The sequence below is a fragment of the Nymphaea colorata genome, chromosome 11, assembly GCF_008831285.2.
Source record: "Nymphaea colorata isolate Beijing-Zhang1983 chromosome 11, ASM883128v2, whole genome shotgun sequence".
In the NCBI taxonomy this organism is placed as follows: domain Eukaryota; kingdom Viridiplantae; phylum Streptophyta; class Magnoliopsida; order Nymphaeales; family Nymphaeaceae; genus Nymphaea; species Nymphaea colorata.
Window position 1 is genome coordinate 17,303,229 of NC_045148.1, and position 141,695 is coordinate 17,444,923.

Consider the following 141,695-nt stretch of genomic DNA (forward strand, 5'->3'; position numbering starts at 1 on the left):
ACTAAGGATATTTTAGCAAGCATCATATACTCAACTAATGCGAGAGAAATCTGGCAAGATATGAAAGAACACTTCTCACAAAGTCTTGCTCCTCGGATTTATCAAATCCCGATTGTCAAATGCCACCTTCAACATGGTACTATGTCCATTGCACCATGCTATACCAAGCTAAAAGCTCTTTTAGATTAGTTTAGTTCCTGCTCTCTCGTTCCAGTTTGCTCCTATGATGCCATGAAGGCATAATCTGAAATCCATTTTTATAAACGATGCCTATCGTCAAGGCAGAGGGGGACATGATATGAAAAGCATCACACTAGCCTTATCGCCACCACAGGTAACAATTTTTCAACTAATTTACATTCTCTTATTAGGATTATGCACATGCACTTCATAAATTAAAAACGTGCAATCTGCCTGTAACATTACAAATGGAATAACTCTCTTAGTACATCAGTCTTTATAAATTAAAAACGTGCAATCTGCCTGTAACATTACAAATGGAATAACTCTCTTAGTACATCAGATAGGTAAAATATCTATGTCTTCATTTGAAATAGATGATGTGTTATATATACCATCGTTCAAGATCAATTTTTTCTGTATTGGTGAACTTACTAAAAGTTCAAAGCATTCTATAACTTTTTTTTCTCATCATTATGTTATCGAGTGCCTGACATCGAAGATGATGGTTGGTCGGGGTGAAGTGAAAGGTGGTTTGTATGTTCTTCAACAAGGCCTAACCTGTGCTCACACCTATTTTGCAACTTTAGCATAAGAGATTAGATCTTCTCTCATCCGCTCTTTTGAGATAAGTGAACAAAAATTTAGGTATAAGTCATGATTCGAATAATAATTGTGTGTGTGATGTGTGCCATCGTGCTCAACATCGGTTAAACATCGGTTTTACATAACTCTCTGCCTTTTCTGCTATGCAAAAATATAAGGGGTCAGCCTTTTGCCAAACAACCAACCAACTAAAGATATGCAACGTAAGCTGATGACATTTTTCATGAGACAATTATTAAAAAATGAGGCTTCATGTCAATTTTTTTTTTATCTACAAGATCCTTTTTATTCGACCAAGGAGATGAATGACATCTTAAGTTTCCAACGATGACATTTTTTCTGCCATAGAGATTGGTGTGCTGACATTGCTGGCGCAACCTCATTTATAGTTAAAAATCTTCTCTTATTAGGATTTTATTTAGAATTTCACCAAGTTGATTCATGGCATCTTGAATTTCCAATTATAGAGGTTTGTGGTATCCAAAAACTAGTGCTAATCAAATTTGTATTGAAAGCCAATTCTACAACCCCTAAAAGGAAAATATTAAAGCAAAATAAGGCTTAAAAGGAAAAGTTCATCACTAAAAATCTCAAAATAAAAAAGAAGCCAGAATGGTGGAGAGACTTTAGTATTCCTTCCCATTCCTTCCCTTCTAATCCAGCACCAAACAGCCCTGAGGAAATAAAATCTCTCATTTCATGAGTTCAATGATTTTCCTTATGTAGGGAGGAGGAATCTCATGACTGAGAGGTGGTGAGCTATTTATTGGCTCATGGAAGTCTCAGGCAAGCACACCAACAAAATGTAAGCAGGAGCACGTGGGAATCGAACCAGTTGAAGCTAGTAGTTTGATTCTGCAGCTCTTGGGACGTCCCCGCCCTCCTCTGGTTCACCGGCAGCCATTGCTGTTTCCAGTCGCCAGAATGCAACATATCCACCTCCCCTCTTTTCACAAGAAAATGAACAAATCAACCCAAAACACTCAAAATTTATATCTTTTCTAATGCCGACGAACCTGAGTGAGCAAGTGGCGACGATCTCCACCGACACCCCCTACATAGATATAGAGAGAGAGAAATAAAGAGAGGAGAGAGGAAGATGAAGGAAGAAGGGGAGTTCGTTATCGGAAAGATGGCAAAGAATGAATGTGGGAGAAAAAGAACATAGAGCGCCGAGAAGAAAGAAAACAGAAAAGAAAGATCTGCTTGTAGTAACCAGGAAACCTAGGCTGGGAACTAATCAACCTTAAACACGATCTAATGTATTTATAATTCCAAAAACCCTAAAAAAATAGAAATAAACACCATAAAAAAAATATGGGGTGAGCCCTCTCACCATCCCTATGCTCTTTTCAATATTCACTAATTATTTTGATAATATTTATTTTGAAATTTTTTCCACCTCAGTCTTAAGAAAGAAAAAATTATTGACGAACGTGTCCCCCTCCTTCCCACTCGCTCATCAGGACACGTTTGTCATTTTCGGCAAAGAAAAGTGTACTAAAGGCAACGGCAACGATGTCTCCTGGTGGGACACATCCTTTCTTTGCCAAAAATGACAAACGGGTACTGATCAGCTAGTTAGTGGGAGGGCGGGGGACACGTTCACCAATAATTTTTTGTTTCCTTTTAAGACTGAGGTAGAAAAAATTTCAAAATAAGTATTATAAAAAATATTGAAAAGAGCATAGGGATGGTGAGAGGGATCCTCCTATATTTTTTTTATGGTGTTTACTTTTTTTTTTTTAGGGCTTTTGTAATTATAAATATATTAGATCGTGTTTAAGGTTGATCAGTGCCCAGCCTAGGTTTCTCTTTATATGCCTGGTTATCTTTTTTTTCCATTCTCTTTCTTCTTGGGGCTCTCTGTTCTTTTTCTCCCACATTCATTCTTTGCCATCTTTGCGATCACCAACTCCCCTTCTTCCTTCCTCTTCCTCTCTTCTCTCGCATTTTCTCTCTCTTCTTCCCTCTCTTTCTTTCTCTTTCTCTCTTTATATATATCTATGTAGGGGGCGTCGGTGGAGATCGTGGCCCCTTGCTCACTCAGGTTGGTCGGCATTAAGAAAGATATAAATTTTGGGTGTTTTGGGTTGATTTGTTCATTTTCTTGTGAAGAGAGGGGAGGTGAATATGTCGAATTCTGGCGACTAGAAACAGCAATGGCCGCCGGTGAACCAGAGGAGGCTGGGGATGTCTCAAGAGCTGCAGAATCAAACTGTAGTTTGTTTCTCACATGCTCCTGCTTACATTTTGTTAGAGTGTGTTTGCCACTGCTGCCACCACCTTTTGCAAGCTCCTTCCCTCTTCCTTTTATCTCCCCTTTCTCCTCCTCTTCTTCCTATACGATCGTGGCCCCTTTCTCCTCCTTGCACTTTTGTCCTTTTTCTCTTTCTCTACTATTTTGTTTGTTTCCCTGCCATCATCAGAAATATCTTCACTACCCCACCTTTTTTCAGTCATTTTCTCGATTAAATTATATGTTGTAAATTTACCTTTTTTTTGAAGTATCAAGCGGAGTAGAATTACCCCTATCACCATCTATATCTTTTTCGCATATTAGCTAAAATCATAGCTGTGTTAGTAACGTCAATTTTTTTCGTTAATTAGATAAATAACTATGTTCATAACATTAAAAAAAGTTGATCCTTTTTGGAAACCGTATGTGTGTTTGATTGAAGTTTAACCATCTTTCTTTTTGATCGACCAGGTGAATTTGGTTTCACGTGTTTGGGTTCGAACTTCGAAGATAAAAATGAAAATCATTCAGCAACAATGACTATCGTGCACAACCTCATTTATAATTAAAATCTTCACTTAATAGGATTTTTTAGAATTTTACCAAGTTGATTCATGGCATCGTGAATTTCCAATTATAGAGGCTGGTGGGTTCACATAAGTTTCCAGAAGAGCCACACAGTATCCAAAAGTGAGTGCTAATCAAATTTGTAATGAAAGCCAATTCTACAACCCCTAGAAGGAAAATATTAAAGCAAAATAAGGCTTAAAAGGAAGGGTTCATCACTAAAAATCTCAAAATAAACAAGAAGCCAGAATGGTGGAGAGACTTTAGTATTACTTCCCTTCTAATCCACCACCAAGCGGCCCCGAAGAAATAAAATTCTCATTTTCGTGACTTCAATGATTTTCCTTATGTAGGGCGGAGGAATCTCATGACTGAGAGGAGGTGAGCTATTTATTGGCTCATGGAAGTCTCAGGCAAGCACACCAACAAAGAAGAAGTAGTCATGGAGGCCATAGCCACTGCTGCCACCACCTTTGCTAGCGCCTTCCCTCTTCCTTTATCTCCCCTTTCTCCTCCACCTCCTCCTCCTCTTCTTCTTAATCATATATGACCTCTCAGAGACTCGTGATCAAAGGTCATGAATTTGAGAAAGGAGTGCCATCATATAATCATTCATGCTTTCTGCATCTCCACGCCTCTCCAGTGCATCTGGTTCGATTCGAGAGATTTAAGTTGGTGCATGGGTTGAGAGAGAGGGAGCAAGTCATTTGGATGAGTTCCTGTAACATTTTTTGGCCATGTTTCCAGTAGAGTGCACCAAATAGAACACAGATGAAGGTTATGAATGTGATATAGGCCAGATTAAATGAAGGATTTCTCCAGAATGATAGGCATTGCTTCCAGAGGCAGGCTTTAAACTGTCCCCACTCACTCTCCAGAAATACAGTGGGAAAATTCAAGACTTTTGAGCTTGGGGCTTGTGTATTCAATTGTCGGACTGGTTCTTTGTTTCTCTCTAAGTCACATGGGTGTGGGTGCGATACGGGTGCGGATACGGGGATATGGCTACTGACACGGCAATTTTCACAATTCTCAGATACGCGGATACGGCAAATATAATATTATCAAAAATTATAAATTGAAAAAAAAAACATTAAATTAATAGTTCACTCTTAAAGTCACAAACAAAACATTGTTTATCACAAAACATTGTTATCAATATCATCATTCATTTATCAGAAAAACAGAAAAAAAAAACCCCAAAGAGAAAGGGAGAAGAACTCAACTTAACTTAAAATCTGTTTTTTTTGTTCGGATCGGATCTGATTCAGACCTGATCCAAAACGTATCCATGCCGTATCTGCACCCGTATCCCCATATAGACACGAATACTTGGGCCAAATAGGCGTATCCATGTGACTTAGGTTTCTCCTGAACAGAAAGGAACATTGTCAGTTTAGATCCGAGAATCACATAATACGAAAGAATGCCTTAAAAGATGATGTTAAAACTGAAGAAAAAGGAATCGTTATTTCTTTAATTAATTCCATAATATTGTGAGGCATATCAACAAGATAGTGATGACTGATCATTGAGTTCCAACTGTAACTAATCAGATAGGGTTGAGAAATTCAATGCTGTGTAAGCCCCAAAAGTGTTGCCAAGATCACAAACCCATTTAACCCAGTTTGTCAGATGTTGGTGTATATTACTCACCGATAGAGGGACGACTCCTTGTACAGTCGAGCAAAATCTTTATGTCTTTCTACCGAAATAGAAGTAACTTCCAACACCCATGTTGCTGTATTTGTAGTTGTCTATTATCTTTGGAATACCAAGAATTCCCTGCAAATCCACATGCCCATGTTATTTCCGTTTGCAGCTCCAATACATAGTGGTACAAAGCAAGAAGGAATGACAATACGCTGTTATCTTTAGATCAAAATAATAATAGCAAATTATTGTCAAACTATGGAGGAGGTATGGCAGTGCAATATCTGATGTATTGAGAGGAAAAACATAACAGGTAAATGTGAGGCTGCACCGCTTTCTTTAACAACAGGTAGGGCTGAACACGAGCCGAGTCGAGCCCGAGCTCGGTCAGCTCGAACTCGGCTCGACTAAATAAGACAAGAGCTCGACTCGACTCAAACTCGATTATAACTCGACTATCCTGGCTCGAACTCGACTCGATAGTCAATGGTCGAGCTCGAGCTCGGCTCGATTAAGCTCAATTAAGCTCGTTTAGTTGCATCCTAACTTGTTGAGCTCGAGCTCGAATACGTGAAGCTCGATAAGGCTCGATAAGGCTCGAACTCGTGAGCTCAATTAATATTACTCATTTCTGTAGTTTTTCAAGAATAGTTTCTTTTTAATGATAGGCAGCCACGACGAATGGACGAAATGACTTTGGGAATAAACGATAATCAGACGAATACTACGTACTTAAGGAGGTTGAGGATAACCTCATATCTTTAGGAGTTTTGCACACAAATGTAAACTAAAAACAACATTAGAAGTGAACTTTTTATCATTATCCATGCTATACAGGTTAGAGTCCTAAAAGGCAACAAATCAACAATTTGTCATTGACATATTTTGTTCAAATAGTTGTAGAAACAAACCCGAAGACCAATACAGTTTCAAATCCCACCTGTGCACATATGGCTCCTTTCAAATGCGTCCCTGTAACCAGATTGCCATAGAAGTTTTATAATGAATAGCATCTAGAAGGGAAATACACTTGGGGAATCTCCTTGGTAGCTATTACGAGCAGCAATCAGGTGAAACCAAGAGATGCTTCAAAATAAGTGCCTTTGAGAAACACATGCCAACTGTAATAGATGTTATATGCAGATACTCCCTATGATGCTTGATCTGCTCTAAGCGGGAACAGAGGAAAAAGCACAGAAGTTTGCCAACTTTTCTATATCAGCAATAAACAACAGAAGTATACTTAATAACGTACAAGATTGTTAAAGCTATTCAGGTTCACACAGAAACTGCTATTACACGTAATTTGTTATCAAATGGATCTCGTCTATCACACAGGCACACAGCTTGATGCAGAAAGAAAGTAAAGAAAATAAAAACTTTTGGCATGATAAATACACTTAAGGAATATTGCATCTCCACACTGATACAAAGATACAAAGAGAACTGATTCATCACACACTGCTATTAAGAAGTAAAAATGAGCAGAAACTACTCAACTAGCAGAGAACTGGGTTTCTCTTACTGTTCTAATCCTTAGTTGAATCTTTTTCAAGCTATTGTTAGTGTTGCAAGCTCAGCTGAAATCATGGGAAGAACAGAGGAAGGGTTCTGGTCTCTCCCAAATGCATCTTGCAACTTGTCGAGAAGATTGTTGCTATTCTCATCAGAGTGAGTACACCTCACCAAAAAATCAAGAAAACACCTTGGTGACAGATAAATGTCAACAGCAGCAGGACAAGAACAAAAAAAAAGACAGATAAATGTCAACAGCAGCAGGACAAGAACAAAAAAATGCTTGCAGAAAACACCTTGGTGATGCTTCTAATACATAAGAATGTTCCTTACTAACTGATGAACCAAACTTTGAGTGTGCTTATGATCTTTCTCATGAATTTTAAGCAGTTCAACAACTCACAATGCAGCTTTAAGAGAAACCCAGTTCTTTAAATCAATTCCTACCTGTCAGATGCCGATAAGGATTTTCCCCTTTTTTCCTCGCCTAAAAGACTATCAGCATAAGATTAAATCATTCTTCAGAAAAACAAACATGAAGGATCTGGAAACATTCAAGATAAAACATGAAGAGTGAACCAATCTGGAAAACTAATCAGCATTTTGGGGAGTGGGATTTAACGGACCAACTGGTTAATTTGGAGTAGCATTACGGTCGAATGTCATCTTCCAGCTTCTCCCACTTTCCAACACAAACGAGGAAATCAGATTTCCACGTTCTAGAATTTTGTTGATCAACTTAGGCAGCAAAGAGAGCAACACACGTGCACGTGCAAATAATCTAAGTGCACTAATCTAACAAAAAATAACCCTACTAGTGATACTGACCAAGAAATTCAACCGCGTTCAACGTCATTACTGACCTTTAAACTTTTCAAACAAGAAATCAAGATGATCCCCACGTGATCACAAGTATGAGGTTCAAAAATAAAAGGGAACTCCAGTAGCAGAAAAAGCGAACTCACCTACCAGAGTGCATCCATTCCTGCGGAGCACCTCGATTTTTCTCCTGAACGGAAATAAAACCAGAGATAGCGAGAGAACCATCAAACAAACGGCCCAGAGGGAGGGGGGAATATAAGAAGAAAAATTAGGGTTTAGGTGTCGGTTTGGATAGAGAGAGGAGGAGACTTACGTGAAGGGATGACTGATGAGGGGACGACATGGTAATCGTCGGGAGAGTTGCGCGAGGGGGCGAGAGGCGTCAGGCGAGAGACGGAGAGAGGGAGAGTCGGACTCTGAGAGGAGAGAGCGAAAACGAAAAAAGGAAATGATATGAGAAACCCTAAAATTCTTCCCGCCTGCGCTTTCTCATCTTGATTTTGAACCGGTTTTAAAAAAACTGGTTTACTAAATAATCGAGCCGATTCGAGTTTAACGAGTTCCCTCACATGAACTCGAACTCGACTCGATTAATTAAACGAGTCGGCTCGTCAACTCGAGCTCGACCCGTTTAACTAAATAAGCAGCTCGTTTAAACATACGAGTCGAGTTAAACGAGTCGAGTTCGAGTAGCTCGACTCGTTGAACAGCCCTAACAACAGGGAACTGCCAAACAAGCTTCACCCATACACAGAGGCGTGGATCTTATCACCAAGCATGCCTTTGCATAGGTGTAGATATTTGAACCTTGAGTCTTGTTCCAGCTACTTCATCCAATAGGCTTATCACAAAAAATTGGTTCCTGATCACAAATAGAACAGGCTTATCACAAAAAATTGGTTCCTGATCACAAATAGAACAGCCTGGGAGCCGGGAGGCAAAGTGCGTGCCATGTCAAGCCTTACTACAGTCCTCAGGCATGACTGACATGATCTATCAACTCAAAGTAGCCTTATTTCCAGATTTATTGGAAGATGAACTCGTTGACCTATGATTGTCAACCTTTCGCACAGACAGAAAAGCTACTTGCAGGTTGGGGTTTGGAGTTCTCTAATCCAAACTAGTGCATTGAAGTTTTGGAAGGTTCTAGGCTCATTCATGGATGCTTGCACATTATTACTAAGAGATCCACTGCAAGTATGGTTTAAGACTTTAAGTGGAATTACTGATATTCCAATTTTAAGAGACAAACCAAAATTAACCATCATCTAAGTTCATTAAAAGAAATGATCTCAAGAACAAGCACGACAGGTAACGTTTCAGTCAAATTTGTGAGGGCATGAATTTGTGGATGTTGACATCCACATAAACCGTGGAAGTATCAGTTCAGTATGAGAGTTTAACTTGCACTTTAGCTTACCCTTTTAGTCTTTGGATCAATTTCAGAGGCTAATCTCAACCAAGCAGAGTAGATAAGAGATTCTTCAACAGTAATATATGGAGAATGAATATCAGTCAGTTCACAATATCCAGATACCCTAGCAAATGTCTTCTGGACCTTAAGATATCCTCCAATCCATATGTCCCCTCAATAACACCTCCAGTTTTTCTCCCAGAAAGAACGTCCATGAGGGTTGTCTTCCGAGCTCCGATCACACCCATCAGTGCTGAAAGAAGAGTTGGTCAGATACCAAAAACAGTTCATTAATTTCTCCTTCATAATTTACAAGTTATGAATTCTGAATTTTTGGTTTTGTTTGTTTAAAATCTTACTTTTTGTTTTATATATATATATATATATATGTGTGTGTGTGTGTGTACAGAGTGTCCCTGTACCCATGTTTTTTCGGAAATGCTCCACCCCCATACCCAGAAGCTGCTCAACAATACCATGCTCCTCCAAGCCCAAAATGGAAGGCTGAAACAAGGCCTCACCGACAGTGTACGTCTCTTTCCAGATAATTATTTCTGGAACATAGAATTTCCAATGGGTAACTCAAATGATCATGTGATGGACACAAGGAGCTTTGCCCTGGTTTATGATTGATTAACGTGGAACTGGAAGTAGCATGAACAAGCCAGTGGCAATGGGCGATTCAGACAAGTTCAGCAAAGGGGTTCACTCCTAATTAATTAAGGTGTCTTCACTGTGCAGGACCACTTTCCAAGGTTGGTCCTCTGCTTCTTGCCTTCTAATTTTAATCTTACCATTTCCCCACCTTTAACCTAGCAAGAAAATAAGTTTTGTTGTTTTACTTACTCAACCATATGAACACATGTTTCAGGAGACAAGTAGTTGGACATGGCTCCACAATTGCCCCACATTCTAATCCCATCAATGTGCATCATATGAGAGAGAGAGAGAGAGAGAGAGAGAGAGAGAGAGAGAGCACCTTCAACCATTCATCCAGTGCACCAGCAGTTTCAATTCCTAACTATATCTTTGTTGTCCTCTTGGTTTCGATTCATCCAGTGCACCATTCAAGCCCAAAAAAAGAAAGGTCATTACCACATATGCATGTTGTTGGATATAATATTCAAAATGACATACACGGAATGACTTGAAACCTTATTTGGTATTCATTTGTTTACAATGGCTAGACACATGCAAATACTTAAATCATGCACAGAAATAACACACACACATGCACATATACAAACTCATGGGTGTTTATGCACCAACGACCAGACACATATACAAAATAATAGATATTCAGTCAATCAACCTACAAACTTAAGCAATGTATGATATGCAATTCAAAGAATCTATAAGAATGTGACACACACACCCATGAACTTGATAAGATTATATTTATCAAAAGAATCAAGTTGTCACAGACTCACTTTTTCAAGCCTATTTGGCCCACATGGTGCCGAGTGATAGTCGGCTGCAACACAAGTGAAGGCATTGAAAAATGAAAACCAAGCAACTAAGACAACAAAACACCTAAACAACCCATGTCACAATGAAAGTGAAAACTAAACATGACACTATGCTGGAAACCATTAAAGCAGAAAATAAAAAAGATTGAACTACTACAAAATCAAACCAGCAATTGACCAACTCAACAAAACTAAATAATCAAACTAAATCAAAATAGGATCCTACTGAAAACAAATCAAGGCAATGACCATCACCTATGCTGGACATGTGCAATAGCTAACTAAAGGATCTATTCAACTAAACTGACACTAACGTGACACAAGAAGAAAGAAATCAAGGACTAACCTGGACTAAACCATGAAGGACCCGAGGACATAAAACCCAAAACCCATGCAACTTCGACGAATAGAACCTTTCAAAAATGTCACAGTTCAAAATCGACTAAAAAATTGACTGGTCCTTTTGAAAAGAGATAAAGGTTTTCCATGACAGACTCAACCTTAAGTTTGGGTTATGTTGAAGGCACTTGATTAAGATGGAATAATGGGCCAGGCTTAATCACTTATCCCAAATGATATGCATCTCTTGAGATCACAGTCAGCATTAGTTGACTAGGTTTGAGGAGTTTCATCTATTCGATGAATGAACTAATGGTTTGGTAATGGAATGGCCAGCATCTTTGAAGGGCAAAGGAGATTGGTAATGAAATGACAAACATCTTTCAGGACCAAAGGAGATTGGTTAGTTCTTCCTATGACTAGAGATGTCAAGTTTTTACTTTGAAATAGTTCAAAAACGATCAATTTAACTAATGAGCATGAGTGCTCGTGTTGTGCAAATAATATAGCCTTCATTTACACATAGTGTCGTACAAGCATTAGGATTCATTTTGCATCAATGTTGTCAAATGAATGTTGTAAAAAGCGTATCGTAAGCCGTATCGGTCTGGCTTTAAGATACGCTGTATTGTAATCATAACGTATCGTAACTGTATCGTTTTTTTAATAAATAAAAAAATAGGAAAAAAATTCATAAAAAATCAATAAAATCAAGAATAATATGTTCTTCATAAAAAACACATAGATTTATAAGTCATAAGGTCCATAAGTTTATGAGATACTACATCCAAAAACAAGTTTTAGATATTATGTATTACATCACAAGATGATAATGAAATTGAGAAAATGTTCAATGTCAATACAAATAAAATGAAAGCACTCTCCACTCTCATTCATAAACTTCATCATATTCATTCTCATCCTCATCTCCATCTTCTTCTACATTTTCATCTTCACGATTTAAAAAAACCTCTTTCCTCCCAAAGAGAATCAACCACCCACGCACAAATCCATGGTTTAATCATGATTTCATTTTGAAAATAAATGATTTAACAATGAAAATCGATGATTTCCCCCCACAGAGGCACAATCTCTAGGTAAAAATGAAGGGTCGGGTTTTTATAAAAAAAAAACTCGAAAAAGGGGGTTCCAACCCCCATTTTTTGAAATCAGCCTGTATCATACGTATCGTAAGATACAAGCACGATACACCCCTATTTATGATATAGGGGGTGTATCGTATCGTATTTTGTAAAAGATACGTATCGTCCCTGTATCGTACGTATTGTACAACACTGTGTCAAATCTCTAGAAGGGATGTCTTTCAATTTCCAAAATATGAACATAAAAGAATCATTCTCAACATCTTAGGTAATAAAAGATATGAGAAGATATTGACCCTAGAATCGCACATCTACCAAAGATTGTCACATTCAATTCCTGTGAGTTCAACCTTCATGCCTTTTATCTCTTGGCAACACATTTTGCTTTTTTTTCTTCTTCTTTTTTTTTCTTTCTTTCTCTTGCATCAACTGTTGCCTTTTTTTTTCTTTGATTTTTTTTAGGCCGACCTTCACCTTTGATGGAATACCTCACCACCCAAAGGCTACTACGAAGCTCTACCGTTTTGGTGGTTATGTGTAGCTTTGTCGCGTATCCAACCTGCTGCTTCACCTTGCGGGTTTTCGACGAACCAAAGGTTCGTAAGTCATCCTTTCCATTTCCTTAGATTCGATTTCACTTTTAGGGCACTGTTTGAGACTAAACTTGTCTCCTTTAGCAACTGGAGTATCTCCTGGTTTACAATCCTTCACGCCATATTGCTGAAGCACCTTATCAATGTGGGTCTTTTGTGATAATCCAAGAATACCCCAAGAACGATCTCGAAATATTTGGATTTCTAATACAAAAGATGCACAACCAAGATCCTTCATGTCAAACTTTGATAACAAAAATTTCTTAGTTTCATGTATTGTGCCCACATCATTACTTGCCAGCAATATATCATCGACATATAAAACCAGAAAAATAAATTTACCCCTACTGAACTTATGGTATACACATTCATCAACTATATTGGTCTCAAAGCCAAATGAAATTATAGCTTGATGAAATTTGTAATACCACTGACGGGAAGCTTGCTTTAGCACATAGATGGATTTCTTAAGTTTGCAGACTATTTTCTATGCATTTCCTGAAACAAAGTTTTCTGGTTGCACCATATATATCGTTTCATCAATGTCTCCATTTAGAAACACTGTCTTTACATCCATCTGATGCAGCTCTAAGTCAAAATGAACCACAAGTGCCATTATGGTCCTGAAAGAGTCTTTCGACAAAACTGGAGAGAAAGTCTCTGTATAATCAATGTCTTCCTTTTGAGTAAAGCCCTTTGCAACAAGATGTACCTTATACCTTTCGATGTTTCCTAATGAATCCCTCTTGGTTTTAAATATCCATTTACAACCAATGGGTTTCACACCTTCAGGCAAGAGAACAAGATCTCATACATCATTGTCCATTATGGACTTTATTTTCTCACTCATGGCATCTATCCACTTATGTGATTTGGAACTCTTTATTGCTTGCTGGAAGTTAATAGGATCATCTTCCATTAAGCCCATATCAAACGTACTCATCTCGAACAATAGATATGGCCAAAGTTCAAATTCACATTCCAAACATTCATCTAAAGTACACCCACAAATTAACAACATGCAAAACATAATGCATAAACCAAATTACATACAAAATTTTGCCCTACATTAAATCCAAAACCAAATGATTTAATGATGTGACACATACAAAATTGCCTTACATTGAATCCAAAACCAAATGATTTAATGATATGAGCCCAAAAGAGTCCAAAATTTTATAAACCGATACCAAAAACGCGTTTAAGTGGGTCAAGAACCACTGAATCGGCCTTAAAATGGCTCGTATCGTTCTTAAACCACAACTAAAACACTCACATGGCCCTAAATAGGGCTGAACCGATCTAAAAATTGGACGAACCGGTCAAAAAATAGACCGTATCGGTTCTGAAACCCATTGAACAGGTTAAAATTGGCTAAAATCGGTTTAAAAACTAAATGAACCGGTCTGAAAAGCACTGAATCGGTCTGAAACCCACTGAAACGGTCTTAAACTGAATTAACCGGTTCTGAAACTGAATGAACCGGTTCCGAAAAGCTTTAACACAGAGGCGCGAGTGGGCGAGCGGCAAAAAAGAAGGGTTTTTTTTTTTTTAATCCTTATGGATCCGGGTCGGGTCTGTTCTGACCCGACCCGGGTCCGACCTGCTGCCTACCGCGCGAGGTTCGCACGCCGCTGCTCCACCGTTGGCCTGCCAAACGGCAGGCGAACGGTGGAACTCCACCGGCAGGCCTCCGAAGAGCTTGGGTGGGCGCCGGCAGGTGCCGCACGGCGCCGTTCGGCGACGGAGAGCTTGATGGCATGGCCGGAGGCAGGCGGACGGAGGTGGGCGAAAGCCTTTCTAGCGCCCCTGTTGTAGTTCTTTCAGAAACCGAAAAGGGAAATCGAAAGGGACGGAGGTGGGTGGGCGCTCGCCGTCGCCCGAACCGGTGGTCGCTGCCCACCGTGCCGCCAAAACGGCTGGCCCCAGCCGTTGCCCCTCTCTGTCGTCGCCTCCCCTTTTGTGTCTTCTTCTTTCGTGGCTGCGACAGAAGCCCGACGGCTTCTGTCGCCCACGACCGAGGCACAACAGCCGGTAGGTCACACCGCCCCTTCCGACGACAGCGACCTCGCCGGCCGTTTCCCCTCCCTTTGTCCCTTTCTCCGGTTGCGACGGAAGCCGACGGCTTCCATCGCCTACGCGATGGAGGCCGTCGCCCCCTGTCCAGTTTTTTTTTTTTTAAACAATACTTGCAGCCAAAGAACAGGGAAGAACCCAACGAGAAGACGCACAAAATCATCCAAAAATTCAACGATTCAACGAAGAACATGGGCTCTGATACCAAATGTTGGGATTTCTCCCCTCATGCATATACAAAACCAAACGTATATACCCTAAAACAGGATCATGCTCATGCTAAATCATTGAAATAAACAAAACCTTAAACTGAAGCGAAAGCGTACCTAAATCCATCTGAAATGCACGGACAGTAGATCGCGGTAGGATCTTCCACGATACGTGCGGTGCGCGTGAGGTCTCTCTCAGATGGGGAAGAGAAAACCCTAGAAACCAAAAGCAACTGTTCGCACGACCGCAGGGACCACTGCCATTATATAATGAGGACAATTACAGATTCAACCCATCAAAGAGTCTGTAATTGCGTACTGGTATCTATACATTTCAAAATTACCTCATACCATCTAAAATGACGTAATATCCCAAAATGCAATCACTTACGCGGATATTTACGTTAAGACAGCCATAATGTCTGAAATTCCTCATAGACATATGTCAGCCTACCAAATGATCTTACAATCGTAATGTGATGTATCATGTAACTATTTAAGACTTAAAATGAATTATAACCACAATATGCAGTTAACAGTAGATGCCTACTGATATCATGTATATGTTTGCAGTGGTCATAATTCAACTCATGTCAATTCAAAGCCAGTTGTTGTAGGGTATGCAAGTGAAGAAAAAACCAATTAGAATTTCATGTTGTGTGACAACCTTCGTACGCTGCAAACAGTCCTTCCTCCAACACTACTTTGCTATAGAAGCTTATTTTAAGATGAGACCTATGGAGACATGACTTGCTACCAAAGGTTGCAAGAAGTTTTAAGTAGTGAATGCACCAGACTGACAACGAGTGGTTAACTGTTTTTTATAATTTAGACTAATAGAAGAAAGAACCATGGGAAGGTCAAACTTAGTGAAGAACATGGACATACCAGTCATAGATACAATCCACAAACCACAATATTTCCAACAATTGCCTATGGTTCTCATATGAAGCACTTGAGATACAACGCAGAAGCTACTCAACAATACCATGCTCTTAGAAGCCCAAAACGGAAGGTTGAAATAACGCCTCACCGACAGTGTACCTCTCTTTCATAGTTATTTCCTGGAACATAAAATTTCCAATGGGTAACTCAATGATTATTATTATTGTTGACAAAGAACACTATCATGTATGTTTTTTCTAGTAAATCTTCTGTACACCCAAAAGCACATCTTCATAGAGTTCAACTGTTATCTAGATGTTGCATGCTTGATGAGCTGATGACAAACCATAAACTGAAATGGAATCCTCAAATGGAAAGAGAAAAGGAACAAAATTCTGGGGAGTATTTTCAACTAGTTTCAAGTTATAGGTGGACTAGATTGAAAAGGGGCTTTGGACCCGCCTAGGGCCTCTGCGTGATTGGGGCTTCCCACTGAAACCCTCTGCCGGCAAACGCACATGAGAGAGAGAGAGAGAGAGAGAGATGGCAGAGGGTTTCCACCGGCGAACCCCTCTGCCAGCGAAACAAAAGAGAGAGAGGCTGCCGGCGGAGGGTTTTGACCAGTGAAACCCTCTGCCCGCAAGGGGGATAGAGAGAGAGAGAGAAAGAGACACAGAGAGAGAGTTACCAGTTGAGCGAGGGCCGAAAGGTTCACTGAATGATGCCAGGAAAGCTGAACGACGCCGATCGATCCACGGGCGGACCGGAGAAAGAGGAAGAGAAAAAAAAACAGGAAAAGGCACAGAAGCGGGAAAAGGAAAGCCCGCTTGACGGAGAGAAAAACCGCATAACTTTTCCTGTTTTCAATTAAATTTTGATCAGACCATTGGAGCAGACGCCTGAATTTCTCTGAGTAGACTCACAAACAATACGAAACTGTCGACTGGGTCTGGTTTCCTCGAGACTGGACGCAAAACACGGCACTAACGTTCAAAAAATTGAAGCAACCGAAACTAAGACTAACAAATCAAGGGCGCCATTAGCTTATTATATTATTATTCAACAAGAAGTAAGACCATTAAAATATTTTTATTTTCCTTTCTTTTAAATATTCATTTTTTGGGCCGGACTCCATTAAAATTTTAATTATATTTTTCATACATATTTCTTATATATATAGATAATTCTGGAAAATGGGTTGACTCTGATCCTAATAAAAACCAGATCCGGTTCTATTTCGGATCTCTTCCACTTGAAAATTTGAAATCTGTTGCATATCCAAAATGTCGGCTTCCGATCTGACTTGCTGCTACTTGTTCAAAAGCAATTTAATTTTAACTTAAAAAAAAAACCTAATACTTCATTCCTCCGAAAAAATGAGGGTTATACTTACTAATTTGTAAATAGAAGGAATATTTATGTATGCTTATTTACAAGACATTCGATCAACTCGATTAATCCTAATAAAGTGTTACATGTAAATTCCTTTTTTCAAAGTTAAAGTACAAATTTTTTCATATTTTTTTCTTTCTTGAAAAATATGTTACCATATACTGTTTAACTCAAGTGTTATGCATGTCACAATTTATTGTTCAAAAAAATAACACTTGCAGAAATCAAACTAAAGCTTAGGTCGACCTGAAAAAGATAATTTTGTGTTCGAGTTATACACTCAAAAGTTCAAAATATAGTTATTGTGCATAATACCAAATTTGGGCATCATCACGTTTAATCAAGCTTTTTATTCGATTAGTTTACAAATCATCTTATTCTAGGGAACGGTAATATATACAGTCTTGGGTCAGTCGCCAAGACATTGGTGTGGTAAAATAGGCTATTTACTGTTGTCCGCTCCGCGTACCCTGCGGTCATGGCAGTAAAATGCGGACATAGAGGGAAAATCCTGCAAGTAGTAGGGTTGCACAACGAGTCGAGCCAACTCGAGCTCGACTCGGACTCGCTTGCAAAAACTTGGCTCGAGCTCGACTCATTTATAAATGAGTCGAGTTCGAGTTGCAAGAACTCGACTCCTTTAAACTCGACTCAACTAGTTATATTAAATCAATTAGCTGAAAGTTAAATTCTTTTTTAAGTTTTTTAATTTCTCTCTTTTTTTTTCCTCTCTTCACCCTTCTAAATTTTCTAATTTCCCTTCTTTTTTTCCCTCTCTTCACCCACGTTTCTCTTTCCTCACCACTCGTTAAATTTTTTCTTCCCTTTTCTCTTTTCTCAACACGCTTTCTCCTCCCCCATCGTCATTTCCTTTTTTCTCTTTTCCCAACACGCCCCTTTTTCTCCTTTTTCTCCTCCCCACGTCTTCATTTCCTTTCTTTTTTTTCTCTTTTTCCAATACGCTCTCCTCCCCACGTCGTCCCATTCCCATGCATAACCAGCTAAAAAGGAAGGCGTTGTCAATAAACGAGCCGCCAACTTGAGCTTAAAAACAGTCACTCGAGTCGAGTTCAAGCTGAAGCTATAAAGCTTGTGTCGAGCTCGAGCTGACTAAACATGAGTTGAGCCGAGCTCAAGCTCGGCTGGTGTGCAGCCCTAGCAAGTAGGGCTCGTTTCAGATCCTCTTTCCTTCAATATTCACCGCTGGAAAGGACAGCATCGGCAAGAAGTAAAATGGGCACCGTTTCCACAATGTCAATTTCTACCATTATCAGACGCATCCATCTTCTACAAGGCCCCGACCATTAATATATCAAGGCCCTTGTGGTGCCATTCTCCGACATCACCCGCATCATTTTCCGGTTCCCCCAATAATTCCATGCCAGCCTGCCAGAATCATGGCAACTCCTATCGGAATGTCTTACATAACCAGCACTGCATCCTTGGCCTCTTCCGCCACTGTCTTCCCCCCACTTTCGCCACCGCCGTCGCCGGACAGAACTTTAAGATTTTAAACTGGAGGAGAAGTTTTTTACAATCTGTGCCAGTGAATAAGCATGTGCAGAGTACATCCCTGCAAATATTTCCCGATACATGACTATTCGCTCAGTTGCTACCACAGGATGAATTGTCATGCAGTTGTTTATGGCTAACAAGAGAGTGCTGGAGAAAACCAACCCCAGTACCTGAACAGATTCTGCTAGTTATCGCTGCAAAGGTTACAGGGTCAGAAATTGGTTTTTGTCCTTACACTAGAAATTCAAATGATCCACCTAATCTAAATCCGTTCCTTTCGAACGGAACTAATTTGGTTTTAAACTTTTTTGGAACTAGACAACAAGTTATCAAAGAAAAATGACCTAAAAACTCAGAGAAAGTATCTCTTATTTTTCTAGTTTATAATCTGTCCTTTTATCCAAATCCAGAGCACTGAATTGTGAGCCTGTGAGACATTAACGCCAGTGTGTTTGGTAGATCTAACACTGGTATGAAATCCCCGTGTATTGGGTTCATGAATTAAACAAATGCTGGGTCTCACCACTATCTAAAAATGAGGATTTTAGATTTTCGTTATGTGGGAAGTGCTTCAAACCCTCCTGTCTGATATCCTAATCTCATCTCATTGGATCTAAGGTCAAAGGTAAACAAATGTCACACACATTAATTGTTTTCTTATAGAGTTGTTCATTGTTAAGTCAAGAATGATAGACAACTTTTAGAACATCTCTCTCTCTCTCTCTCTCTCTCTCTCTCTCTCTCTCTCTCTATATATATATATATATATATATATATATATATATATATATATATATATATATATACCCCTCATTTATGAGACATTTATATATACTATAGGGTTTACAAAATTGAGTTTTTAGTTTTCAGGTAAGCGAAAAACTATAAAAGGGCCAAACAACCAACAAACTGAAACAAACTGAAGATAAGAAACTTAGGCTTAGACATTTTTTGCCAATTATTAACAAAAACGCTTAATATGGCAATGAAGAAATGACGTGAGCTATGACAACTACTAATATTAATAGGTGGAGGAGACGATAAAATGGTTGAGTAAGTGTTAAAATTAGTTGTTATACTTGACGTCGTACTAGGTTGCATATACTTCAAACGTCCAATTCTTGCAACGTTCAAAGTCCAGCCATATTTCTCCTTCCCAGTTAAGCGTTCTCTTCTTAATAAAGCTTTATTTTAGTAAAAAGGAATTATTTCTTGTCTGTTGTTAGTGGATGCTGTAAAAAGATGTGCTACCTCTTTGAATATATATCACGGTGCATAATGAATGAAGTAAGTTTTACTTTCTGGTTAGCCTCTCTTTGCTTTTATGCATTTTCCTGAAGAAGAAATTCCACATGGAATCAGAGCTATGAGTTCAATGGCAGAGCGGCAGAGCATGCAACAATGGAAGTCAGGCTGGTGATGATGCTGATCTCAACATCAATGGTGCCGATACATCCCAGGTGTTGTCTGACCCGTTTTATATCCATCACTCTGATAATCTTGAAAATAATTTGGTGTCTCAAAATTTTAATGGAGAAAATTATGAGATGTGGAATAGAGCCATGCTGATGGCTCTCTCGGCAAAAAATAAAATTGGTTTTATAGATGGTTCAGTTATAGAACCAAATAAGGGTGACCCAAATAAGGGTGACCCCTACTGCCGTATGTGGATTAGATACAACAATTTTGTACTGTCTTCCATCTTGAATTCAGTCACTAAGGATTTTTTTAGCAAAAATCATATACTCAACTAATGCTAGAGAAGTTTGGCATGATTTGAAAGAACACTTCTCACAAAGTCTTCTCTTTGGATTTATCAAATCCAGAGTGCCATATGCCGCCCAGCAAGATACTATGTCCATTGCATCATGCTATACCAAGCTAAAAGCTCTTTGAGATGCGTTTACTTCATTCTCTCTCATTCCTGTTTGCTCATGTGGTGCTATGAAGGCATACCATGGCCAAATCCAAAGAGAATCTGTAATGCAACTCCTTATGGGTCTAACTAACTCTTACGACTCAATTAGAGGGCAGATCCTATTTATTGACCCTCTCCCACAAATAAATAAAGTCTATGCTATGATATTACAAGAAGAAAAACAACGGGAAGCACGCCTATCAAGTTCAATTAATGAAGGAACCACAACTTTAGCTGTCATGAAAATCTATCAAGAAAAGAAGTTCAGCCGAGAGAATAGTGCTGGATTTCAAAGAAACAAAGGAGGATTCTAAAACAGACCAGTTTGTAGTTATTGTCAAGGTGTTGGACACATCTAAGAAAAATGTTTCAAACTAATTGGAACATTAAACAAGTAATGTGTTGGCTACCAATTTTATGATTCCAACTTTAAACAGACTATTACAGCCAACGTGAGTAAAAAACAAATCAACCCACATCTGAAATCCATTTTTACTAATGACGCCTATGGTCAAGGTAGTGGAGGACATGATACAAAAAGCATCACACTACCCTTCACCCTTGAACAATATCATAGACTTCTATCCTTGGTGAAGGCCCAGCCAGGCAACATCAATTTTACAGGTAATATAGCCACTGCAGGTAACAATTGTTCAACTAATTTACATTATCTTCCTTGTATTATCGATTCAAGGGCCAGTTAGCATATACGCTCTGATGCACATGCACTTCAGAAATTAAAAAAGTGCAATGTGCCTGTAACATTACAAATAGGTGAACTCTCTTAGTACATCAGATGGATAAAATATCTATGAATTCATTTGAAATAGATGAAGTGTTATATATACCATAGTTCAAAGTCAATTTACTTTCTGTTAGTGAACTTACTAAATGCTTAAAGTGTTCAATAATTTTTTTTTTATCATTATATTATCCAGGACTTGGCATTGAAGATGACGCATGGTTAGGGTGAGGTGAAAGGCAGTTTGTATGTTTCTCAACAAGGACCAACATGTGCTCGCACCTATTATACTCTTTCTTTGCTTGAAATTTGGCATAAGAGATTAGGTCATCTTTCATCTTCTCGTTCGAAATTGGTGAACAAAAATTTAGGTTTAAGTCTTCATTTGAATAATAACCATGTGTGATATGTGTGCCATCGTGCAAAACATTGGTTTTACAAAACTAAAAAAAGGTAAGGCATTTACTAGACAGTTATTAAATGAGGCTTCACGTAAAAGTTTTTTTTTCATCTACACGATCCTTTTCATTTGACCAAGGAGATTAATGACATTTTAAGTTTCCAACTAAGACGTCTTTTCTGCCATAGAGGTTGGTGTGCTGACATTGCTGGTTTAACCTCATTTACAGTTAAAACCTTCTCATATTAGGATTTTTTACAATTTTACCAAGTAGATTCATGGCATCTTGAATTTCCAATTATAGAGGTTGGAGGGTTCGCATAAGTTTCCAAAAGATCCACACAGTATCCAAAGTTGAATGCTAATCAAATTTGTATTGAAAGCCAATTCTACAACCCCTAGAAGGAAAATATTAAAGCAAAATAAGGCTTAAAAGGAAGAGTTCATCACTAAAAATCTCAAAATAAACAAGAAGCCAGAAATGTGGAGACTTTAGTACTCCTTCCCTTTTAATCTAGCACCAAGCAGCCTTGAGAAAATATAATCTCTCATTTTTATGCATTCAATGATTTTCCTTATGTAGCGAGGAGGAATCTCATGACTGAGAGGAGGTGACCTTATTTATTGGCTCATGGAAATCTCCGCCAAGCACACCAACAAAATGTAAGGATAGCACGTGGGAAGTTGGGGATGGATCACGTGGTGGTAGGAGATTCGAGTTCTCAAGGCTGAAGCAATATTGCACGAAATACTTGGTGCAAGTTCTTTGCAATGTGCGGGCCAGTGAGCCCCTAAGTTCCCTTTCACAAAACGGGTGTGTTTCCCTCCCATATAATGTCACGACTTCCTTATAAGTTATAATCACATTTGGAGAATAAAAACTTGCCGTCCTTTTTATTTCCTTCCTTTCCCTTTCATCACAATCCATGCCAACATCTCACGTTACCCTTCCCCATATCATCTCTTATATATATATATACATATATATATATATATATATATATATATATATATATGTATATATATATATAAAGCTTAAATCCTACAGAATGTTAAAGAAACGTTTAATCAATTGAACTAGTCCTTTAGACCATAACAAGTTTCAAAACGTACTTTGTAAATTTCAGAATTGGGCCATAAAACTGGGTTTTAGCAACTGCAATTTTTTTTTGAATTGTGTTTTTCTTACTAAATAATGTTCATATGGGTCTGGCTGTTTTTTTTTTCTTTTCAAGTTTCATGAGAGTCGCAGGAGTATCCTACAAAAGACATTGTCCTTCTCAGAACTATATGCAAAAGGTATGACCAGAAAAGACAATTCCCCTCGTTTGAGATAAACATTACACGTAATGCGTGGTTACTACTTTGGGGCATTTGAGAGACATACGAATGGCTTTTTGCTAATACAAGAAATTAAACATAATGAAGGCAAAGGCAACATTATTGTACGGCATGTGATGCTGTCATAATAAATTAAAGAAAGATGCATAGTAGAGAATGAACATTTATCTAACACAATAAAAGCAATTGTTTCCTAATCTTACACAAATCGAATTATATTTTATTGGTGAGTACATGACGTGCTTGCTTCATGCCAATGAGAGAAAGAAAAGAGAATGAGCAAGAGAGTTTTCTAACAAAACACACCTGCATGCATGCACACAAGCGCTTCACACACACTTACACACACAAAGTTTGCCAAATTCGGAGCTCCACTTGGATTTCCATTTATGTAGATGTTTGGTGTAAGGAAGATATTTAGAACTCAAATTTGGATCTAAGTAAATCGTTAAGTTTCTTTTTCTTCTTCTTTTTATAACGTTGCATTTAATCATGTGGGGGTTCCCATAAAAGTATCTTAGACGATAAAGGGCAACCATGGAAAAGCAAACCCAGCAGCTTGCACTGAGACGGTCGAGTTAGATGCCAATTCAAAGTTTCATCTGAACAAGAAAAGCTAGTAAAAGGAAAAGTGGATGAATAAGCAATGCTATTCTCCATGACCGTCCAAATCTCGAAGTAGCAATGAATATGGCAATGGAGGATGCATGCACATTTTGTGACTCACCTATTCTTTTGCAGAAAAGGAAAATACTTCTTAATCAAAGACAACAAGGCTAGAGATAAAAGACTCTTTTTCATTTGATAGCAATAGTAGCAGTTATGGGTCACAATTAAGAAGTATTTTCCTTTTCTGCAAAAGAACAGGTGAGTCACAAAATGTGCATGCATCCTGCATTGCCATATTCAGTGCTACTTTGAGATTTGGACTGTGATGGATAATAGCATTGCTTCCGCATCAAACCTGCTCGAGGAGTCCTCCATAAATTTTATTTAGAAAAACTAGCTCTCTTGCTCATTCTATTGGCATGAAGCATGCACGTCATGTACTCACCAATAAAATATAATTCGATTTGAGTAGGATTAGGAAACAATTGCTTTTATTATGTTAGATAAATGTTCACTCTCTAATAAGCATCTTTCTTTAATTTATTATGACAAGATCACATGCCGAACAATAATGTTGCATTTGCCTTCATTATCTTTAATTTCTAGTTTTAGCAAAAAGCCGTTCGTATCTCTCTCAAATGCCCAAAGTAGTAACCACGCATCACGTGTAATGTTTATCTCAAACGAGGGGAATTGTCTTTTCTGGTCATACCTTTTGCCCATAGTTTTGAGAAGGAAAATCTCTTCCGCATTTTTTTAAATAAGGCCAAAACATTTTATAAGACTGCAAAAATGTCAAATAAGAATCTGCAGTACCCTTTCATTAGGAGGACATTACCACCTAAAGCCAATGGTAGGCAGCCCATTTAGTTCTCCGCTAATGAGGGGACACTAAAATACTAGTTAACATTTATTGGGTATCTGTTGACATTTATTGGATATCTACGTGACAACCTGAACTCGAAAAACATGAGGATGCTCCTGCGACTCTCCAGAAACTTGAAAAGGAAAGAAAAAAAAAATCAGCCAGACCCATATGAACATTATTTAGTAAGAAAAAGTAATGTTGAAAAAAATTGAAGTTGCTAAAACCCAGTTTTATGGCCCAATTCTGAAATTTACAAAGTACTTTGTGAAACTTTTTACGATCTAAAGGACTAGTTCATTGGTTTAATTGAACTGCTTTATAACCCATTGGGGTTTAACGTTTCAGAAACCGAACGGCAATCTCATGGCAAACTAGTAATTTACCTCACAGTGGAGACTCTAAGCCAACCACTGCCCCAACCTGACGGGGCAAGCCCTCAAAGAAGAGTGCCACAAATTACCTCTATTATCTTTTTACTACATGTGTTTTTCTCTGTCTTGTTTTTCTTAGTAATAGCGATCCTAAGATTAAACCACTTAAATCTCAAAGCCCAAATTGGCAGAGGTCAGAATTGATCAAAGTATTAGTCTCTCCATGCATTCGAAGGAGATTTTGTCAGCTTTTAGCTTAATGAATCTGATATCCGTGTATTCGAATGAAAATTCTTAGTTCATTGAAATAACGATCTCTGCTCTGCGTGTTCAAATAAAGAAGTACCTGAAATTAAACCCCGTACTCAGTTGTCTCTTACCTAAAAACTTCCTGACGTAATGTTCAAGTGGCTGTAATTAAATGAATCTCAGTTTGGGAGGATATATAATAAAAAAATTGAAGTAATCCGCCTACATCTATGATTAGATGGTTTTTCTTAAAAAAAAAAGACAGTTTATGATGTTAAAACCATCGCAAATGGTGCATTCCATAGCTAAAACATGTGGCCAATCAACTTTTCTCAAGGAATACACCATTTGTTACCGTTTTTAATATTGCATATATATATATATATATATAAGAACTGTAGGGTTTTTAACAATTTAGATTGTGCTTTTGAAGCTAAGTCTGAAACAACAGCAAAACACGCTCTTTCAACTAATTTTTGATGATTAAATTGTGTTTTTGGAACTACGTTTGACACTACAGCAAGATTTCGCAGGTAGTCTCTAGTGTCTGCATCATCTAAACATGCCATTAATTAGTTGTAACTTGTAACTTTTATGAGTCAAAAGTTATCCCTGTATGGTTGGCTTTTTATTTAAGAATGACTTATATGCGTGTAAACCACCCTCACATTTGTTAATCACATTTAATGTTGACTGCTTTCTTCTCGGAAACGGTTCGTTGATCCAGTAGGATAAAAGAACAAAACTGAGCCCAAATGGTTGAACCTTCTTATTTTTTTTTCCCATTAAAGGGTTTTGATAAGTGGCCCGCTTTACTTGCTGCTTGAATGATGAGTAACCAGCCATGCAAGATAGAACACGGGGAGGGCCGCAACCCGAGACACTAAAAGCAGGTCTTATAACTTCTAAAGTTGGGTGGAAATTTTGACTTTTTTTTTTGAACGGGGGAGACCCCACTCACCGAAAAGTGAGGAGTGTCCACATACTCTTCTTCTGTTTAAAGTGGTTGTCAAAATGTGTTCTTACGCACTTTCCACCCGGAAGAGAGTTTCTTACTTTGAGTAGAGTCATAAACAAGTTATTGATGCATGTTATGGGAGTTGAAGATGTGAGGGATAGAGAGAGATGAAAGAAATGGACAAGTGGGTTGATGTCAAGTTTGACGGATGTATTGAAATTGGTTTTTGTGTTGAATCCCTGCCCAAGAAATTCAAATGATCATCCTAATCTAAATCCATTCCATTCGAATGGAACTAATTAGGTTTTAAACTTTTTTGAAACTAGACAACAAGTTATCAAAGAAAAACGAACTAAAAACTCAGAGAGACGTATCTATTGTTTTTCTAGTTCATAATATGTCCTTTTATACAGATCCAATACGCTGAATTGTGATCCTATCATGAGACATTAACTCCGGTGTGTTTGATAGATGTGAGGCTTATGAAATCTCCCTAAGGCTAATGCTGGGTTTCACCTGTTAACCTATCATCTGAAGGCAGTTACGTACATTCAAAGGCTGGAGAAGATCATGCTGAATTAATTCAGCACAATCTTAATAAAAAGGAAATCATACCTGCTGCTAACAACTGCTCAACGGCAGGAAAAGATCATGATCATGATCTTAACAATCAAGAAACAGGGTATCTTAGGGAAGGAAATTTAAGCAACGAAAATGGTAACACATCCTCATTAAAGATGAGAGCAATGTTACAGAGAATCAAAGTTTAAGGAAAGATTGTTTAAAATTCAAACAAATGAAATATCATCATCAAGGGAACCTCACATCATCTAAGTCTTGGTGTGAGAGATAGTGGAGGTAGGATTTTATCGGAACCACTTTAAAACTTCCTATCTTGCATATTTCCTTTCATCACCACCATCGAAAAAAGAAGATTTTAGATTTCCAATCTGTGGGAAGTACTCCAAATCCTCGTGTCTGATATGTAAAATTATATCTCGTTGGATCTCAGGTCAAAGATTAACAAGTGTTTTCATTTTTTCATTTTTTTGCTATTTTCTTCCTCTCCATCGCCGCAGCATACCGGTCTCCTCCATTCCCCTCCACCCATTGTCGGGTGGAGGGATGGAGGAGCCTTATGACTGCTTGACGGCATGGGGCTTCGGTGACCGGAGGGTGAGCCCCTTCCTTCCACCCATCATCTGGTGGACGGAATGGAATGGGGAGGCTGCCTGATGCAGTCTGTGTTAGAAGGGGAGAGGGAGCACGAGAGAGGGGAAGAAAGGGGTTTGGGTGGCACACAGTGTGGGCCCGGCTTTACCCACTAAAGGGTTGGGCTCGGGTTGGCCAACACATAAAAACATAAGCTGAGCTTGCCCAATTAAATTAAAAAATATATACTTAATATAAAATAATATATCAATATAATTAATCTTAATAAAATATTATAATTATATATAAAAGTTAATAAAGTATATATTAAAAAAATCTTATTAAGCCGAACGACGCTTAATTGGGCCCACTCGAGCTGGCCCGATAACTTATCAAGATGGCTTGGTGCCCATTTTCAGGCCGAGCCCGAGCTCGAGTTGGGTGAGGTACCCATCAGGTGCCCGACCCTACGCCCAGCCTTACTAACAGGAGAGGAGATCTGCCCATGATTGATGTTTCATAGTGTCTACTTAATCTAGAGTCATTATATATGCACATAAACATACGAACAAAATTATATTAAACTCAACTCACTTGAACCATAACATTGGTAATTTAAGAGGACCGAATATATATATACATATATATATATATATATATACATATATATATACATATATATATATATATATATACATATATATATATATATATGAACGACAACTCTAGTTATCACACAACCATGTAATCAAAACTGTCCATGTAAAGTATAAAGATGATTGAGAGAAAAATAAAAAAAAAATATAAATTAATATTAGATGACGAAAATGTTCATCATCTTTTTCTTTTTATTTTTCTCTTAACCGTCCATCATGTTGGATCATATAGTTCAGATTAGATGACAACATGACTCTGAAAAGCTAGAGTCACTATTTAATATATATATATATATATATATATATATATATATATATATATATATATATATATATATATATATATGAACAAAAAGTATGAACAACTAGAGGACTACATATCTTGTGAAAAAGGCACAGCATGGCCTCGTGTTAACAACTAAAAACGGAAAGAAGAATAGATGATCTGAATCTAAAATCATCATAATATAAAAACCCAGGATATATATATATACATATATATATATACACACACACACATTCCTCATATGTGTGTATATGTAGTTAATTATATACATTTGAAGCCACTATGACACATTTATTGACACTATGTGGTTTACATAACTTAACTTTTAGTTTTCAGGTAAGCAAAAAATATCAAAGGGTCAGCTTTTTGCCAAACAGGCAAACAACCAACAAACTAAAGATATGGAACCTACGCTTCGGCACTCTTAATAAGGCAATGCAAAAGTGATGTGAGCTATAACAACTACTTATATAAAATGGATGGAGGAGACCGTAAAAGAGTTTGGTAAAGTCACACTTCTAAAGCCAATAGTGCTTCCCATGGCTAAAGGGTTTGTATTTCAAATTTAGCTTTCTAAACTCAAACTAGAATCAGTGGTCACCAAATATATTTCGTAAGTGTTTCAACATGGTATCAGAGCTATGAGTTCAATGGCAGAACATGGACCTAAGGAGATCAACAATGGATGTCAGTCTGGTGATGATGCTGATCTCAACATCAATGGTGCCGATACATCCCAGGTGTTGTCTAGCCCTTTTTATATTCATCACAATGATAATCTTGGAAATGCTTTGGTGTCTCGAAATTTTAATGGAGAAAATTATGGGATATGGAGTAGAGCCATGCTCTTGGCTCTCTCGACAAAAAGTAAGACCAGTTTTATAGATGCCAAATAAGGGTGACCCTAACCATTGTATGTGGATCAGATGCAACAATCTTGTACTGTCTTGAATCTTCAATTCAGTCACTAAGGATATTTTAACAAGCATCATATACTCAATTAATGCTAGAGTCTGGCAAGATTTGGAAGAACGCTTCTCACAAAGTCTTGTTCCTCGGATTTATCAAATCCAGAGTGCCATATGCTGCCTACAGCAAGGTACTATGTCCATTGCATCAAGCTATACCAAGCTAAAAGCTCTTTGAGATGAGTTTAGTTCCTGCTCTCTGGTTCCAGTTTGTTCCTATAGTGCTATGAAGGCATAATCTGAAATCCATTTTTACAAAAGATGCCTGCGGTCAAGGCGGTGGAGGACATGATACTAAAGGCATCACACTAGCCTTGACCCTTGAACAATATAGTGGGCTTCTATCCTTGGTGAAGGACCAGCCAGACAACATCAATTTTACCGGTAATATAGCCACCACAGGTAATAATTATTCAACTAATTTATACTCTCTTACTAGGATTATAGATTCGGGACCCATTCAACATATATGCTTTGATGCACAAGCATTTCATATATTAAAAACGTGCAATGTGCCTGGAACATTACAAATGGAATAACTCTCTTAGCACATCAGATGGGTAAAATATATGTCTTCATTTGAAATAGATGACATGTTACGTATACCATCGTTCAAGGTCAATTTGCTATGTGTTGGTGAACTTACTAAAAGTCTAAAGTGTTCTATAACCTTTTTTTCTGATCATTGTGTTATCGAGTGCCCGGCATCGAAGATGATGATTGGTCGGGGCGAGGTGAAAAGCGGTTTGTATGTTCTTCGACAAGGCCCAACGTGTGCTCACACCTACTTTGCAAGTTTAGCATAAGCGAATAGGTCGTCTCTCATTTTCTCGTTTGAAGTTAGTGAAAAAAAAAAGTATTGATTTGAATAATAATTATGTGTGTGATGTGTGCCTCGTGCAAAACATTGGTTTTACATAACTCTACTTTTTCCAGTAACCGGAAAATATAAAGGGTAGCCTTTTGCCAAACAGCCAACCAACTAAAGATATGCAACGTAGGCGGAAGACATTTTTCATGAGACAGTTATTAAAAAATGAGGCTTCATGTAAACTTTTTTTTTTTAATCTATAGGATCCTTTTTAGTCGACCAAGGAGATTAACGACATCTTAAGATTCCAACTATGACATTTTTTCTGCCATAGAGATTGGTGTAGTGACATTGCTGGTGCAACCTCATTTATAGTTAAAATCTTCTCTTATTAGGATTTTTTTAGAATTTCACCAAGTCGATTCATGGCATCTTGAATTTCCAATTATAGAGATTGGTGGGTTCGCATAAGTTTCCAGAAGAACCACACAGTATCCAAAAACTAATGCTAATCAAATTTGCATGGAAAGCCAATTCTACAACCCCTCGAAGGAAAATATAAAAGCAAAATACGGCTTAAAAGGAAAAGTTGATCACTAAAAATCTCAAAATAAACAAGAAGCCAGAACGATGGAATCATGGAGAGACTTTTGTATTCCTTCCCTTCTAATCCAGCACCAAGCAGCCCTGAGGAAATAAAATCTCTCATTTTCATGAGTTCAATGATTTTCCTTGTGTAGGGAGGAGGAATCTCATGACTGAGAGGTGGTGAGCTCATGGAAGTCTCAGGCAAGCCACCAACAAAATGTAAGCAGGAGCATGTGGGAATCGAACCACTTGAAGCTAGTAGTTTGATTCTGCAGCTCTTGAGACGTCCCTAGCCTCCTCTGGTTCACCGGCAATCGTTGTTGTTTCTAGTCGCCAGAATGCGACATATTCACCTCCCCTCTCTTCACAAGAAAACGAACAAATCAACCAAAACACCGAAAATTTATATCTTCCCTAATGCCGACGAACCTGAGTGAGCAAGGGGCGACGATCTCCACCGATGCCCCCTATATAGATATAGAGAGAGAGAAGAAAGAGAGGGAAGGAGAGAGAGAAAGAAAGAGAGAAGAGAGGAAGAGGAAGGAAAAAGGGGAGTTCGTGATCGAAAAGATGGCACATAATGAATGTGGGAGAAAAAGAACAGAGAGCACCAAGAAGAAAGGGAAAAGAAAAGAAAGATCAGCTTGTAGTAACCAGGCATATAAACAGAAACCTAGGCTCGACACTGATCAACCTTAAACACGATCTAATATATTTGGAATTCCAAAAACCCTGAAAAAAAAAATAAACACCATAAAAAAATATGGGGTGAGCCCTCTCACCATCCCTATGCTCTTTTCAATATTCACTAATTTTCTTTGTAATACTTATTTTGAAATTTTTTCCACCTCAGTCTTAAAAGGAAACAAAAAATTATTGGCGAACGTTTCCCCCGCCCTCCCACTAACTGATCAGGACCCGTTTGTCATTTTCAGCAAAGAAAAATGTACTAATGCAGGCAACGGCAACGATGCCCTCTCCTTCTCCTGGTGGGACACATCCTTTCTTTGCCAAAAATGACAAACGGGTCCTGATCAGCTAGTGGGAGGGCGGGGGACACGTTCGCCAATAATTTTTTGTTTCCTTTTAAGACTGAGGTGGAAAAAATTTCAAAATAAGTATTATAAAAATAATTATTGAATATTGAAAAGAGCATAGGGATGGTGAGAGGGCTCCTCCGATATTTTTTTTATGGTGTTTATTTTTCTTATTTTTTAAGGTTTTTGGAATTATAAATATATTGGATGGTGTTTAAGGTGTATCACTGCCCAGCCTAGGTTTCTCTTTATATGCCTGCTTATACAAGCTGATCTTTTTTTTCCTTTCTCTTTCTTCTCGGGGCTCTTTGTTTTTTTTCTCCCACATTCATTCTTTTCCATCTTTCTGATCACGAATTCCCTTCTTCCTTCCTCTTCCTCTCTTCTCTTGCATTTTCTCTCTCTCCTTCCCTCTCTTTCTTTTTTTCTCTCTCTATATCTATGTAGGGGCGTCGGTGGAGATCGTCGCCCCTTGCTCTATCAGGTTCATCGGCATTAGGAAAGATATAAATTTTGGGTGTTTTGGGTTGATTTGTTCGTTTACTTGTGAATAGAGGGGAGGTGAATATGTGGCATTCTGGCGATTAGAAGATTAGAAGCAGCAATGGCTGCCGGTGAACCAGAGGAGGCAGGGGACGTCTCAAGAGCTGCAGAATCAAACTACTAGCTTCAAGTAGTTTGTTTCCCACATGCTCCTGCTTACATTTTGTTGGATTGTTTGCCACTGCTGCCACCACCTTTTGCAAGCTCCTTCCCTCTTCCTTTTAACTCCCCTTTCTCCTCCTCTTCTTCTTAATCATATATGATCTCTCAGACCCTGTGATCAAAGGTCATGAATTTGAGAAAGGAGTGTCATGCCATCAGATAATCGTTCATTGCTTTCTGCATATCCATGTCTCTCCAGTACATCTGGTTCGAGAGATTTAAGTTGGTGCATGGGAAGGGATGAACGTGGGGGTTTTCATTGCTATAAAATGCATACTTTGTGAGAGTTTGATATGCTTCCGTGGTATACTACAAAATTTTGGACCATTTCGAGGTCTTTTCATAACAATAAAACTTGTTTCTAGAGATGGCACAATAAACTTCATTCTCTATTCTACATTACATGAAACTATGTTTTTCTTTAATTTTAAACAATTGCAAAAAATACAGCCAACAAGAAAGTTTGTCTTGCTCGAACTCGACTGTTTATCATCAGTAATGCTTCCTTTTTCGCTGCATCGTTGGGCTTGCAGCATGCATGGGTGACAGTGTCACCGACGACGTGGGGAGGAAGAAATGTGGCGTGTTGGGAAAAATGAACCATGAGCGTGGTGAGGAGAGAGAAAAGGGAGAGGGAAAGTAAAAAGGTGATTGATTGATTGAAAAGTATGATAATGAAAGTGGGGTATAATAATGAGATTTAAAAAAACGTTGCTGCGTGGGTGAAAAGAGGAAAAGAAAGGAGGGAAAATTTAAAAACTTAAAACAAAAAAAAATAAAATTAAGCTGTGTGGGTGAAATGTGATTAATGTCGCCGAGTCGAGTATATATTTAACGAACTCGACTCATTAACATACTCGAGTTTATATTTAAGCTCGAGTTTGACTCGTATAAAAAACAAGTCGAGCTCAAGTCAAGTTTACTCGAGCGAGTTCGAGTTGAGCCCGCGTTGACTCGACTCGTTGTGCAGCCCTAAGTTTGTCTATCAAATCATGAACCCTTTGAAATTTCTTCCTGTTTGTTTTAAAATTGGAATGATTTCCTTTTGGATAGAACAAATCAGATAGGTATAGGTTAGCACTGGCTTCTGACCCGAGTCTGATATCCATGTAATCCAGTGGAGGTTCCCATAAAAGTATCTTAGACGATAAAGAGCAACCATGGAAAAGAAAACCGAGTGGCTTGCACTGAGACCGTGTAGTTAGATGGCAATTCAAAGTTTCATCTGAACAAGAAAAGCGTTGAAAAGAGAAAGAAATGCTAGTAAAAAGAAAAGTGGATGAATAAGCAATGCTATTCTCCATCACCATCTAAATCTCAAAGTAGCACTGAATATGGCAATGCATGATGCATGCACATTTTGTGACTCACCTATTCTTTTGCAGAAGAAGAGGAAAATAGATCTTAATCAAAGACAACAAGGCTAGTGATAAAAGACTCTTTTTCATTTGATAGCAATAGTAGCAGTTATGGGTCACAATTCTGTGTTGATTGGACACATCAGCACCTCCCGATGGCTTTGCGTTGTTCGCTCCTATAAATGTCGACTTTCCCTCCTCTCCATCCCACGTTCCTTTGTCGCTCCGCCTCGTCCTTCTTTCTTTGTTCTTCTTCTTCTTCTTCTTCTTCTTCTTCTTCTTATTTGGATCGTTGATCCCAATAAGCATGCTCTGAAAGTTTCCCCGTTCAGATGAAGGCAAGGAGGAACCGTTGATCCCAATAAGCATGCTCTGTAAGTTTCCCCGTTCAGATGAAGGCAAGGAGGAACGGGGAACCTTTCATAACATGATTATTGGGATCAACAATCCAAATAAAAAGAAGAAGAAGAAAAAAAGAAGGATGAGGCAAAGGCGGACCGACGAAGGAACGCAGGATGGGGAGGAAGGAAAGTCGACATTTAGGGCCCGTTTGATGCACAGGAAGAATTTAACCCGGTAAATTTACCGTGGTAAAATTTTCTGGAAAAATTTACAAGATGAAATTTTTCTCTTTTCCAATCTGAGGCCCTGTTTGATGATCAGGAAGAATTTAACGTAGTAAATTTAACCATGTTTGATGCACATGATAAAAAAAAATGGAGAGAGCACTTCAAACAACAATTCCTAGCTAAGCATAGAGAGAGCACTTCAAACAACAATTCCAAGCTAAGCATCCAGTAATAGAAAGAGCACTTCAAACAACAATTCCAAAAATTGAGCTCAATTCCACTGCACGTCCTTGACTTGCATAAACAAAAGCAGCAACTATGATAAGCAAAGAAACCAGAGACATGCATAAACAAAAGCAGCAACTATGGTAAGCAAAGAAATCAGAGGCTGCTTATTTTCATTTGCAGCAATCATTGATACAGAATTCGTCCTCAAAAAGGAAAACAGACCTTTCAATCACTTGCTGAGGTTTATTTACTGTATAAAATGTGTCAATTGTTTCAATTTCTAACTCTTACAATTGAATTATTGAAATTTGACTATCAGGCGTCACTTACAGACTTGCAGCAAGGCAGCCAAGGCTGGAGGGAAGGTGATGGGGAATTTCTGTAAAAACCATTTCTTACAGAGAGAAAAGAGAGAGAGAATATGGATTCATATACATTAACAAGCTTCTCAGGCCACAAAATTTGCAACACTTGTTAATGAAATAGATTGCCGCTCTCCGGAGAGAGTGAGACAACAGGGAACCCCAGATGTTCATCCACCCACTGAACCGAAAAAAGAAGCGTTTTCATTCTTCTCTGCTACTCTCTCCTCCCCCGACAACAACATCTTCCAAAATAATACAAAGCCGATCTCCCGGGCCACGTGCTGCACACGTCCTCGACAGAAGTTGGGGTTTTCCCCATATTTGAACGTAAAATCGATCAAAGGCAATTCATAACATCAATTAACATTAAAGGATGATAGAACATGTCACCGGATTGCGAAATCAACCCAATTTGCATAACAAAATTGGGGAAACAGTTGCCTGGCGGCGATAATCCTCAAGCGCTGTTCCGTCGTCTTCACACTAGACGTCTTCTGCAGTAAAGCGCCGGATGAACGGCAAGGCTCGCCATCCGTCCAGCTTGTCCGATCAATGATCCTGGCATCTAGCCCTCTCTGTGGCTGGGAAGGGCTGCACCGTCGTCTGCAAATCCGGTAGTGAGTTCCGGCGCTCACTCCTTTGGATCCTCAGGCGATATCTCTCTCGGCGGTAGAGTTTTGGCGCCATGAACCTCGCGGCAGGGGCTCTGACGCAGGAGAACCAGGAGCATCTCGGGAGCCGTCGAGCGGGTGAAATTTCACCCCCTCCCTTTTGGGTTAAACGGGTGAAAATTCACCCCGTTTGATGGGTTTTTAATCGGGCGGGTGAAATTTCACTCGCCCGTACAGATTTACCGCTCTCCACAACATTTCACCCGCCCATCAAACGGGCCCTTATAGGAGCGAACAACGCAAAGCCATCGGGAGGTGTTGACTTGTCCAATCAGCACTGAATTGTGACCCATAACTGCTACTATTACTATCAAATGAAAAAGAGTCTTTATCTCTAGCTTGTTGTCTTTGATTAAAAAGTACTTTCCTTTTATGCAAAAGAATAGATGAGTCACAAAATGTGCATGCATCCTGCATTGCCATATTCATTGCCACTTCTAGGGCTGCACATGAGCCAAGTCGAGCTCGAGCTTGCGCAGCTCGAACTCGACTCGAACTTGAGTCAAGCTCCCTGACACAAGCTCGAGCTCGACTCGATTATACAGAGTTGAGCTCAAACTCGACTCCCTTAACTCGATTAACTCGTTTATGTCTTGTTTTTTTAAACTTGTTTATATCAACTTGTTTAACTCATTTACGACACCAAAGCAAATTCTATGGTACAACTAAAAAGGCATAATGCAAGAAAACAAAATCCACCATGAAAAACAACTATGTGCCCAAGCACCAATTCAAACTCAACCCGGAAGATGTTTCTCAAACAAAATGAAATTTAAGGAACATATTGATTACTGGTTTGTGCATTTTCTTGATCAATGCCATCGGCTTCCTCTTCAAACCTCTCTGGAACCTACACATTCGTCAAAAAGATGCAAAACCATATAAAAGAGAGAGAGAGAGAGAGGAGGATGGAAAACAATGTGCGAGAGATACACACCGTCATCGAGCCCGAGCATGGAAGAGTTTGATGAGCTCCTCAGTGGGCATGTGAAGGAGCGCATCGAGATCAACTCCCCTGAAACTGAACTTCTTGAACATCCTCCCCTTCATCTGTCTGCCGGCGATCTCCGTCTCGACATCCACCTGCGAAAAAAGCCCTAAACGTGTATGGCAGATCTTCAAAAGAATGCTAGGGTTTCGGGGAATGACGAGAATAGAGACTAACCAGTATAGTGGCCGGACTCTGCCGGATGGATGGTGGTGGTCATGGCGTGTGCGGTGGTGAGTCGGTGTGGGTGGTAGAGAGGAGAAAGAGCGGCGGTGAGTCATGCGGCCATGGGGGGTAGAAATGAGAGAGAGACAGAGGGAGGGAGAAGTAGAAAAGAAAATGTTAAAAATGAAAACGTAATAAACAAAAAAAAATTAACCTAAATCGGTGAATCGGTGGCTCGGTGAACCGGTTCATGCACCATGCGCATCTCCATCTGCCACGTTCAGCACCTGGTTGCCGCCATTAACAGCTTCGTCCGCCATTCTCATGTTTCCTCGCCTGTTCTACTCTGAAACCCCTTCTCCTCCAACCCGGTCCACCTCATGAAAGTCGTCATCACTTCCTTACGCCATTTAATTTCCTTTCTTCTGCGTGTTAAATCTGCTAGTTATTGTTGTTTTCTGCAATGACAAAATGCTGCAGACATAAGTACGAAAGGGCAAGCACCTTGAAACCTTGAGGCATTTTTCTTTTTCTTGAATATTTAACTAGTTTTTTTTTTCTAATGAATGGATCATGTTGATATCACATTGGCACGGGTCCGTTTCAAGAGTTCTTCGTCAACTGGCGAGGATTGAAGCTCTTCTCCTGCAAATGGCAACCCAGAAAACAAGAGACCAAAGGATTAGTCCTTCTTCTCCATAATAATTGCCTTCATTTTCATTGGAGCCGTGGCCTTGCATCCTTTTAATAGATGTGATATCAGCTGTCGATTTGATTTTATATATATAAATATATATAAATATATAAATATATATATATAATATATATATATATATATATATATAATGAGTCACTGATGACTCTATTTATTCAAATCTCTTAATTATCTCATCAGGTTCATCAATTATTTGATGATTTAAGGAAAAACATGAATTGGTGACAAAAATAAACATGAATTGTCAGACATTAATACCAGTGTGTTTAGTAGATCTAACGCCGATATGAAATCCCCCTCTGTATTGAGTTCATGAATTAAACAAATGATGGGTCTCACCACTATCTAAAAATGAGGATTTTAGATTTTCGTTATGTGGGAAGTGCTTCAAATCCTCACGTCTGATATCCTAATCTCATCTCATTGGATCTAAGGTCAAAGGTAAACAAATGTCACACGCATTATTTGTTTTCTTATAAGGTTGTTCATTGTTAGGTCAGGTCAAGATGATAGGCAACTTTTAGATCATCTCTCTCCCTCTCCCTCTCCCTCTCTCTCTCTCTCTCTCTCTCTCTCTCTCTCCCTCTCCCTCTCTCTCTCTCTCTCTCTCTCTATATATATATATATATATATATATATATATATATATATATATATATATACCCTTCATCTATGAGACATTTATATATACTATTGGGTTTACAAAATTGAGTTTTTAGTTTCCAGGTAAACAAAAAACTATAAAAGGGCCAAACAACCAACAAACTGAAACACACTGAAGATATGAAACTTAGGCTTAGACATTTTTTGCAAGGCAGTTATTAACAAAAACTCTTAATATGGCAATGAAGAAATGACGTGAGCTATAACAACTACTAATATGAAATGGGAGGAGGAGACGATAAAATGGTTGGGTAACTGTTAAAATTAGTTGTCATACTTGACGTTGTATTAGGTCGCATATACTTCAAGCATCCAATTATTGCAACGTTCAAATTCCAGCCATATTTCTCATTCCTAGTTAAGTGTTATCTTCTTAAAAAATATTTATTTTTAGTAAAAATGATTTCTTTCTTGTCAGTTGTAAGTAGACATTGTAAAACAATGAGCTGCCTCTTTGAATATATATCACAATGCATAAGGAATTAAGTAAGTTTTATTTGTTATTTCTGGTTAGCCTCTCTTTGCTTTTATGCATTTTCCATGAAGAAGAAATTCCACATGGTATCAGAGCTATGAATTCAATGGGAGAGCATGGACCTAAGGAGATCAACAATGAATGTTAGGTGATGATGCTGATCTCGACATCAAGGGTGCCAATACATCCAAGGTGTTGTTTGACCCTTTTTATATTCATCACTTTGATAATCCTGTAAATGCTTTGGTGTCTCAAAATTTTAATGGAAAAAAATTATGGGATGTGGAGTAGAGCCATGTTGATGGCTCTCTCAGCAAAAAATAAAATCGGTTTTATAGATGGTTCCGTTATAGAACCAAATGAGGTGACCCCTACCACCATATGTGGATTAGATGCAACAATCTTATACTGTCTTGAATCTTAAATTCAGTCACTAAGGATATTTTAGCAAAAATCAGATATTATATGTTCTTCTACAGAAGAACATATAGTATTTGAAAGAACGCTTGAATCTTGAATACTATATGGGAAAATCTTGAATCTTGTACTAAGGAGATCAACTAATGCTAGAGAAGTTTGGCAAGATTCGAAAGAACGCTTCTCACAAAGTATTGTTCTTCGGATATATCAAATCCATACTGCCATATGCTGCCTACAGCAAGATACTATGTCCATTGCATCATGTTATACCAAGCTAAAAGCTCTTTGAGATGCGTTTAGTTCATTCTCTCTCGTTCCAGTTTGCTCATGTGGTGCTATGAAGGCATACTCTGGTCAAATCCAAAGAGAATCTTTTATGCAATTCCTTATGGGTCTTACTGACTCTTACAACTCAATTAGAAGGCAGATCTTACTTATTGACCCTCTCCCAAATGTAAATAAGGTCTATGCTATGATATTACAAGAAGAAAAACAACGGGAAGCACATCTATCAAGTTCAGTCAATGAAGGAACCACAACCTTAGCTGTCATAAAAAAAAAATAAAGAAAAGAAGTTCAACCTAGAGAATAGTGCTTGATTTCAACAAAACAAAGGAGGACGCCAAAACATATCAGTTTGTAGTTATTGTCAAGGTGTTGGACACATTAAAGAGGAATGTTTCAAACTAATTAGGTACCTAGGCCACCAATTCTATGGTTCCGACTTTAAATAGTATATTGCAGCCAACGTGAATAAAAAACAAATCAACCCAGATCTGAAATCCATGTTTACTAATGACACCTATGGTCAAGGCAGTGGAGGGCATGATACTAAAAGCATTGCACAAGCCTTCACCCTTGAACAATATCATAGACTTCTATCCTTGGTGGTGGACCAGCCGGACAACATCAATATTGCAGGTAATATAGCAGGTAACAACTATTCAATTAATTTACATTCTCTTACTTGGATTATTGATTCGGGAGCAAGTCAGCATATATGCTCTGATGCACATGCACTTCAAAAATTAAAAATGTGCAATGTTTCTGTAACATTACAAATGGGAGAACTCTCTTAGTACATTGAATGGGTAAAATATCTCTGTTTTCATTTGAAATAGATGACGTGTTATATATACCATCGTTCAAGGTTAATTTGCTCATTGTTAGTGTACTTACTAAAAGTTTATAGTGTTCTATAACTTTTTTTTTTCAACAAGGACCAACATGTGCTCACACCTATTATACTCTTTCTTTGCATGAACTTTGAGATAAGAGATTAGGTCATCTCTCATATTCTCATTTGAAATTAGTGAACAAAAATTTAGGTTTAACTCTTGATTTGAATAATAATCATGTGTGTGATGTGTGTCATTGTGCAAAACATTGGTTTTACATAACTCAGCTTTTTTCAGTAGGTGGAAAAAATAAAAGCGTCAGCCTTTTGCTAAACAACCAACCAACTAAATGTATGGAATGTACGCTGAAGACATTTTTACGAGACAATTATTAAAAAATGAGGCTTCATGTAAACGTTTTTTCATCTACAGTAAGGGTGGGTATCGGGCCGGCCCGGCCCATTTTAATTAAAAATAATAATTTTAAATTATAAAATAATATTTTTAAATATAAAAAATATTTATTAAGAATAAAAATATATTATTAAACCAAAAAAAATTAAAAAATATATATATATTTTTTAATTACCGGGCCGACCCGGGCCTGGCTGTCGGGCCTGGGCCCGGCCCGGGCCGGGATTTTCCCGGCCCGACGCCCAGCCCTAATCCACAGGATCCTTTTTATTCGACCAAGGAGATTAATGACATCTTAAGTTTCCAACTATAACATTTTCCCTGCCCTAGAGATTGGTGTGCACTGACATTGCTGGCGCAACCTCATTTATAGTTAAAATCTTCTCTTATTAGGATTTTTTAGAATTTCACCAAGTTTGATTCATGGCATCTTGAATTTCCAATTATAGAGGCTGGTGGGTTCGCATAAGTTTCCAGAAGAACCACACAGTATCCAAAAGCGAACGCTAAACAAATTTGTATTGAAAGCCAATTCTACAACCCCTGAAAGGAAAATATGAAAGCAAAATAAGGCTTAAAAGGAAAAGTTCAGCACCAAAAATCTCAAAATAAACAAGAAACCAGAATGGTGGAGAGACTTTAGTATTCCTTCCCTTCTAATCCAGCACCAAGCAGCCCTGAGAAAATAAAATCTCTCATTTTTATGACTTCATTGATTTTCCTTATGTGGCGAGGAAGAATCTCATGACTGAGAGGAGGTGAGCTATTTATTGGCTCATGGAACTCTCAGGCAAGCACACCAACAAAATGTAAGCAGGAGCATGTGGGAAGATCGGGATGGATCACATGGAGGTAGGAGATTCAAGTTTTCAAGGCAGAAGCAATATTGCCCAAAATACTTGGTGCGAGCTCTTCGCAACGTGCCGGCCGATGGGCCCTTAAGTTCCCTATCACAAAATGGGTGTGTTTCCCTCCCATAATCTCTATGGATCATGTCCTTTGATCAACTTGAGGAACATGGTGAGGGCCAGATCATTTTGCACATAACATCTACATAAATGGAAATCCAAGTGGGGCTCCGAATGTGGGGGGAAGCAATGTAGTACATGTTTGTCATCTCTATAGCCTGGGGAGAGTAGCAATTCTGCATTTACTGGCCATGCTTTTTGAAAGAGCTCCATTTCTCTCTCTTTCTCTTTCCCTCTCCTTTCTTTTTCTTCCAGAACAATCAAGACCCTCCATTCCATCTTTGATGAAAGATATGCCTTTCTTGTCAAGCTAAAGAAAGGGACCAGCCATTTCTGCTGCCCAAAATGGGAACGGTGGGAAATTGGAGGCATATTTCAATAGCAGTTTTACGACTTGCAGACGTACAATCCCATTAAAAAGATAAGAAAAGGAAAAACGGAAAGATGCAAATTTTGATTTTGAATTAAGGTGCTAAAAGCTCGTTGGTAGTACGCTCGCATTTCTCAAAAGATTGCTATTTGCATCTTAGATGATGATTCTTGATTGGATTGCTGTTTTGATGCATCGTCAACGGTGGTTAACCACTAGAACTGTTCACAGGAATTACAGAAGGATTTCCTTTTGTTGGTCCAAGTGTTTGTGTACCCAAATAGAAGATATGACTGTGAAGAAAGTGGATCCCCTGCATCAAATGATAACACCTTGTTAAATCATTCTCAATGTTTCTTTCATTAGTTTTTCTCGATAGGCACGCATCGTTGTCTCTCTCTCTATATTGAATGGTTAAAATAATTCTCATGGTGTAATATAGTGTTATGGTGTTATTGTGTTATACAGCGTTATATATTGTTGTATTGTTATATATTGTTGTATTGTTATATATTGTTAATGGGGACAACGGGTGAGTTAACTTGACTTTTGTTTTTCCTTAACATTTGAGAGAAAGAGAGAAATGTTCTAGTGAAGCCTGCATGTGCCCTCTTTTTCCTTTTTTATGACTTTGGGAAGAATACATCTGCTTATATGTTTATTTATTTCAATTGGCTGCCGGTCACTTTTTCCCCCTTTTTATAGAGAAGAGAAGATATTTCCTTGAGCTGACTACATAGAGCAGCATCCATCCGTTTGGTTGTGCTAAATCGCAGCCATTGTCTTGACAAGCTCTGAGTACGACACTGCCATTTATCCTCTTAGCCATTGAGCTTAAATGAACCTCCCCAAAAAAGCTGAACAGTAGATGTGTTTGATATGGTCATTGATGACCATATCAAACACATCTACTGTTCAGCTTTTTTGGGGAGGTTCATTTAAGCTCAATGGCTAAGAGGATAAATGGCAGTGTCGTGTTCAGAGCTTGTCAAGACAATGGCTGGGGTTTAGCACAACACAGCAACCATTGCCAGTCATCTCCATCCATCCGTTTGCTAATTTAAAATTACAAAATTTTAGCCTCTAACCATATGGCAATATTTGGCATCAAAGAATTTTGAATCCTCATATACACATATGTGTGTGTGTGTGTGTGTGTGTGGGCATTAAAATTAAGTGTATTAATTTTAGAAGAGAACATAGAACTTGAGTCCGTAGTCGCCAACGTTTACGTTGTTCCGTTTTACGGTAACCACATACAAAATTGAATCAATGGAAAATTGATAAATTTAGTTGCTGTGTTGCTGTAAGGGCAACACATTTTATAAGACTGCAAAAATGTCAAATAAGAATCTGAAGTACTCTTTCATAAAAACTGCAAAACTGTCAAACAAGAACCCGAAGTACCCTTTCATTAGGGGGCCATGACCACCTCAAGTCAATGGTAGGCAGCTCGTTTAGTTCTCCGCTAATGAAAGGACACTAAAATACTGGTTGACATTTATTGGGTATTTACCTGAAGAACATGAGGGAAATGAGAGAAAGCGAACTTCAGCCTTCATTTGATGGGTAGGATACTCCTGCGACTCTCTTGAAACTCCTGAAACTGGAAAGGGAAAAAGAAAAAAGAAAAAAATCTGCCAGACCCATATAAACATTATTTAGTAAGAAAAAGTACTGTTGAAAAAAATTACAGTTGCTAAAACCCAGTTTTATGGTCCAATTCTGAAATTTACAAAGTACGTTTTGAAACTTTTTACAGTTTAAAGGACTAGTTCATTGGATTGTGACAACGATAATGAGGTTTAAGTGAACTGCCTTATAACCACTGGGGTATAAAGTTTCAGAAACCGAAAGGCAATCCCACGGCAAACTAGTAATTTACCTCAGAGTGGAGTGTCTCTAAAGCCAACCACAGCCCCAACCTGACGGGGCAAGCCCTCAAAGAAGAGTGCTTACATGGGCCCGACGCCCACAAAAGTTGGATGATAACATTGTCAGAAACCGAAATCAAACGGGTCGAATCCTTGATGTCAATAGGCCCAAGTATCGCTTCATTGGAATCCAATCCATCTAACCCAGTTTTATGAAACTTGGTTTTATGAAAACCATGGTTTTTTTAACTGATTCCGACTTAAGTTAATAACTTAAGGATACAGCACTAGGTTTTGTCAAAACTAGTATTCTTCAAATCTAATTTTTGTGTTACCCAAACACGATGTCGCTCAATGCCTTGTCTATAAACATGCTTAAGCAGGTACAAACTTAGCATATATTTTCTGTTAAGCTTTGATTAAACGTTTCTTTAACACGCCGTAGAATTTCAGCTTTAACTATATATATATATATATATATATATATATATATATATATATATATATATATATATATATATATATATATCGAGCAGTATTGCTTCAGCCTTGGGAACTCGAATCTCTTACCTCCACTTGATCCATCCCCATCTTCCCACATGCTCCTGCTTACATTTGTTGGTGTGTTTGCCACTGCTGCCACCACCTTTTGCTAGCTCCTTCCCTCTTCCTTTATCTTCCCTTTCTCCTCCTCCTTCTCTTCTGCTTAATCATATATGATCTTTCAGAGACCCTGTGATCAAAGGTCATGAATTTGAGAAAAGAGTGTCATGCCATCAGTTAATCATTCATTGCTTTCTGCATCTCCATGCCTTTCCAGTGGATCTGGTTCGAGAGTTTTAAGTTGGTGCATGGGAAGGGATAAACTTGGGGGTTTTCGTTGCTGTAAATGGCATAAATTGTGAGAGTTTGATCTGCTTTTGTTGTACTACAAAATTTTAGACCATTTCTAGGTCGTTTGATAACAAGAACACAACTTGTTTGTAGAGATGTCACAAATTTGACTAAATTAACTTCATTCTCTACTCTAAATTACATGAAAGTATGTTTTTTATTTTTATTTTTTAGCAATTGCCAAAAATACATCCAACAAGTAAGTTTGTCTATCAAATCATGAAGCCTTTCCAAAGGGGTTGTATGTGCCATGTCCATGTGATGAAGGTTGTATACTTGTTCAATCTCAAGTAGTGCAAGCAAGGCCGGCCACTAGCCATGGCTTTCTTTCTTCTACCAGTTCTTTTTCTTCTTGTTTTTTCTCTCTTTCCTTGTCACATCGGAGGAATGATGTACCAACCCATCCTACAAAAATGTCACCGATTTTGACATAAGTGCAAGCTTCTCACCCCTTGGCATCTCTCATGTGAATGGTTTTCCATTCTACCCTTCCACACCTATCGCCTGAAAAACTGCCATGCCAATGTTCTTTTCTTGAAGGTTTAGGGTTTAAATGACCTGAAAATTTTGTCTCTGGTCTTCCTGTTCCCCATCCAATGTATGTGCAAGAACAAGAAGATAATGAAGAACAAAAACAAAAAAATAAAGTTTGGGAGATCAGCGAGGTTGGCAAATTTGACATCGGGGTTCATGAACAGATTGTGACAGAGGGAGAAGATACAGATACTGTTGGTGTATGGAACTTGATCCATACTGGACACTCATATGCAAATGTGGGTTTGCCCTAATCCTTATGTTGTGAGGGGGGGCGCAGTTTCTTTCTTGGTATTCTCTCTGAAAGTATCTGTGTTCATCTGAGAGTGCATAGTGAAAGATCTGTGCGACCGTGGACGTAGGAGATTATTGCTCTGAACCACGTAAATCTTTGTCTTCTTCCTTGTTGCTTCTATTCACCTCTTGAGGGTGCGAGAGGAGAGTTTTGTGTGTTGTTCCTAACAACTGGTATCAGAGCCAGGTTCGTCCGCGATAGGAACAATGGCACTGGAAGAAGGAAAAGTCAGAATCGAGAAGTTCGACGGTAAAGACTTCGGATTCTGGACGATGCAGATCGAGGACTACTTGTATCAGAAGAAACTGCATGAACCACTCATGGGAGCGAAGCCCGCAACAATGGCTGATGCAGATTGGCAGTTGCTGGATAGACAAGCCCTTGGAGTCATCTGGTTGATGCTGGCCAGAAACGTCACCTTCAACATTGTTAACGAGAAGACGACAGCAAGTCTGATGAAGGCGCTAACAGATATGTACAAAAAACCCTCTGCTTCGAATAAAGTATATCTGATGCGTCGATTATTTAATTTGAAAATGGCTGAAGGTGCCTCTGTTACGGATCACATAAATGAGTTCGATGTTATTACTTCTCAATTATGTTCTGTGGATATTAAATTTGATGATGAGGTTCAAGCCCTAATTTTACTGTCATCTCTACCGAAGAGTTGGAGTGCCACTGTGACCATCGTGAGTAGTTCATCGGAGTCAAGTAAATTGAAGTTTAGTGGTGTTCGAGATTTAATACTTAGTGAGGTCATTCGCAGAAGAGAGACATGAGAACCTCTCGGTTCTGCCCTAAATGTTCAAAATAGGGGCAGAACTAATCAACGCTACCAAGAGCATGGAAGGTCTAAATCTAAGGGAATGAGTCAATCCAAACCTCGAAATGATGGCCTTTGGAACTATGGTAAGTCAAGACACCGAAAAAGAGATTGCAGGTTGTTGAAGAAGAATAACCTAAATCGTGAGGATGATTCAGCAAATGCAGCAACAGAAGATATAGCTAATGCACTTGCTTTGAGTGTATACAGCTCTATAGAGTCTTGGATTTTAGACTCTGGTGCATCTTTTCATTCAACATATTCTAATGAAAGTATGCACAACTACGTTGCAGAAAAATTTGGCAGAGTATACCTTGCAGATGATGAACCTCTGGACATTGTAGGGAAAGGTGAGGTTCACATTAAAATGCAGAATGAACATGTATGAAAGTTAAAAGATGTTAGATATGTCCCAGGGTTGAAGAGGAATCTCATCTCGGTCGGGTAGTTAGATGACGAAGGTTATGTTACTACTTTTGTTAGCAGATATTGGAAGATAACCAAAGGTGCTATGGTTATAGCACGAGGTCACAAACTTGGCACATTGTACAAGACTGCAGATGTGAAAGACACAGTGGTTGTGGCGAAATGTGAGAATAAATCCTTGTTGTGGCATTGCAGGCTTGGGCATATGATTGAGAAGGGAATGAAGATCATGGCAACAAATAACAAGTTGCATGACTTGAAATCTATAGACATCGGGCTATGTGAAGACTGTGTCTTCGAGAAACAGAAAATGGTCACTTTCTCCAAAGTTGGACGGCCTCCTAAGAAGGAAAAGTTAGAGTTGGTGCATACTGATGTTTGGGGACCAGCTCCAGTTTGTTCTCTTGGAGGATCCTTATAGTATGTCACATTCATTGATGATTGTACCAGAAATGTATAGGTCTATTTTCTCAAACATAAATCTGACGTGTTTAATGTTTTTAAAAGTTGAAAAGCAGAAGTAGAAAATCAAACCGGAAAGAAGATTAAGTGCCTACGGTCAGACAATGGAGGTGAGTATGATAGCAAAGAGTTTAAAGACTTTTGTGCAGATCGTGGGATTCGAATACAAAGGACGATCCCTAAAAAGCCACGACAAAATGGAGTTGTTGAAAGAATGAACAGAACCCTTTGTGAAAGAGCAAGGAGCATGAGACTGCATTCAGGCTTGCCAAAGACTTTTTGGGCTGATGCAATTAGTACAACTGCATACTTGATAAATCGTGGACCTTCTGTTCCTTTGGACTATGGGATACCTAAAGAAGTCTGGATCGGCAAGAAGGTAAATCTTGCACACTTAAGAGTTTTTGGTTGTGTCTCTTACATACATATAGACTCGGATAAAATGGATAAATTAGACCTTAAGTCCAAGAAATGTTATTTCATTGGTTATGGAAATGATGAGTTTGGGTATCGCTTTTGGGATGATAAAGCGAAAAAAATTATTAGACATAATGACGTAGTGTTCAATGAAATGGCTCTGTACAAAGACAGGGATAGTCTTAATCTGATAAGAATGAACATCATGACACAAGTGAAGACATTGCAGAACTTCAAGATGTCTGTTAAGATAATGTTGCAATTAAGACTCAAGATGGAAACAGTCAGATGAAACAAGAACCAAGCACATCCCAACATCCATTGAGGAGATCAAGTAGAAGACCAAAACAAAATCAAATGTATTCTCCTTATTTACATTACTTACTGTTAACTGATGTCGGAGAACCCGAGTGTTTTGACGAAGCAATGCAGGTTACAGATTCAGTTAAGTGGGAGTCAGCTATGAAAGAAGATGTAGACTCTCTACATGCTAACAGAATATGGAAACTAACTGAGCTTCCTTGTGGGAAGAAAACATTGCAAACAAATGGGTATACAGGATTAAAGAAGAAGCAGATGGAAGAAAAAGATATAAAGCAAGGTTAGTAGTGAAAGTTTTCAACAGAAAGAAGGTATAGATTATACAGAAATTTTCTCTCCTGTTGTAAAACTAACTACTATAAGACTAGTATTAAGTTTAGTTACAGCTGAAAATTTATATTTGGAGCAACTAGATGTAAAAACTGCATTCCTTCATGGGGATTTGGAGGAAGATATTTATATGGTGCAACATGAAGCTTTTCAGGTACCAAGAAATGAAAGTCTTGTATGCAAGTTAGAGAAGAGTCTCTATGGTTTAAAACAGGAACCAAGACAGTGATACAAAAAGTTTGATAACTTCATGGGGAGAAATGCCTTTAAGAAGTATGATATGGATCACTGTTGCTACTTTAAGAATTTTGATAGTTGTTATGTCATTTTACTATTATATGTGGATGATATGCTTATTGCAGGTTCAAATTTGCAAGAGATCAATTCTTTGAAAAAACAACTACCAAAGGAGTTTGAAATGACAGATCTAGGTGCTGCGAAACAAATCCTCGGAATGAGAATTAGTAGGGATAGTAAGACAGGTACTTTAAATTTGTCTCAACAAAATTATATTGAGAAGATCTTGTGCAGGTTTAAGATGCAAGATGCCAAACCTGTTAGTACGCCTCTTGCTATTCATTTCAAATTGTCCAAGGATTTGTCACCCAAGACAGATGAAGAGCATGAAGAAATGTCAATGATTTCATATGCTTCAGCAGTGGGCAGCTTGATGTACGCTATGGTATGCACCAGACCAGACATAGCACAAGCAGTGGGAGCAGTGAGCAGATACATAGCTGAGCCTGGAAAGAAACATTGGGAGGCTGTGAAGTGGATATTACGATATTTGAAAGGAACTTTATGTATGAGCCTTTGTTTTAAGCAAAATGAATTACTTTTGCATGGCTTTGTGGATGCAGATTTGGGTGGTGATCTTGGCAGCAAGAGAAGCACCACTGGGTACATTTACATCATAGGAGAAACCTGTGTCAGTTGGGTTTCACAGCTTCAAAAGGTTGTTGCGTTGTCTACTATTGAAGTTGAATATATTGCAGTGACAAAAGCCAGTAAAGAGATGATTTGGCTAAAGACTATTCTAAAAGAATTGCATGTAAATGAAGAGAAGAGTGTTCTCTCTTGTGATAGTCGAAGTGCAATTCATTTAGCCAAGAATCCAGTGTTCCATGCTAGAACAAAGCATATTGAATTGAAATATCATTTCATTAGAGATTTGTTGGAAGAGAAAATACTATATCTTGAAAAGATTCGTGGAACAGAGAATCCAGCAGACATGTTGACAAAGCCAGTGACTGCTGAGAAATTGAGGTTATGTTTAACCTCAGTTGGTCTCCAAGGTTGATTGATGAGGAGGCATCGCACAGGTTGAGTATGTGATGTACATGCACTTGGATGGATCAAATTCCAAGTGGGAGATTGTTGGTGTATGGAACTTGATCCATACTGGACACTCATATTGTGCAAATGCAGGTTTGCCCTAATCCTTATGTTATGAGGGGGACCGCAGTTTCTTTCTTGGTCTTGTCTCTGAGAGTGTCTATGTTCATCTGAAAGTGAATAGTGAAAGATTTGTGCGACCGTGGACGTAGGAGATTATTGCTCCGAACCACGTAAATCTTTGTCTTCTTCCTTGTTGCTTCTACCCCCCTCTTGAGAGTGAGAGAGGAGAGTTTTGTGTGTTGTTCCTAACAGATATTGCTTATGAAACTCACCTGTAGCTGCTGCTAGCTGCCATATATGGGTTATGTGAGCAGTATTTTCCTTTTTTTCCTCACTCACAGTGTTCGTGAACCTTGACATCAGTTTTTCCTATCTCTATCTCTCTTCGTCTTCATGTTCTTTCTCTTCATGTGCTTCTTGTAGAGGCATTTAATGCAGAAAAAGATAATCACCCATAAAGTTCATGCCATTTAAACCCTAAACCCCAAAAAATATCATTGGGATCGGGGTAGTATTTCTGGCAATGGGTGTCAAAGGGCGGGCCAGAAAACCACAGACCAGAGAAGCTATGGGTTGATAAGGTTGCTTTTTCTATCAAAATGGGCGACACTTTTGTAGGGAGAGTTAGTGCATCAAAGGGCCCTCTGGTGCAACAAAGAATGAGAGGAAAAAGAGAAGAAAAAAAAGTGGTAACAAAAGGAAGCCGAGGCCAAGTGTAGGGGACCTACACGGGAGTTTTGCTTACCAATTTTTAGTTGGGTTTGATTTGCTTCTATGTTTGATCCATAAAAAAATGTGTTTTGAGATATCATTAGATCTCAATAGCATAGATTTTAAATTTATGATACATGTTAAAAACTATGGATTTAATGTTGGGAAGGGAGGTCCAATCTTCAATCCATGAATATACAATCCTATAATTTCATATCACCGTGGATGTGAAACAAACACAACCTAATGGTGTTCTCAATTATTATGCCTTAATTTTATATATTAGTGGCCCATAAAGGCATTTTAAAATAGTATCCCTGTGGCTAAAAATTCTAGCTCCGGCCAAAGGCCAATTCAGCACGACTCTGGTTGAATAACATGGACACGACGGTACTGGTCTTTTGAAAAGGGATGAATGGACAGGAAAACTTACCATTAGCGCTAAGAGCAGCAATATTTCTCAATTATTGCAATCAATGAAAATAAAAAAAACGTAATTTCAGCTACTGATTTTAGAATAGAAAATGAAGATAATTCAATCAAATTAGTGGTATATGAAGTTCATGTCAATTTTAGTCATTTTCACTAGTTACCTCTATTATCTTTTTACTACTTGTGTTTCTCCCTGTCTTGTTTTTCTTAGTAATAGAGATCCTAAGATTAAACCACTTAAATCTCAAAGCCCAAATTGGCAGAGGTCAGAATTGATCCAAGTATTAGTTTCTCGACGCATTTGAAGGAGATTTTGTCAAACTTTAGCTTAATGAATCTGATATCCATGCATTCGTGTTAAAATTCTTAGTTCATTGAACTAATGATCTCTGCTCTGCGTGTTCAAATTAATAAGAACCTGCAATTAAACACAGCACTCAGTTGTCTCTTACCTGAAAACTGCCTGACGTATGTTCAAGCGGCTGTAATTAAATAAAGCTCTGTTTGGAAGGATGTATAGTAGAACCTGGCTACATCTATGATTGGATGTTTTTTCTTAAAAAAAAAGAAAAACAATGTTAAAACCATCGCAAATGTTGCATTCCATCGCTAAAAAATGTAGCCAATCAACTTTTCTCGAGGGAATACACCATTTGTAACGGTTTTTAACATTGCAAAATATAAAAAAAACCAAGTACAGAGGTTGGGCGACTCATATATATATATATATATATATATATATATATATATATATATTTGGATTGTGCTTTTAGAACTACGTGAGACTACAGCAAAGTTTGGCTCGTAGTCTCTAGTGTCTGCGCCTTCTAAGCATGCCATTAAGTAGTTGCAACTTTTATTAGTCGAAATATAACCCTCTATGGTTTGCTTTTATTCACTAATGATTTATATGCGTGAGAGAGAGAGAGAGTGAGAGAGAGAGGATGATGGAGAGCTGAAAAAGTAAAGTTGGGGAAGAGGATAGTTTAATTAAAGTTTTAAACGCGGAACTAATCGAGGTTTGTGTTTACCTAAAGAGATGAGTAGATCGCCCTCACATTGGTGAGTCACATTTAATGTTGACTGCTTTCTTAAGGAGTGGTAGGATAAAAGAACAAAACTGAGCCCAAATGGTTGAACTTTCTTTTTCGTTTTTTTTTTCGGTTAAGGGTTTTGATAAGTGACCCGTTTGACTTGTTCCTTCAAATGACAGCCACTCGTCACTAAAGTACAAAGTGGGCCGCAACCTGGGACACCAAAAGTAGGCCTTGTACCCTAAAAGAATGTGAAGTTGAGTTGGGGCTTTGACTTTTTTTTAGGCAGGTGGGAAACCCATCAAAAAATGGTTGTCCACATACTTTTTTTCTCTTTAAAATGGTTGTCAAAATGTGTTTTTAAGTACTTTCCTCCCTGAAGAGAGTTTCTTACTTTGAGTGGAGTCATAAACAAGTTATTGATACATGTTATGGGAGTCTAAGATGTGAGGGGGAGAGAGAGAGAGATGAAAGAAATGGCCAAGTGGGTTGAAATTGGTTTTTGTCTCGAATCCCAGCCCAAGAAATTCAGATGATCCACCTAATCTAAATCCATTCCATTCCGATGGAACTAATTAGGTTTAAAGTCTTTTCGAACTAGATACGTCTCTGGTATACTAAGCAAAGTTCCTTTCGACATACAGCCTATTGGTATAGTTTCACAATTAAATACTCTAAAGCAAATGTTGGAAAGAGAAAAAGATGGCGTTTGCAAGATTGGAATATGTGGTCTAGGTGGAATCGGGAAGACCACATTGGCAATGGCTCTTTACAATCTGCTCTCTCCTACATTTGAAGGAAGTTGTTTCCTCTCGGACATCAGAGAAAAGGAAAAGAGGGAGGGTCTATCCTCTTTGCAAGAGAAACTCATGAAGGAAGTCTTAAAAGAAACCGTGAGTATAGACAATGTCAGGGAAGGAGTTAGCTTGATGAAACAAAGGCTTGGAAGCAGGAAGGTTCTCTTGATTTTGTATGATGTCGAGCATGCACGTCACCTTGAGGCTTTTACAGCTAACCGTCGGAAAAATGAAGAGTGGTTTAGTGCAGGGAGTAAGATTATTGCGACAACAAGGAACAGAGAGGTACTCCTCCGGCATGGACTGCAGAAGGAAGATATTTACTTCCCTGAGGGATTGAATACAGAAGACTCATTGCAACTATTCATTCACAGAGCACTTGTTAGCGACCAACTATTGGCAGAACTTGGTGACCTACCGCAGGAAATTGTGAAGGTAGCAGAGGGACTGCCCCTAGCACTCGAAGTATTTGGGTCGCACTTTGGATTCCTAAAGGAAAGAGAAGAATGGGAGGAAGCTTTGGGACCATTGAAAAGCGAACAGCATAAGGATGTCCATGAGAGATTAAGAATAAGCTACGAAGGCCTAAATTACAGGGAAAAGTGCATCTTTTTAGACATAGCGTGTTTCTTTGTTGGAGTGAACAAAGAATATCCATTTCATATGTGGGAAGGTTGCGGATGGTATCCGCGCCAGGCACTTGAAGTTCTGCAACACCCGTCTCTTGTTAAAATAGACAAGAATGACAAGTTTGAAATGCATGACCAAATCCGAGACACGGGAAAAATGGTGGTTAAAGAAGAACAGCTGACTGATCCTCTCACGTGCAGCAGGCCATGGAGCAAGGATCAAATATTGGAGGTTCTCAAGAATGCAGAGCTATGAATTAAACTGATTGATTTTTGCCTTGTTTTCCATGCAGAGGTATGCAAAAAGTGAGGCAGTCTTTCTTCTAAATATATAGTTTCTGTGGGGGTTTGGACTCTTGATCTTTTTAATCGTTGGTGTTTATAGGTTTCTTTGGGAAATCCCCATGTCCATGGTGTCGACTTCCTCGGAGTCTCTGATGAAAGAGTAAAGATGAGTTGGAAGGTAATAGGGGCGATGCCCAGACTCCGTTTCATCACCGGTGCAACAAAAGACGCATTTGAAGATGAAGGAAAGATGGTTCGTCTCCCAGGAAACATGCGGTGGTTCAGTTGGAGCGGCTGTCCTTATCGAACGCTTACATTTCACAATAGCCTGCATGAGCGGCTCTGCGTCCTCCACATATCCGACGGCCACTTTCAACACTTGGGATCGCATAGCATGGTTAGTGAGTAGTCCTGACGCTCAAATCCCTTTATAGTTTTTCCCCCTACGTCTGCAGGTTACTCTGAGAAAGATACATTAACGTCAATTTCAACTAATTTCAATTTTCAAAGCAAGTTCAATTTTAGTAAAACAATTGCAAGAGTTCAATCAGTTTAGTGTGTTCCAAATCATACACCAAAATAAATCTGGTCTTACATACACAAAAGTCTCAATTCTGGATTCTGCATTATATTTCCTGTGTTCATTAGTGAAAGGCAAAGCCATTTCAGGTATTTCCGAAGCTGAAGGTCCTCGATTTAAGTGGTTGTTGCAGCCTCGTCCGAACTCTTGATTTCACTCATCTCTGTTGCTCTAACTCCTGAAGTGGAGGAGCTCGTGAGAACGTGTGGAGCTCGTGGGAAAAGCGTGAGTGCGTGAAGGAGTGAAAAGTGGAAACAAGAGAAAGTGTGTGCGTTTCCAAATAGTGGGGAGTTAAAGAGAAATGGAGTACGTGAGGAGAATGTGTGTGCGGTTCCCAAGATCATGGGTGATGGAGAAAATGGTGCGAGACTTGAGGGCTGAAATGGTGGGAGTGACCAGCAGTTACTAAGTTGAGGGCTGAAGTGGAGGAGATCATGGAAAGCACGATCAGCAGTTGCTATTATTAAGGATCAAGTTTTGTTTTTGTTTTAATGTATTTCCTTTATATAGTTGTTAATGAAAAAGTTGAAGAAGTAGACGCCCAAAAGAAGAAAGAAGAGTTTTTTTTCTCTTAGCTTTGCCCTCTACCCGTGAACTCTTCTTCCCTCTTCACTCTCGCTCTCTCTCTCTCTCCTGCCGTCCTTGCTTCTCTCTCTCACTCTGCCCTAGACGCAGCCTGCTCCCTTCTCTCTCTCTGCATCTTGTTTTTCCTTCTTGGAGTGCTGCCACCGTTCTTTCCCTCACATCCGCAGCACACCTCCATGCCTTGAGGCCTTTGTTTCCTCAAGCCACTCGACATCTTTGGAAAAGGCAAGCCTTGCCGAGCGTGCGAATCAAGGGAGACCACCAACATTTGGTATCAGAGCCCAGGTTGTATGCCAAAGCTCCCTCGATTCAAGCCGATGTCGATCATCACAAACGAGGCAGCACGGGAGATTGCCAGCGGAACGTTCCAATATCCGCTGCTCACAGCGACCAACTACACCAGCTGGGTGATTAGGGTCCAGGCCATGATGGAAGATCAAGGCGTCTGAGAGGCAGTCGAGCCGACGGCCGATGTGGCTGTCGACACGAGGAAGGACAAGAAGGCGAGGTCGCATCTTCTCCAAGCCCTCCCAGAGGATCTCCTAATGCAAGTGGCGAAGAAGGCGACGGTGGAGGAGGTCTGGGATTGCCTCAAGACGAGATTTGTCGGGGCAGATCGCGTGAGGAATGCACGTCTGCAGACGTTGAAGAGTGACTTTGACGCCATGAGGATGCAAGAAGGAGAGTCGTTGGATCAATATGCGGGCAGGCTCACCGGAATGTCCGTCAGGTATGCCAACTTAGGGGGCACCCTAAGCGATGCCGCCTTAGTCAAGAAGCTATTTGACACCGTTCCAAATAGGTTTCTTAGCGTAATCGCGGGCATAGAGCAATTTTGCGACATCGACACAATGTTGTTTGAAGAGGCTGTGGGACGACTCAAGACGTACGAAGAACGCTCTCGTCCCCGAGCATTCGGTACCGGCGGCAATGGCGATGCGCAACTGCTTCTCACTCAGGCTGAGTGGGAGGCACGGAAAAAGAGAAGCGGCAGCGACCCGTCGTCGACCCGAAGGGAGACAGGTCACAGGGAAGGAGGTGCTTGCAACCGGGGTGGTCGCGGGCGCGGTAGAGGGCGCGGGAGAGGCGGACGAGGCGACTTCCCACTGAAAGACAGAGCAGGTGGCTCTGGAGGCGATGGTCGTGACAAGAGTCACACCCGTTGCTTCAATTGCAACGAATTGGGGCATTATGCGAACCGGTGCAAGGCTCCCAAAAAGAAGGAAGAGGCGCATCTCACACAAACTGATGACACCGAACCAACTCTGTTGCTTGCAGAGTTGGAAGAAGCAGTGCCCGCTGCACCTGAGAGACAAGAATGGCAGGAACGACAAGAAGCTGTCCTGCTGAATGAAGAGCAAGTATGGCCCGAACTGCACGGGACCGAGCACGGTAAGGAAACTACCGACACCTGGTACCTGGATAACGGTGCCAGCAACCACATGACCGGAGACAAGGTCAAGTTTCGGGAGTTGAACGAGGCAATCACTGGCAAGGTGAAGTTCGGCGACGGCTCATCGGTGCAGACCATGGGTAAGGGTTCAATTCTTTTTAAATGCAAAAATGATGATCAATGGCTGCTCCAGGAAGTATATTATATTCCAAAGCTTCGCAGCAACATCGTGAGTCTCAGGCAACTCACTGAGGTGGGCCACAAGGTGGTTATGGATGAAGACAAACTAGAGGTATTTGTCAAAAATCCATGGCAACTGATCATGAAGGTGAAACGCACGTCAAATCGACTCTATCGTATCGACCTGCAGATTGCAAGGCCAGTGTGTCTCTTGGCAAACCTCGAGGATCCGGCATGGTTGTGGCATGCTCGTCTCGGCCACGTCAACTTTCAAGCATTGAAGATGCTTGTAAACAAGAATATGGCAACCGGGGTACCGCATATCTCTCATCCCGCTCAGTTATGCCGGGAGTGTTTGGTGGCGAAGCAGACGAGACAGTCGTTCCCGTCGGCAGCCATCTATCGAGCGAAGGAGCCACTCGAACTCTTGCACGTTGATCTTTGCGGCCCGATCACGCCACCCACCCCTGCCGGTAATAGCTATTTCTTATTAATAGTTGATGACTTCACTCGTTGGATGTGGTTGTGCGTGATCAGAACAAAAGACCAAGCATGCTCTGCGTTTATGAAGATCAAGGCGCTGGCCGAGAACGCGTGCGGGCATCGCGTCAAGACGCTCAGGACCGATCGTGGAGGCGAGTTCCTCTCTCTTGAGTTCGCCAATGTGTGTGAACAGGCGGGCATTGCGCGACACCTCACTGCGCCATACTCACCACAACAAAACGGTGTGGTGGAGAGGAGGAATAGGACGGTGATGGCGATGGCAAGATCTCTCCTCAAGAGCATGAGCATGCCGGGAAGATTTTGGGGAGAGGCGGTACGACACGCAGTCTACCTGTTGAACCGCTTGCCTACGAAGGCCATGGGCGAGCGCACCCCGTATTAAGCTTGGAGTCATAGGAAGCCGGATCTTGCACATCTTCGATTGTTCGGCTGCACGGCGCATGCCATGGTGACAACACCACACCTCAAGAAGCTTGATGATCGCAGCCAACCAATGGTGTATCTCGGCGTCGAGGATGGCTGCAAGGCACACCGATTATTCGATCCGCGGTGCGGGAGAATCCATGTAAGTCGTGATGTTAAATTTGAAGAAAAATTAAAGTGGAATTGGAACATGGATGTAGGAGGCAGTGATTCGTCGAATTTCACTGTTGAGGATGAATCAACAGTGGATAACTCAGTTGCAAGCGGACAAGTAGGAAGGTCGCTATCCATGGATCTAGGCTACCCTACTTCTTCATCGACACCGATGGATGGCGAAGCAACGCCGGTGGTGACGCCGGCTCGGAGATTGCTGGCGGATGAAACTGCCGCAACCTCGGAGATGGAGGACAGTAATGACGGACCCATTCGGTATAGACATATCGATGATATCATGCGAGACGCTCGGCATGTCAAACTCGATGATGAAGACGTCGAAGAAGAGGCCATGCTTGCGGCAATAGAGGAGCCATTGTGTTACCAAGAGGCAATGGGCCAACCGGCATGGGTGGATGCGATGGCCAAGGAGATTGAGTCCATTGAAAAAAATTCGACCTGAACGCTGACAACCCTACCGGTTGGAACCAAAGCAATCGGACTCAAATGGGTGTTCAAATTAAAGAAAAACTCAGACGGAGAGGTGATCAAGCACAAGGCCAGATTAGTCGCAAAAGGCTATGTTCAACGGCAAGGGATCGACTTCGATGAGGTGTTTGCACCAGTCACCAGGCTCTACACCGTGCGAGTCATCCTTGCCGTCGCAGCCAACCGTGGGTGGCAAGTTCATCACCTCGACGTCAAATCAGCATTCCTCAATGGCGAACTTGAGGAGGAGGTTTATGTAACTCAGCCAGAAGGTTTCATGGTGAAGAACAAGGAGCATATGGTGCTCAAACTAAGCAAGGCATTGTACGGCCTCCGACAAGCACCTCGTGCTTGGAACACGCGACTGGATCGAAGCCTGAAGCACCTTGGGTTCTCAAAATGCGCGCTTGAACAAGCCATGTATACGAGGGGAAAAGTCCGCACCGGTATCATCGTCGGAGTTTATGTTGATGATCTAATTGTAACAGGGGAGGATTCGGAGGCAATCGCATCATTCAAGCAGCAGATGATGGCTGAGTTCGAGATGAGCGACCTCGGCCTGCTCACCCATTACCTTGGGATTGAGGTGGAACAAGGTGAAGACGGTATCTGGATCAAACAAGCAGCCTATGCCAAAAAGGTACTTATTCAATTTGGCATGTTTGATTGCAATCCTACTAAAATTCCTATGGAACCAAGGTCACAGTTGAACAAGGATCTCGAAGGACAACCGGTGGATGCAACTGAGTATCGACGAGTCATCGGATGTCTAAGGTATCTTCTCCACACAAGACCAGATCTTTCGTATGCTGTCGGTGTAGCTAGTAGATTCATGGAGAGACCGACAGTGATGCACCACAAAGCAGTGAAGCAGATTTTGCGTTATTTAAAAGGCACAATCAACTTCGGTCTTGTATACACCAGAGGAAATGGAGAAGAAGTGATTGTCGGGTTCACGGATAGTGACCTGGCGGGCGACGTCGATGATCGGAAAAGCACCGGAGGCATGGCGTTCTATGTAAATGAAAGCCTAGTCTCATGGAACTCGCAAAAGCAGAAGACCGTTGCTCTGTCTTCATGCGAGGCTGAGTTCATGGCAGCAACTGCGGCGGCATGTCAAGCACTTTGGCTTAGAGGACTCTTGGCCGAACTGATTGGGAGAGAGCCGCAAGTGGTGAAGTTGTATGTGGACAACAAGTCCGCAATCGCACTGATGAAGAACCCAGTTTTTCATGGACGTAGTAAACACATTGATACAAAGTTCCATTTCATTCGAGAATGTGTCGAAAGAGGACATATTATTGTGGATTTTGTACGCACAGATGAACAACGAGCGGATCTTATGACAAAGGCATTACCTGCGGCAAAGTTGGCAACAATGCGACATGTACTTGGTGTTCGAGAGCTCGGGCCACATCAGGATTAGGGGGGAGATTGTTGCTCTAACTCCTGAAGTGGAGGAGCTCGTGAGAACGTGTGGAGCTCGTGGGAAAAGCGTGAGTGCGTGAAGGAGTGAAAAGTGGAAACAAGAGAAAGTGTGTGCTTTTCCAAATAGTGGGGAGTTAAAGAGAAATGGAGAACGTGAGGAGAATGTGTGTGCGGTTCCCAAGATCATGGGTGATGGAGAAAATGGTGCGAGACTTGAGGGCTGAAATGGTGGGAGTGACCAGCAGTTACTAAGTTGAGGGCTGAAGTGGAGGAGATCATGGAAAGCACGATCAGTAGTTGCTATTATTAAGGATCAAGTTTTGTTTTTGTTTTAATGTATTTCCTTTATATAGTTGTTAATGAAAAAGTTGAAGAAGTAGACGCCCAAAAGAAGAAAGAAGAGTTTTTTTTCTCTTAGCTTTGCCCTCTACCCGTGAACTCTTCTTCCCTCTTCACTCTCGCTCTCTCTCTCTCTCCTGCCGTCCTTGCTTCTCTCTCTCACTCTGCCCTAGACGCAGCCTGCTCCCTTCTCTCTCTCTACATCTTGTTTTTCCTTCTTGGAGTGCTGCCACTGTTCTTTCCCTCACATCCGCAGCACACCTCCACGCCTTGAGGCCTTTGTTTCCTCAAGCCACTCGACATCTTTGGAAAAGGCAAGCCTTGCTGAGCGTGCGAATCAAGGGAGACCACCAACAATCTACCATCCCTAGTGAAGCTTGTGCTTGACAAATGTAGCTCATTGTTTGAGATAGATGAGTCGATCAGGCATCTTAAGAAGCTGGTGAAGCTGAGTATGAAGGAATGTGTGGAACTTAAAGGTCTGCCGGTTGAACTTTGCAAGTTGACCTCACTTGAATTCCTTGCTTTTTGTGATTGTGAGCAAATTTCGGTTTTGCCAAAACAAATAGGGGACTTGAAATCCCTAAAATATCTTGGTCTCGATAAGACATCAATATCAGAGATACCTGATTCGATCAGAAGGGTTCAGTCTCTAGAAAGGCTCGACCTTACTTACTGCTCTTCCTTGAGGAAGATGCCTGATTCAATAGGAGTGCTCAAGAGTCTCTCATGGTTGTGTTTGTATGGGTGCAAGTTGTTGGAACGATTGCCAAATTCTATGAGAATGTTCGCTTCTTTAAAAAAATTGGACATTCGACATTGTGAATCGCTAACAGAAGTTCCTGATTCATTGGGGCACTTAATGAACGCGCTTGAATTGTCTCTAGAAGGTTGCATCTCATTGGAGAATCTACCAAACTCCATCAAAATGTCAATCTCAGGGGAAGATGATCATGAGCTCAAATTCAATGGTCTTAATTCATTGAGGAAATTACCTGATTCTCTGGGCGATATGAAGATTATGCGTAGACTTAGCCTTCGTGATTGTAAATCACTTCAAGAAATTCCCGACATCATTGGTAGGTTGATGTCTTTGGAGGATTTAGACCTTTCTCGTTGCATTTCACTAAGGAAGATGCCTGAATCAGTAGGAAACTTGAAGAGACTAAGGTGGTTGAGCCTAAAGCATTGTCGATCACTTGAAGAATTACCAGAATCAATGGAAGGTTTGAAGTCTTTGGAAGTGCTACATATTTGTGGTGGAATATCAGTAAAGAAGGTGCCTGACTTCATATGCAAGATGAAGAACCTTCAAGAATTGCATCTAAGGAAGATTAAAGAAATATCGGGTCTCATTGGTGCCCTCCGCCGGCTACAAAAGATGTGTATAAAGTATTGCCCGAAGTTGGAGTCTCTCCCTCATCTTCCCTCTTCGCTGACTTCTCTTAAAGTCCTTCATTGTTCTGCTTTCAGGAAATTGCCAAGTGTTTCAAACCTAAATGATTTGAGGATGTTATCTCTAGGAGGATGTAAGGCTCTGAGTGACTTGTCTGGCCTCGGGAGTTTGAATTCTTTAGAGGAGTTAATATTAACTGCCAGTGATGGGTTGAGTTTCGACCTGATGGACAAGTTATCAAAGGTAGCCTCTACTTTCTTTCATTTATTGATTGTTTTGATGTATCTCGTCACACAGCTACTTCGGTCAGACTAATTGTCTTGGTGCATGTACCTCCTAGATTAATTGTCTGTGTGCTAAGCTGGTGATTGCGTATAAATTTTGCAGAACTCGTTTGAGCAGTTGGAGTTCCTCTTTATTGCTGGAGTAATGGACGGTTCCAACTTGCTGTTTCGGCTTCCAAAAGGCGGCGAACTCAATGGACTAGGCGGCGTATTTTCCTTGACTAAGGAGCCGTCCTCCAACGCATCACACATTATTGTCAGTGTCCAACTCACGATAGAAGGGAAGATCGTCACAGAAGGCAGATGGAAAGCAGAAAAAATCGAAGAAGTCTATTTCAAGAAGGAGCTTGATAAGTTAGGGGTGGAAGGCAAGGTTTTGTATGCGATTGAGTTTGGCAAAGAAGAGCAGATATTCAGGTATGTGAAGGAAGGACAGGGTATGTGAAGGAAGGACAGGCGACATTGATGGTTCGAACAACTTACAACGATTTCCAGTTGAAGATGGCCTACTTTGACTTGATATGTTAAAGAGTGAGACATGTTCAATGGCAAATTTAAGTCGTAGTAACGAGACTGAAGGTCCAAACCTCCGGCTTTATGGTTTTGTCTATCATTTTGTTCCAGCTACGCAACGTTGCTTGCACTATTTTGAAGCTCTTACAGAGCGAGTCACGACCCAATTTTTGACATCAATTTTTTTTTTATTCTTATAATAACGGAAGCAACATTGAGTCATAACCAAAACATAAAGAAATCAAACACTATTTTATTCCAATAATAAAATACTTGAACCCAAACAAAAATAACCACAAATCCCAAAATCGACGCAGTGTCCAGATTGTCAATGTCCGTTCATCACAAGACTGAGGTCGTCCCTCCATGAGCCATAATATATCAAGAACTACTTGTAGATATAGAAAGAATGGTCAGAATTCCTCTGAGTATAGAAAAATTCAGCCATGAATGGAACATGACCCAACAAAGTCATATTTTATTTCTTCAAAAAAAAAAAAACGGATGAGACACTATGATCAATAGCCATAAATACTCAAATCTTAACACACAAAAAGTTACGTCTCATTATCAGAAACAAAACGAGATGTGCACAACCTCCAAAATGTCGTAGGCTTCCAATCGTGGTTCTCTGACAATGTCGTGGTCATCGTGCCGAGCAACAACAGAAATCCCCATGGACACAACTCATGGGCAGAACAAAACATATCTTCACCTCACCAGGCGATCCAACAGATCGAGGGTACCTGAGTGAAGCCTCCTGAGATGTCTCTATAGTCTTTCTTTTCCTATCAGAACTTTTAAGATTTGTCATAATAATACTTGTTTTTTTCTTGTTGTGTATTTCATTAGCACGATCTTGCAGCCTCTTGAACTCTCGAGCTTTTTCTGTAGAAATTTTTTTACATCCTTGAATTCCATGACCTGACAACTTCAACAAATGTGCCTTAATTCTTGTGTAAGATCCTACAAATGTATTTTCACAATGTTTGCATACGAAATGCATATTTCCACCGCCACTGCCCACATCTTTAGTGACCGCTTTCATTTCTTTCCATAGTGGTTGTTCTTCGGATGCAAATGCTTCATCAGGTAGTGTAGAAGGCTTTGAAACATTACTTTCATTCACATCCACACTACATAAAAAGCCTATTGCAAGACAATCTGAAACAACTTTTTTTTCCTTTTGTTCTGTTTGCCATTTTTATAGTTTTACCTTCAAAGTTCAAAATAAAAAATTTTAAATATAACAAATTTAAGAATAAATAGCAACTTATCACCGACAAAGGGGAAAACAAGTTCAGCAACTAATAGATGTAGTTTGTTCACTAATTAACAGTAGTTTATGATGTCTCTCAACCACCAATTTAGTGCAAATCAGTCATTCAGTTCATTCAAATTCATAGAATAAACTCATTTTTTAGAGGACAGACAACAAATATATGATCAACACAGAGAAGGTTAAGTCATACAAGTATACAACTCACTAAATGACCACACTAAATCAAAAGTTAGCAGGGAAAAAATGATTAACCATGACAAAGCCCAATTTAAGTTTACTTTATATTCTGAGTAAAAAGCATTCTTTTTTTATCGATTCAACCTGAGACCTTGGAAGTAATGCAATCACAAAGTGCTTAAGAATAGGCAGAGGAGGAGAATATTGAGAAAAAAATGCATATTTTTAGTATATATGCAATAAGACTGAAACCTCCAGGATCAAGGACATGCTTTGATAGCAGAGACATAAATCAGTTAATAACCACAGATGGTGAGCTTGTAGACCCAAAGGAAGTTTGTGAAACATTCCAACAGAGAATCAGCAACCAAATCAGAGAATTATAACTTAGGCTAGCTAGATGACACCAATATATTTAAGGCTTTAAGCATACAAAATTATGGTTTAAAAGAAAACTAGAAAGAGATGTATACTTTTCGCTCCTTACATCGCATATGACTAGAACTAGATGCAGATAAATATAATAGAACAAATAACACGAATTGAATGACTAATTTAAAGCAACAAAAAAATTGAATGAAACTTCAATGCCCCAAAAGGCCAAAACCCGCCCACTACAATTTCCATTCCACTATGCTCACACAAAAGAACAACAACATTCTGGGGTCAGCGCACAGATAGTCAAAAACAAAAAAAAAAAATTGCAAACCAGTACATATCAAAGAGTGAGAGAGAGAGTTTACCCAAATCCGAACGCAGCGCAGAGAGAGGGAGCAGTGCAGAGAGAAGGAGCGGTGTCGCAGAGAGAGGGAGCACTGAGCAGCGAGTTCTGGGTGAGGGAGCAGAGAGCTCCCCAAGCGTCGCAGAGAGAGGGAGCACCGGAGCAGAGAGTTCCCCAACTCCAAGCGTCGTAGAGAGGGAGCACACTGCACAGTGCACAACGTCGGTCTCGCAGAGAGAGGCTGAGAGGGAGAGAATCAGAGAACTCGTCGCCCGTCGGTCTCTGAGAGAAGCCGAGCATGAGAGGGAGAGAAGCCAATTCGTGCCCTAACGTCGACACCCAAAATTTTTTGAGTTAAAAATCAATTCCCTAAGTTAAAAATCATGCCCAAAACGCCCAAAATTTTGATGGAAAAGGCCGATGCGGTTTGACCGCACCTGACTCACATTTGACATTTTCGGTGCGCACCTGGAGCGTACCGGCATCGCGTCGACGCGGGTGCGAGTCCAAATTGGGCGCACCCAGGTATCGTAGCAAAAACCTCATTACAGGTATATTTTGGTTTTCAATTATATAAATATGAAACTTCTGTAAATAAGATTCCTTGTTACTTTGTCTTGAGGGCAATAATTTGCCAGAACTACTTCTCTGCGAAGTACCAATCATCTCATCGGTGGTCTTCCCTGTCTAAACAAATTTTGCATAAAAAGATTGCCCGAACTTTGAATCTCTCCCTGCGCTTTCCTTTTCTCTTACCACACTTAAAAGTCCTACATTGTGCTGCAGCTTTGGGAATCACCAAATCTTTTAAACCTGAATGATATGGAGAAATTACATCTAGGAGGATGTAAGACCCTCGCGCACTTGTCTGGTATCGAGAGGTTCAAATCTTTAATGCAGTTAATATTGACCACCCGCGACGGCTTGAGCCGTGACCTGGGGGGCAAATTATCACAGGTATCTACTTCCTCTCTTTCTTTCAATTGATGATTGTTTTAATAATTTGCAGGTTTATGCTGATTAAGCTTAATTGGCAGCCCACTTTTGAACGGCTGGGAGAACTCTTTATTTCGGGATCAAACGGTGGTTCCGACTTGTTGTTTGGGCTTCCAAAAGCCGGCCAAGTCGATCGACTGGTGGGGATGTTTTGCCTGGCCGACGAGCCGCCGGCGAACAGATACACGTTAACGTCCGCATCCAAGTCCAGGTAGAAGGAAAGATCGTCACCGAAGGCACATGGATAGCGGAAAGAACGATAGGCGACGTTGAATTCATGGGGAAGTTCGGGGAGGATGGCGAGGGTTCTTATGAGATTGGGTTGGGGAAAGATGAGGAGATAAGCAGGTAGGTACTCGAGGAAGGACACGCGGTCTTGAGGGTTCCAACCATTTACAACGATTAGCAGTTGAAGATGGAATATTGTACGTGTGTAAAAGTGGTGTGTTTCTGATCTGAGACTTGTCCTGTTCAGTACTGATTTAGTTCCATGACGAACACTTGAATCGTACCAAGGAGAAGAAAGGTCCAACACTTGGCTTTGTTTATGGTTTTGTCTTCTCATTTTGTTCCAGCTGCAATGATGTTGTCTACCCTATTTTGCAAAAACCTAACGTGTTCCTCCTGCAACTAATGAGAGTAGCACACGTTTGGAATCAGATCCCAAAATTTAAAGTGGTGAAGAAGACTCCTTTACTTCTTTTTCCTTTGGAACATCGATGAACTTGAAATAACAAGTATGGTCAGAGGCATAAGTCGGGACCATTGGCGGCCGAGAGCGGGGATACCGGATACAGACCACTTTTTATTTAAAAAAAATTGAAGGCTATGACTAATAATAATTGAAAATTATTAAAGCTTCGACTAAGTAAAAAACAGAGTGCCTTAATTCATAACCGTATTAGCAAAATGTCGGCCATATACTCCACAATGGGATACAATATGACAACTATTGATGACTTTTGTAAGTGCACAGACCTAGTAATTTGTCAAATACAAATTTCATTAGGGATTTTACTTTAATGAGTTGAGTCTGTGTCGATCAACGTTTATAAATCCAAGCATGGAGGCACGGCAGAAAACCAAAACAGCTGCAGAAATGAATGATCATGGGGGTGCAAAAATCGTAGATACCTTTTCAGCATGTGAATTGGTAGATTTTATTATCTGCGGACGTTGGAAGGCAGCTGGTGGTAAAGGGGATTGTTTCTTAAAAAACGCAACTATGAAGCGCGCAAATGTGCAGACCGGCCATCATGTTCCAACATTCTAACTGTACAAACTTAGGTAAATCTTACGGTTATTAATCTTATGGTAAGGGTTTAACTGGAATTGAACCACATCAAAAATAAAAAGTATTTATGCAGATTCCACCGCCTGTGCAGCGGATGATGAAGACAGTTGCTGCTGAAGTTCGAACTTCAAAGATAAGTATAAATCCTGGCTTTATCTGTCCATAACTCTTAGCTCCAGACTGCCATGTTTCACCAGAAGTTTTGTGATATTAAGAGCCTCTTTATGTTTTCTTACTGTTCAGTAATAAGGGGTCTCCCTCTCTTTGTCATGGATGCGAATATATAGAATGTTCAATTTATCTTTTAGAAACAGGATTTTGTCAAGGTGAGGACTGAAGTTGCACATTTTTATGACAAAACGTTGACAGCATTTATTCTTAGCTACAGGAACAGATACATAATCCAAAATTACTCTTGCTGAAACACAAGCCCTATATTCATGCCTAAACACCAACAACATGCATCAGCTTTCACTGCCCATGGCAGATGGGTGAGAACCCAATCAGTTGGTGAAGTTAGGGATGGTGGCTTGGGGCTCTGTGGCCTTGGCCGCAGGGGTAGGCTCCACTGAGGGTGAAGGAGGGACTGGTTCCCCCAGGAGCTCGGCAGGCAGTGGGGGAATGCCTTCAAGATAGAAGGTGTAGAAAACCTTGGATGGGTAGATCAGCTGGTGAAGCTTCACTTGTCCACGAGTTCCTTTGAATACACCCGAGCCTCCTGTTACTGTCAAGTATGTGTCTTCGTATGTCAGATAAGGTCCCTGCGTGAAAATACCAGAGAAAAATTTTACATTTGCTATGTATACAGAAATGAGTTAATGCTTCATATGAATCAGTTCTAACCAATCCTTGAACTCGCAAACATTGTAACCTTCTACAAAGACAAAGATTGATCAACTTTATGGACCCCAAAACTGTTAACGTTCTCCTAGGATGAGAATTTATAGGTGCTTGGTTATATTTCGCTCAGTTTTCAGCATCATATCTATAATCCTGTGGAGTAAGTAGAGTGTGCATGATGTAGAAGAATCATGCAAGTTGATCCTCATCCGGTTCGTGGATCCGTCCATGATGAAACTCAATTCACCATGGCTTATATCAGCCTGCATCACTCAAGACAATTTAGGCGGCCTAATTGGCTATTGATTACCATCCGCTTTTCTAAGCTAGGAAGGATGTTTATATAAGTAGTGTAACTGACTTGAACAGAGATGTGGCCGTAGTCTCCGAAATAGATGCTGTAGACGGCTTCGTACCGGTCGCCCTTCTCCGGTACGTTTTGAATATGGATGCAGATGCCTGCGCTGATTCCCAGTCGCTTCTCCAGGTTGCCACTGTAAGTCTGCACATTTGTTTCATGACTTGCATCAACTTCCCCAATTTATGAGGACTATAGATAAATCATGTTCATCGAGAGAGCGAAAGAGAGGGAGAGCAGTTGTTGATTTCAGTAACCTTGTTGGTGAAGGGCACCAAATCACCGAGCGAGTTGACTTCTTTCTGGCTGAGGCGGAGGTAGGCAGGGCTGCTCCTGTCCCCCTCGTTTATCTCATAGACATGCAGCTCTTGAACTCCATTATTCTCTGCACCCTCTTGAACGCCGGTTCCTGCAGCAACGACATTTTCCTTGGACAAGTTAGAACGTATATATATGGTGAATGCGCACATGATGTTGCATGTTGATGATGTCATGGCAGGAACCGAGTCTCGTGTATTTCTTCAGAACCAGGCAACAGTGAGTGGACAGAGCAGATGGTGAGGAGTCACGTAATTGATCTTTCAGGCACTCTTGAAGAATCATCACACGCATATGAATTTTTTGACTCCTCCACAAATCAATAGATCATTCTGTTCTATGTACTCATTTGCATCTTATAAACACCACTCAAAAAATCAAACATCGTGATCATGCCATGATGGTGGCGGACCGATCGTTATAGTGAGGATGGAGTTGTCAATACAAGCAAGGGATTATGGTGGTTGCGCCAAGAAATGGCATGCATACCTGATGCCGCACAAGTAATTGTCTTTGACGGAGACGACGACTGCGAAGCATACAGCCCTCCAATATGGGTGGCCCTGAGCTTAAGTTGGGCGCCCAATAAGCTAGGCCCAGCAACGCTCTGCTTCAACCCAACAGAGGATGGACAGAGTGATGATAATAAAGGGTTTGGCTTGGTAGATTTGAGTGTCAGGAAAGGAGCTATTGATGAAATGGCAGCCATTGTTCTCTCTGTCTCTCTCTCTTTCTCTGCTCTCTGGTTTTGCTTCCTTACACTCACCGAGCAAAGGGCAAATCTCCTTCCAAGTTGCCGAGATTTGGATGCGGTGGGTTCTTTAAATAACCATGAGAGGTCGATCGGAAGCTTACTGTGGCTTCGCCATCCCGTCCCACTTTGAACTATTTGGCTCAACGTCTAAATGCAATTTGAGCAGACAAGTTGTAGATTGAAAGAAGTTTCAGAAGATTTTACTGGGGAGTCATTTGTTGTATCCAATTCCAGAGTATTGAAGGTTCGTTTTAGAATATTTTGGGAAAGTACTTTGTATTTATCGACTAAAATGTGGCTCCCAATTTCAAGAAGAGGACTCAAACTCAAATTTCTGAATCTTTGGCTCTGGCACAACTTCAACTAGATCCTAAACTTAGAAAAAGGTGATCTTCATTAAAAGTTCCCCACATTATTCTTGCAATTTCGAATGTACAACAGATGTTGGAATCCGAAACATATAATCCAACTTCTGTTCTGTACAAGCATTGTTGTTCAATTATTGGGATGTGATAGCAATTACAACCAAACCGAATCCCATCCATCTAATAGTTGCCCCTCTCCTGTTTTTGCCTCGTCTTTGGTACTTTGTTTTACATCCTTCTTGTTTTTTTTTTTTTCTTTCTGTATAGTTCTCTTACAATTTTTACCATTGAAGTTCACAAGGCCATGAGACGACGCTAGATGGGACGATGACATGAAGTGTGCGGGTGCTAACGTGGACGGTGGAGAGACTGAAACCTGTAAAGTCTCCAACAAGCTCTTCTTTGCTCTGCTGCCGTTAAAACTCGACCGCCTTCTAATGGAGGTTTCAGACGATGCGTCGTGAAACTTTTGGTAGTGTTACCAAATAAAATAGCAACTGTAGTTTCATTTCTTCTTGTATTCAAATTTTTTGACGGGAAGTCCTACGTCGAGCCCAAACATGGTTTAAGGATTCTTCGTTCAAATGGATACGGGAGTAAGGGAATCACTTGGATAGAAATAAATTCAAACCTCTTTTTACAGAGATCCTAAAGGACATAGACTACAAAAGTAGTTTGACATTTTTTTCGAGTAAAAAGGAGTAACTGTAAATTTACCTAATCCTAATGCAGTTTTAAACTCTAGAAGGGAAGAGAAGTTCTTTCAAACTCTCACACGAACGACAGGTTCTCTCCCCCGCATGGAGAACCTCCTTTGTCGAAAGAGATGAATCAAAATGAATGAATGGAGAACTTAGCCGTCTGCCCTCCATAAGATGACATACATGAGCTGTGGCTCTTGATCACATGGTGAGAGTATAAAATACGAGCCGAGCAAGTTCTTATTTTCTCCACACTTGATAAGAAGTTAAAGAAAATAAAATTATGCACACGAGAGACATGCAGGCGGCGTGCCATTCTCTTGTAAAGTTAAAAAAATAATAGGAAATCGTTATGTTTCTATATTTTAGCCATATTTTAAGAAAAGATCGCATTTTACAACTTTTCTGAAAAATGCTACTCCTTTCTACGAGAATTATCAAGCAATGGCTTGAAGTAGATATAGTGTTTCATGTCTAACATTGTAAAAACACCATTGATAGGATGGAGTGTGACAGACATAACATCCTATCCATTCTATTTGATGGTACAGTTACGAAACGATCTCTTAACATTTAACTGGAATTGAATAGACCTGTGGAACGTTCATGATCGTTTATTATGCTTTTAGCAATGCCTTTTAAATATTTAACTATCTAACAACATCCAATATTCGATTGATTATATATATATATATATATATATATATATATATATATATATATATATATATATATATATATATATATATAATTTAGCTATATTTTTTGGATTAGCATCCTATGGTTAGACAGCCGGCCTACTGGAAAAACAAAACCTACGATTGTGAATAAGAACCATATAAATTGTTTCACATTCGAAATCATTAGAAAATTATAATATTAAATATTTGTTGAAAAACCTCTGTCTTTTAGTAATTGGTAGTCTTTAATTTTTTTTATATAGTGAATTATGTCCTAGCTCCGTCAAAGCTACTTTATCTTATCTAGAATACTTAGGTGTAGGCTAACATCTCCTCATTGAAACAATTTAAATAATACAAAATGGTTCTCACTCAATAGGTTGGGGCCTTCGGGCGATGAGTAAAGGCCTTGGCTAGTAGGATCAAGTAGCCATCGAGGCCCCTCTAATTAGGGCTGAGCACCATCAGAAGTCGTCGAGAAGCCGGATTAGTTTATCGGAGAACTTCTGTTCAGGGACTTAGAACGATCGCAACTTTGGAGGGACGGGGATACGAAATAGACCCGCTTCTAATTTATGCGCTTGTGTTGTGTTTTGAAGAAGATGACGACGTTGAGGGTCACAAGAACTTGTAACGAATGCCGTTTGAAGATGGCCTATCTTGACTCTCTACAAGTGGAGAGTCAAGATAGTTGCGGTGATTTAATGTTTTCACAACCCTTCAAGTGATTTATTCGTTCATATTGGTAGCGGTGTGGAAGTTGCGAAAAAAATCCAAACGCACCTCTACGTATTTTATTTTTTCTTTTTGACCATGGGAAGCCCCAATAGCAGAGATGGATTTCAGCGTTTGCCTGCCAAAATGCTAAATTATCTCAAACAAAACAAATGTAACACATTCAACTGCAGCAAGGAAAAGTTTGGATCACGCGAGTATCAAGAATATGACTGCGTACTCCAACAAAACTCCCCCAGTGCTCCATGAAACTTTTGCAGTACTATGGTATACTCAAACAAAACAACTCCCAGAAAGCCATAAATAGACCTAGCGGAGGCAACGACTGCTGCAAAAAATTCTTCAGAACCGCTAGAGAGAAAATTCCCCTTCTTCACACCCTATCTTCCCTCTTCCGTGGTGCACAAGTAATAATCTCATCAACTCTGAGTATCATCTCAGCAGCCTCCGTTGCAGAGAGCAGAATAGCTTGCTTCACTTTAAATGACTCGGATATTCCAAGTTTCTCCATGTCCCCAACCTGGAAAGAGTAGAATAAAGGAAGAGGGAAAATGAAAAAAATAAGAAAACGCTACAAGTTTGACACGAGCTAAAACCAAAGAATGTAAAGTTAAAAGCTGGCTTTTCTTACAGCGCCAGTTATGACATCAATTCCAGCGTTAGTCTCAGATTTGTGGTGCTCAGCACGCAATTGTGCAATCAAGTCTGCACTATCTAGACCTGCATTGTCAGCGATAATAGTTGGAATAGACTGGAGTGCACGAGAGAATGCCTCGATAGCCAGAGACTTCTTTCCTGGTGTTCTCCTAGCAAGCTCATCAACTTCTCTGCACATCACCATTTCAGGCCAACCTCCTCCAAGCAATACTCTGCTGTCAGTCACAGTTTGGGATAGTACACACAGTGCATCATGCAACGACCGTTCAGCTTCATCTAACACATGAGAACTGCACCAACAGTGTAAATATAATTACTAAAAAAACCTATTAGAAAAAACAAAATGGCCAGTAGCTGTCATGAATATGTTCAAATGTATCAAGATGCACAAATAGGCCCACATGCAGAATTCATTTTTCCAGCTTTAAAAACTAGGAGTGTACTCCACTTGTAAAAGGCTTGGCAAACTTTCACAAGATCCAATTTGATAAAAAATTGAATAGTCACCCAGAAGGAACAGGAAGGGTAGAAAATGAGGTGAACATGGAGGTGTTCACATGGGAATTGAGAAAGGGAACGCACAGACGCATGGCATTCCTCACGAGATCTAATCACTTAGAAAGTTGAGCAGTTATCCAAAGCAAGAGAAAAAAAAAATAGGTGAACAAGAAAAATCATAAACATGTTTCATTATGGAGTAAATTTGATGAAGTTAAAATTTAAAAATCTTTCTTCCACAATCCAATACTTGAATATTAAGGTAGTAGACCAGTTCAATCCTAAGACCCATATACAGATTTCAATATTCAAACTGCAAGCACATTTCAGCACTTCAGCACCAACCCAACTAAATTTCAAGCATACTTTTTTAAGTTTTTAAGAAGCTAGGATGACATAATAATCTTGAACGACTGTATACTTCAGGTCTATCTTTCTCTATGACTAAAGATGCTATCATCGAAGTCTAGTTTCAATTTTCTAGAAAAAATAAGTAATTATCTGCCATTATAGATATGGACCCAGCTTTTCCAGAGGAAAGCTACGATTCCCAAATAGCAAACAAAGATAATTTATCACTGACTTAACGGCTCTTGATATCATGGAACTAAAAAACAGCAGGATATGAAACACAACAAGTAAGCAAAACAAATTTGCCCAGGAAAAGCAAAAAGGAAAAAAGAATAAGCCAAAGAGACGGCCAGTCCTTTAGAGGTGGCCCAAACGAAGGACAAGGCTGTCTATTTTCAGAACCTTTCTTCTAAGGAGGAAAACAAACTCATGAAGATTGGCACACTGCTCAACAGTCGAGTCATTGGATATCTCTCCCAGTCAAACCAACTGGACGCAGGAACGAACTTCTCAATGGAAAGGAGCATCATTGAAGGCATGAAATGCAGGTAATGAAATACAAGTGGAGTCCCATCACATGACTGGTTGAAGCACCACAAAATCCGATGCAAAGTCCAAAGACAAAAACCAAGGTCGACTCCTCTACAAAGGAAACTGAAGCCTTGCTTTTGTTTTAGTGGTTCAAAAAGGGATTACTGCCACTGAAGCTTGCAATCAGCAAATATTCAGTGAAGTGGCTAATTCATCCAGTGCAATGGAACCACAATAAACACAACTAGGGAAATCATCCAGTCGTATGCAAAAAAGGTACATCAAGTACTAAAGTATTTTTAGTTATCTAGGAAAAAGCATACCTAGCACCTCTTAATACAATGGTGCATGCCTGTCCCATCTCTACACCAGAAAAATGGATCAACTTATCTTCCCCAATCATGATTTCTTCAATAAGTTTGCAATGCCCGAGTTTAACAGAACCAGGGTCATCAAATGTTGAAGCAATTTCTCCGCCAGTTACTAAAGCAAGACGTTCTATTCCATCAAAATCGGCATGCTCAATTGCCAGGACTCCAGCATCAGCAAAGAGTTCCTCAGGAAAGTTGTATATCAGCTGTCTATTGACAAAGCAATTAATGCCATGAGAAATAATCTTCTGCACCTTCTCTTTCATTTTCTCCTTTTCTGCTCCTTCAATCTGAGCAACCCTGGCCATTGAGTCCACACGCACTCGAGCACCATAAATTTTTACCTTATCAGTGTCCATAGCAGTATTTGCCACCAAAATTTTTGCATTTTCAATGCGTTTTGGTTGTCCAACACCAATTTTTTTGTCTAAAATGAACCTGCATGACAGAAAGTTGCACATAGTTGTGATGATGACAACAGTGTCCAATGCAATAAATATTAGACCATGGTCATAAAATTGAGAGTAATATGATGCAGCCCCATCCAAAGAAAAATAAGAGATGCAATAACATACAAACGAAGATGTCAGAGTCAGATTTCACAGTTGACAGGAAAATATTTTCAATATAAAAGGGAACAGGCAGATCAGTGACAGCAGTGATGATAACAAGGTCCCCCTTAAAATGACAGAGTAGCTACTGTTTAGTAGTAAAAGAGGAATACCCTAGCAGAATTTTCAAGAAACCGAACTCTGAAGAAATGCAAAACTATACCCATTGAGCAACTCAGTAGTTGACCCCAGCAATGATGTCACCATTATGGCCAAATAGGTGCAAGGTGATGAAACAATCATGATGTTTCCTAGAACTTACGAAGTTTCTGGTGTCTATGCCTTTTAAGTGCAACACAAATAATTGCAACACAGAGTTAACAAAAATAGTGGACCACAGCTGCGGAAGACATTAATACAATTTTAGACAATTGAAATGGGATCACATGTCAATGTAGAACGATTAATAAGGGCAAACATATATATGACTTGTAGTCAGAATACGCGACTGGAAAATACAGTTCATGAGAACCATGCTGAGCCATCCTATCAAGAAAGTACAACTCATAGCAACCATTTTGAGCCACCCTATCAATCGGATCAGATCGCATACATGTTCGTGTGTTAGCCAGTAAACAATCCAAACAGACAGATCAGACTTCAGACAGGTCACATGTGGATTGTGGGTGAATTGAGTGTGTGTGTGTTTGGGGTGAGGGTTGTCTTTTTTGTTTGTGTGTGTGTGTATGCATGTTGGGTGTCAGGAAAACTATGAAATGACAGGACATGGAAGTTTGTTAAAATATGAATGAAACAACAAAACAGAAAACATACACTTACTTTTTTTGTAAAAATACTCAATGTATAAAAAAAAAAACTTCTCTAAGGAATTTTTGGTGTGTGTGTGTGTGTGTGTATATATATATACATATATATATATACATGTACTTGTGCAGCATTTGAGCTACCTTGAGATTTTGCCAATACTATTGGCTGGCTGCAAAATGTCAACAGCGCTGGAATATTTTCTAGTTTTGGGTCACCATGGGTTTAACCTATTCCACTTCAGTTCACGGTAGCACACACAGGAAAGTTGAAAATTTTAAACGATGTTTACCCTTCATCTAGGAATGAGTCTTTCAATGAACCCCCAGCCTTCTTAATGATCTGGATGGACTCTAAATTGGTGCTACCCTGCATCAGCGAGCAATATAAAACAATTAGCATTTGGACTCATTACAATATAATGGAACTAACCACTATCAGAATTCACTGACAACCAAGAATTACGAAAAATTGAAATTCAGATGACAAAATTTGCCCGCTCAAGCGCTAGATAACCTAGAAGCAGTACCTTAAGCCTCATGACAGCATCCACTGCTAATTTTGCAAAATGTTCTTTATCTTGAGAAAGAATCTTTGAACAAAGTGTCGTCGTTGCAATTTTTGTCAAGTCCGACCTGAATTTCTCTGAAGCAAATCAATCATTAGAGTAAGAAAATGCTACACCAGTGCAATGGATATTGTATTGCCTAGTTGTGACTAGAGTTCCACATCGGCTTAAAGGTACACTATTTATCAATCTACCAAAGCTTGATAATAGTTATCACTCTTACTGAAATTCTTCAAAGGCCAAACCCTACTCTAGATTTTGATTTCTGATCAATGCAAAGGTAGATGAAGATCAGGTAGCTTTGCATGCCTCTTAGCAACAGCAATGTAGCAGAACAGAAGTGTATAAAAGATGACAAAAATTGAAAACATATAGAGATGTTAAGTTCAAAAATTACCTGGATTCTCCTTATTATCTTTTGTTTTTTGTGTCAAAGCATTTCGAGCACATTCAGCAGCCATCCTATAACCTGCAATAATTAAACCATATCGACACTTGTAAATGGCAAATGATATAGCAAAAATGAAAACAGCAATTCATGAGCTGGTAGATAACACTTAATGCAAAATATTTTGAAAAATGACAGGAACCACATTCAGGAAAAATAATCTAAATTCACTCCAGAGTTAATAGACCAACTGATGACCGCATCCATTAACTCTCTCTCTCTCTCTCTCTCTCTCTCTCTCTGTCTCTCTCTTACACACACACACACACACACATATATATATACAGCATACATGCAGTTCATGGATACCTCGCAAACAAAAAAAACATGTATAATAATACCATGTAGTAAAAATATCAAAGTTAAACTTCAAAAATGTGACAATTTATTCAGCACGCGACATTGATGCTAACCAGAAATAATTGTCATTGGATGGATCTTCATCGCTATCAACTTCTCAGCTTCTCTTAACAGCTCTCCAGCCAAGACAACTACTGATGTAGTTCCATCACCAACCTCATCATCTTGAACTTTTGAAATATCTGATGAAAAGTTAAGGAAACCTGCTAGAATAGACGATCTCCAAGAGCCAAAAGGGTGAACAATGAAATAAGGCCACAATGAGACATGACCCAGCTGAAAAAATAACATTCATGTAACAGTTTTTCTGGTTGGTAGGTAATGACAACAGAATCACAAATGTTGTTTCATCTCTCTGGTTAAAACCAGTGAAACCATTCTAAGACACCACAAATCATAAGAAGCAAATTCGAAGAAGTGCACTCTTGGTGAAGGAATTCTTTTCTGCATAAAAAGGATACCAACTAGAACTTTAGCGGCTGGATTGTCAATATGAAGTGATTTCAAGATCGTAGCACCATCATTTGTAACAGTGACACTGTGCCCTCTCCCTGCAGACTGCAATATCTTATCCTACAAGAAATGGCCCATACAATTAATTCAGACAAATGTAAGAAGAAAAATAACTTGTCAAAGTCACTATCTTTTTGGAACTTGGAAAGCTCATTTGCTGGATTTGAGTTTCAGACATGAAAGATGTGAGAAACTGTACCATTCCTTTAGGGCCTAGAGTGGTTTTGACTAAATCAGCAATTGCCATGGCACCAACAAAGGATGCCTGTAAACCAAAAAAAAATAGGATGGATGTCAGAATACAAAGAAAAAGCTGAGTGACTCCAATGGTTACAAATAGTTGCTACAACAGACTGTTCACTATGCCTCTTTTAATCATCAAAAAATTCCATTTGGTGAAAAAAAGAAACAGGCTTTGCATTGTGCCCTTAGAAGTTAAAACATAACAGTGGTTCTTCAAGATCTGCAAAATTAACAGTTCACAATGTACAAAAAATCCTTTTGTTTCTAACTTTAAAGTTTGTTGTGTTGACATGCAGCAAAAACATGATCCTAGTATGATCATGAGGCAAACTATCTCCAATACACCTAAGCATGTCTGACTGATAAGATGTATCCTTCACCCTTACTCTTTACTAGGCGGAAGCTAGTACTCTTGGAGCACCCTAGCATTTCATGACTTGAAAAAATAAATCCTTTATCCATAGAACATGATGTAATATAAAGGTCCCCATAAAAAACTCCCTGGATTACACATACCAAGTATTCCATTGCCCATCCGTTTTACCAGGTGGGAATAAGTGGTCTTGGAGCATCTCATCAATCCTAGTGTGTGTATGTGTGCCTCATTGTTTTCAGTAGATGGAGTGTCTTCAGCCTCCTTAACATTACTTGCTTTTGCATGTATGTACATGAATAATGTCTGATTTTCCTCAAACAACACAAGGAACTTAAAAGTAAAACATGCACATTATAACCTAACTTCGTCTTACAGAAGTTCGATAGACCTAGTAGGAAATACCCTTTCTTGATTCGTGCTTAAATGTAAATTGAGCACCAAAGATCAAGAAATGAGACCACAATAGAACTTGCTGGTGAAAAGTAGATAATCAGTAAATGAACATTACAAACTACATACTTGAATGAAGATATACCTGTAAAGAATATGTGGGAGTGGTTAATTCCCTTAGGATATAAATCATGCATGCACATACAGCATATACACCAGGTGTCATACGAAAATAATGTTTTCCATCAAAACAGAACATCTTTAGAAGAATATCTTGTCATGTCCAATGACCAACTCACTCACTCACTCACACATACGAAAGAAATCCAAAGGGAGAAACAGACACGTGATAATAACTCCTGATCCAAGTAAACATGTTCAAATCTGAAATTCCACCACAGCATCTCTAACTTTCTTTTGCAGGACAGTAACTCACGATTCAATTAGAAACCTCGCTACCAAACACTGAAACTTGAACAAGGGGCATGCTTGAAAGCTACAACAAATTGGAAACTGGTGATTGTAAGATTTGCAGTGAAAACAAACTTTACCATTCTTGCTCGTTCTCCCTTCTCCTGTGTGGCTTCATCCTTTAGAAGCTTCTCAACCTGGGAAAAAAGAACACATACACACACACACACACACAGAAAAAAAAAATCAGGATTTTATCTTTCCGGTAACAATGCCTCAAATAGTTCTATCACGATGGAATAACTTTTCCAGCCCAGGAACATTCTTTGTGAACCTAGATCTTTCAAAGGCCATTCCCATCTATTGCCAACTTGCCAAAACGTATCCCACTCTTGTTCCTCAAGGACACAAACATCCTCATTTTCTTCGTTCTATCAGATACATGGAAGCCTAAGAACTATAACCAAATGGGGAAAGCATGATGGCACCGATCATGAAGCTAACAAAGGGAAAAAAGAATATCATACCGCCATCAGGAACCGGACGGAAGCAAGAAGCTCAGATGGATTCGGCGAAAGGGAGAAGACTGCTTAACAGTCTCTGCGCAATTGGAGCAAAAGATCTTACATTAGTGGCTAAAACAGCAAGCAAGATCAAACTTAAGCAATCACCAAACAAGCAGGCAACTTAAACATGGAACAACCAAGTTGAAACTTAAGCAGCAAAATGTGGTCTGAGACGCAAAACTAAGTTTCATAATCACGCTTGCAGCTTCATTTAAGCAAGCATCTCGTGAATGAAAGCAGAACGCATACGGATTCGGCACAAAAACAAAAATTAATGTCGATCAAGGAAATGATGGGAGAGACCGACGAACCAAGGGCGCCGCTCAATCAGAGATGATCGGGGCTGAACGGAAGGAGAAGAGGTATGGAACGTCGATCATGGGAGAGGGAACCAGAAAAGGAAATAAACGAAACAGTCACACACTCGCATAGACAGAAAAAGAACCTGGGAGAGGACGAAACCGAGAGGAGGCGGAAACAGGCGCGGCGGTAGATGAAGAAGCCCTAGTTCGTTTGGCGGGGAAAAGAAAAACCCTCTCCCCCGTTCGATTAAAAATCAAACCCAATAGGGAGCCCTTCGAGCTAGAATCCACTCGAAAAAGGTGCTTCGTCTTTAGTTGCAACCCTCCCTGGTTGGGCTCTCGCAGATGAATGAACTCATCTCATCGACCGATGCTCTGTCCGTTCTCCGGTTAGAACGGATACTTGGTGTCGGGACCGACCCACCCTGGCTCGAACCAACTTGGGTAGTTAGGAATTCAAAACCAAACTTGATTCAGAGTGAGCCTGTCAGCTTTCATTTCTACATTTTGATTTGTCACTATAATGTGAAATGTTTATTAATAAATGTTATTGAATGAATCATAATTTTATATTTTGATTCTTTCAAGATGGTTTGATTTAGAGTTTTGAAATAATCACTGTATGTGTTTTATCTTTGACCCATAAAAAAAAAGATTTGAAGCGAGAGCCTCTCACTCACCCTTAAAAAAAAAAAAAGATAATTTCATAAATAAAAGTTTGGAGCATGACGACAATTTGGTATCCTTGAATTTGGATTCGAAAGCTCAATCGAGTTCGAGAAACTCACCTGCATAGGCGAGTCGGGTCTGACATTGAGTAAGTGGATTTGATAAGCTTGTTTCAGCACTTAACGGAAGAGCATTGAGTTGAAAGGCCGGAAGCGGGAAGAGGGGTTCCGGAAAACACTGTCTGGGTAACTTTGGTATTTCACGAACACTCCCTCTGCAACTCTTCAGGGTCTAGGGTTTCTCTCGATCTCTCTTTCTCTGTGCAGCTCAATCGTGTTTACTTCTGCAAGGGTAGGTCTTCTTGGATATTCCATTTGAGGTTTTCTCTGTCTCTCTCTCCGGCCATGGATGAGAGTCTCTACGACGAGTTCGGCAATTACATAGGCCCGGACATCGACTCCGACGCCGACTCTGAAGATGGTTCCCCTCGAGGCGACGCCGGCGCAGACGAAGAGGAGGATGAGGAGATGCGCGGAGCATCCGACGACGACACGTCTGCCCCAAACGGCTGGCTCACGGAGCGCCAGGACGCCCGCGATGCTGCGGAGGAGCTCGAGGGGCAGGTGGTTTTGGCCGAGGACAAGAAGTACTACCCGACGGCGGAGGAGGTCTACGGCGAGGGCGTCGAAACGCTGGTCATGGACGAGGACGAGCAGCCATTGGAGCAGCCGATCATTAAGCCCCCTCGCAACCTCAAATTCGAGCTTGGCGTCAAGGACTCCTCCACGTACGTGTCCGACCAGTTTCTTCTTGGCCTCATGTCGAACCCGAGTCTTGTACGCAACGTCGCCCTTGTTGGCCACCTCCATCATGGGAAGACCGTCTTCATGGACATGCTCGTCGAGCAGACCCACCACATTTCCACCTTCGATCCCGATAGTGAGAAGCACATGAGGTACACAGATACTAGGATTGACGAGCAGGAGAGGAGGATATCGATCAAGGCCGTGCCCATGTCGCTTGTGCTCGAGGACGGAAATGGGAAATCATACCTCTGCAACATTATGGATACGCCTGGACATGTCAATTTCTCGGACGAGATGACCGCTGCTCTGCGGCTGGCGGATGGAGCTGTGGTGGTCGTCGATGCGGCAGAGGGCGTCATGGTAAAATATGATTGCTGGATGTTTGTTTCTTAATTGTGCCGTCAGACGATTCTTATTGTCTTATACCTTCCCTGCTATAACAGTCCGCAAGAATGAGGAAGTGTCCAAGTGGGTACTGTAGTTCTTCTCGGATATATTGTTCAGTGGGATCATACCTTCTATGCTTTAGGAATTTGAACCTGTTCTACAGGATTTTTGCCAATTTCTTGATGAGGACAGAGAATTGCAAGGGCCATAAACATGCTTAAGTTGGTTATAGACGAGGAGAATAAACAATCGTCAATAAGTTGATATTGTACTTTGGTACTCCTTTACAAACTTCAAATCTGCCACTATACTAGAACTGCTGAGTGGGATATCTTATCGCTCCTAAAACCAGGCAAATTCACCCGCAACTGTAACCTCTATGGTTCTATTCATGCCCATCGGGAGCTTCTGCACACCCTTGAAGCTCATACACGAACTCACGAAGACTGCTTTAGAAGCTCAGGACTAGGTCAGTTGAAGCCTAATTTTCCATTTATGGGCATACACTTAGAAATACATGTCTAGGTAGGGCATCATGCTTTGATTAAGAAAATTGTACTCCAAACTCTCAAGGTACCTAAATTTCATTACTTGGAACTTTAGAGCATATATTTTTAGATGATCCGTGTAATGAACTATGCTTTCTTCTGTTTTCTTTGTTTTTTTTGGGCTATGCATTTTCTTTACTAAGCAAATTGTGCTCTTGGCAGTCCTATCCACCACCTTAGTTCTAGGTCTTAGAGTCGTGCTCGATACTTGGTGCCAGCTAACTTTCCAAGCCCCTGTTTCGTGAAAATTCATCTTCTATTCTTCTTACTCCTTATTTGTTTGAATTATTTGATGAACCTGAAATCATTTGACTGAGGGTTAGCAGTCCCATCCACCACCTTAGTTCTAGGTCTTAGACTCGTGCTTGATACTTGGTGCCAGCTAACATTCCCAGCTCCTAATCCATGAAAATTCATCTTCTATTCTTCTTAGTCCTTATTTGTTTGAATTATTTGACTAAGCTGAAATCATTTGCCTAGTTACTGAGGGCTAACTTCATATATTAAGTTATTGACTATCTTTTCACAATGAACTTATTTGTTGGTATCCACAAAAATCTGAGCAGGTAAACACAGAAAGGGCTATACGTCATGCAATACAAGAAAGACTGCCTATAGTTGTAGTGATAAACAAGGTAATTCATCTAGTACCTTGTTTTCATTTTATCCGTCTGTTCCTTTCCAATATCGTTTTTTGTCTTCTGCATGTATCAATCATTCTTTCCTTCTTTTTTTTTTACTTTGAAGGTTGATCGCCTGATAACTGAGCTCAAATTGCCACCAACGGATGCATACTTCAAGTTGAGGCATACACTTGAAGTTATTAATGATCTTATCTCAGCTTTCTCTACCACAGCAGGAGGTGTTCAAACGATTGATCCAACTGCTGGCAATGTCTGTTTTGCTAGTGCAAATGCTGGATGGTCCTTCACTCTGCAATCGTTTGCGAAATTATATGTTAAGCTTCATGGGATACCATTTGATGCTAATAAGTTTGCAGCTCGTCTGTGGGGAGACTTGTACTACCATCCTGATACTAGAGTTTTCAGGAGAAAACCGCCACTTAGTGGAGGCGAAAGATCATTTGTGCAATTTATTCTTGAACCTTTGTACAAGTTATATAGCCAAGTTATAGGTGAACATAGGAAAACTGTTGAGTGCACCCTTGCTGAGTTAGGTGTGACACTTAGCAATGCAGCATATAAGTTGAATGTGAGGCCTCTGTTGAGATTAGCATGCAGCTCAGTTTTTGGATCTGCAACTGGATTCACTGATATGCTTGTGCAGCACATCCCGTCTGCTAAGGATGGTGCAATGAGAAAGGTAGATCATATCTACACAGGACCACGTTCATCGTTACTTTTCGAGGCTATGAAAGAGTGTGATGCATCAGGGCCTCTCATGGTTAACATTACAAAACTTTACCCTAAGTCTGATTGTAGTGTCTTTGATGCGTTTGGTAGAGTTTACAGTGGAAAAATCCAAACTGGGCAGACAGTGCGTGTGTTAGGTGAAGGCTATTCGCCTGATGATGAGGAAGACATGACAGTTAAATTAGTCACAAAACTGTGGGTCTACCAAGCTCGTTATCGACTTCCCATTAGTGAAGCACCAGCAGGTTCTTGGGTTTTAATTGAGGGTGTAGATGAATCCATTATGAAAACTGCCACACTTTGTCCATTGGAAATGGATGAAGATGTTTACATCTTCCATCCCCTACGCTTTAATACCCTTCCTGTTGTGAAAACAGCAACTGAGCCCCTAAATCCTAGTGAGTTGCCCAAAATGGTGGAAGGGCTTCGTAAAATCAGCAAAAGCTATCCTTTGGCAATAACCAAAGTGGAGGAATCTGGTGAGCACACAATATTAGGCACTGGAGAGATATATCTGGATTCTATAATGAAGGATCTGAGGGAACTATACTCAGAAGTGGAAGTCAAGGTTCGCTCTTGGCACAATGATGATGTTACGAAATTTATGATTTCAAAACCTATTTTCTTTTATGAAATTTTTATTGACAAAAATATTTTCCTCTCTAGGTGGCGGATCCTGTAGTTTCATTCTGTGAAACAGTTGTGGAGTCTTCCTCAATCAAATGTTTTGCAGAAACACCAAACAAGAAGAATAGAATCACCATGGTAAGTTAACAATCACCTTTTTTCTTGCTTCCCCTTAGTTCTGCGGCATTTCTAGCTGATGCTTGTTATATTTACATTTTCATCTCTTGGTGCAGCTTGCTGAGCCACTTGAGAGGGGCCTGGCAGAAGATATTGAAAATGGCGTTGTCAGTCTTGATTGGTCGAGGAAGACAATTGGAGACTTCTTCAAAGACAAATATGACTGGGATTTGCTGGCCGCACGATCTATATGGGCATTTGGACCAGATAAGCAGGTATTAAAGTTTTTTAGTGTTTCAGAGTTTGGACATTGTTCATGTAGATGGCAAGTCATTTCACGCTTTTCATCTAGAGCATAAAATGTAATAATCATCAAATATTCACGCCTGCACCTGCATGCTGATTGGATGCAGTGGCCTATTTGCAGCCCCATGTAACATAGGGTTAGTTTCTACACGCATTTATAGGTGCAAATGCTAGACTTTATGGCTTATCTTCACCAGTTTCTTGATCGAGTTTCCAGAAATCTTTACGTTTATTGTGCTAGTGCACAAGTGGTTTTATAAGTGTATATCAATCATGAGGTGGCTTCATTTTCCGACTGCTGTTGCACCTCTCTTTCTCCCTTTGAAATTTTATTTTATTTATAGTCATCTGATTGCAACCTAGACTATTGGAAGCTTTATTTCTCTTTATCAAGCAGTTAGCTTCTTTCCCATACCGGCTTCTTTTTACCATAACTATACTTATGCCATTGGATCTCAAGTCCTTGCCTTGTCATTCTTACTATTTGAAGCTTGATAGCTCAGAAAAAAGTAGAAGAAATGTTCTCTGACCATGTAATGGCTATTTATGCAGGGGCCAAACATACTTTTGGACGATACACTACCTGGAGAAGTAGATAAGAGTTTGCTGAATGCTGTCAAGGATTCAATTGTCCAAGGGTAGATGCCATATCATGGTGTGATATGTTGTCTGGAATACATTGCTTGAATGTTTGTTTATTTGAGTCTGTATCCTGCAGGTTTCAGTGGGGTGCACGTGAGGGACCACTTTGTGATGAACCCATCCGGAATGTTAAATTTAAAATCCTGGATGCGAACATTGCATCAGAGCCTTTGCACAGAGGTGGTGGTCAGATAATTCCTACAGCTAGGCGAGTGGCATATTCAGCTTTTCTCATGGCAACCCCACGTTTGATGGAGCCTGTGTACTATGTGGAGGTAATAATTGATATAAATGTATATAAGGTTAATGAATGTGTCTTGCGTTGATATTCTATATTAAACTTCTTCTCATTGTCTGGCCTTCAGATCCAAACTCCTATTGACTGTGTTTCTGCAATCTATACTGTGTTGTCACGGAGACGGGGCCATGTAACTGCTGATGTGCCAAAGCCAGGGACCCCTGCTTATATTGTTAAGGTATGCATATCTGTCTGTGTGTTTGTGTGAGTGCTGCCAACGTAAGTGACATAGGCTGATGGGAGTTGATTGTAGCATGTTATGTTATATCACCAGCAACTATTACATAACCTCTTGTAGTTTAGGTTATTTACCTTTGGCTGTCCAAAAATGTGAATATAACCTCACTTTGTCTGGGCTCGAGGCAATGAGTGCATGATTTGGATTACATGTTATTGTTATTGCTCGTCTGATTTCCATGTATCTCACCAAACCTGTGCTTTGCATGGCATGATATTTCTATCTGGAATATAGGAAATAGGATCCAGTTAAATATTTCGCTGGATATGTTTGATATTCATTTTATTGAATTATCTGTAAATAACAAAACCTGGTTGCTAGGTTGAGTGAGTTCAAAATTTGTTAATTAAAATCTTCTTGGATAATGATGCCATATTACTTGTATATTGAGGTTCACTTTTGCATGCTGAGATAACTAACCATGAGTATATATAATTGTCATGTTGTAGTGAAGAAAATAGGAACATAATGATTTTGGTGGCTAACAATTGCTCTTTATGTAAAATTGCAGGCCTTTTTGCCCGTGATTGAATCTTTTGGTTTTGAGACAGACCTGAGGTACCACACACAGGGGCAGGCGTTCTGCATGTCAGTCTTTGATCATTGGGCTATTGTTCCTGGTGACCCATTAGATAAATCTGTTGTTTTACGGCCTTTAGAACCTGCACCAGTTCAGCACTTGGCTCGTGAGTTCATGGTCAAGACTCGAAGAAGGAAGGTATGGATCCTAAATGTGTATAATATATGCATGCATGTGATGATAATTTTGGAGTGTTTTTGCCGGACCATGTATAATCTTATTCCTTTTTTCTCTGGCTTTGATGAGGGCTATGTGATTTGACTCGAAGAAATAAGCATCATGCACATACGCACATTATGGACAGCTCCTGTTCTTGAAAGTAAATCAACTTGAATTTTTTGTGCAGGGTATGAGTGAAGATGTGAGCATCAACAAGTTCTTTGATGATCCTATGTTGCTTGAGCTGGCACGACAAGATGCTGATTTGCAACACATATTGTAATTTGAAATCAATGGGTGGTGGTTATCAGAAACTTTGCCTAGACTACCGACCGGTTCAACAGGGCAATGGTTCGTTCCTCCTGATAAGTCAAGGTCAGATGGTGCATTCGAGGGGCCTCAGCAATGGCATCATAGGCATCGAATTCTACAGCTTGTCTAAGTTTACACCAAATAGAATCATTGCTGGGAGCGTCTAGCTGGTTTGGGTATGCAGGCCCTGCCTATGCATGAATTTGGCAATGTTCATGCATTTGTTTTTATAGGTGGCTGCAAAATAATTAAATGTTGTCTCGACCGCATGAAGATACCTGTAGTTGTACATGATACCAGTTAGGGTATTGTGCCCCAAAGGTTATTTCTACTTCGGTTTAATTTTTTTTTATGTTTGCATTTAAGTGATGCAGTTCTGATAATCACAAATGAAAACATCGGAAAACTGGATATTTTGGTAGCGTAAATCAGAAAAAATCGTCCCAGAAGGTGGTAGACGCACAGGGTCGCGGAGGGGGTTGTTGTTGGAAACTGTTTTTATAATTCAAAACCTCTTCTGCAAGCCGGAGGCTGAGCCTTCAGGCTCAGTCGCTCAGGTCTTGGTCGTCTTCCATGTGGATATACTGGCATTTGTCAGGCTTTATAGCAACTGCATGACTGCGAAAATAATCTACTCCATTGAGTCCTTGCACTCGAGGGTAAGAGAGACTCAGAGAGACTCTTTAAACAAATAGAAGCTCTTATTCAGTTAGCCAGGATTCCATACCCAATTTTGACTTTTAGGATTGCTTATATATCGGATTTGATTTACTGTTGGTTTCCAAGGCGTTTTGATTGAAAACATTCGATTAGAGCGACAAGATTATTCTGCTTGAAGCCAGTGGTAGACGCGAGTTTTACTTGCAAAGTGGGTAGATACACGCTAGATCAGAAATTGTATAGTGCTACTTTTCGGCGTTCTATTTTAACATTTGTCTGTCTTCCCCTGCGATGAGTGTGCCACCTGCATCTATCGGACATAAAGAATGTCTGTTGGTAGAAATTAGCATAAGGCCAGCTCACACCCCACAATAGTGTATTATTGTACACAAATACATGAGGTATTGAATATAAGTTCTCAAACCAAATGACACCAAAATTATTTCAGTAGAAAGTGGCAAGACATGCTGGAACAGAGAAACAGTCTAAATGCCAATCTTTCACTTCTCTAACCATATATTAGAAGGTTTTTGAACTTTGGTATTATAAACAATCATCCGTCAATATAAGAGACTGCTTCCTGTCATTTTACTGGCTTCACATTTTCGTACACGGGATAACAGAGTACATTGCATGTTGTGCGCTTTGCACACCTGCTGCTTAGTATGTGGAAGCTTGGTTCCTTTGGCACAGTCAGCCTCTTTGTAGACCTGTCCATTTTAATAAGAGCTTATCATGTGTTCTTCCTCTTAATGTCCAAACTCAAAGCATCCAATTACTGTTTCTAGTATACAAATACCTCTGAGGGAAGAATGGCTTGTCAAAGAATGGCATGAGTTTTGCACGTGGGATCATCTCCTTCCTCAGTAACTTGATCTGTTCTTTCTCCATCATCTGTCTCGCAAAACGAACTGAATTAACGTCGAGTGTTGGAAGTTCTTGAGAACAGAGTACCAACATATGAAGTTTCTTACCTTTTGGATGGTCTCTTCTTGTTTCCTTTGTTGCTCCATATATTGAATCTTGCTGGCAACCTTACAGCAAATGGCACGTATAAATATGTGTGTGCGTGTGTGCGTGAATATGTGACAAAGAGAGAGAAAGAGAGAGTATGCATACAAAATGGTTGAACCCTGCACGCTTGATGGCCCTCATTTCAGTATGAAGCTTGATCTCCATGGGCTTAATCGGTTCTTTTACTTGGGGCTTTGGTGCCGCCTAAGTAAAAGCACGCAACCCAAATATTAGAAATTGAATCTCTTGTCCATTCAGCTCATGCTTTTTTGCAAGGTAATTGTTTGTTCAATGCACGGTCAAATTATTAAGCATGAAAAGAATAGGAAAATATAACTTTGTGTGCATTTGTGGGTATGTGAGAGAGTGACAGATTATTTTACGTTTGGTTTGTCCGTGGGCGATGATGAGAGGCCACTAGCAATGGCGGAACGAATTTCTGGTTCATCATTCAGGAGTTTCTGGAGTCTGCACATCAATTCTTCCACCTTTGTCTGGCCTCTTGGCTGCAAAAGATTTACAATCTTAAATACATACTAGCATTTATTTTATGAGAATGCTATTTTCTCGATACATTCTTCCCCACAATCAAGTCTATCAAAGTGTAACCACCCATCCTCATCTAGAGACCAAAACTACCGCTTGCCTTCTTGTCTCGAGCAATAAATTGTCGGGCCCGCTTCTTTTTTAATGCACCAAAAGCAAAACTACTCGATGATATTTTGGGAAAACACAGGAACGCACTAGAGAGAAGTAAGAACGGCGTAGCTGCAAATAGCCGATTGTTGGAGCAAAAGAAGAATCTGGCTCACCTCTTCGTCGAGTTTTAGCTGCTGAGATTGACCATTCTTAGTGGTCCTTTTGCTTCCACAGTCTCTGTTCTGTAAAGAATTTGGAGCAGCATCCCGACTCTGCGACATTCAGGGAAAGATTAATAAAAAAGAGAGAAGATAGAAGCTATGCGCGCACGCGAGCGAGAGGGGTAAAGAGAGAAGAGCACCTTGTGCTCCGGAGAAGCCATGTGGGAGAAAGGATATAGGGCGAGCAGATTCTAGAATGGTGGGTCGTGGACCAACACATCTTACATTTATTTTGCTGTTGGAAGATGGTTAACATGCTTCCAAACAAATGCGCAATACTTTTCCAGAGGTAGGTGGTGCGAGATAAGTTTTCGAATCTCTTGATGTGCACAGAAAGAGAGAGAGAGTGTGTGTGTTCTCGTACCAACCCCCTTCTGCATGGCTTCTTGTGGCCATGTACGCCTTTTCTTCTTCTTCTTCTTCATCTTCTTAAGAACTGAAATGATTGACAAGAATCATATGCATGGACATTGTACGAACAATATTTGATTTCGTATTGTTTAAAATTTCTGGTCGTCATAAAAGTTCCTTCTAATCATTGAACTGTCATTGGTATTGTATTATTGCAGAAGACAGACAAAGATACGGGCAGTGAATTATTACTTCCTTGGTGTCTCTTTTGTTCTTTTTTCCTTTTTACATGTTGAAGAATGTGAATGAGTTCATCTTCTTAGTAAAAGAAAAAAAATGGTGTCATCAATCATCAGGAATTCTACAAGGGTATCCATACCCACGAGCTTCCTTAGAAAACAATAATTCAAAATAGGTAAACTTTCAGCATTTAGCCTCTCTGTTCTTAGGGCGCAAGATAGAAGAAAAAGGACAGCTTTAGGCAGGTTGGTGGCACAAAATGTATTTACATTTTTTTCTGAGTTTTATTTTTGGAACTATTCCACGTTTATATGCCACCATATTTTCCACAAACCAAGATTTATGAACAAAGATGAAAAATAAGATTTGAGGGGAAAAAGAAAGAAAACATAAGAAAAAGGAACCTGCTTATCCAACATCAATAGAAATATAATTTTTTAGAAGGAAGGTTATGCATTCTTCTTTAAAAAATTCATCCCCTTTTCCAACAACAGGCACAATGATATATAGATGATTCTCCCAAAAATCTTCAGGGCTACCTGCCATGGAATAAATTCTTTTAACCAGAAAGAGCTCTTTTTTGTCCTTTCGGCTACCTGCAACTGGATTAAGTTTATATTTTTAAAATTTTTAGTACATTGTTCATATCATGTAGTGAACGACACTCTTCTGGTAAATTCTCCGAAAGTCCCATGTATATGGCCTTCAGATGTGATAGTTGGTGGCACACAAAAAAATCCCTTATGCAGACAAGCACATGAAATTTAAAATTATTTGAAAACTTTCACTATAGACATACTTAATTTGTTATTCTAATTGCGTACTTTTATTGGCATATTTTTTAATGTTATTGGTGTCCACTCCTGTTTAAATTTCTAGCTCTGCCACTGTGTCACTGTCAAATGCTAACTTCGAATTCTATTACAGTACAAACCACATTATTAACTGTACAAACCAAAATCAGCTGGTTTTAGCCTGATTAGCAGAAAAGATAAACTTTTTGCACATTTAAATGATTCAGAGCTGACAGTCTCAAACTGGTTTTTCCGGCAATGAAATATGTTCTAATTGACAGAAACTGGGTTTTTGTGAAAATCCGGTTCTTGGGTTCAGTCGTCTAAAGACAAAAAAAAAAATATGTAGACAATGAGCTCCCATGATGATCTTTCTGCAGAAAATATGCGATTGACAAACTTGTTGAGTTGTTTCTCGTAGCGCCTTTTCCTGCCTCCATTTCCGTCTAGGTGGTTGATCTGCATCTTCTCGCAACATGTTACCTCAGCAAGCCTCTATATCGAACTGTAAACTTCTTGGTGAAAAGTAATTTTTATGCTAGATCAGATATAATCTTTATGAAGTTCATCTGACTTTGCAAGAAAATTTTACTGGTGCAGATATGAAGAAGGCTGAAGTGTCAGGGGCCCGGAGAGTTGACGAGGATCCAGCTCTACCAAGCAGGCAACAGATTATGAAAATGGGGTGTCATTGGCCCACGGTATTGCTACCACAGCTAGTTGGGCCTGGGCATTATATACTTTATTTATATTATGAAGCTACCCACCTTTGATCTGCCTACTTCCTCCACCACCCAGGTGTAGCGCTTCGGCGTCTACAGATGCGTGGCATGGGAACCTCACTGTAACTTATTAGGGTTTCCACCATCCCTACTTAACCACGTATGTATGTACGTATGGCAATCTCTATATAATAAGATGTTAAGTTGCTTAGTCATATATATATATGATGGACAAGTATGCGTTCGTATTACAGATCAAGTTTACAACGTTCACCCTAGAATTAAAGATTATATAATAATGAAACATTGGCAACACTAAATTTGCGATACCAACCAAAATTCCTGCAACTGATCTAATAAAGCGAAAGGAAAAAGGTTTGGGATTAATATAACTATATGAGTTGGAAAGAATAATCTTGAGATTGATCCAGATCAGGACCTCCAATTCTTGGAAGAGTCCTCTTTGTAAAGTAAGTTTGTTTAATTAAGAGACAAAGAAGATACTATTTCTCTCATTCATTCTCGTTAATTATACACTTAACTAATGAAGGATAATTTAAAATACTTGCATATGCGTGGCGCGTATAAAGCTTGTCTCATTGCGGTAAGCCTCATTAGAATCTCAATGTCCCCAGGTTGGTGAATGACTTGAGGATGGAAACGCATAAGCTCTGCTGCATTCAATCAAATGATGCAGCTGCTAGCTGTTAGTAAAGGTGTTTGAAATATCTAGCATCAACTAAAATAACATGAGTCAGGTTTGAATTGATGAGTGAGCAGAATAAGTATTTCATCGTACCACTTAAAAACTATTCATCCTTTCTTTTATCTCTTCAGAATACCAGGTCTGCTTTCGGTGAATCAGACAATGAGGTTTGAATTATACCAAGTCTGCTTTCGGTGAATCAGACAATGAGGTTTGAATTAAACTTTATGCAGCAAAAACAGAGGAAAAGATCCCCAAAAACCATATCTAACTTGTTTAAATCATACATATTTCTGAAAGGGAGAGGCTGGTCCAATCTCTAATCTCTGGTTGATTTATTTGTTTTTCACTGCATGGATCCTACCGTACCCCTTATGAATCAACCCATATTGAATCTCTTTCAAAATCTGATTTGTGCGTTTTGTTTAATTATAAAAAAAAAAAATTTAAAAGTAATAAAGATGATCGCCTTTCACACAGTTTAATATGATGAACATCACTATTAAGTCGCCCGACCTTAATAAGTGCATTAATCAATAGCTCTGATTACGGCAAGATTGTAGTTTTAAGTATTGATTCATATGAAATTTAACAACCTCCTGCGAATGAGTATCGAGAACCAATGTTGTCGTTTTGCATGTGCACTCTTCTTCATAAAGAACTTAATCGCCATCCAACCTGGCTGCTTGCAGCCAATGACTAAAGGCTGAGTGCCCCCGTAACGTGAGCTTGCGTTCTAAGTCAAGTACATAAGAATCCGGAGGTGTGGTCTTTTCATTTGATTAAAAAAACAGCAAACATTTGAATCTAATTTTTCTTTTTATTTTCAATTTTAATGCATATTGACCTCTTTTTTAATTTGACATGTGGAAATATAAATTTTATAAACATATATTTTAAGAACAAAATGTTCTTTTCATGTCCAATTCATAATGTTCAAAGAGAGGAGCTCGATTCTCAAAATTTTTTTTCATTTCCTTTTCTTTAAAAAATGTTTCGGAAGCAGTCATGGACACAATCAGCGCTGCGCACCAAAATCCGATCCACAATGATATCCAAGTAATCCGGTTAATTGGATTCGGGCGGGTAGTTGGTTAAATCCTGGATATTGACGTCCCCATGTGTGCCTTTTGTTTTCACACCACATAGGGCTAGGGGTGAACACATGCCGAATCGACCCCGAGTTCAGTTAACTCGAGCTCGACTCAGCAGTTATGTGTTGAGCTCGAGCTCGACTCGATTAAGACTCGGCAAACTCGTTTAAATAGAATTGATAGTCATCGTTACAGGTTGAGCTCCAACTCGACTCGATTAAGCCTCAACAAACTCGTTTGAATATAATTGATATTCGTCTTTATGTGTTGAGTTCGAGCTCGACTCGATTAAAGCTCGACAACCTCGTAAACTCGTTTGAATATATTGACTTGGTTAAGGCTCGACAAACTCAATTAAGGTTCGGGCTCGACTCGGCAGTTACGTGGTGAGCTCGAACTCAACTCGATTATTTGAACGAGTCACTTATGAACTCGAGCTCGACTCATTAAGCAAATGACTCGGCTCGCGAGCCGAGCTTTAACTAGTCGAGCTCGAGTAGCTTGATTCATTGTTCACCCCTACATAGAGACAAAGGCAGATCTTTGAAATTCATAACCTACGACGACAGGACTTTTGAAACCCCAAAAGCTCTCCATTGATTGGGTCGTAACCTAAAAATGAAATCACCAATTAATTGCTCCAAATATTGTGTACAAATTAATCTTATATATGTGCTTAGAAAAACAACTAATTTAATATCCTTGTATTTTAAAAAAAAAAATTGGAGGGAGCAAGAAGAGACCCACCACTCGGATGAGTGTTGAAACTCCATCCTTTTTTTTTGTTCTTTAGGGTCCAAAGCCGTACTAGTGCCTTAATGTAAGCCCAGCACACGTGATCAGCTTGGCACAATGTTCACATACTATTTTTTGTCACTGGGACATAGCATCGATGCGGGTTAAACTAGTGACCCTCCACCTATGCATTGGGGTTCATGCACTTTTTAATTTCAGATTTCTAAGCAAGAAAACCTTATTGCAGCTTTGACATTGCTCTGCTTTCCATATATTTGACCCTAAATACCTAGGGGTGTTTGAATAAAACTAACGTGCTTGGCTTAGCTCAGCTACATATATGCCTTAATTAACTTGGTTTTACCGAATTTGCTATTTTATATAAAGCATTAAACAAATTGTTGGTATTGAATTTGCAAATGAAAAACCTTGTTTATCATTCTTAATTTGAGTTTGAAAAGAGTTGCAAGTTTTATTCATGGATGTCGTGGTAGTAGTGCACCCTTCAACTTTAGATACTGCATGCACTCAATTATCTTATCCTTGTTTATCATTTTTATCATTAGACAGTTTTAAGGACTTTGGCCGTTGCACCCTTCAAGGTGCATCATAAATTAATGTTATAAACAGCACCTTGTAACCTCATTTCAAACACCTTCTTACGCAAGATCTCATTGATGAAAGACTTAAAACTTGCAGTAGAACAAAAAAATTCTCAATGTTTACTGTATTTGTATATATGTTGGAAAAAAGGATAATTTGAGAAAATAATAAGTGATTTTTTTTTTGTAAAATCACATCTTTATCAGCAATATAATATCGTTCAGAAGTCTCAACATAAGAATCCCAAATTTTGTCAAAATCATGCTGATGTTTGTGACTGTGCCCACAGTAAGTTTATTGGTACCTATTTATTGTGGCTTTGTCAACCAGATCCAAATATGGACCATTCCATATAATATTCTTGAGCGTCCGATCGATCTAATCCAGTATCACAGTACTGAAGGCTGGGCGCGCAGGTGGGTGGGTCTGCAAATTGCTTACGTAGAGATTTCTGCCAAACTTGGTCCTTGAAAGTTAAACCTCAAAACAGCCAAAGAAAAAAAAGACTACAAAACTTCCCACAAGGGCCAGAAAGATCTGGTTCTTGTGAATCCATACAGATTCAAAGGCATGCTTCATGAGAGATTAGAGCTAAAGGCAAAGAGAAGATCAGAAGAGGGGTCCTTCAACGTGGACCATGGGGTCTGTCCTTTTGGTCTGATTCCTGGTTGTATCGTGAAAAGCTGCACGTGACATGGGCCAGCCTTTCGCAGCGAATGAGCAGGAAGACAGGGACAAGGTACTGTCAAGATCCAAAGAGCAGTGGGCCTCCTCAAGGCAGCAGCAGCAGATTCCCCTCTTCACTCCACCAGCATTGCCTGTAGAGTAATGATTGTAAGATCTCTTTTCGCTTTTCTGTGGTGTGGTTGATATCCTGCTATCTCCTCTCCCTTCTTCTCTCTTTTCTTTCCTCTATTCTTCTTGATATTCTGCTTCTTCTTCTTCTTTTCCTTTTCTTTTTCTTTTCCTTTTCTTTTTCCTGCTTGCAGTTACAAGCTTCCCACATTTTCCATCCCAGGAGTGCCCTCACTTTCTTCCTTGCCTCGTTTTCATTAGATCTTCCTTGCTTTTCCTTTCTTGGTGCTGCCTTAGATTCTTTCTGTGCAACAAACAGAAAATATGCACATGAGGAAGAGAGAGATGTGATTGCATGAGATTATGTACATGAAGCATGAAGTAGTTAGCAAGCAACCAAGATGCAATGTAGTTTAGACCGAATTACATTATTGGGTTACTGCATCATGACCATGAAGGGATGAAATTTTTTTGTCTACCCAACAAACACAGTACTCTTGTCACGAGTGCAAATTAACCTCAATCTCCAGGTTTTAGACCATGTTCTGTCGCATCCATGTTATCGAATTGAATCTAGACGAAGTCCATCCGCAGGTACTAGAACGAGACCATACAAAACTCATGTTAATTAAAAGATATTTTAAACATAATTTCAGCTTTCTAAAGTGTTTGTCACTATTAATTTAGTAAAAATATTATTTGTTTCCAGTTGATTTTCGGAAAAATATTTACCTTTTTACTAACAATAAAAGTTTTAGATTTTATAAGAGCGGTGAATCATTGATGGTTATACATATATATATATATATATATATATATATATATATATATATATAATTGTTCTGTGAATACTGATTTTAGCATTTTAAAGTTTTGTACTTTCGACTACCTTCAGAAGCACTTAAATGACTTAATTTGTTTTCTTCTCACCTAGGGGATCTCATCAAGCTACAACTGTATTACAGAAACAAGGACTGAAGAGTGGCATCAAAGTTACCAAAATCACCAACCGGACATGTCATTTTCATGATTTCACATGAGGTCGACGTTTCGGTTCTAGAGATAAAAATCCTGAACTCCAAGAGGTCATTGGTGCAATTATATATAATATTGAATACGTGCTGTGATTGATAAAGATGCATGGCAGTTCTAATATTTGTTGTTAACTTTTCCTTCTTTTTTTTTTTGGAGATAGCAGGAACTGTGATTAACTATCAACGATTTTGTTACTCACTAAAAACGCACTTCTTTAATTGACTGTAACAATAGCAGCTTTATATGGAGGAGATAGAGAACAAAAAACTTAGAAAAAATAAAGAAAGAGCGGAGAGCGGTTTGGAATTTACCTTAAGAGCTTCTGGTTTTGGTTTTCTTTGGAAGATAAAGCACCTCCTGCCCATTAATCTAAAGCTTTCTGACCTCTCATCCTCTAATGGAGCTGATGTGATGCTTGGGCTGCTAGAACTACAATCTAGTGGTGTGATTTGCGTTCCGACGTCTCTCATCCATGATCCGTTTCTCCTCTTTAGCTGTCCTACCTCTGCATTGCCTGCGTAGCTATCTATTCATGAACATTTACTTATGATTTTTTTTTAAAACATAAGCACATCTGTAAATATTCTCATTCGTTTGAAAACATCTTGATTTCAACACGAGTTCTACAGAGGCCTACATGGTGCTTGGGAAAGCATCGTATCGTTGACAAAAACACTTATTGTGCATAAAAAAGGGTTGGTTGAGTTGATATATATATATATATATAGTGACTCTGGATAGCCACACTTACCCAACTCACTCATGAAAACTGTTGATCTATCATGATAAATGATTGAGAAATAAATAAGGAAAATATGATGTGAAGTGAATCACGTTTTTCTTCTTTGAACAGTCTATAACGATGGATTGAACGGCCCAAGTTTGGTGTCCTTTGGTTTTAGAGTCACCATTTATGGATTTGTATATATATAAATGCTCGTCAATTCGCCTTGTATACATGCATTCTTGGATGGACTTGGCGACACTAAGAACATATTTAAATACAGAGCTGGAGGCAAAAGTGCAAGAATGGTAGAACTGAACCTGAGAAGGTGACTTTTTTAATTTCAGAAATAGTGGGCACCGGATGAGGCTCTACACGTTGATAAGAAGTGGGCGTTGGTAGAGGGGCGGACTTGGAAATGCTTCTGACTGAGCTGCGCGGTCTATCATGGGCACGTTCAGGCCAAGTCTCGGCAGTCACACAGGAAGAAAGGCATTGGATTGGCACCTCCCCAGACAGTGGGTTGCTTATGTACTTCTCTGCTTCATCCCACTTTGAGTTCAAAACCTTTCTTTCCAAAAATCTGATGGGCACCATGCTTTCCCTTCCTGATCCACACCTAGTCTGTTGTATGGCTGCTCTTCCACCAAAAACAACGTCACTCAAAACAGTGAAATCATATAACTAATGAAGATTCTGATATTATAATAGAGTGAGGATAAAAGAGCAAATCTGTACAAATTAAAGTTTAAAAGAAGATCCACATGGACAAGTATGCAGCTTTTGAATGAAGCGTATTTATCAATATGAATCCTTGGTAGTGTTAGGTTTGTAGTACCCTTCAGAGCTTCAGTGAAGCAGTAAGTTGATGGAGCAATTTGGTCTGGAAGGAAGATAAGGAATTGTCAGCGACCAAATATATATGGAGCAGAAAGAAAGATGAATGCAAGGGGAGAGAGATGAATCATGAACGGGACGATTTCATACTCTTGCTAATGCAACCAGCTGAAGCTGGAGAAGAGACTGCATCGGGGATGGTGGCGTGGCGGAAGGACCTCGACTCCCTGATGCTCTTGAGTATTTCTGCTGAAATATTAACGCTGGTGCTCCTGCCTGACCCTCTTCCATGATCCCCTGTGGTGCAAGCTTGTAACAGCGATCCTTCGTCTTCAATTCCTGAACGTTCTACACCTTGACCCATTCCTCAAGCTACAGAGCGAGAGAGAGAGAGAGAGAGAGAGATGACTAATTGGCTGAGGGAGTGTTCGGTTGCTTTTTGTGGTTTTTGAATTCATATTTCTAATTGTTGATATGATTGCTTTTTGGAGCTGAGAAGGGGCATCTAGGGAAGTGTGGGTTTGGATTCTGCTTCAGTTTTTTTTCTGTTTTGTTGCTTTCATTCTGCTGCCCACTTGGACAGTAACAGTAACGAAATTTATTTCTACATACTCACACTTACAATCAATATATATATATATATATCTCATCCTCAAATATAAGTTTAATCGGTCTCATCCAACTCCAAATCAAATTAACAAATCTACCAAATATGTTACATGTAAAAAAACTGGGAGTCATTAATCGGTCTCATCAAACTATAAATCAGTGTTGAAGCCAGAATTTTTTTACCATGAAGCACTGTTGTTGTAGAAATTCTAATTTTGAAAGGATACAACATATATAAATAAGTAAATAATTATATGATATATATGTAAAAATATATAAAAATAAATAAAAAATTTGTTGTTGGCGCCAGCTTATATGTGGTACTGCTTTAAATCCAATTATTTCAGATCCGATTAAATTGGACTTGGGTAAGACTGTACCCTACCCGATCCCCACCCTTTAAACATCCTTAGCCGGGTGAATCATTACTTTGGCGTGCTACCTGTGATTCGGCAGCAGACCAGACAAAATTTTGAACCAACTTGGCTGGTCCAAAATTTGAAAGTTTAAAATGTTGATAATTTTTTTTTGTTTGTGGGAAAGTGCGGACAAGGATTGACAGCTGATCACTCTCATATAGGCTCACGTCATTCTTCAGTTGACAACCCTAAATTTGGGCCGCACGCTGCAAGCAGTTTCATTATCATGTAGTTTCTTTATTTGTGAATCTTTGCACAGCAGTAGCACCTTCAGTTTATATATATATATATATATATATATATATATATATACTTATTGAAATTAATCGGGTACCAAATGTTGCTGAAGAATTAAATATTTCAAATTAGTCACTAAAAGATTAGAAAACCCACATAATGTTAGTTATGTTGTAACAGCCGTTTGTTATATTTTTAATGATGACCGATTTTAAAAATTTAGTCATCCAGGCAACATTCAGCAGTTAGCTAATTATATATATATATATATATATAGAGTCGACTCTAGACTCACTAGTCGCCAGTGGACCACAATTCGGTGGAGGGAAGGGGGGAGCACATGCAACGTACAAGAGAACCACTGGTGGGGAGAGAAGGAGGAAAAGGAGGAGAAAGATAGAGGGAAGGATGTAAGTTTGGACTCTTTGTGTCCACTTAAATATGGAATTATCATTCAATTTTCTTATATATATATATATATATATATATGTGTGTGTGTTGAATGGTAACTCTCACTTTTTAAAGTCACTCAACTATCTAATATGTACCATTTAAACCAACATGGATGGTTAAGAGAAAAATAAGAAGAAAAAGATGATGAATGTTTTCGTTATGTAAATTAGTTTATAGATTTTTCTTTTTATTTTTTTGCCAACTATCTATGTGCTTTAAATGAATATATGTGTATGTGTGAGAGAGAGAATAAGACAATTTGACAAGGATTCAAATTGGTTAATAGTTCGAACTTTTTTAAGAGAACAGTCAAACCCCATTGATGCAGTTTAGTGAGAAAACAATAAGAAACATGACCGTAGGTGGGGTTTAAGAAAAAGTAAGTCATTAATGCATGAACGCTTGCTTGTGCGAGAGATTTTCCGAAAAAGCAAAAGATTTCTTATGCCCAGAATTTCTCACCAACGGAGATGGGAATCCAATTTCATGAGGTTTGCGACATGCATGCGTACGTATGTATGCTTTACACATAGGCTGACTGACATATTCGCAACTTTTGTTCGGGGGTGGACATGAGCATGCAGCTGGCAGTGCAGATGACTCATCATCATCACCGTCATCCATCGAGGACCACCCGACCTATGGATGCCGTACACGTAATCCACGAGAGTGCGTCTGCTTGTCAATGAAAATAAGAATGTGGCATGCCATGCTATGGGGACCCGCATCACATGTATGTGGTACATTCATCGTGAGCTCCCTGATCATCATGCACCACGTGGGGAGGGAGATTAACACAAGGAGGTTACCGGAAACTCTGATTCGTTTCAGTTCTGCTTCGTGAAGATCATGCCGAAGAAAAGATCTGTTCACCTTGCTAGACAGTTGGATTAAAAGCTTCAACTGAAGTGCGTTTTTATTGATATCAAACACACGCACACACATTGATGGCAGAAGTAAATTTTCCATTTCATTTGCCGGGAAGCTAGTATACATTCGAGCTTATATGCTTATACGTTATTAAATAGAGGGAAAAAAAAAAGAAAAATTAACATCTATTTATACATGTATAGATCGCTTCTCTTTCACAGAGCACCACCATCTACATTTGCATGCATCTGATCTTGGAAAAGGAAAAAGAGAGAACCCAAAATAAGAACGAAGGCGCAGAAAGTTAAGAAAGATTTGCATTGGTCTGTCCATCTCTTGACAATTGCAGTCCCCTCCTGTCTGCCGTCCCTTAGAGATGTGTTACCTAGTTGAACTACAGGACATGTCAGGTAACCATACAGAAGGCCTGCACAAGTTGCTCCAAGATGCGTCCTGAGACGAGCTGATTGTCAGACATGAAGAAGACAAAAAATGCTCAACCACTACAAGTAAAGTGCTTCTAAATATGCACACGCACACATACACACACACACACACACACACACACACGGCGCACACAGATATATATACAGATAAATAGAAATGGAATGGTGTGCTAAAAAGTTAAAATGATGATGATTCTTAAGCAATCAAATGCTGAGGCAGTGTGCGAGCTGTTGATTTTGATGCTTTTCAATAAAAGTCGTCATTTTTGCTTTTTAACATACCATTATTTATTTATTTATCGAATTTTATCTATTTACTTATTTATTTATTTATCGAGAGAGAGCAAAGCAGATATGGTGGACAGGTTCCTTTCTTACCAGTCATCAATTAGTGAGATGCTGCTTAAAACAAAACCTAAAGCAGTCACTATTGCTGCCTTCTGAAACATGCTTTCAGAATTCTCCTTCAAAGCAGTTTCTTTGTTCTGTAACTGGTATATGACCCAAGCTCCGATAATAGCAAAGACTGGTCCCTGAACATGCAAGATCAGAAGCTGATATCAGACTAGCATTAGGTTTGTCTTATAAATCAGATTCAAGGATTTAGAAAATTTTGAAGGGTAAAGCACCGCATTATTCTTACTGCCGGATTTGACGACACAGTCTGATTGTAAAATGTAGCACTGATCAGTTTTATGTCTTTGTATCTGCTTCAGTAAATCAGTTTGTTTGAGATGGGGAGGAATCCCCGTCTGGTTTAGCTTTTCTATAATCTCATGATAATAGCTGATAACTTTTATTTTTCCAAAACAATAACAAATTTCACGTAGGTCTCGTGATCATGATATTTATGCAGCTATCAGTTTTCCCGGGAAAAGTGATTGAATACTCTAGCAAAATGCAACAAAGTTGACTCCAGCTTGATTGCAAATTGAAAAGCAGAACCATTAAAAACACAACTCCATAGATCAAGTTGCAATTAGTAGTCATAGGAGATGATAATGTGGAATCACAAGCGCCAATCAGAGATGCAGGGGATAGATGGCTTGCTGATCTTTCATGTACTCGAGCTTATATATCTAGTTGAGATAACAAAAGAAAATTTAGCATTCAAGAAAAAATCTAGATTGTGATATTTGAACAAGTAAAGCAGAATTATACACACACAAGCACACACACACACACACACACACATACATATATATATGCCTTTATTTATTTATTTTTATTTATATATGTTGTAAACGATCAAGCTGAATCCGAACATGAGATAAGATATTTGCCTTGTCATATCTCATCTCTAAAATGGACGATGAGGCTTGTCAGATGACAGTGCAAAAATGAGTCTCATTTCCAATCGCAGTTGCTGTTTGCTTATCAGATAGCATGCAGCAACGAAGATTAGAATGATAAAAGCACTCCGATACATTAAGATTTGCTCCATCAGTTTGATGTATAGTTCAATATTTTTTCCAGATATGCTTTTGGTTCTTGCCTTCAAAGTGAAATGAGCAGCCATGCCCAACACTTTCCCTGGTGTTTCTTCATTGCACTTAATTTTTTAACGGGTACTTCCTTTCTAAATTCTCTTTCTACTTGAATGGTGTAATATATATGGCTAAAGAGGCATATGTTTCAAAGGTTATATTCTTGGTAACTGATGTTAAATCTCTATATGTGCCAAGAAAAGGATATAATTAGAAGATGAAACATTTAGTTGGCTTTGTCAAGCAGCATGCGTATATTATCAAATTTGAAACTCTGCTGAAATAGGTAAAACCAGTATGTTAACCACCTCACTAAAATTTAGGATGATATATAGACTTTGTATCTAATGTTATTGTTGTTTATGCTGCAGTATGCTAAAATGTATGAAGGGTGTGATTTGAGTATCAAAAAATAGCAAAAGAAGTTGTATCTACAAAATTGTCACAGATATCATGGTTGGGATTTTATCAGAAATATTCTTCTGGGCTATCAATCAGGAAGTTTTTTCTTGAAAAAAATTCCAGGAACTCAAAAATACATATATATATATAAAACCAATAGAGGAATTTGTGAAATTTGAGTCTTCTACTGTTTTTCTTACAAATAGATACTCAAGACAGTTTAAATGTTAAAAGAAACTTCCTAGAAGAACACGATCAGAGTGTGATATTTTCATCTTGGAGTTTTTTTTGTCAAAATTTTGTGCATTTTCGTGTTTCCAAATTTCCTCTATTTACCCTCTCTTTTGCACTTTTCTTTTTGAAAATAAAGAAAATCCAATTTCTGTGACAATGATCTGCAACTTACAGTTCCACCAACAGTTGCCTCAGGCGTATGCACAAAGCTTGACATGTTGCCACAAATTCCTCCCAGGATGTATATCAGGAAGAAGGTCAGAGAGCCATATCTTCTAGAAACTTGAGGGCCAAATGTAAGGAGTGCCCAACAACTAAGAGTTACATGAAAAAGTCCAGAATGCTGCATAAGCCAGTTAATATCAATCAGGATATCGTAAACAAAAATTATACAATCAGCTGACACTATCATATTCCTTTAATATCTTACAGAGCAAGTTATGGATTAAGCCACATGAAAAACTTGCCACTGGAATTACATATGGACAAACTGCAATCTGCATGTATTTGACAACTGCACTTAATTCAACTTTGATTTAGGTACTATGATGCTAATGCATCACCTTAGGCGCGAACCAGAATAAAGTTAGACACTTCATTGAAACTCAAATCAACTTGACGAAAAAGGTTTCCTGTTGTAATATCCCTGTGCAGAATTTTATTTTTACATTGAGCCATGTATTTCTCCATGAATTTCTATTTGCTTTGGGGCATCATAAGATGCAGTTGCCAGATTGAAAGGGAGCACCGGACTTTAGTAAAAAGTCTTATTCTCAAGAAACAAAGTCTCCAACCAATTAACATATAAGCGCCTTTTTTAATTGAAAATATATGGCTCAGTTTGAATTCTATACAGCTTCATGAAAATTGGCTACAGAACATCCTTTTTTTGTTCTGACTCAGTCTGTACCCAGCACTGAACCAACTGACCATGCATAGTGGCATACAGTAACTTTTTCACCTCTACCAGTAGTATTAACAACTGATTTATCAGTATACATGTTCGATTCCCTGAATCTATTCATTGGTTTTCTCCATTTTTAAATTTGGGATTCTGGTAAAGGGTGTTAACATGCTCACACATATTTGAACCTTTTCTTATTTCATGTACTTTACCAAATTGCTCATAGTGCAGTTCCATGACGGCCCTGGCTGCCAATGGAATATTCAAATTAGAACTTGTATAGTAAGAAAAGTTTAGAAAAATCTCCATGCTCATATAAACAATGTGATTAAGGTGCTTTAGTTCCACAGTACGATGATATCAAGAAACTGGACAGAATATAGTAGTACGAAGTGTGCAACAGACTGTCACCTCGTGATGCAGCCAGGGTTTCTTACGATCTAATTTGAGTAAGTTATCTGAAGCTTTTTTGCTTAATTAAATTAAATCTCTGAAGACAGCTGAGATGTTGTTGGCTCTAGGATAAGGCCCAAATGATTTGAGTGAAAGCTCAAAGCATATTAATATGACAAGTTTGAACTATGATGCTCTTTTAGTAATTGTTCTATGATATCTTGGCAAGTCCTACTTAGTTGCAGAAATTTTCTAGATTAAGATTGTTAAGTTAATCTGTAAGAATCTGTTGTGACTCCTTAACTTTGACTGCAGTCTCCGTACATGTAATAAGCTGCAACAAATTTTCATTATTGGCTCTGTTTCATTTCTGATGAATATATAAATCTGGACTGGAGTAGTAAGAACTATGAAGAACTAATGCAGATAAAAACAAGAGAGAAAAAGAAAAGTTGTAACACAAGTTCTATGCACAACCCACAAACCTCTGCTTAATAAATGTAAACTGTAAAGATACATTTTTAAGTGTGCATCATTGTTAGTGGCAAGCACAAAATGCTGGAACCAAAGTAATATTACAGAATTTAGTGATGAACCATATTTTGTAATTTCTGTTTTCAACGTGTCTTACCACATATTTCTGCAATGATTCTCATTTTACTAGTGTATGCTAAAGCTCTACCAAATAGTAACTCCGTTCCACTGTTCAACACATCTGTTTCCATTTGTGAACATTAACTAAATTTAGGAACTGACTCAGTTGGTAATTTACCTACCAATGCTAGATTACAATTGTTCATATATAAATACATTAGGTAACATCACTACAGAAGAGTCACAGAACAGAGAGATGAGATACCATAAATAGTTTCCTTGTAATGGAGAAACAGTTTAAAATTTAAATGGTTATGTAGATCAAAGTATACCTGAAGGATATGTTTTTTTCCTTTCAGGGAGATTCTTCCTTATTTCCTTTCCTGTTGATTTTTGCAATTGCAATGCTAACAGATTTTCTTGTCAGTTATTCCTAATATTATTAATGTTCTTATCCTTGAAAACTAAATGCTTGTAACTAGTGACCTTTATGTAAATGACCTTTTTTTAATTTTCTTGACATGGATCTTCATTTACACCGTAGCCAAAACCAAGTCAAACAGTATATAGCATTCTAGTTCATCCTCAAATGTACTAACATGCAACAAAAGAAGTAGGATGACATGAAATATGGACTAAGTCAATCATGTACCAGAAACATTGGTGTCACTAGCCTCCACCATTCCCCGTTCAGAATCAACCAATTTATCTTTGCTCCATACAGTAAGGGGAGTGATAGGTACTCAGACTCAGAACCTTTTACAGGACTTGCCATTTCAAACAAGAATACAGCAACATTTATTGCTACCAAGATGCCACTGCAAAAAGGAAAATGAGATGCTGCTACATAAAAATAAGTCTTTAGCCTATAGAGACAGAGCATTTATGTGGAGAACTGCAATGACTGAAAATATTATAAAAGTTGTGAGTCACAACCTGGAACACTGAGTTGGAGATTAAAAGTAATAGCACAACTCGAAAAGATAAGGGATGTAACTTTCCAACTTACACTATGCCAAGATGAGATCCTTCACTGTCAGGTTGAGCATCTTCGATTGCATCAGCAATATCATCAGATGATAGCAAAACACTTTTGTCTATCTCCAGTGAAGCAGAACGGTCTGAATCATATCCCTTACCCTCACCCTGTTCAGAACTTGATAGCAGAATTGATGCAGCAACGTCATTGTTGCCTTTAGAGTTTTCCTGGGAGCCTGGTTACTCGATAAAGAAATAGGAAGTGTCAAAATGTACTGGGTATGCTGTTACAGGAACACATTGAAGAAAAATTCAAGAAGAAATGGAACTCTAGAATGAAAAAGAACAAAGCAAACAAACACAAAACATGCATATTGAGCATCATCAAACATTGAGAAAAGATATTGTAGCGCACCATCCACAACCTCAAACAAATTCATCAAGACTAAAATTGTCTTGAAGTTAGATGCCCATATAAAACTTTTGGCCCTTTTAAATAAAAGAGCCACAATTTGGAAGAGTCATTGTTTTGAAGATTTTGCCCCTAAGCAGATTTTGGTGTTTAACTGGTCCTACTGTTTGTCTGTTTCTCTCCCATTTTACATTGATTCATGCACTAAAGCATCATTTCTAAGGTTACCTTCTTGAAGTACATGTATAGCGAATGTCCCAAAATTAGTAAATCATTGTTATAACTTTTGATTCAGTGTTCTATTTCAAACAAAGAGTAAAGAAGTGATCTCTGCATCTGCATGCAAGAACAAATAGTATATCACTTGGTGTACTTTATATTAATGTGTCTGCATAAATATGTTTTGACTTTGGTAACACACAAATCCATTCCTTCTTGACTCGGAAAAAACCATTATCCTCTTATTTGGCTAACGACATTGTATTTCATAACTTCTGTCAGTACATCTACAGGAGGATATCAGTTGCAAGATTCTGGTGTTAAATGTATCAAAGATTAAATGAAGCAACTGAAAATTACCAGAGACAAGCTTGCCAATGTAGTTGTCAGCAGAGCCACATTCTTCCATTAACTTGGTTTCTCCACCATCAACAATGTCTGGACCTCTCTGCTTATCAGCCTGATCAAGCTTCTCAAGATAAGACTCCAAAGCATTCAATTGTGTTCTTGTGGATGTATCTTTAGGGTTGGATCTTGTGAGATGCTTATCTCTTTCTACACTAGTCTTTCTCGCAGACCTTACTTGTGTAGATTGAGACGATGGTCCAAATATGCCTTGAAACATTATTTGCTTTCTGAAGGAAAATAAGGTTTCTTTCTGAATGAGCTTCATTTGAGTGCACATGCTATCAGCATTCTGCAATATTACACCACTTCTTATATAGTCACCCTTAGAATTGGAGTACATATTAGTTGCATGACAGGTTGTGTTACTGTTCTTCGATGTGCTTGTCCTGGTGGATCGCTTGATGGAAAATCCCCAGTTCGTTGAGGCTCCATTTAAACATAAAGGCATAATGCCCACATTGGATCTGACAGTAAATGCATTAATTACATCAGATTTGGTATATGCATATGAACATAAAGAAAGAATGTGCTCACGAACTGCCTCATCTATTTGCAGTCAGTGTTATGGCAATCAAGAATAACATTAGTTAAAGGAACTCAGTGTTGGATTACCATGAGAACATCTCCAAACTTACCTACGTAAATTCTATCCTCCAAATGGACTTTTTAACAATTTCTTTTCTCCACCATCAACAACATTTGTTTTTTTTTATTACATGTTACTACATTTATATAGAATCCAAAAGCCTAGCGTAGCGTACATCTCTCTCTCGCTCTCTCTTACGTGCCTTGGGTTTTTGCATTCGTGTATGTGTCATTTGGGTGGTTGTGGGATGTTTATGTGCGTGTGGGTGTATGTTTGAGTGTGAGTGTCTATTGTACGTAAAGGCAAATCTCATGATATTTTGGGAAGGGGATCTTGGATAAGTTATCTGGGTATCACAAAATTACAGAATTTATACAGATCTGTTTCTTTTTCTTCTTGAGAAATATGAAGATTTAGCCTAAAGATATTGAAATTTGGAAAATAAAAAAGAATACCAAATATTGGATCAAGAACAGAACCTCAGGTTCTTGAAGCTGTGAAGATTTAATTCTTTTATGAATCTTACTGAGTAAAATATGTCCAGCAATTCCTCGTGATAAAACAGTAAAAAGACTCTCAGGGTTTTGTTTCAAGCAGAAAAGGTTGTGAAGGGCTTACAAATTTGTTTTACGAGCAAAAACATGAAAAATTCTGTGCATTTAGACGTATGTAACAATTTGAAAAGCACTGATCCAAAAACATAAAACATAAAGAAAAATGGATCCAATATGAAGTTGTGACAAAATCAGGATTTGCAAATTGGCAGTGAACAGAAAATGGTCTCTTTTGTTCACGAACATGTATTTAAAGAAACTAAAGAATTCGCTATGTTGGCGTGATTTTTTACTCTCTGTATCTGCATGTGCCTTTTTGTGCATCTTTCTATACAGTGTACACAGGGATCTTGCGTTGTGGCTGCTGAGGACGGCACCAAGGCTTAGAAAACATTCCACGATATTATCTCGAAATCTCTTCACGTTTAACAATTCAAAACCTACTCCTCACAACGCAGCAGGAAGAAGAAACTGAAATTTGATCTTTTAATCACTTTCATCATGACATTATTTCTCGGAAGTAGCTGTTAAAGAATCAGACCATCAGTTTTATGTTTAAGACACAAGTTAGTAATCAACAAGGTATTAAGAATTTGTATTGCTTCACTGTTGGCAGTACTAAAAGTAGTGAGGCAAGGTAAAAAGAGTAGAGGACCCAAAAGCATGAACTCCTTGTGATATGATGCACATGCACACACACACACAGAGAAAGAGAGAGAGAGCCTCCGCCTTCCATGCCTTCATTTGCAACAAAGCAAAACCAATACCTTTCCTCATTACCATATAACTATTGCCATCATAACTACTATCACCATTACATTAACAGACTAGAGGTAAATGTGTTCTTAGAGATTAATTTATTATTATAATTTGGGGGATGGAGAGAGAGAGAGAGAGAGAGAGAGGTTCATTTATTTATACTGATTTAGAGAGAGAGAGAGAGAGAGAGAGAGAGAGAGACGCTGAAGGGGACACTTACCTGGCACTTGGCAGCATGGGGAAGGGAGGAGGAGGAGAAGGGGGAGGCTGGCAGCGAGTTGCTTACTGTCCCTCGACCAGATTAGCAATCAAGTTCGCTTCTCAGTAAATGATTGAAAGCGAGCCCAAGAAAACGCCTGCCATGAAAGCGCCCAACGAGAGAATCCAACATCTTAGCCAAATCCCTTCTCCGCCAATCCATGGCAACCACCTAATACACCGAACCAGGCCCACCATAAACTGCTACCTCCAAATTGTGTTGGTGGCTCACATTTGTATATCTAAATGCAAACAGATAAACATGCCACCGTAGTTGGTATTCCCAACTCTGAGAACAGTTTGGTATCAACTCACCATTTGGCCCACAAAATGATAAGATTATCGCATACTTTCGTTTCCGAATATTTCGTATGTCTTTATGCTTCTTTCTGTTTAATCTTCTACGTCCTACATATGTTTGAGACACTGCAATAAGTTTTGATTTTGTCAAGATTTTCCATTGCTAACGTTGAATCTCTTATTCGGGCACCGGACGACATGGGATGATGAGAGATGCGCTTCTTTATCTCCCCCACAAGGTCATGACATCCAAGACGACATGATGCATGCTTGTCCATATAGATCGGAGAAGCCAAGGCTCAATTTCCTTTTCAAAAGAGAAGGCAGGCCCACAATTGTTAAAGGGTTAAATAGATTGCCAAAGTCGTCCCCTTGCTTTTTCTTCAGAATGGTCAATGTTGTTTTGATTCGACGCCGTACTCTAGCTTGTTTCTATGTTTGGCTTCAGTGTCCACATAGATAAAAAGTGACAAACTAAACATATGCGCAACATGTGAATGAAAATTTACTCGAAACCATTTTCACTGTTTTTTTGCAGGTGTATGGTAGGGTTGCAGTTTTGAAAGCTCCTTTAAAATGGAAACAAGCACTCAAGAAAGCAGCTGCAAGGCTAAGGGCAGGGATTTTGGAAATATTTTGGGATGTCATTCTCGGTTTTTTGTTACAGTGCTTAATGTAGATCCACCACTAGGTGTGATTAATCTTTTCAAAGTTTTTGTCCGGAGTCTTTTCCCTGAGTTGTAAGTCATTTCAGGATTATCCCTTTCTCTTATTTTCTTTTACACTTCCATTTTTGTATATGGACATTTTTTTTTCTTTAATAAAAAGCTAGGGAGCCAACACTCCTAGCAGTTTGCAGCGCCAAAAGGCTTTGGCCTGCGCCCACGACTTCGAACTTGATTATGGCATCTTGCATAGTTTTGTATTGAGGTGGAGAAATTTCGCTTGTCATGGAATCAGATAGTAGTGAACTCCTGCTACACTGCTTCCACTAACAGGTGTTTGATTGAATGAAATGTTCCACGTGGGATGTAAAAGTTTTCAGGGCAAAAAGTCCAAGCATGGAAAAAATTCTACAAATGCTTTGTGAAAACAAAAATTGCCTGAAAGTTTATCCTTGTTTGAATGAAACATGTATGGGATGCAAAAACATTCATCCAGCCGAATACCCTGAAAAATTTTCACCCAGCTGTCAAGCATCCCCTTAAAGCTTCAAGAGACAGTATCCGCCCCCGGAAGGTCCCGTGATTTTGTCCTGAAATTTTTCACCTAGTGGCGGGGAAAGAGGTCGGCAGAATTTTATTGTAGGCTGTCGATTTTCTGGGAAGAATGAGTTTTTAACTCAAATTCGTACTGACACGTGATTTTGCTGCTCAAACATAAAAACTAACATGAGTGACGTTCAGTGCGTCATTCCTAGCATGATTAACTGCCCCACCTACAGAACAGATGAAAGCAAAAATCTTGTCAACATTTCCTTGAACTAGAGGGAGATTTGCCAAGTCAAGCTTCTTAAATGCACAACCAATGAAATTTTTGTCTAAACGAGTCGACATCTTCCGTGCATGATGGGTTCTTCTTTAAAACAAGAGGATAGCGTAAAATGGCTTGCCCAATGCGAAAACAGCACATAAAAAAGAAAATTAATAAGTAGCGATTTGCTTAGAGACTCCGACCGTGCGTACAAGAATCTTCTTTAATAAGCAGGCATGACTGTTGAAGTTCAAAACTGAACAAAAGCCACTAATTAATTCTATTCTGTTTTATTTCTCGACACGGAGAGATTCGTCTACCGGCTGTGAGCTGAGATCGTGAATTGAAGCCGGAAAAGGGTCACTACCAGGGCTGCAGCCATGTTGAAATAAGCTCCTAAGCATTTGCCTAAGCCTTACACTGCAGCAGCTTAGAAGACGACAACCAGGGCTCCGGCTATGCCGCAGCAACCTGGTAGGAACTTGCCTGAGCCTGGCCCAGGTATAGGATCGAGTCACCCTCTCTATCTCCCGTATACACACACACACAGCGTAGGGAATGACGGACCTAGGCGAGGAATGGCTGCACAGATCATGAGAGCGCGAATGCCGACTGCCAACCAAAACAAATTCCAACCCTGAATGCATTCACTACCTAAGATTAGTGAGGCTAGTGGCTTCCATACAGCAGAGTAATTCCACTGGTTGCATAGAATCGAGGATGACTGACTAAGCAAACAAACATCATACTTCGGATTTTCAGGTAAGCTCATCCCCCAGGATACAGCGCTTCAACTTGCATGTTGATGGTCTTCCGTTTATAACACACAGCATGACCAGCCCCTGCACGATCTAGTTGTGTCAACCCCCATTGGCTGCCATTATGCTTGACGTGGATAAGGAGTACCAGGCTTCAGTTAAAGGGATGCCCACCCAACAAGAACTCCATCCACCTGTTCAGGGATTTTAACTTGGATAGTATTGAATTTGAAGGTGATCAGATGTTGGAGCCTAAGAAGGTAAAGTATTAAATGGTAAGGCTGTTTTGTATTAAAGGTACAAAAAAAAGAAAAAAGCATGTCTACAAATCTCAGACCAGGCCAGTCAGGGATTAACCAGCAGAAACACCCAAAACCTATTTCTAATCAGCCCACAGCAGCCCAGGCCCAATAACAGAATGCGACTCCAAAGGAACAGTAGGCATCTGAACATGGAGCTTAAACCTCATTATGGCCTTGGATGCTGAACCCACCGTCCTTCAATGGGTAAATGTTCTTGAGGTTCGATAGTCATCTCTGTGCAGAAGTGTTCTACACTACTGGGGAGGTGACCGTAAGTACGACAGGTTAAACTACTACAACCAAAGTGTTCCACCCCAACAACAACAATGGCTTTTCTGCTATTGAAAAAAATACAATGCACATTAGTGATTTGAAGAAATTCAAAAAAAAAATAAAAGAAAAAAAAATCAAGAATTTCCAATCCAGCTTGGCCTTGATCAAAATGTTGGCATGTGATAAACACCCAGTGAATGTTGCGTAATCATAAGGTGGTCTTCTGCTGAAATTACAAGCACTCTAAAATCCTCTTCATTAACTGCCAAGAAGTGAATCCAGTCCAACAATAGCTTACTGTGTCCAAGAACCAAAGGGCGTTCAACTTCTCACGATAAAGTACAAGGACAACTGAATTGTGACATCAGAACAACCCTAATGTCCAACACGGCAACAATGTAATGGATGCAATTCACAGTTCTTCCTCCAGTTAAGACCAGCAGTGTTTCCACATAAAACACTTCCCAAACCATATGAAATTTCACTATTGGGGCTTCCAGTTATATCCTGAAGACAAGTTCTTTTTCTAACCTTACAGGAGCATAAGGAATGATACTTGCAATTTTCTTTCCCTCCAAAAATGGCAGTTCATCCAAGCAAGGAATCTTATCAAGCCACACAAAATCATTCTCCTGCTCAAGTTTCTGAAGAATCTCAGCAAGTGCATTAATTTCTTGTTCAAAAACTACACGCCAACTCTGTTCGCTTGGTGATCTTCTGTTCATCTCATTGACAGCATGACGAAGAATTCCTATTGCAAGACCCACCTGCCCATTTCTGCTCAATTCTGTAGCCATGTATCTCCTGCTTCTTGATTCATGCATAATGCTGCTTAAGGAAATGAACTCCTGCAGTTGATCACCGCACTTCTATAAGAACACTAAGGGCAAACAATTTATATGAGCAGTAAGGCGGGAAAATAAATGCAACGCTAACTTCTCAAGAATTTTACGCCTATCAAGAATTTCAGATGCACCAACATTCAAAAACACCATGTGCACCTATGTAATAGCATTACATGAGGGAACAAGAGAAAGATCATGACAGTGAAATTGTTAAAACATAAATGCTTCTGACACGAACAGGGTAAAAGCACAATTCAATAGATCCTCAAATTTACCTGAAATGAAATGGACTATATATCATCCTCATATCTATACTAAAGAAGATAAAGTGCTTCCAACATTTGAACCAACCCAGAAAACAAGAATAAGCTAACTGATTTCATATACAACATCAAGCACTTACATTTAAGAAAGACAAAAAAAATAACAATACTTGCTTGTTTCACAGTCAAGTACTTTCCAAATTTCAGGATCGTGAGATGCTTATTTAAAGTTAGAGTGACTAAGCAAACACTGGACACCATTTAGTGAAACAGCATCTGCTACAACCACACACATAAGACATCCAAGATGTTTCCGCAGTTGGCAATTATTGAATTCACATGCTAAAGAGGACACACCAGAGCATAGGGTACAGCGGTGCTGGAGACAGCAACACCCCAGAGTTACCCCACAAGTGTAAAGAGGAAGGAGTAGTATGTCATCACCACAATCTGATAACAACAATGAACCAGTTAAGACTTAAGACCATGGAGACAACCAACCTCATCCCCCCAGTCAGGCATATGCTTGAAAAAATGTGCATAACCTAACATAAATCGCATCAATAGCAAGACATGTCCATTACTATGCACATGATTGATCTAGAAAAATGAAGCCATTTCAGTGACAAGCACCATAAATGATCTCCCTAACAGTGAAATAACAAAGGCAGAGGTGAAGCCAGAAATATAAATTAAGTTGGCCCAAATGCTTAGCAAGACACAATTGAGAATGCAGAACAAGGAATAAACAAATGAGGACTTGTGGAAACAGATGGTTCAAAGAATCAAAAGGTTATTAAAAAAGCTTCACCGCCCTTACATGCTACAATAAGCTTAGCCATCAGAGGCTTAGGATTGCATTGCAGATGCAGCTAATAAAGCAAATAGACAAAAAATAAGCATTATCTTCCTTCATCAAAGTGAAAACTGAAAATAGAACGTACAATTAGTTGACTTGATATATTGCTCAAATCGCCTATGTTTGAGTCTATGATGGTCATAGCCTCAATAAGCAACTGAGTAACACCATAATGTAGCTTCGCGAGAAGGCTCCCCCTGCTAGCTTTTTCTTCAGCTTTCCTTGTTGTGACAGCCTACCATTAGATGAAATGAGTCAACTACTTTATAAGAGAGAAAGTTAAAAGTAATGAGGAGTTACATATGGCATCAGAATAAATGGCTGTACGGATTAAAAAGTTGGCATTTCCCACTTCCCTAATGCAGGAACATCATCATAATGCACAAGCAACACATGATATTCATGAAGGAGAGTTAACCTGTGCTTCAGCCAGGCAAATAAGGCACATAATAGAAGACATCGAGGTTGTGACTTCTGGTGGTCTTTCCGGAGGAAGAAAAGGCTGAAGAACGGGGAGTATGGTGTGTGTCAGATAGTTGTAAACACCAGCAGCTTTCCTGAAAAGAGTAGCAGCCTGTACAAGGTCTGCAGAAACAGTGTATATGTAAACAGTTCTATGTAAGGCAACCATAATACAGAAATAATATCACTTTGTAGGTGGAACAACCAACCGTCTGGTAGCACTTCAAAGGCTCTTTCCCGCATAAGTGCACCATAAAGAAAAAGGATCATTCCAAGTTCATATCGAAGATTGTCTATCCGAAAGAATTTAGGGCCTATAAGACTGAAGAATGAAGATGCGCTAAGTGCACTATTCCATTGCAAATTAAGATCTACCATCCACTGAAGCATCCGAGGGTCGCTACCATTCATATCTGCATGCTCTATTAAGTTCTCCAACAAAGGCAAATAATTCTCCAATTTTTGCAGATCCTAGTGAGAAGAGCCAAATCAAAAACTAGGCCAACATAAAGGAATGCTGTGAAAGGCAAAATTAAAGACTACCTGTTGATGTCGAGAAGTAATTCCTCCAGACATTTCCCTAGCAATAGCTTCTGAAATGAAGGTGCTTCCATTTATAGATTCTTCAAGTGCTTTCCTCCTGGAACTTAGCTCTTTCAGTTGCTCCAGTGTATCAGAATCATGTGCATGGTATGCTTCTTCAAATAAAACCTGCTAAGATAAATAGTATACCACGTCTCTGCAGATTTGATATTAACTCTCAGGAGCACAATAAGATTCAACAAAAAAAATTCATTTAAGTGCTCAATGAGAAGGGACTTGTAGTTTCATCGATGGCCTCTAACTATTGCGGAGAACGAGTTTTGTTGCATCACAGATGAGCTGGTATTGCAACTCTATCCTAAGAAAAGTAGTTTAATGTAACAACGCGGCCCCCTGCCACATCGGGTGGCACATTCAAAGTCATCCAGGATGCTTAGTCATTGAACGATATAATGCTTTGACATGGCTTTACTTCTTTCCAACAAGTGAATGGGAATGGGCATCAAGCTTCCTGTTCAGCATTGCCAAAACTGTCTGATAAGCAAAGAAGCCTTGAAAGGAGCTATGGGTTTTGCAACTCCGTAAAAGTCAGAGCCACGCTTTTGCTAATTCACGGGAATCAGGCTCAAGAACAGAGCATTAGATCCCAGTAAAACTCCTATAGATCGCTATGTATTGAACTAAGTTGCTCATATGAACAAACGAAAACGTATCCCACACAAGAAAAAAGAAGTAAAGAATCGAACCAAGATATCAGAAAGATTTTGGGGCAAGTACCATCGACGAATTGGAAAAATCAGAGGAAAAGAAAAACTAATAATTCGCCGCATAAAGTAACTAGAGGCGCCAAACGACAACCTCCGCCAAAGTCCACAATAAAGAAGAGTATAAAGTTTAAAACTTTGAGCTGCCAATCTCAATCGTAAATATCGAAAGGACATCAAGTATTCCTTAGACAAGATACAAGGTTCGGAAAGGAATTCGCTCGAAATTCTAATTATGGAGGCAAAGAAAGAAAAACTACCTTCCTGGTCTTTAGTTTCGAAGGATCATGGAAGTGCAGCAACATCTTCAATCCCGAGAAGAAGAAGAATAAAAAACAAGAAAACAAAAAACCCAACCAAAAGAAACCAATCGCTCCCCAAAATGGGAAAGCACGGTAAAAAGAACTGAAGAAGCTTCTTTAGGAATCCGAGAGTAGCTCGGAAGAATCCTCGAAGGTGGTAGCGCCCGCGCTGGCTTCTTGTTCTTGTGCTTTCTTGATCTGCTGCTGCCGCTCGTACTCGAGCACCTGCTCCATCATCTTCTGCTTGTAGCGAGTTTCGATGCGGTACTTGACGTAGAAACCAAGAGCGCCGCCGACGAGGGTGCCCGCGATGATCCTCAAATACGCCCACCCTTTCGATGCCTCCATCCTTACCTTCCCACCGCCATTCGTCTCTCTCTCTCTCGGTGTGACACTGACGGGTTTGACTGGGCATTGTGTTTGCATATAAATTATTCCTTTATCAATGCGAGCCCTTCAAATGGAACCACCATACCAAAGGGACAGACAGACTAGATCATAAAGCACCTCATCAATGAAAATCTCCCATAGCTAAGTGAAAAGAAAGATACAAGGAGCAGCTTTTTATGAGAATTGAGAGCTGGTTTCAGCCATCTTTTATCAGATATTTCTTTAGACCTCTTAAAATTATGAAAAAAAAATGAAGATGTGATATACCCAGAATATATCATTTTGAGACCATTTTGTGATGCAGCCATCAACATTAAAAAAAAAGTCATACCGCTTACAAATAATTTTTCATCCTTTTACTGCCATTTCTTTTCGCTAAAAAACTAATAACCAAATCCCTTGAAGTTTGTAAAAGTTCTCATGATCAAATTACTTGTTGGCGAGACCTCTTAATATGGAGATCTAAAAAATGCATAAAATGTAAATAGTATTAGCACTAAAAAAGTTAAAAGTGATGTAGGTGGTGGAAATGTCGGTGCTGCAAAAGATGATTGGAAGAGTGCGATGGAAACAAATATCATGTAGAACAAAACATAAACCGATAGACAAAAGAATACGGAAGGAATAATTTATTAAAATTCATGCTTTTTCATGTATACATGTGTGTCGTGTGTAAATGTGTTTTTTTCTCACGACAACAAAAACTTCTCAGGCTGTGAAAGACCTGACTGTGTTCATTTAACCTACCCTACTCATGGTAAACTTTTCAACAGTACTATGACATGTGAATACCTTATATGTCCATTTTATTTGTTAACCCGCTCGTCCGGATACTTGTTATTGACTGTTCTGCAGTTGTTTGTAGTGATGAGGACAAATTTTACCTGGTTAAAGCGATAACAAAAATATGAAAACCTAACTTGAAAAAAAAAGATTCTTGAATGTGAAAAGCTGGGTTTGCTTCAAGAAGCATAGCTTAGTTAGTTGGGACAGATATAAAGAAACATGTCTTTAATTTAATTCTTGTGAGTACTGTGCTTCTTTATTTATTTAAGTGATAGGATAGGGTAGCTAAATTGAAAGGTGCAATATTAGTATCTTTATCACGGACGTATCGCAGGACCCATCATCATTGTGACCGACGTAACATAGGACCCAGATGCAGGAAGAATGGGGAGCTTCAAGCCTTTTTTTTCAGGAACCTATCGCTGACTCATAATGTGAGACGCTGGGACAGATAAAAAGTGATAAAAACAAGTTCTCGCTGATTGCGAATATTGTGAGTCATCGTAGCACGGCCATAATTATGATGGAAGTGGAGGAAAAAAGTGTTGGCCATGGCGGCCTGGTTCATGGAAGGGAGTGGTTGAGAGCAAGGAAGCTTGTATGTATCCCGATTCCATAATCATATCATCTCATTCTTCCACTGGCCCAATAATTCTTTCTTTCTCGTTCTTTGTGAGAAAGCCTTCAGTTTCCGTTTCAATTCGTTGAAGTTCTCGTTTACACTTTACTTTTTAAATTTGCAAATCCAACTTCCAAGTATCTTCTTCATCTTTGTTCGGAGTACGTACCACCATCTTCTTCTCAAGTCACTAGTTTTTGCACGGTTTGCATGTCTAGATATCGTCTTTAATCTGTCCTCCACAATCAGAAAAGGTCCGAAGTTTTGTGTGCTAACTTGGATTTCTGAAAACACTACCAAGGAGCACTGCTTCCCGTTGATAACTTCTCCAAATTTTGATTTGTTACTTATTGTTGTCATAAATTCAAGGGTATGCATGACATTGGTAGTTTTGATTATTTTACTACAGTGAATTAGACTGTATCTGACTTTTCATGCGGATTCTCTTAACAGACTTTCAGCATATTATTGCAAGACGCGAATAGCCATGTAAGTTTCAACATTGTTGTTAAACTGGGATGTTGACTGGTCTGAAATCCTAGCAGAGGGAATTTACGTGAGGACATTTTTCAATTGAGCTGAAGATTTTAAGAGCTAATCTGTTCTGAAGATGAGAAGATTTACCATAATCATGGTATAAGATTTGGTGGGTTGATTTCAGTAAAGTACAATCGTCAGCTACAGTCTTCGGGGAACAAACCGGACCACAGAGGGTCTGCCACTGGTAGGAGATGGACTCCGGTGTTGTCAGTCAACCCTATGCCCTCCACCATTCCCTTGCTTCTCTCTGCGCAGGAACGGCAGTACGCCCCTCCTGGGCTAGAAGACAATCTCCGAAAAGAACGCATTATTATTTTTTTCTTTTTGTCATCCATTTACATTCATCCACGTTTTGGCTTCTCCCACATTTCTTTTTGCCAAAATGAATAGGTATTCCCAGTGGAACAGTACATCAGGCATGCCAGGGACTGATATAAGTGGCTCTCTCGCTACCTTTACTAAAGTCTCTCCTCCTGCGGAATTACCTCTCTTCCTATCTGTCACTCTCTCTCTTCCTGCGAAATTTACCTCTTGTGTCTCTTTCCTCTTTCTCTCTCTCTCTCTCCCTGCTGAGAATGTTGGAGCACCAGCTGCAAATCCGTCGAAGAAAGCAACATCTCTGCTACTTTAGGTGCCCTTCTCATGAATGTTCACATGTCTGGTTTGTTTGTAGCCTTGTGATTTTCTAACTGCTGATAATTTCTTTAAGCATTTAATCCAAGTCTTAAAAATAAATCGGCTCCACCCCATCAAACAAGAACTACTCTACTGTCTGTGGGTGGTTCTCTCTCTCTCTCCCTCTCTCTTTGTGCGAGCGTTCACCAGCTTCCGGTGTGTCTGTCGTCCTGTGATTTGTAAAATTGCCAACGTCTTTTCTGCAGACCAACTTTTCGTGTAAAACTAAGTCGCCTCATCAAACAAGAAAGTGAAACTCCTCATCTCTCTTGTCCTTATTTCTTTCTGTGTTCTGCCTCCGTCTTGGGAATGCTTCCTCTTGTTGAGGGTGGTACCCATGCTTCTAAAGAATCGGCAGTGCATTCAGAAAAGGATTTGTATGGACCAGCTTCCCCACAGTCTTGCTTGTTTGTAGGCCCATGGACGACCCCAACCCTGCTTTCCCTGGCTCCTCTGCGCACACGCTGCAAATCAAACATGGCAACCCGGCGATCCACGAATCTCCTTCAGGCGGTCAGCATTCAGAGAGCAACACGGCAGCCTACTTCCTTTGGCCAGGATCCACCCGCCTGAACGACACAGCCGAGGAGAGAGCCTCCTACTTCTGGGGTCTGCAGAAACAGCTGGATTCCGATGGGGACGGTGCGTTGCCGCCCGGGCAGCAGGCAACCACCATGCTTGATCTGATGATCATAAGGGCCTTCCACAGCAAGATCTTGAGGCGCTACAGCCTGGGCACTGCTGTCGGGTTCCGGATGAGGAAAGGTGCTCTTACTGACATTCCGGCCATACTAGTTTTTGTTGCCCGGAAGGTCCACCGGAGATGGTTGCTGGATTGCCAGGTCTTGCCTACAATACTCGTGGTATCTTTCTTCTGTCAGATCATGTAATTTTTTCTCTTTTATGAATACGCTGATGCGTTTCTTGCTGAATGAGCATCATAAGTTTGTTGTTTGCTGTGCATGCTTTTGTTGCTTCTGTTGCCTCATTTCATGGAGTTCCAGTGTGCATGATGGATAGCTTGATCGTGCTTGTGTACTCGTTCACTGAGTTTCTTTTTCTCTTGGGATAACCGGTGGTCTGATATTGTCAATTTTATGCATTTATGCTGTGCATGATCATAGAACATATGATGACAGAGTCCCTCTCGCCACATACGTAAGCGCGCACGCCGCAACCCCCCCCCCCCCCCAACACACATGTCCTTGTGTCTGTGTGTTACCAATGTGCTGATATTTCGGAAACATCATGGTTTTCATCTCTTCGATTTTGGTGAATACGTATTACTGTATTTTGGAAGTAATGGTTTACGAGATTGTTACAACATTCCTGAATGAAATTTTACTTTGTATAAAAGATATTTTGTGTCTGTATTACCAATTTGCTGATATTTCGGGAATATCACCATATCCATTTTTTTTTCTTCAAAAAAGAGTAAATGCATGCCACTTTGTTTTCGAAGTATTGGTGATAAATATCACAAGCCACACACTTTTAATTTTTTTTTTATATACTTAAGTACATATTTTTATTTGTTTTTCCTATTATTTTTTGAAAACATTGATCCTTTCTTTAATATTTGATAAGAAAAATTACCAAAAATAGATTCTTTATTGTTTTTAATTTTTCATCGTATTGTTTGTCATTGTAAGGCTTCGAAGGTTTCCTTTGCTTTATAGGAAACTCATCAGAGAAGTTTTCACCTAGAAATTGTGGGATCGGTGGCTGCTGCTTGTGTGTGTGTGTGTAACTGTTTGTGTGAAACAAGTGTTATAGTCAACCAGCTGTATTTCTTAGAACACCATTGGGCATTTATACTTGAAGGTCAGTAAGTCAACCGCGCTTTTCTTTGTGGCGTACATTTTTGAAAATGTTATTTCCCTTTATCCCCCTGAATCCCTTGAAAAGAAAAGCTCACTCATGCAGAAGCTATTCATAAATTCCCAAAGACGCTATTGTTTGTAATAGTGCTTTGTTAACTTCAATCAATAAAAAACAACTTATCTTAAATGTGAAAAGTTGCAGATGTTTGTCTGTTAGGAGACCCAGGTAGAATTCTAGGCACTGCTTGTGCAGGGTCATATATCACTATTCTTGATCCAGGATAATCTCTGTTTTGCTTGCTGGAATTTGCTCCAGCTGAAAGGTAATTAAATCATGTAGTTAAATGTTTTTACACAGGGTCGATTGTCAGATTAATTTTACCAACAATTAATACATTTGCATTTTTGTTGTCTAGGGTCCAGGCGGTATTTGGTGTGATGTGGATGTTGTGGAGTTCTCATATTATACTTCACTAGTTGCAACACCAAAAGAACAAGTTTACACTGAGCTAGTGGAGGGTCTAAGAGGAAGTGACCCGTGTATTGGTCCAGGATCCCAGGTTTAACTCTCTGCATTTCTTGTGCTGCAACTGATCCTAATTATTTTCAGCTCTTAACTTCTTACATGGTGCTACAAACGTTCCAATTTGCTTTTGATGTTGCTATGTGGCATTTTCACTCTTAAATCCAGTAGTATCTTCCTGTTTTCTTATTTCTGTACAAATTATTTCTAGTTTCACTTGGCAGTGAGCATTAACAGGTGATTTCCATCATTACCTTTACCAGAAAAGATTATTGGCCTCAGCATGAGGAGTGAGGAATTATATTTTTAGTTGGCATTAAATTTGTAATTCGTGTGGTTTTCATTCCTGCCTTTATATAAATTAAAGGGAAAATATTTTGTTTTCTTCTTTTGCCATTGTCCTTTCTGCTTCATCATCAGGTTTCTAGCCAAGAAACATATGGGACGCTTGGAACCATTGTAAGAAGCCGTACTGGTTCTCATCAAGTTGGTTTCCTGACAAACCGTCATGTTGCTGTCGACTTGGATTATCCGAATCAGAAAATGTTTCATCCTTTACCTCCTAACCTTGGACCAGGTGTCTACCTAGGTGCAGTGGAGAGAGCGACTTCATTTATTACAGATGAGCTATGGTATGGGATCTTTGCTAGCAGTAATCCAGGTCAGTTTTTGAATTTCCAATCTAATGCTCCAGAAAGGAGAATGCATAGGACATGTTTATATATGTTTCCCTTGTGCAAGTGAGGCCTACATGTTACAATTACACTGTTAATATTTGCATGATATGGTTGCATTCATATGCCAAGGCTAACTGATTTCATGCTTGCTGATCTTAGAGCTGTTTTACTGGTTCTGATTTGAACATTTAACTTTTCGGAATAGTATGTCAGTAATATATTCATAGTTTGGCAATTCTCATTGTTTCACTAGATGATGTTGCACATTACAAGTTTATGTCTTCCTCATGAATGATTAAATGATTTAGTGCCACTGCTCTTACATATGCTTGTTTACCTGTTTTTGGTATTTGCAGAAACATTTGTACGAGCTGATGGGGCTTTTGTCCCATTTTCGGATAGCTTTGATATGTCAAAAGTCACCACTAAAGTTAAAGGAGTTGGAGAGATGGGAGAGGTCATGCGAGTTGATTTGCAAGCACCTGTCGGGAGTCTCATCGGCAAACGCGTTGTGAAAGTTGGAAGGAGTTCTGGTCTAACTAAGGGCACCATCCTTGCATACGCACTGGAATATAATGATGAGAAGGGGATTTGTTTCTTCACTGATTTTCTTGTTGTTGGAGAAAATAGGCAGACATTTGATCTTGAAGGTGACAGTGGTAGTCTCATACTTGTTGTTGGTGATGACATAGAAAAGCCCAGGCCCATTGGCATCATATGGGGTGGCACTGCAAATCGAGGACGTCTCAAGCTTAAGGATGGATTGGGTCCTGAGAACTGGACCAGTGCCGTGGACCTTGGACGCCTTCTTGATCTACTTCAGCTTGATTTGGTCACTACAGATGTCAGTCTTCAAGGTTCAAAGATCTTCCAACTTTTGCCCTTATTGGTTTATATTTTATCAAATATGGCATTGGAGCAGAATGGCAAACCATATAAGGTTTCAAGGGAAAAAATGCAGTACTAGCATTGTTTTTGTGAAACAAGTATGCCTTTGGCTTTACATGGATCCTTTTTATCATTGTTATTATTTACATCACTGATGTAGAAACCTGGACCGATAACATTCTGCAGTAACTTGACTGGATGGTACACTGTTGCCTTTCTCTAGTACGTGCACATGTTCAGCAATTTGCTGATATTCCTGTTTGACTTTACTATAAAGCATCAATGGCTTCTGAAGGTGGAGGTGGCATTTAAAGAAGACTTTAAAGGGTCAATTGCCTTCTGCATAGTTATGTTGCAGTTTATTCCATGTCTAGGTTGGATAGGTACAAGTTTAGCCTTTACTATTCATATATCATGTAAACTATGTCACACAGGTGCTGGTGCAGCAGCAAATCTTGGAGTGCTGTTAGCATATACATAAAAAAAAATCCACATACAATTCATAGCAAACAGATTAAAATAAAAACATGTTATAAGACACTAAGTCTACAAACTAGATTATTAATTATATAACAAAAGCAACCAGGTTAAAATAAATTAGTATATATAAAGTAATTTATATGATAAAAGTAAAATAGATTATATATGTCAGCTAAAACAGGTTCACAGCAAACAGATTAAAGTAAAACAAAAAACGAATCACATGAGCAGGGATGTTCAAGAGTCGAACTGGGCCATTTGGCTCGAGCTAATGAAATCTTGAACTATTTCAGCTTGAGCTTCGTCGAGCCATATATTAAAAAAGATTTTTTCACAAGTGGGGGAGAAGGGGACTTGAACATTGAACTTGTTTTTTGCAAGTCCCATGGAAGCCTATTGGGATAACTTCTTTTTCATGACAGAAAGGTGAAACATAATTTACATATTTTCTTCCCAGTCTGCACGAGCTTAGATGAGTTTACTCGAGCCGAGTTTGTCTAGCTCGAGTTCTGCTCATTTATTTGCATGAGTTGAGCTCTTCACTCGAGTTCAACTTGTTTATTAAATGAGTTGAGCTTAGCAGTTCGAGTCAAGCCCGAGTTGTCTCGACTCATTGAACATATTTACACATGCACTATGACATCTTAGACTTATAAACCAGATTATCTAATAAAAATAAAATAGATAAAAACAGATTATAGAAGAATTCAGTAGAACTGATCATATAGCAAGCAGAATGTATAAAATAGGTTAAAATAAATAAAGCCGATGAAATGGAGATAAAGCCCTCTTGCCGTTGATCGGAGGGAGATGCCGGAAAGAAAACCTTAAAACTTTGCTGCTGGTGCTGGTTAGAGCTGGAAGAGGTGAGACAGGGAAACAACATTTTAGAAGAAAATTCAATGGAAGGATGATTTCAGCTTTTTATAGAGTTTGACAGCCCCCAGCTCTTTGTTGACCCAAGTCAGGTGTCTTGGATGAAAATAGGTCAGTCTGCTGAGCTGCACCCTACTTGTCTTGACCAAGCTGAGTGGGCACACCCAGGCTGCACCATGCCATTTTCGGTGCATCGTGTTACTTAGCATGTGAAGTTATCTAGTTTGGCTTCTAATGTTATCTAAAAACCCTACACTAGTCATGTTTCCTAATAGCTGGTTGTGTAATTGGACAGTGTACTTGATAAACTTGAGGAAGATTTCCCAGATACAATTTCATCTATTGTTTTGTAAATGTCTACTTGGACCAACGTGGTTCTGAGGAGATGTTCATGGATTGGTACCTTGACCAATGTTTTCAATTTTTCATTGGCTTCGCATGTTTCCCATAATAACTGTATAAATTTGGATGCAAATCGTGGAAGACTCTATTCTGAATGTTCCATGCCAAAGTTTTCCATGTCAGTTGGATTGCAGGTGTAACATTGCTTGATTGTTCAGTCCATGTGGTTAATTTACTTTTGCGCCATTGCCACATGCTTCAGTTGTTATCAGGTTTACCTGATAACCCTACTAAAAGTTAAGTTGTTCTTTTAGCCTCGTTTTTGTTGGGTATGGTCGTTCATGGGCAAGATATACTGGTTTGACCTAAGGGGTTTACCAATAAACTATGGCTACCTAGATTGGAATGGCTCTTTCTAGGCAATAGGTACTGATTTACACTATCCATGTCAAACAGTTTAACATTATTTGGATTCTTATGGCTGCACGGTGCAGAAACCCAACCAGTACCCACTGTTTATAACTTTATATTGCTTCCAAATGATACTTGGTTTGGTTTGTTTATACCGTAAAACCATTCTGACCCATATAATACTTTTATGTTACTATATGCTATGGCTGAATGATGTTAAGCTATTATATGTCTTCCATTTTCTATGCGATATTTCTTTCCTTTTCAAATTTTTTCTTTTTAATTGAGATGAATCCTCTGTATGGTCCGGAATGATGTTTCTAACAGGTACTGTATAATAATCCCTATTTTCTTCTTTCTCATTTATGACCATCCATCTGACATAAGTTCTTCAAAGTGCTCGGTGTCAGTAGGCAGTACTTGTCAATGGCTGCATGCTTGTGTAGTACCATTCCAGTATATACATATATTGTTCCACACTTACGTGCAAAACAAGCTCATTGTGCTCATGCATGGAGAGTGCTCATGTTGTCTGGTTACTTGCATGTTTTCTCTGTGTTAATTGCTCTCTTTCTTTATCTAATCAAAGGGTTTTAGAACACTGGGTGAGCAACTAAGTTTCTCAACCCTGTTGCAGTTCTTGACTTCCTCTCTGATATATAGAAAAGCTTTTTCACAATGCTATTCTCTCATCAAGGAAAACAGTCCACACACAAGAAACTGGTGTCTGGTCTAATAAGATTCAACAAAAACTCGGGTATAGGATGATGAATGCTCCTAAGGGCGAGGATAGACACAATGAAGGGAGAATTGAACTCTAGTCCTTCTTCAACTTGAAGGTTCTAAGTTAACCCAGCTAGCCAGATCACGGTGCTTTTATTGTTATATGGTTTTTGCGATTTTTCTCTTATGCAGACTCCTATATTTACTTCATATAGACTATAGTTTTTCATACTGCAAGCTCTGAGCTGTTAATTTTGAAAGATCCTGCTTTGAGTAAAGCAACTGTGTGGAAACTATAGTATTTGCTTTTTGTGTGTAATGAAGAAACAGAATGCAAATACTGTTTGCTGATATAGATCTTTGGCCTCTTGGCTTTATCTTGGCAAGGCAAGAACTCCCACTAATATAGGTTTTTTGATAAATATTGTGAAGCCTTGATGAGTAAAAGCACTTCCAGGCAAAACATAAGGAAAGCAGAAAATAACTAAGTCATAATAAATAGAAATTGGCTAAAAATACTGATAAAAGCATAACAGACATCTAAAATGTAGAAAATAAATAAACAAATGGTAAGTACTTGAAATGTAAAAGTATGAAGCCCGTGGCATTTTCCATTTGATGTTTTGGGAACATCAGTGATCTGTAACTATGGTTGCAAGATAGTGCTTAAAATATGCATTCTAGTTTGGATAGAAGTCTCTGTGATTTTGTCAATTATATTATTTTCCATGATTGCCAGAACACTAGATTTTTACATTTCTGCTCATTCTTCATGCAGCGGCTTTTGATAATGACACTTGTCTTGAACCAGAAGGCGTTGAAGAAAAACCAGAGTGCATATCAAATGCGGCTTCTGAACCAACTGTGGAGGAGCTACCTCCTAAAGGTTCTACATCTCCAATTACATCACTTACCGTGAAGTCCAAGTTTGATGGTTGTCAAACTCTTCACTTTGAGGATATGTCCAGCTATGGATCTCGTTTGGCACCACAGAGCAGTGGGATTGACATGGATGTGATGTTTCGGCAAAATGATTTCGTCACTAGGCTGGCAGAGCCATCAACTAGTGTAGAGCATCAGTTCATGCAGGATTTCCATGTGTCCTTGGGGCACCCTAATCTTAACAGGAACCAGTTTCCTGAAAACTTATCTGGGCTAAGAGATAGTAAAGATGGTTCAAATGATGATATCTCCATTGGTTTGCAACTAGGTGACGACACAAAGAGAAGGCGAACAGCATAATTATCTGGTTATTAGTATTTACCAACATATCACGTTCAGCCTGTTTTCATGGTTGAGGTGGTTGCTCGATGAACTCTGATGCAACGGAACTGGAGTTGAATCTTGTAGGCCACCTGAATTCCAGATAATTTTCTGAGCACAGATTGTGTACTGAATTGCCATTCATGGCTTAAAAGATTTATGCGCTGGTTGGCAAATTTTGTCTGCTTATCTTGGGTCCTTTCAGTCGAACTTGACAACAGAGGCCTATCAACAGAATTCTTACATTTAGTTCTGTTGGATTGTACTAATTTATAGTACAAGATTGATTATTGTCAATCCATGCGCTTCTCTCTCTCTTACTATATAAACATTTTGTATTCACTGCAATCACAGCGGGATATCTTTGTTGTACTTCCGACATTTTCCTGTCTTGGTCTGTCATTATTTTCTTAGTCCATTCGCTGTGGCTGCCTACCATTAAAAAGAAATTATTCTCGAAAAACTACAGGAATACGATGCTTATGCATCTCTTGCGAATCCTTCCCACGCATGGCCCAATCGCGGGGCATGAAGCCTTCTCTAAAAAGCTCACCATCCGAGTAAATGAAATACCGCAAGTCACCCTTTGATATTCCTTTTCTGCTAAGGTTTTCTTTTCAGGATTACAACCATACAAATGTTATTTGCGCGATCGATTGTAGCGGGAACAACTTCTAAATTACTCAATTTACAGCACACGTGTAGATTCTTCAGAAAATGCTTGTAATTTTTTTTCGAAGAGATATTATATCATTATCCAATAGCTATAAATGGTCATGTCTTGTCATGAAAAACCTGTCACCGCTTAGCTGGTTTGAGCAAACGGGCCATGCTGATCGGAAGAGGCTCAGTTTTCATCTTCTGTTTGTACAGCTTCTCCCATCTAACGTATCCGGATAATATAAAGTTCTTGCTGCTGGGACGCTGATCCAGGAATACAAAATTCACGGCCAGCACATGATAACGTGAGCTATCTATCATGCAAGCACTTTGGGTATTGGGACGCAAAAAATGGCACGCTTATCAACACGTCCAAAAAATATTACTACTTTTCAGGTGTGTGAGGTCCTAGTCCGAAAGGCGATCATGTTACCTTGCCCAAAGGTGGTAGATTTTAAAAGATAAATTTCATTCCGATCGAGGAATTATTGGCACTAATCTTATGTTGGTCTAATTGGATTTCGGTTGGAAAAACAATAAATAGATCGGCCATTAGATCAGAGTTCTGGTGCAGAAATCACAGTTGAAATGAAAACCGTGCACATTAGAACTTGGTTGCGTAAAATGTTTTAGTTTATTTGAATTTTAGCCTGAGTTTGGATCAATTGAACTTGTCAAAATTTTGTTGGGTACTACACACTGTACACTGTCTGAATCGTAATCAAGTTTCACTCTTGTTAAGTTGCATCAGAGACCAAAAACTTAAACAAGACCCACTAGATGTCACGGGCCGAGTTTCTCGAGCCCACGGGGCGCCGAAGGCGTTTCCCATTATCGGCCATCGGTAAGCCGTGGCCATGAGGCCATGTCAGAACGTCGCCATTCCTCCAAGTGCCTATTTACATCCCTGCGAAATCTGGGTGGGGGTAGACTTCCCTTGGAAAGAAGTCCCCAACCGAAGCCAATTGACGACTATATGTCATTAAGTAAGGCGGCCGACCATCGCCCTACTCGACGATGAGCATTCACTTGCTCACCCCCGCGTGACTCTACGCGGTTGTGGAACGCAGCCCCCTAACCCACGCGCACCCCCTTATGTATCCAAACACTACGCGTGGGGAACCCATTAGATTCCTCAACGACGGACTTGCACTTCCAAAGGGACTGTTCACCTTGATGCATTTATACGCCTTGTCGTCGCACCACCACGCTGCACATTCCACGTGCATTGCTTTTTGCTTGACTCGGCTTCCGATTGATCCCACATGCTTCCCGAGCTATGCCTAGGCTGGCCAAGTAGTATATCCATCTACTATCTTGGCCGGGCCAGACACAGTCGGCCGGCAACACTAGAGACAATAGAGATTTTTTTATACTTCATCACCAGTAATTTATTTTATATATTCAAATTTGGATTTGATTAAACCAGGTCTAATTATATGAGAGCTAATAGCGCTGCAACACTAAGGTGGGGTACAAACAGTTAAAATTTAGATAAGTAGATCAAGGTTTATCCTTCAAGGGGGTTAGTGCAATGAAATGTGTGGGGAGTTGTTAGAGGTGGGGTACAAACAGTTAAAATTTAGATAAATAGATCAAGGTTTATCCTCCTGGGGTTAGTGCAATGAAAGGTGTGGGGATTTGTTAGACAGCAAGTCCCCATTTCGAATTTAGAAAGCCTATAAAAGAGGGTATCGATCTGCACGTTGAAGTATAGCAGGGCCGCCACTTTGAGACACCAAAAGCAGTCCTGATACATTGGGATAATAGAGAAGGGTGGGGCTTCGACCCTAATAAAATACTCATTTTGCTCACTTAACAAAAATTAAGATTCACATAAAAGTATAGCAAATAAAAAATTGTCAAACCCCAAATACCCAATGGGTACAAGCAATACATTTCTAGTTGACAAAGCATATACTCCTTATAATTCAATATTTCTACAACTCCACTCATCCTTTTGGCTAATTAACTTGAAAAAAATACCGTTTTACCATTGAACAAAAAGTGCCATCTATTTTTTGTTTGTGAAATTGCGACTTGCATGTCGACCTAAAACATAATCGTCACTTAGATGCATTTCAACTCCATTTCGAAAGTGCAATGTCTTATTTCTCAAGTTTCCCACACACACTTCATATTTACAAACACTTCATGACTAATATCATAAAGATGCTTGATCCAGAAGCTTCAAAAGTCCACACATTGGACATCGTAATTCTATACTCATCTACGTACGGGCTGTTCTTGAAATGCCTCGATCCTTGGGCCGAGGCACACTCATCAATACAACATGTGAAGTAAAATATTTATCTTAAGCGTTCATCCCAATCATGAAAGCCTAAATGGTGTCAGAAGAGTATCAAAGCGGCAAAGATGCAAGCAGATCCAGCCATGAAGCCCACACAGTGACATTTATGCAACCAGAGCTTCCATCTGTAACTTTCCCGATCTGGATCGTACTTACAATGGGTGCAGTCGATTAAGATCTGATACCCATGTGGAGGCCTCTAAGGTCCAGACCGAGGCGAGCCCAAGCCCCGCCATTCAACCAGCACAGTCTCTACCTTAAGCCAACAAGGCAGTCAGGCCTGGCAGTGCCAGTTCACGGTACTGCTCCCTTCCTTTTCCTTTTCTTTCTTTTTTTTTTCCTTTCTCAATATCTGAACATCGAGGGGCAGAGTAACAGCTAGCACTGGCCAATTGCGCAAGTGTAACCATGTAGAACGTTGGAATATAATTCCTTTTTTTGTTCTTCTGAATTCCACAGGCAGTATTATCATAATACTGCTGCCTTTGTATTATATAAATACAAAGAGACAGGACCATTTTACAGGTCCAGTCCAGGAAGTTGAAGACCCTTCCAAAGCAAGTTGATTAAAAGCCAAATAAAGAGAAGTGCAGATAAGATCTTTATACATAAGATTCCTTAGGATTATGTATTCCACCATCAGCTTTCGTAGCAGGAGAGATGCATCTCTCTCTGTCTCTCTCCCTAAAAGTGTGCATACCCATGTGTGCTGAACGGGAAAGAAATGGGTTCAACCAGACCGGCCCTGCAGCCTGCCCAAAAACAGCCAGCAAGATTCAGTGGCTGAGATATAGGGCGACGGACAGCCAGGAGACAGCCATGCTTCTACAGAAGCACTTTTTATTCATATGCCACAGTCGTCCATCACAGAATGGAATAGAAAAAGTAGGAGTTTAAGCTTACAGAAATCCATTGCTGACATAATGGCTAAAAGCAACGACAATATGCATGGCGAATCCGCCTTATTATGTGTTCTTAGGCTTTTTTTCTCCTACCAACCTATTTAACCGGATCCCTAGGAGTATGTCTTTATAAGACCACTTAATTCTTTCAGCCCATTATGATCATATTGTTAAAACTATGTCATTAAAGACAAGAGCAACAAGCAATGGAAGAAGTACTCCAAAATGAAGAAGCTTTATCGGCCCTGTTATTGGTTTGAATGTGCTTAAGGAGAATGGAGAGCAGGTCGCTACTCATTTCACTTTTTGTTATGTCTCTCAGAAGCAAGAGCGCTTCTTAAGTATTGGCAGCGCAACCTCATCAGTACACTGCGCAATGAAGCGGCGCCCTGATCTCGATTGAACTCAAGATGGGCCTGCCAATGGCCTCTGGACAGTGGCAATCGGTCTTATAATCTCCATGAGGATAAACTGAAAAATCGCATGATCAAAAGAAATCTACCACCGAATCCAAGTCTTTGCGTCCAAATAGCCATTACATTCTGCAGCTGCCTTCCTATAGTAGCTGATTCAGGATCGCATCGCCTGGTGTTTTATCCAATTCTACAAGAGAACAAAAGAATAACTTAAAAAGAAAAGGAACGATCTTGGTAGTGTTTCACCTTGTTAAACCGCAACGCCCGATTTTTATTTTTACGTCTCACGGTAACACGATACCTGCTCTCATAAGACGTCTTCCTTTCTGTTCAAGATCTATGGTACACGATCTTGCCGTTGGCGGCGGTACAGATACAGAAGTGTTGGTTGATGTTTACATTTCCGACTACATAGAAGTGATAAAAACAAAAGAAAAGACCCCATACATCACTTGTTCCTCCTGGCCCGCTTTGAATGAGCAGTCGCTCTCGTTCCCCATCCTTACCTAGAAGGAGAAATAAAGACTTTTGCTTCCAATCTCAGAAACTTCCCGGATTGGTGTTCACACCAGAGGTGGCTAGAATGGCCCTATTTTCTCAGCTTGGTCCCGCCCACAATTAAATAAGGGGAAAAAACACACACCTCTGAGAATAGGAAGGGCAGTGATGGAAAGAGAGCACTCCCTGTTCTGGAGAAGCACATAGAGTGCTACAGGCAGCCACCAAGAAACATAAACCAGACTTGGAGATGGTGCTCCAGATGAACGACCAATCAACTGCTTGTGCATCCATTCCCGTCTACTTTTCTCTAGCCCACTCAAGTTAGTTCGTGTATTTTATTCCAGGGTCCATGGACGTCCAGTTCAGGGAAATAAAGATGCATATTGCGAAGTTTCTGTCCGCTAAAGATGTAAGATTATTAGAAAGATACATGCTTGAGATGGCGCCAATCGAGAAACACAAGAAGTGAATTCTCAACTGGAGATTTCCGAGTAGAGATCATGTTATGAACGCTTATCAGGTGCGCCCTGACATATATTGTCAGAATCTACTTATTACCCGACATCTACATGTGTAAATACACCCGCACAGAGACATACGCAGCTAAACCACACAAGGTATTTGGAAGATTGGATCCTGGCCAGACCACATGATGGCAAACTTCGGAAGCTTGTACCCTCATCCCAATTCCCATCTTGGGAACAAGGCAAAGGATTCATAGGTTCCGTTCAGCGTTACCTCCCTAAATTTGATCACAGAAGCCAATTCCACAGCAGAGTTGACAATGGGCCGAGTTGGCTGAATGGGAAGTTCACGCATTTGGGTTGCGCATCTCTCCGGCAGCCAACGATGGAAGGACCAGAATGCCTGGAGCAGTTAGGCATCTCGCCTAACTGTAAAGCAACAGGCAAATATCGTATCCTCTCATAAACATCCTCCCCACAAATATCTGGCAATTTGGAACATCACATTAACCAAATCAGATCGCCAAAACTTTGTTCCCAAGATTTAACAAGGAATTAGCGGCCGCTGTTTTTGATGTGCACGACCAATGCCGCACAAAACAACCGGCTCCCAGCCTGTGTGTGTGAAAGAGGGCGAGCGAGAGAAGAGAGAGAGAGCCCAGACCATCAATCATACATGTGCTTTCATTAATCATAGATACCAGACAACTCAAATAACAGATAAATAGATCAGATCCACCACATAAGGAAGACATTGAAACATAGGCAGATATTACTGACTCGTATATTTCTTTTTTTATTATTATTAATCACTTAGCACACCACAAAGATCACAGAACACCAAAGGGTAATGGAATGAACTCATCACATGGGAGGAGCAGACAGACGGGTGGAGAGGAAGAGACGAGAATACAAGAGGAAGAGACGAGAATACAGAGGACGACTCGGTTCCTTATTACATCTATCATAGACAGCAACCAATCATTTAAATCAAACGAACTACGGACTTGCACAATCAACAGAAGAATAGAGAGACTAGAACGATACACATACGACATAAGAGTTTATACGCTGATAACAATGAATTTACCCAAAATCGAGACTGCTATGTATATGAACAGAAGTAATCACCGCTGATGAAGCAAGCGAAACCATCACATGAACTCACAGAATCCACTATGACCTAGCTTGCTTTGTATCTGGCGATAGTTGTGCAGCTGCCTCCCCTGCAGCAGCACTTACAGGTATTTGCTGGCTGTAGAATATTTGCTGCGGGAAGGCATCGCCATAGTCATAACCCAAGTGGGTAGGTGGACGCAGAAGATGCCTGTAACCCGCATACTGCTGCTGCTCAGAAGCATGAACCAATGGTGTAGAAGTCAATGGCATGGCTGCAGCACTAGCAGCTGTCCTATATATGTTGCTCGTCAATTCAGGCCGTGGAGGAGGACGAGAGGTGGATGGTGCTGGGGGCGGCGGGTATGGAAGAGCAGGTGATGGGTCTTTTGCTGGGGGTGGCGCTGGAGCTGCCACAGGCTTGCTTGAGGAATCCGCCACGGCAGATTGATATGCAGCCAAATTATAGGCCTGATTCTGCCTCAGTGTAGCCATGGTGGAGGTCTGGGGATGCAGGAAAAACATTGGGATCGGTTGATCGACTTGTGGCTGCTGGGATTGTTGCTGAGTTTGCTGGGGATGGTGATGCACTTGGTAAAACGAAGGCATGGGTGGAGGAGGAATTGCTGCAATTTGAGGGTGGATATAGTGATACTCTGGCGGCAGTGCTTGCGGGACAAGGAACCCGGGGTCTGCCGGATACTGCATCTGGACCCTGTAACTGTGATCAGCTAGTTCCCTCTTGGGATCAATGGCAGTCGGATTGGCGACAGGCGCAGTCGGAACCCTGACTGAATCCTGATAGTATACTGGTTTGGGCGCAGCCTGGGGAGGCGGAGCAGGATTCTCCCTAAAAAAAAAATAAACCACCACGAGAATGCATAAACCATCAATACCAGGAGCAGTTTCGAATCTCAATCCCTAGAAATCGAACACCCCGAAAAGTCCAACAACAGAATAGTGGCTTTTCCCTTCGGAAGGTCACAGATTCATAAACTGAGAAACGCATCAGGCGAGCCTAATTCCAGACATTATCAAGTACTAGAATGTCAGATTTTAGGATTTAAAAGACACGCCCAATGTTGCAGGTAGACAAAGCGATTGATTTCAGGACTAAAACTGGAGTCATATAAGATTTGAGGAAGTACCGGAATTTCCTATCTTCCGAAATCCTAACCTCAAATATCTTTTTGCCTAGGAGAAAATTGATGAGGAAAGAGATTAAAGAACAAGATGAATAAGAAGGTAGTACCTGGGGGGAACCTCGTGCTCCGGCAGGCGCTTCGCTATCTCGGGAGCAAGAGTCATCTGTCCAAGCTGTTCCTCAATGCCACTCAGGCCCACAGCGACCCCACTACCACCAACCGCCGGATCCTCCGCCTTGGTTCCCGCGGACGGCAGGTTCGACACCGATGGCGCGGAGGACGTCGACCCAAACGAAGACGACGTCTCCATCATCGGCGAGTCCGGCACCGACTGTACCTCCGCCTTCGCTGCCTTGCCTGCGCTGCCAGTGCCAGCCGCAGCAGCACCACTGTCCTCCGACGCAGAAGGGTCATGGTGGTCCCATTCGGCGGTGACGCCGGAGTCAAGCCCGAGAAGACGGTTAACAGACGCCGCGGCGGTATCGGAGAATCCGCGGGGAAGGCCGACGGGAACGGTGCCGTTGAGGGCATCGACGAACCAGGTCTCGGCCTTGGCGTCCTCCAGGAGGGAGCCGAGGCTGGAGGCGGTGTCAGGCTTGGCCGGAAAAAGGAACAGGCGAAGGCGGGAGGGCTTCGGCGAGGAGGCGCACCGGTCGTACTCTTCAATCATGTTATCGAGGTCGTCGTCGGTCGTGACGGAGATCAGGGAGTCCAGGTCCTCGTGGGGGAGCTGATACTTAAGAGAGAACGGCCTCCCGGCGAGAAGCAGCCTGGATAGGCGAGCGGTGAGGTCGGCCAGCGACGCATGGCGGTCGGCGACGACGATGCGGGTCTCGCCGCCGAGATAGCACAGGGACTTGTCATGAGGACGGGGAATGATCCTCCCGCCATAGCTGCACATTAGCCGGAGCTTGGTAGAAGGGGCAGGAGGGACGGCAGCAGAAGCGGCCGCTGGAGGGACATCATCCCACCGAAATGGCTCCGAGTCGGTGCCGCGAGAACGAGGAGAGGAGTCCAGAGAGTCGGCGTAGGCAGCGGCGGGTGCGGCCGGTGGGGGGGCGGAGACGGGCGGGGGGGCGAAGGGGACGGAGTCGAGCTCCGTCGGGGAGGCGGCCTTCGCCATTTGGTGGCGGCAGGGGAGGGGAGGGGAGGGGAGTGGGAAGGGTTTTCTCCCCCTCAGCGACGGAGGGTTTGTAGAAAACCCTGGTGGGGGCGGAGGTATCGCTCAGGAAAAGCGAGTGGGGGCCAGTAGCGGTCTTTCCCTCACTTTTCTTCTGATATTTTTCTCTTTTCCCTAAAGTGAAATTACCAAATTGCCTTCGTTTGCGGCGGGCGGTTGGCCTGGTAGTCGGCGCACTCCCTTTCAAGTCTCAACCGACTCAGGCATCAAATGTCACCGGAAATCGTCAAAATCGGACCAATTTGCTGCTTAAATTCCGCTATCATCTAAGATGGTATCAGAAAAGTAACAAGCACCAGGTGAATCGAAGTAAACTATTGATTCATTTACACAAAAGAACCGCCTTATTGATAAGTTAGGTTGAGTAAGCATGTTTAAGAAAAAGAGAAGACCACGAATTAAAAAGAACTTCTAGGAACATCAACCATGCTAAAGCAAGAATGGGACTTAAAAGAAGAGAGAGAAAAATCAAAACATTTACGACCTGTCTTGTCACTACATTTTTAAACAAATCTAACAAGAGAGTTGACGGTAAACTAACAGTAACACTGTAAAAAAGTTGAAACCCGTAAAAATCTGGAGCCAAACTTTTTCTTAAAACTTTGCGGGAGTTTTAGATATTTTGACCGTCCTCGCTCGAGCAAAAAAAAAGCCATCAAGGGCTAATCTGTAATTTTCTGCTCTGAGCTGGGAAACCCACGGTCTCTTGTCTGCTGCCACGGTCAATGCGTTGTGGCGCTTCGTCAATTTCTATGCCGGGTTGGGATAATTCTGTAATTGCGCCCAGGTGGTGGTACTCCAGTAAATTTCTGGGCCAGCAGGGCCAAGTCGTGGGAGGGAGCGGTGATGGTGGCGGGACCCACACTGCGGTGCTTTCCTAACAGACAGCTAGCGTGGAAGGGGCAGTGTGGTAAATTACCGTTATGGGCCCTCAGCTGGAAGATTTTACGAGGTATGTTCCTGCCAGCTGTTGTGGTCACCATGTAAATAATAATAATAATAATATCGCCGGCCTGTAAAATCCATCGGCTTCCCTGTCTTCCACATTTTCGAAAATTCTGTTTCGGTTTACATTTTTTTTTTTTTTTTATGAAGCGAAGATTCGAATTTTTTCAACTTGGCAGTTCTTTCACAATGTTAAATCTTTCCTTGCTTTGTGTGGAAGAAATGCCTAACCCTTAATTGTAATTCGATATGCATTGCCGCTTTTGAATTTTATAGTTTAAAGTTTGTCTTTTTTTTTTTTTAGTACATTCGATTCCAAATCTTTAATTAAATATATAATGATGAATATACAAATAAATAACAAAATTAACAGATTTGATTTTTTAATAAATAAATAAAGTTTTGGGGTTTTCCATCCATTTATAGGTGCTAAATAAAGATAAAAATAGGATAAGATTACAATATGTGAAATTATTGGTAAGGGGAGAATGCTCGCTTTACAATAAAAAGACGTTTATTAAGAGGCGATAATCAAACAAAAAAAAAAAACAGACAACGGTAAGATTTATTTTACATTATATTGAAAAAGATTATGTTTATAGAGACGCATTAAGCACTCAAAAAAATATGCGACAACGACACTGTATAAAGATAGAGAGTTGGCCCTCGAGAAATCAGAGTGGAGACTGGTCGCTTACCAGCCCCTATTCAATCCCATTGCGAAATAACAATGTAAAAATAAATAAATACCGTGTAACCAACTGTCCACACATGCCTACATGTGCTTCCCTATGCATTGTTCACATTTCTTCACAAACCTAAGGGAAGAAATATTTTCAGAAGCCATTTGTTATTTTATTGAGAGGCATACCTAAGCTAACCAAAACAGAAACCTGTTCTCATAAAAAAAAATATAATTTATTACGTAAACATAACAGTGGATTTCAAGAATGAAAGGATTCATTCAAATCCTCATATCATATTTTGATACAATATAACTAATGTCTCTATCTTTGTGTCAGTCGCCATCTTATTTATGTACAAGGTCTCCATTAAACAACTGAAAGAGAAACCGGGGCATTAAGATCTGAGCATGTCGTTTTCTCTCGACTTCAAATTCTAGCGACCAAGCTCCCATGCTCAATCAACGCCCATTTTTTAGTGTTTGAAAACAAAAAGCACGAACAGATGATGCCAAGAACAGGTTGACATGGGCTGCTGCTTTTATTAGATGATGCATGGAGGTCCACAGAAATATTTTCAAACACGAACGCGGATATATGGGCCCTAGCCTATATATGCTCCTCTTTCCTTTTCTTGACTTGTCTTTCATCCAATCCATCCGCAACGTCGGGATAAGTATGGCCTGTGATTGTGGTTGATGCAAACGGAATATTATCACATCCGGCATCCCCACAAACCACCACGTTGCGGATGAGCCGGCCCGACCCGGCCCAATGCCCAGGCCTACCACCAACCTCCTTTTCAAACACGTATACCATTTCATCCAAGTTATGGGCTTCACAGAGTACTTTAAATTTTTTTCATATGTAAACGATTAGTTGAGTTCCGAAGTGTTTAATTTTTACTAGATTATGTTGATCTACAAAGAGAAAAACGATTTTAGTTTAAATCTCCTGAACAATGATATTTTGTTTCTAAGTTGAGATGGTATAGCAGTTTTTTAAGATTAATTGATGTTGATTTGGTTTAAACATGTTTGATGATACTGAGACTCCAACTTGTATAAATATGTTTTGCGAGTTGATATTTGTTTGTTGGATGAATATGTGGACATGGTGCTCTCCGCCATCCTTCTATAACTCCATCTTAATTTGTTGTTTTTAGTCGGCTCCTTTTTGTTTATCTTTCACTTCTTGCGGATCTTAATGCTTGTATTGCTTGGTGCTCGAGAGGAGGACTCTTGCTTTATACATGTTTGATCAGGAGCGAAAGATCAAGGCATGGTATTCTCTTTCTTTTAAGAAAAACGAATTAAACATACTTAAGTCGAGGTTTAGGTAAGCAATGAGTCCATTTGCATGGACAAGAGGTTGAAATCCACGAGAAGAATATAACTTCTATTAATTTCTCCATTTGGGTAGATTTAATAAAAAAAGAGGTTGCTTTTCTGTTGAGCTTCTAATAGAAAATCTGTAAAAGTGGTACAAAATAAATGTTAAATATAAATAAGTCTGCTCCAAAGGGATGTAGCAGCGGGCAACAATGTGGTCCACTCCGAAAGTATGCTCTGTGAGCCCTACAGGCAGATAGAGGGTGCAGAAGGCTATGGTTTCTCTTTAAAATGGTGGAAGTCATCCCAAGACGACTTTCCACGTGTTTGATAACTTCTTATTACCACTTAAAGTCGATAAGAAGCTAGGGATTCAATATCACGTACCAAAAACTCCGATCCCTTGCACAAGTCATCAACTTCTCACACCAAAGCTATTGCTATTCCATAGACACGTAAAGGAGATCCCCACCCACAATTCAAGAGGTAGGAGACAACCCTGCTGGTGCTTCAAGAATGTTGCTCCCTATGTAAAAAGAAAAGAAAAAAAAAATCACCAACTTCGATACGCTCCCATATGCAGCCATATTCATGACATTGCTAAAATAAGTTAGCTTTTTAGTCACAAGCCAAAAAGTTATAGTTGAAGTTCGTATATGATGCAAAGTTTTATGGATACATTTAAATAGAAACTCTTTGAATGACAACCCTAATCAGGTTGTTGGAGCGTTTGGGTACAATCACAACGGAGTTTGAGAAAAAACCAGTTTTGATAAAACATAGTTTTGCAAAAGAGAGTGCAAACTTGACTCCCTCAAGTTATTCATAGAAAACATGCTTTGGGTTTGTCATCCAATTAGACAAACTAAAATTTCAAAACTCCTAAAAAATCTGGTTTTCATAAAACTGGGTTAGATGAGAGTGTTGCCTAAACATAGGGGTGAACACGAGCCGAGTCGAGCCTGAGTTCAGTCAGCTCGAGCTCGGCTCGACTAATGAAACCTCGAGCTCGATAATAGCTCGATGGAAGTAGCTAAGAGCTCAACTCAGCAGTTACGTGTTGAGCTCGAGCTCGATTAAGGCTTGACAAACTTGTTTGAATAGAATTGATATTCATGGTTACGTGTTGAGCTCGAGCTCGACTCGATTAAGGCTCGACAAACTCGTAAACTCGTTCCAATATGTTGACTTGATTAAGGCTCGACAAACTCGATTAAGGCTCGAGCTTGACTTGCAGTTATGTATTAAGCTCGAACTCAACTCGATTTTTTGAACAAGTCTACTCGTAAACGTGAGCTCGACTCGTTAAGTAAATGACTCGGCTCAAATTTGTTCACAAGCTGAGCTTTAACCAGTCGTGTTGTTCACCCCTCCCTAAACACCCCCTTTGAGTATACATGATAGCTTTAGATTTAAGATCTCAGTGTCAGGTCTACCAATAAATATAGGGTATTACCAAACTGTGGATTTTAATACTTTTGATTTCAAATCCTCAAGTTGGACAAAATTCATAGTTGCAAATTTGCATGGAAAATCCTAATAGGGAATAGCAGCAGTTGGTGGTAGAGCTGCACAAGGAGTTGAGCCAACTCGAGGTTGACTTGACTTTAATGAGTTGAGCTTGAGTTTACATTTATACTTGAAATCAGTGGTGGAGGTACCATTTCATACCTGAAAGGGCACTTACATAGTAATTCCAAGTCCTGTCAGTAGGCAGAACTGTAGATTAAGAATATAATGAGTCAAAATGCCATTAGGTAATGTCTAATCTCAAAGAAATCAGATTCCTCTTGATCAATAAGCAGACAAGTGATGGCAATTCCCTGCACTGGTGAAAATGCTAGTCATGTAAGCAGTGTCATTTTCAATGGTACCAAAATTTGCTCTCTTTTTTAGTTCACATGTCATTGTTTAGGCTAAGAATGTCCGGCAGTCAAGGGGTTATAGCCATCTTATGGGTGGAATGATGAGAATCTCCCTTCTTTTCTTTCCTCTCTTTCTTCTTTATACTTTTTCTGAACCAACCTCACTGACAGCGGTTGGTGATCCAACCATGTTGCTCCATAAAGAACAAACAAGACCAAAGAGAAGAAGAATCCAAAGGAGATGTCAAAGTAGGCTGTCAAGAATCTCTCATTCTCTGCTTAAAGATCAAAGATCAAAATCAAACAGAAGAAGAATCCAAGGAAAGTGTCCAAGTAGGCTATGCTCTCTCTCTCTCTCTCTCTCTCTCTCTCTCTCTCTCTCTCTCTCTCTCTCTCTCTCTCTCTATATATATATATATATATATATATATATATATCTATATATATATATATATCTATCTATATATACATCTCGTGAAAATGGGTGAAAATCTTAAACGGCAAGCGATTTCTTCGTTCCATATTTTTGTCAGGAGGCTACGATGACAACCTCGGCGAGGACTCTGCGATCACCTAAAAAAATGGAAGAAATGGTCAGTAATCGAGCGCTGCACGCGAGCGGTCGGTCGGAGAGGATCGACGGCGGCAATCACCGGTGGCCCTCCGGCGGAATTATTTTTGTTTCCTTTTCCTGTTTTTCCGTTCGATCGATCGAGTACAGGTACAGCTTGCCGCAAAAATTAGATGGAAAAGTGAATGACAAGGCGTCGATCAGGTGGCCGCCTGTTCCTGCTGTTTCAGTACTCCACTGCACGTGCTTTCGGTACTCCCGTGGGGACTCATAGCTGGGAACGTGGTGTGCTCCGTTTACCATGTGGTGAAGGAACAAAGCCTTCCTTCCTGTAGAAGAACAATAATGAGGCCGAATTTGGAGGACGAAGCCCACATTGATCGTTCCGCCCCTTCACGTTTCCCGGGGCTTTCAATGAGAAGGTACGATTCGATGACCAGACCACTGAATTTCCGCATCATATTCTTTGGCTTGATTTGTTTCCTCTTTTATTTTTATACGTTTGATCATACAGATGAACCTGAATCCGGATTAGTTTAGTGGAGATCAATGGCGCCAGAAGATGCGACAATCTTGCCTATTAAGTTTCGATCGCAGGTGTCAAAATCTCGAAAAAATTAGCACGGAAGAGACAAATTTCAGGAGCTTTCATGAGATTCTAAATTGATTTAAGACTTTACCTTTAGATCGACGGGCAAGCGGCATGGGATAGATGTTGGTTGTCGCCTGGCACTTTTGGGAGCTTCTTGCTTAGTTCTTAAGTATAAAAGATTTGACGGCCTTCAATTTAAATATCTTGAAATCTCAAACCGACACACTAGGCTAAATGCAAAGCAATGTTAGTCAACTAAGCAAATTTGGTCCGTATAAGAAAGACGTTGCCATGTGTCGTATAATTGTGAGATGGTTAAAATTTAAAAAACTGTTGCTAAAAAAATCATAAATCATTGCTAAAGTTACCATAAACCATCACCACATTATAAACTATGGGCAATACAAATTTAATGACTTTCTTTAGCAACATTTGTTTTTAAAAAAGACAGGATTGAACTTCCTCATATGAGATTCCTCGTACTATAGTCCAACGAAGGGCTAAACTGAATCAAACAATACATGCTGCAACTAATTTTCAATTTTTTCAATGTATTTTTTTTTTC

The 141,695-nt window shown here is 39.8% G+C and overlaps 11 protein-coding genes, 2 long non-coding RNA genes and 1 pseudogene across 28 annotated transcripts; 5 read left to right on the forward strand and 9 right to left on the reverse strand.

The window, feature by feature from the left end:
• Positions 1–4,685: 4,685 nt before the first annotated feature.
• On the reverse strand, positions 4,686–16,672 carry LOC116263870 (uncharacterized). 11 transcript variants are annotated; one of them, XR_007574615.1, is made up of 10 exons: positions 16,359–16,672; positions 15,774–15,849; positions 14,903–15,042; positions 9,976–10,470; positions 9,003–9,249; positions 7,896–7,998; positions 7,726–7,769; positions 6,771–6,950; positions 5,249–5,377; positions 4,686–4,963 (listed from the first exon to the last, which is right to left on the reverse strand). It is a non-coding gene; the product is annotated as an uncharacterized LOC116263870 (long non-coding RNA). The 11 variants fall into 11 exon arrangements; XR_007574612.1 differs by lacking the exon at positions 6,771–6,950; XR_007574610.1 differs by having other exon boundaries at positions 6,771–7,769.
• A 19,511-nt stretch (positions 16,673–36,183) lies between these two features.
• LOC116263609 (40S ribosomal protein S15-like) lies at positions 36,184–36,900 on the reverse strand (annotated as a pseudogene).
• A 10,974-nt stretch (positions 36,901–47,874) lies between these two features.
• Positions 47,875–53,794, forward strand: LOC116263610 (TMV resistance protein N-like). Its single transcript, XM_031643345.1, has 4 exons — positions 47,875–48,049; positions 48,462–48,999; positions 52,276–53,332; positions 53,486–53,794. The coding sequence occupies exons 1-4, from the start codon at positions 47,875–47,877 to the stop codon at positions 53,792–53,794; spliced, it is 2,079 nt and encodes a 692-aa protein (XP_031499205.1).
• A 6,119-nt stretch (positions 53,795–59,913) lies between these two features.
• On the forward strand, positions 59,914–61,584 carry LOC116263611 (disease resistance protein RPV1-like). Its single transcript, XM_031643346.2, has 3 exons — positions 59,914–60,851; positions 60,933–61,098; positions 61,243–61,584. Exons 1-3 carry the CDS (start codon positions 59,914–59,916, stop codon positions 61,582–61,584), a joined length of 1,446 nt encoding a protein of 481 aa, XP_031499206.1.
• A 3,010-nt stretch (positions 61,585–64,594) lies between these two features.
• On the forward strand, positions 64,595–66,308 carry LOC116263970 (uncharacterized). Its single transcript, XR_004174751.2, has 3 exons — positions 64,595–64,789; positions 64,870–66,115; positions 66,196–66,308. It is a non-coding gene; the product is annotated as an uncharacterized LOC116263970 (long non-coding RNA).
• A 173-nt stretch (positions 66,309–66,481) lies between these two features.
• LOC116263969 (allene oxide cyclase, chloroplastic-like) lies at positions 66,482–68,716 on the reverse strand. Its single transcript, XM_031643820.2, has 4 exons — positions 68,128–68,716; positions 67,578–67,729; positions 67,324–67,464; positions 66,482–66,883 (listed from the first exon to the last, which is right to left on the reverse strand). The coding sequence occupies exons 1-4, from the start codon at positions 68,345–68,347 to the stop codon at positions 66,626–66,628; spliced, it is 771 nt and encodes a 256-aa protein (XP_031499680.1). The 5' UTR covers positions 68,348–68,716; the 3' UTR covers positions 66,482–66,625.
• A 2,189-nt stretch (positions 68,717–70,905) lies between these two features.
• LOC116264723 (T-complex protein 1 subunit beta) lies at positions 70,906–79,181 on the reverse strand. 2 transcript variants are annotated; one of them, XM_031645079.2, is made up of 12 exons: positions 78,978–79,181; positions 78,494–78,566; positions 78,107–78,163; positions 76,746–76,811; positions 76,495–76,606; positions 76,087–76,215; positions 75,623–75,694; positions 75,187–75,302; positions 74,950–75,026; positions 73,234–73,719; positions 71,505–71,820; positions 70,906–71,393 (listed from the first exon to the last, which is right to left on the reverse strand). In XM_031645079.2, the coding sequence occupies exons 2-12, from the start codon at positions 78,497–78,499 to the stop codon at positions 71,247–71,249; spliced, it is 1,584 nt and encodes a 527-aa protein (XP_031500939.1). In that variant the 5' UTR covers positions 78,500–78,566; positions 78,978–79,181; the 3' UTR covers positions 70,906–71,246. The 2 variants fall into 2 exon arrangements, with proteins under 2 accessions (XP_031500939.1, XP_031500940.1); XM_031645080.2 differs by having other exon boundaries at positions 78,844–78,984.
• A 511-nt stretch (positions 79,182–79,692) lies between these two features.
• Positions 79,693–86,248, forward strand: LOC116264388 (110 kDa U5 small nuclear ribonucleoprotein component CLO-like). Its single transcript, XM_031644560.2, has 10 exons — positions 79,693–80,669; positions 81,811–81,879; positions 81,992–83,185; positions 83,284–83,382; positions 83,478–83,636; positions 84,220–84,305; positions 84,386–84,584; positions 84,675–84,785; positions 85,357–85,563; positions 85,772–86,248. Exons 1-10 carry the CDS (start codon positions 79,908–79,910, stop codon positions 85,865–85,867), a joined length of 2,982 nt encoding a protein of 993 aa, XP_031500420.1. The 5' UTR covers positions 79,693–79,907; the 3' UTR covers positions 85,868–86,248.
• A 667-nt stretch (positions 86,249–86,915) lies between these two features.
• Positions 86,916–88,703, reverse strand: LOC116264902 (microtubule-destabilizing protein 60). The gene is made up of 7 exons (XM_031645355.2): positions 88,571–88,703; positions 88,383–88,481; positions 87,954–88,076; positions 87,676–87,774; positions 87,531–87,590; positions 87,356–87,450; positions 86,916–87,266 (listed from the first exon to the last, which is right to left on the reverse strand). The coding sequence occupies exons 1-7, from the start codon at positions 88,589–88,591 to the stop codon at positions 87,140–87,142; spliced, it is 624 nt and encodes a 207-aa protein (XP_031501215.1). The 5' UTR covers positions 88,592–88,703; the 3' UTR covers positions 86,916–87,139.
• Positions 88,704–94,119: 5,416 nt separating this feature from the next.
• On the reverse strand, positions 94,120–97,521 carry LOC116264654 (uncharacterized). Of its 2 annotated transcripts, none has more exons than XM_031644989.2 (5): positions 97,217–97,521; positions 97,068–97,112; positions 96,550–96,864; positions 95,817–96,010; positions 94,120–94,774 (listed from the first exon to the last, which is right to left on the reverse strand). In XM_031644989.2, exons 1-5 carry the CDS (start codon positions 97,428–97,430, stop codon positions 94,553–94,555), a joined length of 990 nt encoding a protein of 329 aa, XP_031500849.1. In that variant the 5' UTR covers positions 97,431–97,521; the 3' UTR covers positions 94,120–94,552. The 2 variants fall into 2 exon arrangements, with proteins under 2 accessions (XP_031500849.1, XP_031500848.1); XM_031644988.2 differs by having other exon boundaries at positions 95,817–96,019; positions 97,217–97,520.
• Positions 97,522–99,728: 2,207 nt separating this feature from the next.
• LOC116264840 (RHOMBOID-like protein 9, chloroplastic) lies at positions 99,729–108,468 on the reverse strand. The gene is made up of 7 exons (XM_031645261.2): positions 108,251–108,468; positions 106,084–106,595; positions 105,124–105,328; positions 104,767–104,932; positions 102,396–102,566; positions 100,479–100,633; positions 99,729–100,107 (listed from the first exon to the last, which is right to left on the reverse strand). The coding sequence occupies exons 1-7, from the start codon at positions 108,265–108,267 to the stop codon at positions 99,870–99,872; spliced, it is 1,464 nt and encodes a 487-aa protein (XP_031501121.1). The 5' UTR covers positions 108,268–108,468; the 3' UTR covers positions 99,729–99,869.
• A 2,619-nt stretch (positions 108,469–111,087) lies between these two features.
• On the reverse strand, positions 111,088–115,572 carry LOC116264570 (uncharacterized). 2 transcript variants are annotated; one of them, XM_031644869.2, is made up of 6 exons: positions 115,391–115,572; positions 114,367–114,534; positions 114,033–114,294; positions 113,780–113,946; positions 113,447–113,596; positions 111,088–112,242 (listed from the first exon to the last, which is right to left on the reverse strand). In XM_031644869.2, exons 1-6 carry the CDS (start codon positions 115,433–115,435, stop codon positions 111,895–111,897), a joined length of 1,140 nt encoding a protein of 379 aa, XP_031500729.1. In that variant the 5' UTR covers positions 115,436–115,572; the 3' UTR covers positions 111,088–111,894. The 2 variants fall into 2 exon arrangements, with proteins under 2 accessions (XP_031500729.1, XP_031500731.1); XM_031644871.2 differs by having other exon boundaries at positions 114,367–114,562; positions 115,391–115,514.
• A 2,588-nt stretch (positions 115,573–118,160) lies between these two features.
• On the forward strand, positions 118,161–126,820 carry LOC116264149 (protein NARROW LEAF 1-like). Of its 3 annotated transcripts, none has more exons than XM_031644193.2 (6): positions 118,161–118,398; positions 118,858–119,305; positions 120,682–120,825; positions 121,209–121,449; positions 121,822–122,322; positions 126,000–126,820. In XM_031644193.2, the coding sequence occupies exons 1-6, from the start codon at positions 118,343–118,345 to the stop codon at positions 126,425–126,427; spliced, it is 1,818 nt and encodes a 605-aa protein (XP_031500053.1). In that variant the 5' UTR covers positions 118,161–118,342; the 3' UTR covers positions 126,428–126,820. The 3 variants fall into 3 exon arrangements, with proteins under 3 accessions (XP_031500053.1, XP_031500052.1, XP_031500051.1); XM_031644192.2 differs by having other exon boundaries at positions 118,162–118,398; positions 125,997–126,820; XM_031644191.2 differs by having other exon boundaries at positions 118,164–118,398; positions 125,964–126,820.
• A 5,654-nt stretch (positions 126,821–132,474) lies between these two features.
• Positions 132,475–135,101, reverse strand: LOC116264918 (protein transport protein SEC31-like). Its single transcript, XM_031645378.1, has 2 exons — positions 134,071–135,101; positions 132,475–133,668 (listed from the first exon to the last, which is right to left on the reverse strand). The coding sequence occupies exons 1-2, from the start codon at positions 135,084–135,086 to the stop codon at positions 132,879–132,881; spliced, it is 1,806 nt and encodes a 601-aa protein (XP_031501238.1). The 5' UTR covers positions 135,087–135,101; the 3' UTR covers positions 132,475–132,878.
• Between the last annotated feature and the right edge of the window lie 6,594 nt (positions 135,102–141,695).

Bases quoted from the DNA above. Each gene is read 5' to 3' on its own strand.
- LOC116263610 (XM_031643345.1), top strand. From the start codon at position 47,875: ATGCAGGTTACAGATTCAGTTAAGTGGGAGTCAGCTATGAAAGAAGAT. The intron at 48,050-48,461 runs GTTAGTAGTGAA...TGCTTATTGCAG, and splicing joins AGAAAAAGATATAAAGCAAG to GTTCAAATTTGCAAGAGATC. The intron at 49,000-52,275 runs GTACATTTACAT...TTTTCGAACTAG, and splicing joins AGCAAGAGAAGCACCACTGG to ATACGTCTCTGGTATACTAA.
- LOC116263611 (XM_031643346.2), top strand. From the start codon at position 59,914: ATGAAGGAATGTGTGGAACTTAAAGGTCTGCCGGTTGAACTTTGCAAG. The intron at 60,852-60,932 runs GTATTGCCCGAA...TTCTGCTTTCAG, and splicing joins CTACAAAAGATGTGTATAAA to GAAATTGCCAAGTGTTTCAA. The intron at 61,099-61,242 runs GTAGCCTCTACT...TAAATTTTGCAG, and splicing joins TGATGGACAAGTTATCAAAG to AACTCGTTTGAGCAGTTGGA.
- LOC116263969 (XM_031643820.2), bottom strand. From the start codon at position 68,347: ATGGCTGCCATTTCATCAATAGCTCCTTTCCTGACACTCAAATCTACC. The intron at 67,465-67,577 runs GTTACTGAAATC...ACAAATGTGCAG, and splicing joins TGGTGCCCTTCACCAACAAG to ACTTACAGTGGCAACCTGGA. The intron at 66,884-67,323 runs GTCAGTTACACT...ATTTTCACGCAG, and splicing joins ACGGCCACATCTCTGTTCAA to GGACCTTATCTGACATACGA.
- LOC116264723 (XM_031645079.2), bottom strand. The intron at 76,607-76,745 runs GTACAGTTTCTC...CATTTCTTGTAG, and splicing joins CTCTAGGCCCTAAAGGAATG to GATAAGATATTGCAGTCTGC. The intron at 76,216-76,494 runs GTATCCTTTTTA...ACTTTTCATCAG, and splicing joins AGCCGCTAAAGTTCTAGTTG to ATATTTCAAAAGTTCAAGAT.
- LOC116264388 (XM_031644560.2), top strand. From the start codon at position 79,908: ATGGATGAGAGTCTCTACGACGAGTTCGGCAATTACATAGGCCCGGAC. The intron at 80,670-81,810 runs GTAAAATATGAT...AAATCTGAGCAG, and splicing joins ATGCGGCAGAGGGCGTCATG to GTAAACACAGAAAGGGCTAT. The intron at 84,786-85,356 runs GTATGCATATCT...GTAAAATTGCAG, and splicing joins CCCCTGCTTATATTGTTAAG to GCCTTTTTGCCCGTGATTGA.
- LOC116264902 (XM_031645355.2), bottom strand. From the start codon at position 88,591: ATGGCTTCTCCGGAGCACAAG. The intron at 88,482-88,570 runs GTGCTCTTCTCT...TGAATGTCGCAG, and splicing joins TGGCTTCTCCGGAGCACAAG to AGTCGGGATGCTGCTCCAAA. The intron at 87,591-87,675 runs GTATGCATACTC...ATTTGCTGTAAG, and splicing joins GTGCAGGGTTCAACCATTTT to GTTGCCAGCAAGATTCAATA.
- LOC116264654 (XM_031644988.2), bottom strand. From the start codon at position 97,430: ATGGGTCAAGGTGTAGAACGTTCAGGAATTGAAGACGAAGGATCGCTG. The intron at 97,113-97,216 runs GTATGAAATCGT...TCTTCCTTCCAG, and splicing joins AGCTGGTTGCATTAGCAAGA to ACCAAATTGCTCCATCAACT. The intron at 96,865-97,067 runs GTACTACAAACC...GTGGAAGAGCAG, and splicing joins CTTCACTGAAGCTCTGAAGG to CCATACAACAGACTAGGTGT.
- LOC116264840 (XM_031645261.2), bottom strand. The intron at 100,634-102,395 runs GTAAGTTGCAGA...TTGCATGTTCAG, and splicing joins AGGCAACTGTTGGTGGAACT to GGACCAGTCTTTGCTATTAT. The intron at 100,108-100,478 runs GTAAGAAAGGAA...AGCTCGTCTCAG, and splicing joins ATCTCACTAATTGATGACTG to GACGCATCTTGGAGCAACTT.
- LOC116264570 (XM_031644869.2), bottom strand. From the start codon at position 115,435: ATGTTGCTGCACTTCCATGATCCTTCGAAACTAAAGACCAGGAAG. The intron at 114,535-115,390 runs GTAGTTTTTCTT...TTATCTTAGCAG, and splicing joins CGAAACTAAAGACCAGGAAG to GTTTTATTTGAAGAAGCATA. The intron at 114,295-114,366 runs GTAGTCTTTAAT...TCTTCTCACTAG, and splicing joins TTACTTCTCGACATCAACAG to GATCTGCAAAAATTGGAGAA.
- LOC116264149 (XM_031644191.2), top strand. From the start codon at position 118,343: ATGTTGGAGCACCAGCTGCAAATCCGTCGAAGAAAGCAACATCTCTGC. The intron at 118,399-118,857 runs GTGCCCTTCTCA...GCTTGTTTGTAG, and splicing joins CAACATCTCTGCTACTTTAG to GCCCATGGACGACCCCAACC. The intron at 121,450-121,821 runs GTCAGTTTTTGA...TGGTATTTGCAG, and splicing joins CTTTGCTAGCAGTAATCCAG to AAACATTTGTACGAGCTGAT.
- LOC116264918 (XM_031645378.1), bottom strand. From the start codon at position 135,086: ATGGCGAAGGCCGCCTCCCCGACGGAGCTCGACTCCGTCCCCTTCGCC. The intron at 133,669-134,070 runs GTACTACCTTCT...TTTTTTTTTTAG, and splicing joins GAGCACGAGGTTCCCCCCAG to GGAGAATCCTGCTCCGCCTC.